This window comes from Perna viridis, chromosome 14 (assembly GCF_037379345.1).
Source record: "Perna viridis isolate PV_CMFRI_1.1 ecotype Kerala chromosome 14, ASM3737934v1, whole genome shotgun sequence".
NCBI lineage: Eukaryota > Metazoa > Mollusca > Bivalvia > Mytilida > Mytilidae > Perna > Perna viridis.
This window is the reverse complement of record NC_142458.1, coordinates 26033588-26177766: the sequence shown is the minus strand read 5'-3', so window position 1 is coordinate 26177766 and position 144179 is coordinate 26033588. Positions and strand designations below refer to the sequence as shown.

At 33.1% G+C, this 144179-nt stretch overlaps 5 protein-coding genes and 3 pseudogenes across 5 annotated transcripts; 2 read left to right on the top strand and 6 right to left on the bottom strand.

The window, feature by feature from the left end:
- The first annotated feature begins 46404 nt into the window (after positions 1-46404).
- Positions 46405-55695, top strand: LOC148598794 (uncharacterized; annotated as a pseudogene).
- Positions 55696-57460: 1765 nt separating this feature from the next.
- On the bottom strand, positions 57461-58315 carry LOC148598793 (uncharacterized; annotated as a pseudogene).
- Positions 58316-66641: 8326 nt separating this feature from the next.
- Positions 66642-81306, bottom strand: LOC148598792 (uncharacterized). Its single transcript, XM_088560256.1, has 10 exons — positions 80875-81306; positions 80380-80467; positions 72452-72559; positions 72142-72249; positions 71680-71787; positions 71306-71413; positions 70933-71040; positions 70560-70667; positions 69921-70028; positions 66642-69394 (listed from the first exon to the last, which is right to left on the bottom strand). The coding sequence occupies exons 1-10, from the start codon at positions 81193-81195 to the stop codon at positions 69300-69302; spliced, it is 1260 nt and encodes a 419-aa protein (XP_088416382.1). The 5' UTR covers positions 81196-81306; the 3' UTR covers positions 66642-69299.
- A 2096-nt stretch (positions 81307-83402) lies between these two features.
- Positions 83403-96935, bottom strand: LOC148598791 (uncharacterized). Its single transcript, XM_088561312.1, has 5 exons — positions 96312-96935; positions 91619-91706; positions 87380-87487; positions 85934-86047; positions 83403-84197 (listed from the first exon to the last, which is right to left on the bottom strand). The coding sequence occupies exons 1-5, from the start codon at positions 96630-96632 to the stop codon at positions 84139-84141; spliced, it is 690 nt and encodes a 229-aa protein (XP_088417438.1). The 5' UTR covers positions 96633-96935; the 3' UTR covers positions 83403-84138.
- Positions 96936-101630: 4695 nt separating this feature from the next.
- LOC148598790 (uncharacterized) lies at positions 101631-107895 on the bottom strand (annotated as a pseudogene).
- An 18803-nt stretch (positions 107896-126698) lies between these two features.
- On the bottom strand, positions 126699-130605 carry LOC148598789 (uncharacterized). Its single transcript, XM_088560077.1, has 3 exons — positions 130349-130605; positions 129526-129822; positions 126699-128185 (listed from the first exon to the last, which is right to left on the bottom strand). The coding sequence occupies exons 1-3, from the start codon at positions 130402-130404 to the stop codon at positions 127918-127920; spliced, it is 621 nt and encodes a 206-aa protein (XP_088416203.1). The 5' UTR covers positions 130405-130605; the 3' UTR covers positions 126699-127917.
- Positions 130606-133157: 2552 nt separating this feature from the next.
- On the bottom strand, positions 133158-134715 carry LOC148598788 (uncharacterized). The gene is made up of 3 exons (XM_088560076.1): positions 134571-134715; positions 133854-134153; positions 133158-133360 (listed from the first exon to the last, which is right to left on the bottom strand). Exons 1-3 carry the CDS (start codon positions 134633-134635, stop codon positions 133351-133353), a joined length of 375 nt encoding a protein of 124 aa, XP_088416202.1. The 5' UTR covers positions 134636-134715; the 3' UTR covers positions 133158-133350.
- A 137-nt stretch (positions 134716-134852) lies between these two features.
- LOC148598787 (uncharacterized) lies at positions 134853-143293 on the top strand. The gene is made up of 5 exons (XM_088560075.1): positions 134853-135188; positions 137360-137511; positions 141740-141972; positions 142419-142564; positions 143134-143293. The coding sequence occupies exons 1-5, from the start codon at positions 134993-134995 to the stop codon at positions 143208-143210; spliced, it is 804 nt and encodes a 267-aa protein (XP_088416201.1). The 5' UTR covers positions 134853-134992; the 3' UTR covers positions 143211-143293.
- The last annotated feature ends 886 nt before the right edge of the window (positions 143294-144179 follow it).

Below are 144179 nucleotides of genomic sequence, written 5' to 3'. Positions count from 1 at the left end.
AAATTCAAAAACAATAAATGAAATATATTTGTTTCAATCGCTTATTTACTATTTAACAAAATACTCGTCCCGAACCTACAAAACATAATAATAAATAAGCAAAATATATGAATAATAAATGAGCGTAAACTACAACCGTGAAAGAGTAATCAAGGGAACCAAGGTTACAGCGGTAATCTAAAGAATGTAATCCAGAAACAAAGACCAGACATGGAAAACAGACATACACATCAAAGAACATAGAGTAACTAAAATCATACATACAAAGTTACAAAAGCAAATGAGCAACTCGGACTCCACTAAAAACTGGGAGCATGGACCAGGTGCACCGGTAGGGTATATACATCAATGCAGCAGATATTAGTACGACATTTATATAGGAATGGATGCCGTAGTACATTTTTAGAGAAAACAATAATTTGTACACCGAGACGAAAGTTTTTATTCGCTCAGATAACTAATGAATTGGCATACAGAAGAGATTTATACCCCGCCACAAGAACTATCGAGGCATACTGTGATACTTCAGTTGCGTGTCCATCCTTGTCTTAACAAAACATAATAGAGTATATATTTTATTATGCATTTACTAATCGACTGGTTTGTTAGTTGCCGTTAAACGTTGTATGTATTTATAGGAAGAATATTTAAAATAGAAGCGAGGAAAGGAGATAACAAAATCAATTTAAGTAGCAGGCTTTATAAATACAAGACGGGAAGTGACTTAGACGTGTCAAACACAAATCTTACTTTGTTATTTGGTTGTTGCACTTTTGGAATGTGCATAAAATATGTGCTTTGTATTGGTTGATTTTATTAGGAGATAAAGGTATGATTTTCAACAAATTACAGAGCTGTATACCAAAAGGGCTATGCTTACGTTCAAATAAGGTGTATTGATTTAGACAAATTCGTTTGTTCGGTTAGTAATTAGAGGCGTTGTATCATCTCAGTCATTATAAGTGTTTACATTTGTGCACCGGCAGGGTAAGCGTCCTCTGGTTTTCTAGAGACACCCGCCGAATTACTCATAAAAAGTCAAGTCCGGGGTAGACAAACAAGGAAAAGATAACTATGACCGTTGAATTAATCAGTTTCCATGATGCAAATTGTTAGTTTTGATAGCAAAGTTGACACTTCTTTAGAAATGGCGATTGACGCATAGAATGATGGGGCAGGATTCACTATACTAAACATATATTCGCCAAAAATTATACGGTCGTCACTGTGACATGGTTGTTAAATGAAATGTTCTTTTCAATTTTCCATTATGATTGTTATAGATGTTTTGATTATAGCGTAAAAGTTAAAAATAGTTGTTCATTGTGTTTCGTACAAATAATATTTGACGAAAAAAAATAAATGATCGATTATTAAAAATTCGTGCATCATTTCCAACTGACAGTAGACGCAACATCTTTAACACTAGCGGCCAATGACAAAGACGTGTACAACCAGGTATCATAATAAATACAAAACTATTGAGCTTTATTTTTTTTCTATTAATTATTTCATTGGTACATGTATCATATATTTGCATTTTTTCCCAATGATAATTTTTCGAGTAATTTAGTAATTTAATACCTTGCATACAATATTAATTGACTAATAGATTAAAAAATACCGATTAGGATGAAGCACTCATTGTATGACACGAAGCAAATACTAGTTTGTACAGTCTACATATAATGTTAAACAATTCGGTTTCCCCCAATAAGGAATGAAATATATAATGCCATGTAGGCATATATCAGATTGTCAACAAATTTATTTATTTGCATCTAGCATATTATTTTCCTGCTTCTGTTATTGTAAACATTATAGTTGTAAATCTTGTTTAACTACACACTAACGGAGCCATGGCTGTTGATATCGAGTTTCAATCAGATATCCCCATTACATCTGATCCGATACATTGCGTATTTTACAATTGAATTGATATCCGAAAACATTACTGTCTCATGTCTGCATTAATCCGGAATTCGTGCAATACAGGAAACCAATAAATATAAAATATATACTCCAATCACGATAAATTGTTTATTGGTGCTTTGTTATATGCATCGGTAGATAAATTATCTGCTATAGTTTAAAACCATGATATAAATTAATAAATAAGCCTATATATATAATATGTCTTTATTGTTACGTCAAAGTGGTATATTGAACCATGATTGAATGATTGATTGATTGATTGTTGAGGTTTATCGCCCGAGCTGCAATATTTCAGCTATATTCAGGCGATGAACATGAAAGGGATGATAAAATGAACATGAAATGATGATGATGAAATGAACATGAAATGATGATAATGCAATGAAAAAGGGATGGGACACAAGGATAATAGGGTCGAAAAATTTTGATTGCCACAGGAAAAAAGGGAGGGATAGGTTGGGTCGGACAATTTAGCCTCCTGTGGTGAGTGCAAAGGTTCCTACTCCTATCGAATACCACAGCAGGGTTCTTTATCATGCGAGGAACGTGGCATCTTTCCCAACACGGTGCACCACTATGGTTTGCGGTCAGGTTTTCCGTATTATAGCCTGACAACCCCAGCATGTAAGACACCAGGGATACTCCATTCCACAACCTGGGGCAAACATCCCAGTTGCTCTGTGGGCAGAGCGCCTAGCCCCCGGCTAGGATTCTGAGCACTACTTAGTTGCCTTTTACGACAAGCTTAGCGCTGCTGCAGGTCTATTCTTTTGACACCCGAACCTGCACGGGCAGTATATTGAATCATGGTTAATCCTCAATCGCAGACTTCTTCAGATGAATGTTCTTTCTTGACGGCTAAAGAGAGACTTGCTATGACAGATAATAGACATAGCCTATTTGGTCTCACGATGACGACCGTTACCATGGGCAGATCTGATCCATTATCGTTATATTTAATATATTAGTAGTATTCATAATTTAAAGCCCTTTTGAGCAGGTGAGATCAAGATAGTCTCCAAATATAAGATTTTTCAGTGATAATAAGACGTCTGTATTTCAAAACTCACACAAAAAAAACAACTATGTGACATCTTATTTTCCCCACGAAAAAATTATCTACTGAGTGTCAATTTTTCAAAAAGAGAAATTTAAACCAAAAATCCAAAATTTGAAAAATAAGCTTTTATGTGTCATTCATAACTTATTCGATTTTGCAAATGGCCTGTTAAAGAAGTCATCTGGATCGACCTGCATATATTGAATGGAAATTAAAAATGTATACTAGGAGATTAGATTCATTTTTATATAACCAAAATGGAATTAAGCAGCAAAGAAATGTTTTTTCAGGAGTGAAATTCTTGACATTCTATGCATTGAAGATCTTGTCTTTTGAAGTCAGATTTTAAAACATTTTCAATAGGTTAATCTCAACTAAAGTGAAATGTTGCTTTTAATGATATACGTTGTTTGTTTTCAAATTTTGTTTTAATCCTTGTTAAAGTGCCTGCCTTGAATTGAAAAACGATGTTCCCTCACAATGAAACTTATGTTCCATTAAAAATTCATGTTAATCTGAATCCAAGTTAACAAATACAACAGAGGCATTTACATTGATGATTAGACTATCACTGGAATTATTAATCAATCATGCGACATTTTCGTTGTCATTTTAAATAAAAAATAAAATGATCTACTAAGCAAAAACTTTTTTTTTGTACTAGCCAAATGCGCTTCCCACAAGGCTTGTCGAACGGCTAATGAACCTAACTAATTATGTAATGTAACAAAAGAAAATAATAATTGACTATTCAACCTTCATTTTCTGTTTTTATACTTGCAGACGAAAGATAACATATGGAGTTTTAACCCTATTATATCATTTTCAATGATTTTTTGTGAAATGACACTAATGGAAGTTTATTTAAGGCAAGTTGTTATGACATAATTAATTAAAATTACACAATTCATAAGAATTTCACAAAATATTCTGGATTAAATTTATTCTAAAGGGATCACAAACTATGTTTCACATAGTTTTACAATTACTCAATTAAAGTTGGTTGTGTCTTATGTTGTCAAACATCTTTAGCATCGGTAATAAAATATTGTCATTTTGTTATTATTAATGAAAACTTACAAACAATAAACGAATTAGTTTGACCTTTCCCCTATTGACATACATTGCACTTTGCATCAACCAATTGTACATCCTTTTTTCTCAAAACGTTGTAAAAATTTAGTGTTTCGTCGTCAATTGCTGTTGACCAATTAATGTATGCTATTTCAAGCTACAATGGCTTTGTCAAAATGCTGAAATATTTTATCTACAACATATTTGTCCAGTTTGGTGAGCGCCTTTTTCAAGGCTAATCCATTCCTTTACTCTTTGTGCATGACTTTATAGCTGATGTTATTCAAAAGAGGAAACATAGTTTGTCTTCAGTTTTCCACAACAAAGATTACATTTTGTTCTTCAACAAATGTTTAATTTGAGGATTTCACACATCTGATGTTTTAATATCACATTTCATATGTTATGACAGAGCTTGTCTCAATTACGCGAATAAGACCCCTTTAAATTAGGCTTCTGGAGGAAGGTTATGTTTAATATTCAACTTCAAAGCCGTCACTTCAAATTTTTTTATGGTTGTTATTTTCTTTACAAATACAGGGTTTCAATTTCATTTTTAAATCTGTAACAGTTACACAATTGTACTTTGTATACCCTTAAATCTGTAGCCTAATCTTGATAAGGTAGAAAGGGATTACCGTGTCCCAAAACTACATTGCAGGAATATTAAAGGTATGTAAAAAAGTTGAATGGTACATAGAGCTAAGCAGAAAAAAAAGTCTAGATGACACCGAAAGAAAAAAGCAAAACCAAAACAAAATGTATATAACTTTTAAGCTTGAATTGGTGTATCTAATCATAACACTTTTGAATAAAGTACAAATGTAATCACAGATTCCCATAAACTAAAATAGAACACTATGCGATTGTATATAAATTCCATTAATATACTAGTCACATTTTACGTTGCTGAACATTCTAGCAATATTGATTACTTCCTTAAAAACATCATTAGTATAAAATCTATGGCCTTAATTTTAATTGCATCTGTGAAAAATAACTAATTATAGATGTTTTTACAAATATCTTAAATCAAAGCTAGTTCGAGTTAATTAGTTCTTGGATTTTAGAAATACATTGAATACCAATAGAACGCTGCTTTTTATTATTTATGCCAACAATTTTATGAGTTTACCTTAAGGCTATCTAATGGAAGGAAAGCTGTAGGAAAGCTGTGTCACTGGAAGATACTTTTTTTTATATATTTGTTCACTTCTGTGCTTCATTTTTTTCTTTATTAAGACAATGCAGGATGCTGAAATATCATTGTTCTATCAAACTCATACTTACAAAAAAACATTTTATATTATTCTTTGTTTTGAAAACCGTGTTAAGACAAAACGAGTCCACATTAAAGAGAGATCTACAATTACAAGTGCGGAAACAAAAAACCCTTCCGTCCATCCATATACCTACATCATTGCATTTGACCTTCATTTTCTTCTTCACCGTATTATAGTTTTTCTTTCCTTTTTCGCCTAGTACGAGGACTTGACATTTTATGAGGATGTTTCTTGAAACGTTTACCCGGTTTATGCTCCGAGAGTCCGAGTTGTTCATTAACTTTTGTCTTTTTGTACGCGTATTTCTTTTGTCATTATCATTTCATGTTCTCTGCTGTGTGTTATTTTCCTGTCTAGTATTTATTCTCGAAATATATATATATTTTTTTTATTTCAACTCTGATATTGGCCCCCTTGTTCACACATACTGATTTCTTCTCATATCGTCGATTTTTATTTCATCAGTAGGCATGCAAAGATATTGGTTCAAGATTTTGATGTAAACAGCGGCAGAACATATTTAAATATTCACAAAACTGAACCAAGAGAATGACTTCGTTGAATAGTAAAATAAAGAATGCGTTAAGCACGCTTAAATTGTGTTCAAAAATCAATTACATTATTTCTCTCTGCAAAGTTTAAGTGCAGACTATTTCTTACAAGCAGTTGTTTGTAGTAATATTGTAAAGTGGAAATTTGTAAAACTAATCATTCTGAACAAATAATCATTACGAAATCATACATTCAAATCGCAGCGTTTTTACAATTTACTCTAACAACAATTACTTTTGTATTAAGAAAATGTTAATGTATATAAAAATAGGACATGTGGAATAATAGGCAATGAGATACAGGCCCCCACATAATCTACAATGATAGATAAGACCCATACCATAAAGCAAGCTGTAAAGGGACCCAAAATAAATAATGTCAAACTATTCATTAAAGACAAAAATCAATAAGTCGCTATTGTAAACCCCATCTCTTCTCATTCTCAAAATGAATATTTAGTAGTCAGGGAAATTTATAGGACATATTAAAATCTGATCTTATTTGACCAAAAAATATCAAAATTACCAACTTTCTTTGCTCGACTTAGAACGAACTTTAGTGTCGTGCATATATTGAAGACAGACTGACTAGGCAGTATATATCGAGAATGATTTAATCACTTACAATGCAGGAAAATTTTATTTTTACAGAAAACAAGAAACAAGAACTTTCCTGGCAATTGAAAGCACACAGTGGTGATATTTTGTTACTCTGACATCTTATTAAGGAGGTGCTTTCATCAGAACAGACTTTAATTAATTAAACGGTAAATCACATGACACGTAGTTAGATGCGAGTAATGACAGAACATTTTCAAAGTCACATCTTTAAAGATTTTTTATTGCCCATAATGTAGAAGTGTACGATCTTGTGCCCACATCTTATCTAAGTAATATACACATCAAAACACATCCCTGAATTTCTTCTGAAATAGATATAAGTAAGCAATATCATTCGACAACGGATTGAACTGAAATCACACATACGCATAGCTTGCTATAATATGCAGATACGTAACACTCTGGAATTTAAAACTGACACCTTAAAAAAGGAATAGGAGTGCAAGTGATCAATGAAGGTTCAAGATGTCGTTGCCATCCTAGGTGGTATAATGTTTAAAGTATTCCCTCCTATCTACTAGTTTTAATTCCTTGTCTGGTCACATTTGATAATTAACAAGAATTTTAGATAACTCATTTGCATAAGCTTTAAGGAGTTAGACCTAGGATAAGGGGCATAACTATTGAAATCAGTGACATATTCAATTTCACCCAAAACGTTCATTTAAAACAGAATGAAATCAATCCAAGTTACTGTGATGCTTACATAAGATTGATGTAAGAGTAATCAAGGGAACCAAGGTTATAGCGGTAAACAAAAGAATGTAATCCAGGGACAAAGACCAGGCATGGAAAACAGACATAACAAAGAACATAATGTAACTAAAATCATACATACAAAGTAACAAAAGCAAATGAGCAACTCTGACTCAGATAAAAACTGGTGAATGGTAAAATGGTGAATACAAACGTTCCAATGATTTCTAAGAGTTGTATCCCTTACCCTATGTCTACGTCCTTAAAGCAATATTAAGATTATGTATCTAGCCATTCTAGTAGATTTAGTGAAAAAAATATTTGTTTTGTGTATTTGTTATGAACAGTTTCATCCGACAATGCTCTCATTTAACGCACATGTCATTCAATAACAAATAATTCATTTCACAGGAAGTTTTTTTTTCTCTTTTAATATCAAAAATAATAAACAATCAATCAAAGAAAAAAGTTTGTTTCCTTGATATCACAACTCTGAATTCTGATGCTCAAAGCATTTTGACTTTGCTTGGAATTATATCTTTCATTGTATACTCCCTCAAAAAAGAAACGCAACATAGGAAAAAGTTACATTTACAAATAACAATTATTATATATCACAGAAAAAAAGACACAAAGAAATCTAACTTTTGGCACAATTCGTCAAAGTGTCATCGTCACTTAAGATCGAACAATTTTTCACTTTAATGTCAATTAATACGGCTTTAATGCCAATATTTGACTGCAATATAGCTGTAACTCATCTTGGAGTGAGTGGCTCAAAAATACAAGCTACTGGTGCGCGACCCGTGGTTATGTCGGTGATTTCGTATGATCTGTGCCGAGATATTCTAAGTATACTAGGAATGTTGTTTGTATTGTTGTTGCTGCAGGGACTGTCCTGTACCTCAGGCGGAACAACCGGATATAGCGATCCTGGGCTACAGTTGTGATACGTAGGACTGCGATGACCGTTGTAACATTAGACAACAGCATTCTGAAATACCAGACCTCGAGTCGTCCTATTGCGACACGTCATCAGGATTCAATTTAATGACTGCCTTCTGGAAAATGAACATAGAGTTTTATACCCAAATTGCACGCTACTACATAACTCATGATTCGCTCGTCTAGGTCGTGGATTTCTTTTTAAATAAATTTCTATTTGTGACACATTAAAATTTTGCCCTAAACAGCTCTCGGTTGATTAAATTTAAATGATTTCTATTCAATACCTTTAAATTGGTTTTAAGTTGATAGATTCAATATTTTCATAAATAATCGCGTTTAAACACAGAAAAATAACATTTTTTACAGAAATGTTTCTGTGTTGCATTTCTTTTTTGAAAGAGTATACAATATATCCTGTAATGCTTGTTTACAGCATTCAGAATTTCTGTTTGTTTGGCTTAATGTACATTTTTTTCTAATCTCAGATTTGATTGGACAAGGTCTGAACAATTATGACTCGACAATATCCTACCCTGAAGGGACATGCCATTTAGTCAGCGGTTATTCACGCCAATACAATGTAAAATGTTTTAGTATATATCCACTTCGGCTATCCATTTGATAAACATATACCTTTGCTAAACTACAGAGAAAATATTTATTTGAGTTCGAAGAAAAACTTAAACAAACGAAATCTATATTTAATCCAGTGAATAAAATAATTTAAAATATTTAATTCGGGGTTTGGTAAAATGTTATACTATAAATATCAATAACCAGAGTTCTATACATTTTCTTAATTGGTTAATGTGTTAGTATTCGTTATCTGTGTTGGACAACAAATGTTCCGTGCATTAATAATAAAACTATGTCCTTTAAATTTTACCACTTACCTATCCTAATCCGAACAGCGAGGCAACGTTACGGTATATATTTTTTTCTTCCTTCTCTTATTCTCATGGGAAATTTTGTTTGAACTTTCCAGACTACTCTTCCATGTTGCTAAATGCACTGATAAGATTTATAACGTTTAAACATTTTCTCTAGAAAGATAAGTATTTACGTGACTTACATACATCATAAGTGTATCTAAATATTTTCACTACGAATTAATTTGCATTTCTCGTCTTGAACATTGACTTTTAAGTGTAAGTATTTGTAAAATTCAGGCCAAATGGAAAAAAAATAAGAAACATGCATGTCAAAACTCCACCGATATGACAATCAATTTCACTCCAGGATGCTTTCTCTATTTGAAAAGGCTATATGATCTCTGAATTTGCTCAGAATGTCTTCTAGAGAATGTTCGACAATGAAGTTTTTGACATAGTTTGTGCCCTTGAAATGCTCATTTGCAGTACATTTCAATGAAATCATAACTTAATTTACCAACATGATGTGGAAAATCATGTCTTTCCTTCTGAAGTTGCAAATAGTCAAACTAAATTTTTAAAATGGTGATTTTGTCATACCATTTTTCACCCACTTCCTGATTCTTACAGAGACTAACACTTTAATCATCACCACGTTTTTGTGCGAGTTAAATTAATCGTCAAAGATTATCTAAACAATCAGTTATTGATAGTTAAATACTTTTGACTGCATACGATATGTTTGTCACAGTCACGCATAACGCATAAATAGTTATTTCGGAAGACAGTACTACATGTGTAAATGCCAATTACTGTTTTGTAAATCATAACATGTTATTGCAAGTTATAATTTCTTCTGTAGAGACAGAGAAAGATAGATTTGGGCTGAAATAACAAATAATTGGTATCAAAACTTAGATCAAATCATGACAGTATAAGTGACGTTTTTGTATGAAGCAACCACTGAGTCGATGGCACTGCAGGTGAACCAAAGGTCCAAGTAGATATTTACCAATCCATTAGTCAGATTTGTCTGATCTGAATTATATCATAATTTATATACCCAAAACTACCCAGTGTCAGATACGGTTTTCTATTTCCATATTTTGGGATTCCTGTTTATACTAAACTTTCGGATTTAGATCTTCAAAGTTATTCAATACAAATGCTAGGACAAGAGATTCAAAGAGAATCAAAATAATAAATTATTATTTATGTTAGGGAAATTACTAATACATATTGTTATATACAGCTTATAATTATTAATGTTGCAAGCAAGAAAAGAAATCTCGACACTGGATAATGTAAATTTTGACGAAGTGTAAGTCCTGATAGTGAAAAGCAGCTACATATCTCTGCAATCAAAAACTGAATGGAATAAATTGATTAACAGCACAGTCATGCTTAAACTTTTTTTTGAATTTCTCTTACCGGACCCAATGCATTTCAAAACTTTTCCTTTATTATGATATCTTGTACAATTGGAAATCGGTAATGGGGAACACAAGGTATAGCTTTGTGGACATGTCGAGTGAAAACGTTTTTATATCTTCATATCAAAAGGATGGATGTAAAATTATTTTTGAATTTCATTTTGCTTTCCTAATTTTCGTATTTGAGAAAAAATGAAGTCAGGGATCTGAAAATGCATATGGTGTAAACAGAAACTGTAAAGCATTAAGGAGTAGACATCATTCAATTGTTCTTTATTACTATCTGCTGCTTAACGTTTAGTTATTTCATCGTTATTGTTGGGGAGAGTTGATAAAAAAAACTCAGTTAAAATAAAAACTGTACTGAAGATATTTTTTTTTAAAAATGACAAAACAAAGAGCCAAATCCTGAATGAACCTCACACGTTTTGGGTATCATTTTAACACGGTTTTTAACATCAGTTTGAGAGCAAAATGTCGTAATACTATGAATATCATTTAGAAACGTTTATCTGTCTCCATTAACATATTGATTTATTTTGTTATGCAAATCACTTCCATCAATGGTATTTAAGCTCTACACATAGCGTTGAATGACATGAATTAATCTGCGTTTCGGATATATATTTTGACAGTTTGTCCAAGCTTCTGTTTCTGATTTCTCTGATGTAACATTATCTTGATTTTCCATTAAACACGTTCTATGTCAGTAAGCATTAAGTAGGTCTAAAGGCGTTATATTTTGAATACCAAACACAATTTATCGAATTTATTTATGACGAGCTTCAAACACTCCTTCATTTATCTTTATTTATATTTTTAGGTGTGTGACACTTGGTCTTCGTTTTCTCTATCATGTGCGTTCCCTGTACCGTTTTGTACATTTATTTTTTCCTGTGTTGAGACGTTCAGGGATCAATCCACTACAAATTTAGACAAAGGTAAACTTGTACATGGTACAGAAAAACCCGCCAAACAAGCGATGCTTTTTCAATCTATATACGCACATAGTGATATTTAATTCTGTATTCAGATCTGCACTTTGTAGAAAACAATACATTTATTTCCCAATATAACAACCAAATGAAACCAAGTAAAGAACGATAAATCTTGACAAGTGACAACTTTATGTACATTCTATATATTTTTATCTGAAAAGTGCAACACCCAAATGAACAAAACAAAACATAAGAAGGGTTAAGTGATCAATTAATACCTGCATAACCTTCTGTCTGATTTTTATATAGACTAGTACTTAATAATATTCACTAATAGTCAATAATCTCAATCATTGACTATTAAACAAGAGGAGATCCTGGACCCATGATATTTATCATGAAAATCATGGAAAAATAGCATCGTAACACAGAAAAAGAACAAAGGAAAAATTAGCAACTGGGACTTTACTAAATATAATGGGAGCAAGAACCAGTAGCTTCGGTAGTGTTAACGTCATCGCGAAACGCCTGCCAGTTAGCTTAACAAATGTCTCGTCACTGGTAAATAAATACACGCTTAACAAATCGGTTCTCATGGCACAAACAGATAAACCATAAAGATCCATGAGTTTACGAACATAAACACTTAGCAGTAATGCCTTTAATATTGTACGACTGTAACTCTGTTGTAGAAGCCTGTATTGTAAAAAAAGGTTCATGTAGTTTTGACTAGCTCTGGCATAACGTATGAGTTATGCCAGAAAACTCAATACACAGGTGCTGATGGGATATTCCAACAGATGGAAGGGAAGTTGGCGATACGAAGGATTTATCAAGAGAACCGAGGTTATAGCGGTAATCAAAAGAATGTAATCCAGGGACAAGGACCAGACACGGAAAACAGACATACACAACAACGAACATAGAGTAACTAAAATCATACATACAAAGTAACAAAAGGAAATGAGCAACTCGGACTCCACTAAAAACTCTGAGCATGGACCAGGTGCACCTGTAGGGTAAGCGTCCTCTGCTTTTCTAGAAACATCCGCAGAGTTGCTCATAAAAAAGTCAAGTCTATGGTAGACGAAAGAGAAAAAGAAAACTATAACATGTTGAACAAATCAGTTTTCATGGCGCAGATGGATACACCATAACGATCAACGAGTTCATGATGACGGCCATAAAACTTTTATAGTGATGAATTTAATCTTTTAGCTGAAACCTATTTGTTAGAATTCAAGCGCGATACAACAAGTCTGCGTAGTTTCAGCAAGCTCTGGCATAAGTATGAGTTGTGATATGAACACTCCATACGCAGGAGCTGAAGGGATGTCGCCACAGATGAAAGGAAAGTTGACAATTTTGAATGAAAAGTCATCACGTTTGTCGTAAAGTTTGGTCAATAGTTTTCCTTTACAATCGACTTCTAAGTGTAGGTCAAATTAGGAGACCGACTTAATAGTGTCTGTAGTATCCTTTATCTCAAGTTCTTTGGGGTAGATGCGATGTATAAATCCCTAAAATTAGGATTGTTTAAAGATAATACGTCATCTATATAGCGGAAACTGAGATTAAAGGATGTAGCTAAAAGATATTCCTTCTCTCGTATCAGATCAACTATTAAGCCAGCCTCATGTGAGTTAAGGAATAGATCAGCAAGTAAAGGAGCACAATTTGTTCCCATTGGAATGCCGACCGTTTGTTGAACAACGCGTCCACCACACTGGACAAATATGTTGTCGATTAAAAATTCCAGCATTTTGTAAACATCTTCTTCTGTATATTCTTCTATACGAAACGAGGGTGTCAGTTTTAATATCATTTCATTCCACACTTGTTATTATACTTAATAAAAAGTTTTATCACGCTGCCTGTAAGAAAACGCACATTTGTTTTAAATTAGGATAAATAGTACAGTCAAATCGATATAGACAATATAGCAATTCTGTAATATTATCAAGTTTACCAATACATCTCATAACTAACTTCTGATTCGTTTAATTTTGTTTGCCGCTAACTATACAATATCCGGAGATATCGCATAACAGTTATACTTCATTTAATACTGGAACTAATTCGTGCAAACATAGTCATTGCTCTGATGTACTAAAGTCATGCATCGCATGTTGTACGTATTTATAAACATATTGGTACATGTGTATGTAGAAATATTACATATTGAGCTGAATATTTCTTTTTGTACTTACTTTGAAATGTGCGCAAAACATTGTAAAGGATTTCTTCCGCACATATTACAATAAAAATGAGGTTGTCAAGCAGGAACTCGATATTTCCCGAAACTTAAATAAAATCTAAGGCATACCGATATGAATCTCATATCAAAATTATCATAATATTCCACAAGAATCAATGTGTAAGCTGGGATAATAGATTTTTGTGTTTGAATCAAATTCGGCGAATCAATGTAAACAATTTTCTGGATACATGTTTTTTTTTCCTTAGCGTACTACTTTTGAACAGGTTGTGTAGAAAGGAAATAAATGAAACCAGGATTAGGGAAATATACGCAGGGGAAAAAGGCATACGCACAACAGAGAACATGAAATAATCAATATAACATCTACAAAGAAAAAATAGTAAATCAGCAAACCGAACTCCATGTTTCAAATTCTAAACTGACCAGAAACATCGAAATGGTAAGCGTCATCTGCTTTTATTTCAGCATTCACAGGGTTTTTCATATGTTGTCATTTCCAGGCTGGTCTAAATAGGAATGGAAAACTAGAATATGGTGCAAGCATCGATTTTCGTGGTGCAGATGGATACACAATAAAGAACCATGAGTTAATGTCTTTATAGTGATGAAATTAATCTTGTAGCACCATAAACCTCCTCAAGAAGCTTAATTATCGTGCACGGAACACGAAGTCTTTGGAATTTCAAGTTTCTTAACACACAAATGTCTCGAAACGTCATCTAAAGTCATTATTTAATTTTCTCACTTTTTGGGTTCATGGCTCGTTTCAATTTTGCTTATTTTATTTTGTTTAGTTTTATTTTGTTTTTAAATGTATTGGTTTGGTTTTGTTTAATAGTATAATTTTTGCAAGGGTAAACCTTTCGCTCATAAAAAAAATCTGCGAAAAAAATCTACTCTGTATAAATATAAGATTTTATTTTGATATTTTCGCTGACGTCTGACAGCGACATTTATACAAAATGTTTAACCTAGTTAATAACAAAAATCTCCATTTTTCAGTATCATCAACACGAACACGCTTTTTGTACTACAAAGACAATAACATTTTTTTATTGTATTATCGACAATAAAACAATTAACGTCTACAACAGGTCAGTAACACGGATCTTCCATTTCATTATTGCTTACCACTAGACGCATAACAATAAACAAACGTACAACTAGATAACATTTATCTACTAAATGGTCTTCAATGTGATAAAAAGACATCATCCATTTGATAGAAACCCTAATAAGTAAGTTGTAGTAATAAATTTTATCTAGTAACGGTAAAGGTGAATAAAAGTCGTTTCATTCTGTTTTTTTGTTTTTTTTTTGTTTTTGTTTTTTTTGTTTTTGTTTTGTTTTGTTTGTTTGGGGGTTTTAGTGATGCTTGTTTTAAAGGTCGTTTTATTCTGCCTTCTTTACTGAAATCCAGTACTCAGTGCACCACTTAAGATACACTATATGAAGCTTCCGGGTGTACATTACTTACTCAGGACACTCGAAAGATGTGATCACATGTCGCGAATCAGAGATTTTCTTTGTTTACACAAAAGCTGTATTTACAGATATACCATGTTGATCATTAAAAGTTTATATCTTTATACTTATTTTGTTAAGAATACAAAATTAATTAACTGTGGGTGCAACAAATTAACCATAGGTAACTATAACAGAAATAGCTTACATTAGAACTTTAACGTTGACAACTTTATTACTTGTTTTATGCACTTTTCAAGCACACGTAGTTCATCATGTTCACTTAATATCTTAAACTGGAAATACATGTTATTGCCCTCCCCTCATTATATTACTTTGATTCAACATCGAAGATTTCTAATGTAATATTAAAACACAATAGGAACTTTCTTTGTATTAAACGTGCAATCATTGAAATAACAATCAAGGGAACTAAAATTCGAGCGGAAAATAAAATATTTTGAGGAGAATTTTAGACAAGGAAAATAGATAGACACACAACAAATATATGAAATAACCAACGTTACTCATACAAAGAAACACAAGTAAATCCGAGCTTCACTAAAAACTAGGGAGCATGGAGCACTTCTGAAAGATAAGTTCCCTCTGCTTTTGCAGAAACATTCGCCGAGTTGGTCATAAATGCTGCGTCAGGGATAGAAAATAGATAATAAAAACGAAGACATGTGAGCAAGTAGGTTTTCAAGGTGCAAATGGATAAAATACAACGATCCACTAGCTCATGATGACGACCATAAAACCTTTTCAGGAATAATTTTAATTTTGTAACAACAGAATCCTGTTCCGAAAGCCTAATTGTAAGAAGTATGAAAAGCACTATTAGGATGAAAAAAGCAATTTTATGATATAACATTATATAACGGACCAAATTATGAAGGCTGTGAACAAGGACATGACTAATTTGGACTCACAGAAAATTAACGATAAAATTATAACCAGAATCATCGGTTCTTGATTTGATTATGCGTGCATGTTTGTTTAAAACAGAAATTAAAAGGTCAAAATGCTCTTACGTTTAGGTAGCATACTTACGTTACTGCTGAGCTAAAATTAAAGGAACATACTAACATATTGAAATAACTTTTGATAGAAGTACTTCCCTTTGAAATGTATTTAAGTAGGAAAAAAACTATATCAGTAACGTGCACATTGTATCAGGGCAGAATTGGCTTACAAAATGTAAAAAATCTCAGAAAGTCAAAATTTTAGTCAGTTATTACAAAAAAATCTCCTTCTCCACTCCTTTTCTCTTTTATCCTATCCCATTTCTACTTTCTCAGACCCTCGTTCTTCCTGTCCCTTTTTACCCTGTCCGCCCTCTGATTTAAAATATTAGATAATAAACTGTGCTGATATATTAGTTAACTTGGACTTTTTCAGATTTGCTATGTTTATCATGGTGAATAAAATTTGTGTCACTATTTTAGTTTCAGGTCAAAAACAACTTTATTTCATATCTACTATTAAAATGAGAATGTCCTTAAAATGATATTGATGATACAAGTTATTATACAGGTTTACGATTCAAATGTTTTTATCTGACATGTTCCCTTATCTGTTAATCTACCATATTAAGCAAATCATTTAAATGTTTGTATTTACCATTTTACACCAATCTCATGTAATCATCAAACTAACTTGGATTGATTTCATTCTGTTTCAAATGATAGCTTGATAGGCTTTGTTCTAATTGAATGTGATACACACAGATCACTGATTTGAAGAGTTATGTCCCTTACCCTAGGTCTACCTCCTTAAGACGCATTTTCCAGTACCAGCTAATGCCAATACTAGAAGTGATTCATTGTGTAGAAGATCAAACAAACAGACAATGCGTGTTCGGTCTACATATGCTATATTTTTTATGTAACGATAGTCCTTTCTGTATTTTTATCTGCATTTTTGAAGAAAAAAATCATACGCTCATCATCTACTAAAATCAATCAAATCAAACCAAACCATGAACAAAAATTATTGCAAAATTTCACACACACAAATTTTTATCATTTGTATCTTAAAGGTAGCTGAAAAAAAATATGGGTAATGTGTGGTCTGTTAAAGCTTTAGAGTAAGAAATAAAAGTAAATTATGTGGGTTTTTGGCATGCATGAAACAGCTCCTGCCTGATTCTTATAAAAAAACAATTCTTAAATCCTGAAACTGGCACGTAGCATATATTTCATTTTGTTGGCATGTCAGTAAATAAATATTCAAAAACATTCACAGGCAATCCATCACCATTTTAAAGGTCGTAAAATTGGAACGTTTGTTTTTTTTCTTAGATATTCATGTCTATATTAGTCTAAAGCAAAACATGTCTCTCCATGATTTTCTAATCAATCAACTTATAGCGAGAGTTAGTTATCAAAAGTGATGAGATTTGCATTTCCCTGGAGTTTGTCTTTCAATAACAGGTCATTTGTTTTCGAAATTTGAACCCAAGTCTCTGCGTGATTGTTTAAACATGTTGATAAATGAAATACTAGAAATAAAAACTAAACTGGTGCATTATGTTAGGGGTGATGCATTGTATTTATCAGTTGAAGTCAATCTGTGGAGAGAGTTTGCAAGACAATTAAAGGTTAATAATTATTAGGTCATTTTGTAACAATAAAACCAACCATTTATAGTCGAAAATCAGCTACAAAAAAAGGGAGGTCAGAAAGGGGGGTTTATATATATATATATATATATATATATATATATATATATATATATATATATATATATATATATATATATATATATATATATATATATATATATATATATATATGAGCAGTTATAATCATTAGAAGTAACATATTTTTTTTTATCGTAAGCAATTGTTCTTGGAATAATATCGTAGTTATTGATATAGATATAAAAAGAGACTGTTATCATGTTGCAGGCTCGATCCTTCTTATTTTGACAAATATTTCATCTTCTTGGTAGATGGCTCAAGATGTCATTTCAGTTGATGAGTTGAGGAGAATTGCTCTTATCTAAAACAGCATATGTTATATGGCTTTTTTTTCTTTTTTTGTTCATTTTGGTTATTTTCAAAAACAATTACCCTTGTTGGCCCGTATTTTATTATGAAAGGGACCATAAATAAGACCCTTCATTTAGTGGTTAGTAAGATCAAATCGTGTTTATACATGGATTTAATTGTTTTGATTTCAAAAGTCAGTTTACACTTTGTGTACTTTTGTACATGTATAGAACATATTTAACGGATGTAGATTTGGAGGACCCGTTTTACTTGTACAGTTTATTCTACATTCACAAAAATAAAACAGACACTCAGGTACATGTACATTATTGTGTACAGTAGTCTTCTGAGGAACCTTGCCTGGTTGTTTTTGGAAATTTGATTAAATATAAATATATACTCGGATAAGGTTCATAAACTATTTACGCACAATCACATGTACATAAAGTCACAATGTGATATAGTTTTCTATAAATCGGACATTATAAAAGGTTTTACACGGTAAACATATTCAAAGAGAGAAACATTTAAATGTACAATGTATTAGTATGAAGGTGGCTAAAATTATGTTTACATACATGTATAAATTCTACTTCATTGGCACAAAGTCATGAACTAAATGGTTAAATTAAAAATCATAGAAAGAGCTGTCAGTACATGCAGTCTGGCATATGCATATATAGCAAAACTATAAATCGTTGTAGCTCCTCGGTAATGTACTTTCATGTACACTGTAAATTAACGTGACGTGTACATAACCTCTATATGTATATATGATACATAAAATTCTAAAAGATATGTAGAAGTAAGGTCCTATTTAACCTCGGACCCCTTTTTTTCTCCAGCAAAGTGTAAAGAAATATGGACCTTATTTTTCTATTAGAAAAAATACCAATTTTAAAACAAAATCGATTTCAGAACCGCCTTTGAAATTAAACTGAGAATTCAAAACCCAAACCTCATATTATAGACGATCTACCAAAAAGGTTTTATTTCTGATTTTGAAAATAAATTAAAAAGCCTGCCTACTGTCTTTCAGAAAAACGAAGAAAACAAAGCCAAAGATATGTTTTTTCTGTCCTAGATCAAAAGCCAAAGAGTTAGAAATATTGGGTGTTTGTATTTAGAATGGATTGTAAACACACATTCCGTGAGTGTGCTGTTCGCCATAGACTAAGTCTATTACATGTTTAGTCTTTGCAGATTCGGTTTCATTGTATTCTAAGTTTAGTGTCACTTATACTTCATTTCAAATTTAATTAAATATAAAAAATAAATCCCTACCCACCGACCCTACACAATTTTAGAATGGTGATCGGAAACATAACATTTTTGTTTGGGCCTTGGAGACATCTCAACAAGTGTTTGGCATGCACCGATAAATTGAATCGGTCTTATCTGTCTTATATGCACTGGAAAATGATGATTTCTTCCCAAAAAGTATTTTGCATCGTCAAGGATTCAGCAAGTGCTGTAGGCTTACAATGTATAGCGTGCAGATCGCAAATTGTATCAGTAGGGCACGGAACGAGATGAAATCACGTGATAATGAGTAATCAAGGGAACCAAGGTTATAGCGGTAATCAAAAGCATGCAATCCAGGCACAAAGACAAGACATGGAAACAGATATACACAACAAAGAAAATAAAGTAACTAAAATCAAAGTAACAAAAGCAAATGAACAACTCAGACTTCACTAAAAACTGGGAGCATGGACCAAGTGCACCTGTAAGGTAAGCGTCCTCTGCTTATCTAGAGTTGCTCATAAAAAGTCAAGTCCGGGGTAGACAAACGAGGAAAGGAAAACTATGACCCGTTCATGGTGCTGAACAACACCATGGATACACCATGACGATCCACGAGTTCATGATGACGGCCATAAAACTTCTGTAGTGATGACTTCAATCTTGTAGCAACATAACCCTGTTCTAGAAGCCTATTTGTTAGAGTTCTAGCGCGATTCAAAAAGTCTGCGTAGTTTCGGCAAGCTCTGGCATAACGTATGAGTTGTGATATGAACACTCCATACGAAGGTGCTGAAGGTATGTTGCCAAAGATGAAAGGAAAGTTGACAATTTTGAATGAAAAGTCATCGCGTTTGTCGTAAAGTTTGGTCAATAGTTTTTCTTTACCATCGATTTCTAAGTGTAGGTCAAGATATGAGGCTGACTTCACAGTATCTGGTATTGGTATAGTGTTACTTAAAACACAGGAACGATACATTGGTATTTCGTTCCAAAATATCCATTTACCGTTCTTTGATATCATGTCGAGCTTCTCTCAATCTTTTAAAGTTGATTAATAAATTTTATAAATTATATTATAATAATATGTTTGGGACTATGTATTTTATAAAATACGTTCATGAAACGAGAAAGCTAGCACAAGTGTATTTCTATAAAAAAAAAAAGATGTTTTTCGAATATCATTGATTTTTAATTAAATAAATAATCACAACGTTTGTTTGGCGTAATCAGCAACACTATAAAGACAAAGTAAATGTCATGATGTTTCTTTGTTCTAAAACATAAGCTCAGGATAAGGAAGAAAACAACTCTATAATGTTTTTTAAGTAGTATCTGAAAGCAAAACCAAATGTTGAGTGTTTTTCGTTTTCATCGTTACTCATTTTTGTTGTACTTTTGTTATGTTTTTCGAATCTTTTGGCTTATTAAAAAGGGTTTTTAAAGGGTTTTTTTTCTCACATGTGTTTTATCTAAATATCCTTCTGCATTTGTCTGCTTACCTTGCGATTTGATTGAATACATTTAGAAGGCAACTGATTTTAATTTATCCTGAAAATTCTGTGACGTATATATTTCTTGACTGCTTATAAAAGTGTGGGAAAATTTTCCTGCCATTTTTTCTTTAGTGTATCTAAATTTGACCAATCAATATGCTAAAAAGACAATCTTTACAAACACTTTAATGGTTATTTCTAGAGGTTGTGATGTATAAATATTGGATAATGCAATAAAATCTTGATACAGAGTTTGCCAGATTCTTAAACAAAATAGTGCTTAAAGTACTGAGTTTCCCGTCAGTATGATTAATCCATAGTAAGTTTAAAACTGTTTAATGTCAACCTAGCAACATGACGTACTCATCATGTACGTGTCAGGTTTCGTTTAAACTTTTGATTCCTTATAAGTGAAATCCGTGTTTATCACACCCACGCTGACTTTCTTGAAACAAATGGTTCTGTCTTGAATATATATTACACATAGTCATCAAAACTCATACAAATTTGATTCGAAAACAAACTCGTTCAGAGTTATGATTATTTACATGAGTAACTGCATACTAATATATCACGGTGGAACTCTGCACTAAAGTAGACCATTATTTATATGTACAGTCTTGACTCTACAATAAAGAAGATCATTATTAATTTCTTTCCCTATTCAAACCGTACTTACCTCTGGAATTTTCCCTGTGTTAAAACTGCATTATAAAGATGGTAATATGAAACAGGAGCGGGGCATAAACATAGGCAGTACATTAGAACTTTTTAATTTAATTTAATTTAATTTAATTTCTTTTTACACATTCACTTATAATTTATCATATGTTTGTAATGTTTTAACATGGTCGTTATCGATTTTGTTACATTTTTGACAATTGCAGCAAAATTGGTGCTTTTCAAAATCAATCAAAATGATTTATATTTGCAGAGGATATGGAGTATAAATGTATAATGCTATGTGTGAAACACTGTATCCAAATATATCAATCGAAGATTTGCTTTTTGTGTTTCGGTTATGTTTGTTGACCATATTTTTGATTATTTTCTTAAAGCAGAAGTTTCGCTATGGCATTGTTGAAAATGTGACAACATTGTTGTACATACTCTTAACATTGCATTCACGATGCTTTATAGCACTTGACAATCATGCCAATCTGTTCACAATTCTTTCTGCTTCTTGCCAGTGTGACGGGGTGTATCAAATGCTAAAGCTAACAAAAGTATATGTGTGAGTTTACTTTCTAAGAATGCTGCATGTAGCATCTAGAGTTAATTTCGAGCGTCAGACACTGTTTCGGAGCTTATTATCTACGTTGAAAGAACATTTGAAGTGCTGGTCAAACGATACAAAATTCCAGGACAATACAAAACATCCGGGACAAAAATTACAAAGATGCCAAACAAATAGAAGGAAAACGAGGAATCTAGCTTCACGAACCGAACTAAACATTACAGATGAAATCAGTTTAAACAGACGATTGAAAAGATTTATTTTCATGAGAGACAACCGCCATGCTGTAGCTGCTCGTTACACGTCTTGTTATCTAATATCGGACACACATCAAAATAAGAAAAGGTTGTTTCAAAATGTTTGAATATTGGCTGTTTTGTTCATATTATGTTTCACTTCTACGCACCATCGGGGATCGTAAATGTTTTTTTAGATGTACGAAGTCTTTTATTGGTTATACATCATAAAGATTAAACAAATTGGTGTTTGTTTTCGAGTTAATCCGGTAACATGCATGGACAGATTTTTCACTTATGTCATACCGATAAACCGATAAAGGAAACCTGATCTTTACAGAACTAACAAGAAATAATATGAGAAAAACTCAAAAAAGGATAGCCACTCCTTAGTAATTATATTGTCAAAATATTAACAAAATCGCTAAGAAGGAAAATAATCTTACTTCAGTCTGTAAGCAAATTCCACAATATGGCACATATAAAGCGGCCTTCTAAATATCAAGTGACTATAATAAGTTGTCTCAGGGAAAACTGTTACGAAAAAGTAAAGACAAACATCGGACGGACACACCATATACCTATCATAGAGCGATGAGGGGCTTAACACCAGAATGAATGGGATCCACACGTGTGCTGATACAGCTAAAGGTACGTTTTCTTTATTAGTTTTTATTATTACAAAATTAGTTTGAATGTGAATGTTATTAATGATAATAAGGTATAAAACATACTTCGAATATTCTAAGGAAAAGTTGTTGTGTGGCTAGACTATATCCTGATTTATATACAGTAAAATCATTTCAAAGTTTTTCCTTGTTTGAAGAGTAAAAGTATAAATCATACTAAAATTATCAGATAAATCAAATTAGTCAGTGGGACATGTATGGAAATATTGCTGATAATAACTCAAATTATTACATAGATAGCAGTGATTTACCGATTGTTCAAAGTGTAATTTTTTTCGATAATTCACACTATGAAATAAATTCGGTAATTTCAGTCTCGCGCTTTCTTCGGCCAAAACGTCAAAACACGAATGTCAATCCGCAAGTCACAAAATTTTAATAAATAATAATGAATAATGAAGGAAATCTATATAATGAATAGAATAATCAATTGGTTATCGCGAATAACTCAAATATGATCACTCGTGCCAAGAACGCATTAAGATTTAACTCGTGCACGGAACAAGTTCCACACACTCGTGATCATATTTTGGTTGTTCACTCTTTCCAATTAATTATCCTATTATTCATTGTTATTATCAAATAACAGCCAAACATGAATTGGATTTACCCTGAAACTGTTGACTGTAATTTCCAATTATTTCTACCATTGAATAAAGTTATCTGTGGAAGACTTCACCCTAGGAAGGTAGTCTGAACTTCCGAACCCGGTGATGAGACGTTAATTATATAGTATAGATACAGAAATGACAGAGCAGGCAAATATATCTCTTCACAAAAATGATAAATAATCGTAAAATACTTATTATTCATTGAAACCAAAACCTTAACGTCCAATTTCTATTGCATCGGACAGCTAAACGACTAATTAATCAATACAATTTCTACAATTGCTCTTTGCGTATAATTGTATAGAAATGTTTGCTTAAAATTGGTAGAAAATTAGTTTTATGACAGTTTGGATTGAGATATTTATTGTAAGCATCAAGTTACCGCGAAAGGTTACAATAATATGCTATTGATGATTTATTTACAGCTTCAATTCGCATACAAATATTGGAAAGCAAATACTGTAACAACAAGCATGTCTCATGCTATTTTGTTTGTAAGTTTGTTTGTTTGTTTTTGGTTTTGGTTTTTTTTTGTTTGTTTTTGTTTTTTGTTTTGTTTTTTTTTTGTTTTCTTTTGTTTTTGTTGTTTTTTGTTATTTATCAATTAATTATTCTTTTCTTTTCTGTTGATAAGGTGTATCGTTCAATACATTATGGAATACAATTATTCTATTATGACTGCATGTTAAGGCCGAACGTGATTCAATCTGAACATAATCATAGTGCGGACATTCTATTACAGCATTGTACATCATATCGTAAAATGAACATAACAACACAGTATCGTGCATCATATCATAACATGGAATAACATCACAGTATTGTACATCATATTATAGTGCATACATAACACCACAGTATTGTCTGTCACATTGTGATATGGAAATAATATCACAGTATTGTATACAAAGTCACATTGAGGACATTACATCACAGTATGGTACATCCCATCCCAATATGAACATAGCATCACAAGTTTGTACATCTAACTAAAGTGTGGACATAATATTACAGTATTGTACATTTTGTTCATACTGTCACAATATTGTACATCATAATACAGTGTGGACATTACATAGAGAAAAATATATGACAAAATTCGTATCGCATGCAATATCGACAACGAGATAACATATCAGGCTAATATAGGTCGAGTGGTGATACGGCATGCCATAGGATTTTGCAATGTATTGCTTTTTGTATCATACTTTTTAAAGGCACAGAGAGAAGACACTTTGACTAATCAAATATTCCTGCTTGACAGATCAGTGAAGTGCAAATTAGAATGGGGTATATTAGATATATGTATCTGATAGGTTTTAGTTGTATTTCAGATTCTTGACAAGTTCATGTACTATATTTTGATTACTTCGCCATACATTTAACAATTACTTGTAGGTTCATCGCAGGGTTTGAAATATAATCTATTCACGATTTTTACACTGAATAAACAGGCTGCTTTCTGTACCAATGTAAGTTGCTGATAATCAATTCCTCATTTATAATTTTCTCATTTCAGATTTGTTTTTGACATTTTTTCAATTTTTTTGCTCCCGATAAAAAACCTGAGAGACTTCGGATCACAAAGAACGAGGAATTCTGAAGGGGGTATAATAAAGAGTAATCAAGGGCTTTGTCTGCTGGTACGACAACATATTTGTCATGTATAGAAGACAATGTTTTGGCTACATTGGAGTCTTTGAAACTTGGCCTACTTAAAACTTTCATTCGTTTCAAAATTGAAGACCTCACGGCCTTAAACACTCTGACAGAGAATCAAAAAGTTCTCTTGTTCTCGTTTTATCCATTTTCTTTCATATTACTCCATGGCATCTATTAGAGCTTTAAAGTTATCATTCCACTTTATGGAGCGTGGTTCACGGTACTCGGGACCTTTAGAAAGGATATTACGCAGAGATTCGTTTTTTATTATGGTTAAATCTCCTGTAACGACGTGACCAGAAGGACCATATTTGAATGGAGAGTTCTTGCAAGAACATTCAGGTGGTTTAGCATTGAAGTCCTCAATCTTGTGGTTCTGCAATAGCCTTTTATAATTGAAAAATTTGGATGCAATGGGTGAAGTATAGGAATATAAAATAATTGGTATGGATTTGTCTTTGAAATATGTGATGGAGGATGTTAGCCAAATTAATTGCATCTATATCTTTGTTGACAAACGATAGTGGAAGAAATGATCGTTTTTCTTCATCTTGACTTTTCACACAAACTGGTTTAAAGAGTCTGTGGAAACCAATATCCAAAATGATGGCAACAAGTCTGTATAATGATGAGGTGGGGTCAGAAACAGGAGTGTCAAGACTTGTTTTGTAAAGGGAGTGTAGTAGAGTGAGAGGTATAAAATAAAGTTCAGTTCTAATGTGATGAAGTCTAAGAGGTTTTTGTATGAGAGGAAGGGCATGCAATACTGGTTTAGCTATACGATACAGGATATGCAGGGTTAATGATATGGGTCGAGATACTGGCCAAAGAGAAGAACCTATATTGGAATATATCATATATTAAGATTAAAATATAATTTTTTGGCATATTCATTAAAAGTGTTTGTTTAAACCCTATATCATCTACCCTATATCGCATACCATATATCAAACCTCTAGATCTATATTGCATGCCCTATATTACACCCCTGGGCCTATATCACATACCTTATCTCACGCCCATTAGCACACCATACTTGAAGTATGGTTAAAATATATGGTATAATGAACATGACATGTCAAAATCTGTATCGCATGTTGTATTAACCCTCGACCTGTATCACCTCGCGGGACAGTGGCCTTTGGGATGATATAGGAGTTTCCCGGTTGATACAGCATGCGATACTGATTTTGTCATGTAATATTCAGTATATACACAATACTTTAATTTAGAACTAAGATATGATATATCACAGTATAGTGCATCACGTTAAAGTGAAGACTTAAAATTACATTGCATCACAGTATCGTACAGCATACAACAATGGGAACATAAAACCACAGTATAGTACAACACATCACAGTAAAGATATTATATCACAGTACTGTACTTCACATCTAACTGTTGACAGAAAATCACAGTATCATGCATCATATCACTGTGTAGACTTAAATTCACTGTATTGTAATGGTAACAACGTACAAATTACATCACGGTATAATTCATCACATTAAAGTGTGGCCATAACAACACAGTATCGTAGATCACATCAAATTGGAGACTTAACATCACCGTATTTCATATGGTACCATAGTGGGGGTATAACATCGTTGTGTTACAGACCATACTACATGGGGACGTGCCATCCTTTTTCTATATATAAGTACGTAATGTTTTTACAAGTGAAGTTTACATGAATACACCGTGAGGTAAGCTCATGAACAATAGATATACAATTCCATTATGCAATTTATTCTTAGGGTGCACTGTCAGAAAATTAGCCAAAGAGATTCGAATTTAGCCCTCAAGCCAGTATTCGTAAAAGTAATAAGTGAATTGTTCTAATGTAAAGAAATTTGTTTGCTTAGTCGATGAATCTAGCTTACAAAAGTATCTTGTATAATGCTGATTTATCTATTACAATGCTAGCTTATGATTATGGTATTTCACTTTATTTCAGCTTATTCTTAAAATTACGCTTTTTATTACTTAATTTAATGTAAGAATTATATTTATACTAATTAAAGAAAATACTTTTAAATAGTCTAATTACTTAAAATTAGATATCTTAGAATGATGTCTCGCTTGTTATGATTTGTTCGGGCCGACAAGCTCTTTAATTGGATTTGCATATCTCATTCCCCTTCTTAATTGCTTTATTGCACATAAACAAAAGCAATGTCTTTGCGTTTTAATCATTGTGATCACTAAGTGTACCAAACATGGATTTGCCATGATTTTTTAGTTAATGTTTTGTACTGTTTTCCTTACCTAATTTTCAGAAAAGTCATTAAGGGAACCAATATTCTAGCGGAAATCAAAAGCATCTAATCCACAGACAAAGACAAGACAGAGAAAACTGATATACATAACAAAGAACATAAAGTAACTAAAATAATAAACACAAAAAGAAACGAAAGTAAATGAGCAACTCGGACTCCACTAAAAACTAGGAGCATGGACCAGATGCACCGGTGAACTATTTTGACAGATTTTGAAATCATACCTTCATACCTTCTTGTTGTCAGATTCAGGGAGCAATTGTTCAGCTCTATACTAATATCTACAAAAATGGGTACAACATCAGGTACGATTATTATATTGTAAGAAATCAATGAGTTTCTTTTATGTTTTACATAGTTATTGTGAAGCTGATTTGAGAACGATATTCTTACTGATTAGAATAGAAGCGTAATTAAAGACCGACACAAAAAAAAAAACTTTTTTAGATCTTGTCAATTTTCAAACCAAAAAACAGCATTGTAGTGTGAATCTTTTTGATCGGAGTTAAGTCAATAAATCTATGCCCCAATCTTTAGAATCTAGATTGAATAATACAATACCATGTGTAAGACTGGGTTATCTTTCTTTCGTTTATAACATATTTTACGGCTAGTTCACCATAAATGTATTTAAAATTTTAATTTCAGCTTAACTTGAAATTAGGCTTTTCTTAGTAAATATAAAGTAAGAATTAGATTTAAGCTATATATGATCAACTTTCAAGAAGACGTTTCAGTTTTATTTGGTTAATACAACGATGTTAATGAGATTTTGCTGATAAAAGTTTGGGTCTGCAAGCTCTTTTATTGGGTATTCATACCTTATCCCCTTCATAATTACTCTATACCACATTTGCAATTTACAGTAAATACCATACGTTTACATTGAAACAATAAATTTTCAGACTAAAAAAGCAATGTTTCTATCTTTATACAACTTTGATCATTATGAGCATAACATGCTTTTGCATTTTTTTGACAATTATTTGAACTGTTTTTCTTGTTAATTGTAGAACTATTTTTACAGATTTTGATATTGTTCCTTATTGGTGTCAAATTCAGGGAAATATTGCCCAGCTTTATACTAATAACTACATCTTTAAAATATATTTTGTTAATGATTATCGCCTTTTTACTTTTAATGTTATATATTTTGTTATCACACAGTAAAATATCAGTAACGATAATTATATTGTAAAATGTCAATGAGTTTCTTTTATGTTTTGCTGATTTGGAAACGTTATTCTAGCTGATTGAATTAATTCAAGATCGACACAATGAAAAATTGATATGAACTTTTTAAGATATTGTCAATTATCAAACCAAATAAAACCCTATAGAAGAGAATAATAATTATTTTGTTACGGCGGGTGTTTTATCAAAAGATAATATCATAATATAATATGTCATCTTGTAAGAAATAATAATGGATCTTTTTCTTCAAAAGTGTGTTACTTTTATTATGGATTTGTAAATAATCGTTTACATTAGAGATACTATGTTTTATAATTAAATGAATAAATTGAAATAACATGAAAATTAGCTACGGCATTTAAGGAGACTTTGAGGGTATTTGATATAAGTTACACAAAGTCGTAAACTTGCACTTGAGGCATTATTTCAAGAGTTTTCCATTGACATTGTAAACTCGTTGATCTTATGTTGTGTCCATGTCCACCATGAGAACAAATATCGTAGCTGTTATGTAGCTACTGAGTTAACACTCTTGTAATAGAATAGGCTTATTTTTACTAGTTTTGTTTGCTTAAAATTCGTTATTTACAAGTTTTCAGTACTATATATTCTTTTTTTCCAGCAGTTCTGTCATTCAAGTTTTTAAACATTTATAACATCATAGCTGTTAACCATGTTGATAGGTTAAGTAAAATTATAAATATGTAGGAGGGTTTTAAAGCAGCAATTATTTATCTGTTAAGATCAAATTATTCATTATGTGTGTCAGACATATCATCTTGCATATTGCCTTATCTATTCAAAATTATTTGTGTAGCTACAATTACATTTTAAAAGGCGTGGGAACTTATACTCGGTAATTTGCACGGTCATACTTGATAAAAATATAGAATTGTTAAACAATGTCGCAAAAACATTAAAAAATATTTAACTTTTGGAAATTATTAATTATCAACCAGACAGTGAAGTGGACGAAAAATAATTCTTAACGCGTACACTGTCCAGTAGGAGAATCGATTGGGGTCATAGCGATTACAGAAAACCAAGTATTATAGCTTGACCGTTTAGGAGTTATTATTTTACCAATGGCATCAAAGCAACAAATTAACAAAGGATGCTACAAAACCATACATATATTTTACCGAAATTGGTCGTTTTATATCTTCATGGACGCTATATCATACCATGGGAAGATATGATACGAACATGTAATGTAGAAAAATCGTAGTTGTGATTTGATGTTGTGTGTGTGTCACATTGTCTGTTTAATCTGATAGGTCGAAAGAAACGTTTAGACGTTTGTCGTAACAACTGCCAACGTCACAGACAAACGATCGATAAGATTCTCGCCATGACCGAGGCCAAAATTTCTGACACATTCATAGAGGGGACAAAATGTGTAACTGTTATGATGTTGAAAAAATGTATTGAGTTGATATTTTGCGACATTATAAAACCTATATAAATTACAATAATAAACACGACAAACATATTCATTTTTGTAATCAACAATTATATTACTTGGTAAAAAAAAGACCGTACAAATGAACCCGTGATGCAATGAAATTACAAACATATAAATTGAAATATAAGAGCGAGGTGTTGTCTTCTCCTTGTTCTATGACAAAATGATTTATTTAAAATAATGACGCATAACTCTGTAATATCCTTTGCCATTTTTTTACGTTTGAAATCTTTCTTACTATAGCAAACAGGAAAATCTAGAGTTTCGATAAATATCAATATTTCGATATTTTTTTTAATTAGGTTACTAGCGTAAAATAACTTTAATAGGATAGACATATTACATTTACACTTTCTTATGTGCGCCATGAAGGGTGAAATTTCATCTGAAAACTTTACTGTAAGACTTTATTTTGTTCTGAAAGATTTGGGTTGACGACAACCTTTATTGACTACGTATCACTCGATCTGCTTGTTTTTGGAAACGAATGAAGTACTGACTTATTTAGAAAAAGGTTTAATATGTTAGTAAATATTTTAAATTTCTGAATTTCTAAAGGTTGTTATACCCTTTGGAATAAATGTATAAAACTTTCTCAATTCTACTCAAACCTTCATTTTTATATATTTTTTTATATAATACACTATAAGAGGTGTAATGTATAACGCATTTTATTTTACCATTTGTGGACTTCTTTGCCATTTACGCTCCCTTTGGAAACGTATGACGTGTTGCTTCTATATTTATTTTATATAAAAGATGCTTTGTAAAAGTTATTGATATATTTCCAATATTCTTTACGAAATTTTTAACAAATATACTAGATGTTTTCGTATCATACCAATCAAGGAAAACTAAAACGCCATAGTGACTCTGGAGCTCCTAGTTTGATTACAAACGTAACATTTATATTTTCAATGTATTCAACGTATGATCGCATTTACTTTAACATTTCAATTGCAATATGACGACCTCAATTATACGTTATGATTATTTCAACCAAGTTAATAAATTCACATATTTAAAGAATCTACTGTGTAAATATCAAGTGAATTTAATTCAATTGTTCTGAAAGGTTGAGATTGATGATAATCTCTATTGACTTTGCGTCACTTGATCTGTTAGTATTGTTCTACTTTAACAAGAGAATATTGTGCTGCCCTGTTTTGTAAGAGGTGAAATATGCTAATTAGCATTTTTTGGCCATGTTTACAGGTAGTTTTATTCTTTAGAATGAATAAATAGGACTTTGTCCTCTAAATGGGACTGTTTAGTTTTTCCACTTCTTTCAGAGATATAGTTCAATATACAAAAAAAGAACAAGACATACAACACAAAAAGCTCAAAAATCTCCAGAAGGTTTAACAGTGAATATTTTATTAGTCACAATGTATAAATAATCAATGTTGTAAGTCATCAGAAAATCTAAACATATCCAACTGGCTTTTTCGTATGAATTTGTTATTCTGTTCCCTCTATTTACTTTTGTCACATAGCGGCAGTTTTGCATTATTATTAATATTTTTTTGCCAATACGGAAGTTTTCTGGTAGCGAGTACCTGAAAACATGTTCGTTGCATGGGTTATTTATCAACTAATTTAATTCAAATGAAAACATTTAATTGTCATTTACCTAAGATTTTTGTACAGAGAACGTTTGCACAAAACAAAACCCCATATGTAAAAGGGTGTATTTTATTCTTTTCCTGGGCACAAACGTTAATACCTAAATGATATTTGGTACAAGGGCATTTCAATTTCACGGTAATGCATTTTTATTATATTAGCGATGACAGATGGCTGAATCATGTATCGTGCAGAGATAACAATGTTGATTGTAGAATTCCTCGTTGAATTAATTTGAATTGATTTATATCCTTTTTAGAAACTGAATTACAAAATGTGGTGGTGACAACTATGAAATGATGTCTTTTGATAACTATAGAAACGGCGTCGCCATTATTCTCGTTTAGGTCATAATGTGGTGTCTTTTCAATATCTTCAAGTTCTTATAGCTAAGTTTTTGTATGAATTCATTTTTATTTTGCGTGATACATGCGTGAGTAATCAAGGGAACGAAGGTTCAATCGGAAATCAAAAGAATATAATCCAGTGACAAAGACCAGACATGGAAAACAGACAAACACAACAAAGAACATAATATAACTAATACATACAAAGTAACAAAAGTAAATTAGCACCTCAGACTCCACTAAACCTGGGAGCATGGACCAGGTGCACCGATAGGACAAGCAACCGCTGCTTTCCTTGAAACATCTGCCGATTTGTTCATAACAAGTCACAACCGGGATGGACAAAAGAGAAAAGGAAAAGTATGACACGTTGAACAATACAGTTTTCGTGGTGCTGATGGATACACCGTAACTATCCACGAGTCCATGATGACGACAAAACTTCTGTAGTAATGACTTCAATCTTGTAGCAACAAAAACCCGTTCCAGAAACAAACCCCAATTGTAAGAAATCTAGCGCGATATAAAAAGATCGTTTATTAAAGACAAGCCCTGGCATAAAGTTTGGGTTGTGATATGAAAACTCTTTTCGCAAGTGCTGAAGGGATGTTGCCACAAGGGAACCAAGATTCTAGCGGAGATCTAAAGAATGTTATCCTGGGAAAAACACCAAACATGAAAAAAGGAGAAACTAATGTAACTAAAGTTGCAGGAAGTGCATGCAATGGCCTCATATCGTTGCTCCAGTTGGATAAAAAATCTTGGGGGATGGTATCTCCACAAGGTCTTTGATGATAGGGTACAGCATTATAGCTGTCTGATTACATCTTTCCTCCTGAAGGCTTTCTAGTTCCCACATCTGTAGCATGAAAGTGGCCCTTCTTATCTTCCGATATTTATTTATGAAGTATCTCGCTGTTTTCCTTTTATAGGTATGTGTAAAACTGTTTTATGGCTCGCTAACAACATGACATACTCATCCATTACGTGTCAAACGTCGTTTGAAATCTTGATTCCTCTTATAGTTGAACAAGCAAACCGACAAACAATTAACCCAGTTAACATTATGAATACATACTTAATGACAAGGTTTTAAATATAGTTACTTATTCATCATGCCCGTGACGTTGACTCTCTTCCACTAAATTATTTTGTTCTGTCTTTAATGCCTAATACAGACGTTTATCATAACTCATACAAATCTTAATCTCCTCCAGAGAAATATCATTAATATGAATAATTGCATATATACAGTTTGTCTCTTCATTGATGCATATCATTATTTGTATATACAATTTGAACTTCGCATTAAAGCAGTCCATTATTTGTATCTTAAGTTTAATCTTTGCACAAACGCAGTCTATTATTTATATATACAGTTCTCACGCAGTCTGCAAAAAAGTGGATCAATATTTGTATATAACTGTACAGTGTGAATATAGGCGGTACATGACGAAAACTTTTAATTCGTCGCTAGTAAATTAATATTTTTTTTATACTTTATTACCTGCATGTCGTTTGTAATGTTTAAATAGGATAGTTAAGGATTTTGTTACATTTTCGACAATTGCATCCGAAGTACTGCTTTAAAAAACTAATTAAGTCTGTCAGTCATAATGATTCTGCAAAGGTTGTAGAATATTGCGTCTTATGTATTAATGTATTATTCAATGTGTGAACCAATGTGTCAAAATGTACAGTAAAATTTGGTTGTCATCTCGACAGATACATTAAATTATTTTGTAACAGTAGAAGTTTTGCTTTCATTACAGATCTAACCAGAAAAAAATACTATAAGCAAAACCCAAAAAATGATAACCCACTCCGTAGTAATCACTTGTTCAAAATATAACTTAGTCGCTTATAAAGACAATAATCAATCAAATGAATCAAATACCAAAATATGGCATGCTTATAGGCTAGGTCCTTTAATATTGGTATTCACGTCACTAATTTCTCTAATATTTTACTTCGCAGCTATCAATAAATAATTTGATATTATAAGCTATGTACTACTAAGTAGTTATATGTTGTGGCCAACTCATTCATATTTATTGTCGTATTGATATGCATAGACCTTTGGGTGTGGTTACCGTGTCAACTTTCTTCTAATTAAATTTCTTTTGATTTATTTCCGTTATTATACCGACTTTTAAAACTTTTTTCTCTATGCGGCGATATCTTCCAGTTATTTGATTTACAGTTTTTAAGTTGTTTGAAATCATAGCCTTTTTGTGGTAACACTTGTTGACTAAAAGCAGAAATATTTGGTGATTAAACCTTTAAAAATCAATTATGTCTGCCATGATAATGTAGCATTTTGAGATCAGAGTATTCAAAATTCGTGACAGAAATGTCACCTTGCATTATGCAATCAATTTCATTTTTTTTTATTTTTCAATGTATGTGTTTGATCAATATTCAAACTAAGAAGGCTTCGTAACTCCTCCCCGTTAGTCACAATTGTTTCCAATAAAGGGGCACAAATAAAATCATAATTCAACAGTATTTTTTTATATTACCCATATGTCATTTCTGAGACTCTTTGATGTTGGATAAGTCGTAGCAATGTCGAAAAATTATTATTTTTTAAATATTTAAAAGGGAGTATGTGTTAATAACTAACTGGTCGATGCACAAGACAAAGCCATACCCACCCAATTGATGAATATCAGAAATGAAAGTTTTCCCCGTCTAGTCACTGGAGTACATTCTTTTGATTGCCACTATAATCTTGATTCCTTTGATTTCTCTTTAATTGGCTTATTATTAAAAAAGATGAAAAAAATAATGACAAATTGCTCATACTAAAATGTTGAAATATAAAGAACGAATTGCTACCTCTTTCTTTTTTTTATTTAAAACAACTGCTATGAAAATTATCAAAAATTATGTTAAAGAAGGAGAAAAAACCTGTATTTTTACCAATAGTTATTGATATGTCCTATTATAAAAAAAAACGGGAATCAAATGAAAATAGTAGATTAGATTAATATGACCACTACGATGATACTGATAGAGGTGTCTTATTTCAAATCTACATGCGATTTTAAGGGGGAACTTCAATGTCAAATGTGTTAAATGTCATTCTCTAAAAAAAACTGTACTGTTCATATGTAGGTGAATTTATTTTTTCTGTTCTGAAAGGGTGTAATTTATGACAGAATTCATTGGCTAGGTGACACTTGATATCGCTTTATTGTTCTGTTGTCAAATGAGATATTTATTCTGGTCTATTTGGTAAGAGGTTCGTTAATATTTTACATTGTGTTTTTGACATTCTAAAGATGGTTGAACTTTTTAAAGCAAATAAAAAGGACGTTCCCCTCAAAAATGGAAATTTACATTTTTTCGTACTTTTTAAATAAGAAAAAAAGATGCAATATGCAAACCAATAACAATACATACAATACAAAATAAAACCAAAACGTACACAAAGAAACAATTAACAGAGTTTTATCCAAACTAAATCCGGAAAAGAATTCAAATTCTACTGTACGATAAGCAATAACTGTTTGTCACGACATCATATAACTTTTTATTATGAAATCTTTAGTCTATTTCCAGTTTTGATCTTGTAACTAAGTGTATGTTTTGTATTAAATTTTTGATAATATGAATACTATTTAGTTGTCAATTATTGTTGAAAACGTTTTGATAGAACAGATTAATTATCAATTTAATTTCAACATAATCATATAATTGTCATGTATCTTATACTTTTTCAGAGAAATTTTTAACACAAATCATAACCGAAGTCTTAAGGGGTGAAATAAATCATTCTTTTTGCACAATTAGTAATGTCTGAAAACGATTGTAAAATTAGATTTGAATAGCTAATACACTGCAACATTTGTTAACGGTGCTAAGGGATATCGGCGATGACTGATAATTAAATCCTGTGTTAAGCAAAAATAAAAAATGTGTAGCATTCTACATTGCACAAATTTGAAATGGTTCATATCTTTTAATGAAACTATGTTCAAACTGTTGATATGTTAGATTCATGCTTAATTTATGCTTATCAAGTTAAAAAAATCATATAAATATACTGAGACTTATATTGTTATGAATACGATGATTAAATGGTTTACGGGATTTAAATGAATTTCTAAAGCAATGTGAAGCTTTCTCAATTAAATAATATTGCTGCCAATTGTAACCTTACCAGTAATGAAATAGTAAGTACATTGCCATGAATTCTAGCTTTAATTTATTGAACAACAATTACATAGGTAGGTATATTACACCTATATGACAAGACCTGAACTAGACGAATTATTTTGGTTGTGTTATTTTGTTTCATATGTTCTTAATTTATTTGCCGACAGATAAAAGATGTGTTTACCAATTACAAAGAGTGACGATAATATAATAAAAATAAACATATAATCAATATGACAATGGAATTATGACTAAAATATTCTAATGACGTTTTGAAAAAGTTGATTGACTTTTGTCAAAACTTCTGTTTAAAAACATTTGAAATTTATTCAATGTTATATTATTTTGGCAAGTTTTCGGGGACATTGTTTTGAATTATCTTTTCATAATTGTATTAGCACTCTCAATTACAAGTGAAGTTATGTTGCCGATTATTATTGGTGTTGGAAATACAAAATATTTTTTCGTACATGCTCACATAGAATACTTGAATCTAAGGTGAAATCTCAATGGTGGTAGACATGTGGTAAGGGACACAAGGTGAAATCTCAAAGGTGGTAGACATGTGGTAAGGGACACAGGGTGAAATCTCAATGGTGGTAGACATGTGGTAAGGGACACAGGGTGAAATCTCAATGGTGGTAGACATGTGGTAAGGGACACAGGGTGAAATCTCAATGGTGGTAGACATGTGGTAAGGGACACAGGGTGAAATCTCAATGGTGGTAGACATGTGGTAAGGGACACAGCTCTTAAAAGTCATTGAAACGTATATATCTAACATTTTACATCAATCTCATGTAAGCATAAAAAAACTGATTTCATTCTGTTTCAAGTGAAAGTTCGATACGTGACAATTGGTGAAATTGAATATGATACAGAAATATCACTGATTTGAAGAGTTAACGTCCCTTACCCTAGGTCTACCTCCTTAAATAGACAAAAGCTTATATTGATAAATGAGAATCTACTTTGAATAACGTGTAGTGTTCAAATCACTACGCTTTGAAAATGTGCCCCCATTATTTTCATAAGGACACACTCTAAGCACATTTTGTATTCGCATATTACAACGGAATATTCTTCTGAAAATACGAATCGGACTTCGTACACGCGTGAATGTCAAACCACTTCTGCATTGAATATGCATATATCTTATAAACTTTAGACATCAGTTTACTTTTTATGAGGTTGTGTTTTTGTTTTTGTTTTTGTTTTGTTTTGTTTTGTTTTGTTTTGTTTTTTTTATATATACAAATAAATATATTTATTTCGAAAAAATCTTAACCACATATATTAACTTGAATTAATTGTGAATTTTATTTAAAGTATTCTGAATTATGTGTAATAGTTTGTCAAACTATTTCTTTTTGTTCAATAGAGAATTTTTAAAAGGTCTCTACTGATCAGGAATCAGGTATTTTACTTGACAATATTGAAGAGGTGTTTGGTGGTGGTGGGACTTTTACATAAGAGATTGATGTATTAATTAATTTGACTGTTTGAAAATGAATTATTTTAGTACAATTGGTAACATTATATGCTTTGTCGGTTTATAAGTCATGAGTGTTTGAGTTTTGGTTGATTGCCTTTTGATTGAATTCCAGAAACTTTATGTTTATCTCAAACACTGGGACGAAATCATTCATTTCAACTTAGATGCATGATGTAAACGAGGTAAAGTAACTTTGGAAGAGTAGTCAAGGAAACCAAGATTCTAATGGAAATAAACAAAATGTAATCCACGACAAAAACCAGACATGGAAAACAGAAAGACACATACAAAAGAACATACATTTACTAAAATAATATATACAAAGTAACGTAAGTAAATGAGCAATTCGGACCTCTCTGAAAATTGGGAGCATGAATCAGATGCACCAGTAGTTTAAGCGTCCTCTGCTTTTCCATAAATAGAGTTGCTCATAAAAGGTCAATTCCATGGCTGAGGAAAGAGGAGAGAAAAACTATGACACGTTGAGTATTTTCATCGTGCAGATGGATACACCATAACTTTCCATGAGTTCATGATGACGACCATAAAACTTGTTGCAATCCTGTAGCAATAAAACCCTGTTCCAGAAGCCTAATTGTTAGAAGTCTAGCAATACGATAGAAAAAGTCTGCCTAGTTATGGTAAGCTCTGGCATAACGTATCATATGAAAACTTCATACACAGGTCCTGAACGGATTTTGCTACAGATGAAAGAAAAGTGTACAATTCTGAATGTAAGTCATCACGTAAGTCGATACGTTTGGTCAATAGTTTCCCTTTGCCATCGATCTTTACGTAAAGGCCAAGATATGAGGCCGATTTCACAGTGTAGTATCCCTTATTGCAAGGTCTTTGGGGTTCCATGGGGGTAGATGCAATGTATAAAATCCCTGAAACTAGGATTGTTCAACGATAATACGTCATCTTTATAGCGAAAACTGAGATTAAAAGATATAACTAAACGATGATCTTACTTTTGGAACAGATAAGCTATTATTTCAGCCTAATAAGAGTGAAGGAATAGGTCAGCAATCAGAGAAGCACAATTTGTTCCTTTTGGAACGCCGACCGTTTGTTGAAAAACGCGTCCACCACATTGGAGAAATATGTTGTCGATAAAAAATTCCGGCATTTTGAAAACATCTTTTTCTGTATATTTGGAAAATGATTTGGGATTTTTTTTACAAAGTATTAGGAATTTCAAACAAGAACTAAGTATTTGTTTCTACGTGTACCATCACCTTTTTTTGGAGGAACAACAATGTATAATATTTTTGAGTAGGGGGAATAGAAGTATACAATGTTGAAAAATCATAGATTTTAATGCTTTTATATTCTGGTAATAATCTTGAATTGAGGGTCTCCAAAAAATCTTTCGAATTGGTCAAGGGTCCATATTGCATTAATACCACTACGGGAGTAACAAGTCAGACTGGAGACTTTCTTCGACAGCTGTGAATATAGGAGTTAACAGTTTTGAAAGAGGTTTGGTGGTACATTTTGCAGATCCAGCTATGTAACTTTGTTTGTATGGATTATTGTGGAAATCGTGTTCAAATATCCGAAATTGACCATACACAATTAAGATAGTAACGTTTTACCAAAGAACATACATCTTTATCATTTTTATTAAACAAGCGAGAAATGATTTTTAACTTAACATTACTGAACAATTAATCATGCAATAAAACTATCATTGTGCCAAACAATGTATTTGAATATTTAAACCCACTGAGTCGTTTTTGGTGTATTTAAAAGGGAAAGAAAATAAAAATACGAACTTACCAAGTGACAAATAGCAACCTGTATTCCACTAAAACTGAAAGCATTGACCAGGGGTCCTTGTAGGGTTAAAATCAAACACATTTTGTAACATCTAACTGACAATGACAATGATCAAGAAAAAAAACAAATAGTTACTCAGAGACGAGTGAGCAGCCCCAAGCCAACCAATAAAAATCGGCGTTACACTCAGATGGTCTGGTAGGGTTGAAGTTTTCATGATATTCACTATGGACATAAATATGTTGTATTGTACAATGTGTGGCCGGTCAAGTTATATCACCCTGCTGTAAATGTCTGTTGAGAGCAATTTATGCAGAACATAAGATGTTTTAAAGATTTTCTCTTGAAATACTCTTTTTAAAATAAATGTGATGTAAAATGATAAAAACTATAGTTATTTCTAAAGTGCAGAAATTATTTCTTATTAGACATTCTCTCCTAGAAGTAAATGACCTTCATTTCAAAACGTTCTACCAAGTATTTATGTGAAATAAGCATGTGTCTGCCTGAATATCTTACGTATTGATTTCGACAAATAAAGATATCCTTTATTTAAATTCAATATCAAAAACACTTCTTAAATTATCAAGTAACTTTAGTTATGACTGATAAAAAGCAGATACAGAGATAAGGGTTGACATTTAAAATGAAAGCTCATATATCCTCAGAAATATAATAGATATCAGCATTAATGAAATAAATATAAATTAATAATTCCAAATAACAGTAAGCACACACATAAAACATAAAATTTATTTCGATTATTTTAATATTTTATACTACGGGGAATACCCATCATACACTTTGACATTGACAACAATATACACGTTGATACTATGAAATATTGTTCTCTATGATAACAAATAGCAGTTGTTGATTGTTTGCAAATTTTTGCTTTGCAAACTACATCTCAATTTGTCTACATGATGTCTTATAAAATCAATCAGAAATCAAAATAGTCATTTTAGAGCATGATAAAGAAAACATGTTATAACTTTAAAGAATTACCATATTGTATACAATAAAGAGAGACAAGTTATAATTATCGACCAATCCTTGAGTACAGTTATAACTTGATCCATTGACAATACATTTCCTTCCAACAGCACATAGGTTGGATTGTGTATCTTAAAAGAGAGGTGTACATCAAAACGCTTTTAAATTCAAGTGAGTTTTATAATTGCAAACTCCTAAATAAAGACGCTTTTTGTTACGCTGTTTCATTGCTTTTACCGTTCGATGGCCCTTAATTTGCTAACTGACTTATTACATGTTTAAATAATTTATGTTCATTGAACATAAAATATGAACCTAATCTAAAACATAAAATATGTTATAATCTTTGGCAGAAGAGAGAAAACTTGGTATATTTCATTTAACAACAATTCACTTTCATTTCAATCTTTATTTTAGAAACATTGTAATTGTCTATGTACTTCTTAAAACACTATCACTTTAATATATATATATATATAACCCACTAGCAAAAAAAAACGTAGTAAAATGTTTTAGAAAGAGTAATCAAGGGAACCAAGGTTATACCGGCAATCAACAGAATGTAATTCAGGGACGGAGACCCGACATAGAGAACAGACATACACAACAAAGAACATACAGTAACTAAAATCATACATACAAAGTAACAAAAGCAAATGAGCAACTCGGACTCCACTAAAAACTGGGAGCATGGACCAGGTGCACCGGTAGGGTAAGCGTCCTCTGCTTTTCTAGAAACACCCGCCGAGTTGCTTAGATAGTCTGAAAACATTTCTGATATATGTTTTTAAAATGTAAAAGATGTATGGTTGCAGAAATGTTATAATGACGTTTTCAATAACCATTCATTATAATGTTATTACAACGTTTCCTTAAGAAGGCCGAAAACATTTTTTAGGAATGTTTTTAATATGTAAAAAAATATGATTGCAGAAATGTAATAATAAAGTTTTCAATAACCACTCACTATAATGTTATTATAATGTTTTTTTCTGTAATTTTTTTTTCAAAAAATCTAAATTATGAAATATTTAATACACAAATCGCATACACATACAAAAGGTATAACATGAGATAAGAAACATATAGAGTTTTAGAAAAAAAATGTACTGGATTAATGGTATAATCAATATGTACATATCTACAGTAGAATAATATACAAACTATCAATTACATATTACTTTTTTTTTTTTTTTTTTTTTTTTTTTCATCAAGTTTCATTTGCATTTTGGAACAGCATTAATTGAGATTTTAAGCAGTACTTGTGGTGAGCACAGCTATGTACACCTTTAAAATGTATGTCCTCTTCAAGCAGGAAGGGGATATCCAGGGAACCAAACTTCATACAAGTGTTCTATAGTTTATTTGAGTTCGGCAAAACAGAGGTGGATCCAAAAGGGACCCAGGGCCCCCTCATATTTGAAAAAAAACTATTTGATTTTATAGAAAATTAATGATACTACCAAAAAATCTAAATGTTCTAAAAACGATTTCATAATTTTCTGCTGGAAATGTTTTAGCAAACTTCAATAGACTCTAAATGAATATCCGGGAATAAAATCCGTGCTACCTGGGTATTCATATAACTTCGCATTTGGTATTAGAAATCTAATAGATCTGAAATGAAAATATGTGCTTTTCCTTATTGAGGAAGAGCGAAAATGGTCTTCTACAAACTGAGTTGATGTTATAAATCATGGAAAACTGTGCATGCTCCCCATCAACTACATTTCATTCTTTTATGTGATTTGAAAATGCTACTTGAAATTGATCTTGTTAAAACGATATTTGAATTGTTAATACTAAACCTAAAAGTAAAAAGGTATTGAAAAGTAAAAGTAAATTATTTAGCCCTTTACCAGTATTCGTGAAGACCAAAACTACAAATTGGCTACGTCATTATACCAAATTTCTTCCATTACATGAAATCATTATTTTGGTTAAAAACCGGTGCAATAATTGAAATTCATGCCTTTAACTTAGTTAGTGTACATATTTTACATTTAGTATAATATAAACTATGTCATTGAAATTCATGCCGGCAACATTTTTTACATTTGGTACATGTATAATATGAAGAGGGATGCAAATTCACTTTAAGGAGGGCTCATTTGCTGCATCATGGATTAAAGAAAAATTGTGGTAATTTCAGTAGTTCAATTGAAGATATAATAATTATACTCTAAGTATATTTGAATGCAAAATTTTACCTCAGTATTCTGTGCCATAGAAACCTGCATTACATGTGCCATTGTACCAGTCCCCGACCAGATTACATGTACCACCATTCATACATGGGCTAGATTAACATGGCGTTACGGTGTGTAATCCAAATATAAGTTAACCATTTACTTGGGCTCAATTCAAAACAGCAGCCAAATCTCACTTGTTGATTTGGGTCATAGCTCTTTTTACCTGGTATTAACTGTACTTTCATCCAAATTAAGCACAGTTTATATGCAATAACTAAATGTTCATAATGTAGTTCGAAAATGAACAAAACAATTATCTTATTCGTTCTTCCTGACTAACAAATCAAAGTTTCATAATCTCACACCGAAAAGGGGGAAAAAACATTAACAAAATATCACAGATATAAATCATTTGTGGTAGAACAAACAGAAACGCACAAATAATGTTTATATTAAATTACTGTAACTGTATTTTGTAATAAAATATAACAAAGAAATGCCTAATTTGCATCGGACATTGTTTGTTATTCTTACTTTCACATGACTGGTCATCGTAGTTAGCTCTTCAGGAATAGATGTATACGGGTCCATCATGTGTGCAATTCCCTTGATGACGACATGGTTTGGTATTGCATGGAGTGAGTTCATTTGAATAAAATAGAAAAGTATTATAATACCTTTAGCGATCCAATCATCTATAACTGCAATTTGTCATCAATCATCGATCGAAATCCGATAAGTCATCGATCCGTCAGACTGTACAGTTTAACCTATGATCGCTTCTATTTCCTATCACAAGACAGCTGATCCTTTAATATATTTAACGCTAAGCGTGAATTAACAGCATCAAATTCAAAATATATTTCAAATAAAATTAAATTGGATTCGTTCCATTGAAAAGTCTGAAATTTACATAACTGTTTATCCAACACTTTACCTAACAAAATCGCGATCAGACAAGTCACCAGTTATTGATCCTATACCATTCACTCAATCAACAGGGACTGTATTTTTTTTATTTCTTGACATAAAACAATAGGGTCCCTCAGAATTCCAATTAGTAAGTTCAGTGTTTAAGTTTCACTTCATACTTTGTTGCAACACTACATTTTGAATATCAATAATAGCGTTGAATTTGTTTTTTCCTTGCGCATTAATTTATTCTAGATTAACTATTGTCATGATTGGGTTTTTACTACTTTGTTACAATACAAATTTAAAAATACATCTGTACGGTAGTTAGTACATAGGTGACCCTGCACCACGAGGGCATACCTGAGCACACGGATCACTCACTCAGGGCGTTACTGAAGTCAATATATTATATCATATAATAATAGACAGTTTACATTATATTGTCAGTCACAAATCTAAGCCCGTTGATATGTTTCAAAATATAATGCGATCATCAAATTATTTAGCCAATTGGTGGCTTTGTATTGATATAGAGTTATGAAACATGTCATGAGTAAGGTTTGTACTAACTTGTTACAATATAAATGTATAAATCATTCGTTAAGGAGAAAATTAAAATGTATAAAATTAATACTTTTCGTATAATCCAGCCTAATATGCTTTTTGTTTTTATACGTGTTAAGGCTATAATTAGAATAAGTATTGTGTATATGTCAATGAAGCATGAAAATGTCAGCCAAAGGCCAAACATTGGTCTTCAATGAACGACAGAGAAACCCTCTTACAATAGGACAGTGTGCAACTGGCCCGTACACATCAATAAACACAGGTAAAGCTAAATAGTAACCCTAATATATTCAAATAACATGAAAAAAAACTAAAATTACAAAATAGCAAAAAAACTGTTGCAAAACTGACTCTGTCGAGAGAGGCCCTAAAATGCAGCGGGATTAAAACGTTTCGGCGTGAACACAACCCTCCCCCTTTTAAATCTTGCCAATGTGAAAAAAATATTACACAATTTAACACACCTCAAAATCAGTTCAGAAATGTCTGAGACTTTGTTTAAACGAAAATAAGTTGTGAGTTGTACATTGACAATTTTTTGGAGTTACAGTGTGTACATGTATTCACTGGAACCATTATGTACATACATGTATGTACAACAAAAACATTGGAGTTACAATGTGTACATGTACTCTCTGGAACGATTATGTACATAAATGTATGTACAAACAAAATGTACATATACAAAGTAAAACTGCCAATCAAAGTTTTTCCACAAAATTGTTGCTCCTCAGTTGTTTTTTTTTAATTCACATTAGATGATATTGTCCACATAGAGCATTCAAAAATGCACGTTCATATGGAAAAGGTTAATTACTTAGACAGATCTTTTAGCATTTGTCAAGTTAAATACTTTTTTTATGTAAATACATTCTGAGTTCTGTAAATAACTTGTAAGTTTGTAATGTAAAATGAATACATGAAATGTACATGTTTGTAATACATTGTATGTTCTATGCACTGGACAAACTAGTAACTAACAAAATGATTAATAAAACAGGTTGATCATATTTACTCACATAGAAACTAATGGGGGCTGATCCTGAGATTGTGAACAGGTGGTTCCATGAGTTTCAGTAATTGTTTTTTTTTCTCATTTTTTTAAGAAAACTAACACAATTTGCAACAAATTAGGGGTGGGGTGGGCTTCCGCCTTTCAGTACTCTGCCCTGATCCACCACAGGTTTCTGAAGTTTTAATACTACTCACACAGGTATATGTATATTGTACTTAAACATAGCAATTTTTGGGTATAAAGGTAGTTTTACTACCAGTTGACTTAGTTTTAAGAACAGTTCAGATGGATAATTGTGATCAACCTTTGTTAATTCTAATGATTGTTTCGCATGTCACTCTTAGTTTTCTAATTATTTTACTTGCATATTTTATATAAAGTTGAAATATTTGTACAGATCAATTGTTGTTTCCATGATATAATTTGGTGTAGGGAAAAATCAGGTATGTTTCAGTATAATTAAGAACAAATGTATTCCTAAGTGATTGATTTTTGCAGTCCTTTTTTGAAAAATCTTTTTTCTTTTGTTTTTACAACTTGTTTATTGTAATCTAAGATATGTTATCCATGTGCATGTAGTGGATCATGCAGTATTGGCAAGGATGTTTTACTTTACCAAATTGATATAAACACTGTACATGTACATGTACATTTAAGTAAGTTATATTGACTGGTATACATGTAAGTAATGCTATTGTTGAAATTATTTGGGGATACTTGCTGCATGTACTTGACTACATGTAATAATGATCTATACAAATGAACATGTACATATGTTAATTGTAGACTGCATTGGTATAGTGATTTTAAAATACATGTACCATACATTTATAACCATCATATATTAAACTTTTTGAATTCCCTATCATTGCAGGTTACACTCCATTACCCTAGCGGAAAAAAATCAGCCCTGGTTGTAAATGAATGTTACAAAAAATATGCATGAAGATTGTATCAAACCAAAATGTGGAACATGGAATAGTTGGAATATAAGTAGTTACAATAATGCAGTGTCTACAGTGTGCAGCAAAATTATCAGTATAGAATACAAAGAACTTTGTAAAGTAAAATCTGGCTCTGTTTGCAACAAAGGCATGTTGACCTTATGAATTTTCTTGGGACAACTTTCATCAAGAGTTACAAATCAGAGCAACACATACATTAAAGGTGATTTCAGCTGTTGTTGTAGATGTTCCGTCAGTTGTGACCGGGAAAAAAATATATCTGTTTATTACATACCATTGCATCAAAGTTACATGGAAGGAGTGCAGCAATGTCAGCACTACACTACGTTGTAGGGTTTATAATGACTCATGGTGGATGTACATTAATGGTAACTTTTCAGAGACAAAAATATATGTTAATGATAAAATACAGGACACAATTATTTTAGGAAGTACATTGTACTTTTACATAAATGTATGTCTACATGGTATGAACATTTTATAAAAAGAGGTTAGTCTAGCTTTCAACCAGAAATATGTCATGTACCACCAGATTCTTACTTAATTTTAAAACTAGTGATATATATGTACAAATGTACATGTACTTATGTTTGGTAATAAATATTTTTGTCTTCAAAACAGTATTCATCTCTTCATGAATCCATATTTTACTTATTATTGAAATACAACTATTTTTTTGCAGGATATACAAAGGTTGTCTTCAATATAAATATCCATGTCAACATGCTCCATACACAATACGCTAAAGGCTTGGCAGGAAAACCTTGATATTTAATTGCTCAAAGTCAGGAGAGAATGGGAATGTGGTGAAAATCCAAAAGCACGGTTAGTTGGTGAAAACTGGGACAAACATATTCTCCCATCTTACAGAACTTCCAAACAGAAAACTGAGTCGATTTATTTATTCAGTGTATTAGGTGTGGTTGATCGAATAAACCCAGTAAACGTTGATCAAACTGATCCACTTTCAGGAGATATGATGCCTTGTACATTGTTCATTCCATCTCTTGGGGAACAGGAATTCTTATTGCGGGAGTTAACTTTCGTATCGGCTACATCTCTCATTAGAAACATTTCAAGTTTAGAGACTGAATATGGAAAGATATATCCACAACATTTTGAGCATGCCTACAGTGAATAAGCTGGTACAAAGAAATCACAGGTACATAGAACTAATGAAATGTTATATAGTTATAACTGGTACATAAAGGTCTCAGTATCGTATTAATTTTCCCATAGACTTCTATAGTGAAGTGCATATTTTTAGGATATTTAAAAAAAATATGTAAATTGATTCAATAAAACTTTCACTTATGTAGCATTTCTAAGGACATGTGAAAAAATAATTTCCCGAAAATAGGGTGAGTCCACGAAGATCGGACAGAAAAGTAGTCTCGAACTATAAATAGCCATTTTCCCTACTTTCACTTTCGTTTTGCACTCACCAAACCAACCTTTTCAGTGGAACATTTTTATGATGTTATGTTAGATTTTCTTTTAAAAAAGTTCTTCATCTTACAGTGTGATGTTTGCTCTATTTTATAAGTCATTGTTCATATCTTTTGACAAAATATTAGTTTGTAGAGAGGCAAAAAGAAAATGCACTATATTTTTATAGCATCCATGTTTTGACGTACACCTGCTCAGGGATATGCAATACGATACTGGTACCTAAATGTATATATATAGGAAGGGGAAATGTTATCATAAACATTAGTAAAATACGTGTACAATGTATATTGGTGTTTCTGTACATATACAAACGTTTGGCATTAAACAAATGTAATAAAAGATGTGTCAATAATCCAAGGTACTACGTACATGTACTTCTGTACTTCATGATTCAAATGTAAAATATTGTGTGTGTTGCTACTTGTAATCACAGTTTCTTCAATCTTAATTTTTAAAGATTGCTTGTTTTTTTCGCTTACAAAATGTAGGTACATTTGTATGTAATATTGTACATGTAGTTGTAACACTTCACAATTGATTATTAGCAATGAATAGTCATAGATTACTATTGAATATTATTTGTGATGTTTTAGTACCATTTAGGACTTTTTTGACTGTAATAAAACCAAGACCAAAGATGTCATACAACTTCTGAAGAAACTGTCTGCCAAATATGTTCCTCTGAACCAAGAACAGATACAAGAAGAAGTATTCTTTGGAGGTATACACTGGGAATTTCATTAACTTTTATTTCAACAGGATAATTTAAGATTTGAACAGATGAATTCAGATTTTTTTCCTGTTTAAGTGCTATTACAAAATTCAAATTTGAGCAGGTGATTTCATTGAAATGTGGCAGTGAAAATTTACTTGGAGCCTCTTCTGATACACTGTGATTAAATACCAACAATATGGCATTTTGTTTGGAGTACATGTAATTTATATTTTAATTTCAACTCTTATGAAGCAAAATAGAACACAACTGACAGCTTATCTTTTGTTTAAAGTTGGAGTTACCTAAAATGTAAGACATCTTAAGACATTATTCCATATTTTGTTTTATTTCAGGTGACAGATTAACAGATTAGAGGGTTCAAGGTGCCCAAAATGAAATGATGAATGCTGCAACTCCTGTTGATGAATTATAAGGCTTTGTTTCAAAAACTGCAGATTGATGAACTTCTTAGAGGTATTAGCTAATAACATAGTAAAAGTACTAACATAATAGTCTTTATTGTTTTAAGATATACAAGACAAAGATTAATCGATATAGCATCAGTTTGCATAGTAGGACCTTACTACTTCATTATTTTCCCTTCGGAGGTGGGCTTCTTTCAAACCAATTAAAAAATTTTAATGAAATTTTATGGAAGGTTTGTGTGTCATATGTTGATTTGCATAGAATACAAATACTTTGAAAAACTCCAAACGGAAGGTAATCCAACTTAAGGGTTTTACAAGTACCATTCAACTCCGCGTGAAATTACATCAGATCCCGATCATACAGAGAATTATTGGACAAATACTGTTGAGGAGGATGGAAAAAATAGATGACACTTTTGTCCAAGACGTTATAATCTTGTAGATAGTCTGATTGCTCATAACATAATCATGTTGTTCCAAGAAGAAAGGTGTCCAACAAAACCCCTAATGACAGTTTGTATCATTACATCATGATGTTGTTCAAAATGGTTGCATTGCACAAGAACTTAGACACCGCCGTTGATATGGCCGATGGACATCGCTCAGTAAGGTCAGCCAAATATGAATTACCTATATACAACAAGACAAATAAGATTAAGTATGTCATTGGTTCAATTCACTTGACGGCACTTACTAATAGCATTTTATCAAATGAACAACAAGAAAGGTTAATAGCTAACTGTTTTATCAACCTTCAAGGAGGACAAAATCATAACATGGGCCTAGATGAATATGTTGAACTCCTGAATCGAGATAGCAAGTTTGCTTGCAGTGGATTCCAGACAAAATAAAGTATCATTGCTCATTCAAAGGAATTCCCCCAACTAATCAGCATGATCAAGCATTTTGATATGATGTCCGAGATGCATAAAAGAAAAGGATTTCATAAATTGTCATCATATAAGGAAGATGTTAAAAAGGTATTAAAAGATCTTCATGCAATAAATGCATTAGAAGAGAGTGAACGCAGGAAATTTAAATGCAAGAAGCTTACGTGTGAAAGCAACCCATTTCTCTCATCACATCACAACAAAACCCCTAATGACAGTTTGTATCATTACATCAGGATGCTGTTCAATATGGTTGCATTGCACAAGAACTTAGACACCGCCGTTGATATGGCCGATGAAGATCGCTCAGGAAGGCATGCGTCACCAGATATGATAGGATAAAACGAGTCTCTGCTTATTTTGGGTTTATACTGGAAATTCACATATTATTTGCCAAACTGATGATAAATTAACCTCTTAAAATGTGCAAGCACTAGTGTGTGAATTTTTGTTAGATGCATTTAACTCTTATATTACTATATTGACGGAACGTTACACAAATGTAAACAATGAGTGATAAAATATGGACGCCGCCATGGACAATAACTATAGCCAAAGTGATGACCGTGATCCATCCCTCACCCTGTCCAAATCATTTACAACCACCTCCATTTCTACTACTAATAATAAACGTTCTAGTCCTGATAGTCCCGATAATCTGCCGGCCACCGTGCGACAAGAGTCTAGGCTAACTCGTAGACGAAACTCGACAGGTAATATGCGTGACATCAGTACCGCCATTACAGAACTTACAAATACCAAAAAGAAATACTTGCTTCCAGAAAAAGTATGACTGAAAAAGTTTTTGAAGCTTTAACTAGTTCTGACGTATTAAATGCAATAATTCTTGTACTTGCTGAAAAAAATAGGTGGAGTCCTCTCTGAAGATAGTAAATCTGAGGTAGACAACTGTGTTCAGGACCAAACAAAACAATTGCATGACAAAATCAATGATCAACAAAATGTTATAGATGAAGAAAAACAAAAACTATGTATACAGGCTATTAAAATCAACAAGCTTGAATTAGCATCATCTGATCATTCTCAGTCTGGAACATGCAAATGATATTGATTTTCTGTGCCGTACCAAAGAGTAGCTGTCCTTGAAATCCAACTTGAAATACGGCTGCAATATTCACGCCGAACAACCTTCAGGTTTCATAATGTACCTGTCCCTGTCAACCATCATGATAAAATTCAACATCCAGTACACACTGACCAACTTGTTATAGATATATGTAAAAACAAACTGAACATTGATATTACAGTAAATGATATTAGTCGTTCCCATGTGATCGGAAAAGCACGCAATGATAAATCACAAATAATAGTGAGGTTTATATCGTATAGAACCAGAAACTTAGTGTATACAAACAAAAAAGCTCCGAAAGGTGACATCAATGGCACTTTCATCACTGAAAATCTTACTCAATTTAGAAATGAATTAGTAAAAAGACTGGCTGATTTAAAGTCAAAGAAACTGATCAGTGCTTACTGGACGGCAGACGGTCGGATTTTCGTCAAAACTGCTGATGATGATCCAAAAAAGATCATCAATACCCATGATGATAGTTCACAGATAGAAAAAAAAAGCTTAAAGAGCAACAATCAGATACATTAACTTATTATTTATACTTCGTGTCTAACTACATAAATGCTCAAATCTCAAAGACTTATTTTTTCTTGTTTTGTCAACTGTAATTTATGTTTATAATATTTCTTATTTTTATTGATTATTTATTTTTGTATACCATCGACGGGATGTGTATCTGTTTATAAATATATGTAACTTTAAGGTCCGCTCTACTAGCTGTCCAAGACAGGTGAATTAACCATTGGCAGTCTATATTAAGCTAGCCAGGTATTCTACAGTACTGTATTGATTGATACACGTGACAGATACAATACAATTACCTGAAACAAATTGTTTGTATAGAACTGGGAGAAATACATGTACATATAGAGTAAATTTTCTGCAATAAATCTATTTTCGGCAACATAGACATATAATATGATTAGTAAAACAAACCATCGTTTTATGTCTTATTTGATATTAAAAAACTAGAGCACTTCAATGTCACAGTATCATATGTCATATGCTATACTAAATGATAGCGGAGAAATTGAAAAATAAATTTGAAAAACAATTATTAATCCGATCCAAATAATGAACTAAAATCATAATTCGGCTGTCAATTATTATTATTATTAATATTATTATTATTATTATCATCCGCTTTTATCAATCCAATTGTCACTAGGTAAAGATAAAGTATATAAGATAATTTACATGTAGTGCAGATTTTTTGTATTGTTTTGCTTGTGTATAGATTTTGCTACCCACTGTCTCTATGTTTCGAAAAGTAATATGTATAAAATGTAGGCTGTCAACATTTTACATGATAACGAAAATTGCAACATTTTTTATTAATGATTTTGCCCATAGTAATAACAGTTTGGAAGTAAAAGTAATATTTTACAGCAACTTACTACTTAAAAGCAACATTTTTTTTCTACAAATATTTATCAAACCCAAAAGTAAAATGATCACTTCTCTTAACAGAAAAACATGGCTTTGTACATATTTCTCTCTCCTCCTTATCTGACCTTACGGTGTTGATGAAATAGCCTATCCACTGTTCGTTTACAATTCATAAATATGACGATCTCTGATCAATGTCACAATCTTTGAACTGGAAGGGGATGGTGACCTACAGGATTGCCATATGTCTGTATCATTTTAGAGTAAAAAAAGACCAGAATGGACGGACGATCTTTACTGGACACGGTTAAATCACTCATTAGGTATTGCAAGTCAAATATGTGATAATATCGTGGTTGTCGGAGACCTAAACTCAGACTTATTTAAAATGAATAATAACAAAACTGCTTGACACTATCAATCTTTTCAATTTAAATAATGTAATAAGAAAGCCAACAAGGATAACTGATTATAGTAGGACTCTCCTAGATCCGATAATTTTAAACGACTCTCTCAAATGTATATACTCAGATGTACTAGAAATCCCCCGAGTAATAAGTGATCATGATGCACCTGTTGCTTTTCTTGAATGTACTAAAACGGAATCAAAATCGTATAAACGTGAAATATGAGTGTATGACAGAGTTGACATAGTGAAATTTAATGCTGAACTAGACGAAGTTGACTAGGCAACACTACTTCCTGACAGCATAGATGTTGATGGCGCACGTGATATTTTTACAGATACATTTTTACAGATTGCCCGAGACTCCATACCCACTAAATATGTAATTATTAGGAAAAACGATAAACCCTGGTTTAATAGTGAGCTAAGGCTAGAAATAAAGAACAGAGACCGATTACGGAAACGGTCCCTCCTTACAAACAAAGACAATGATATTACAAAGTACAAACAGCAGAGAAACAAAGTCAATAATATGAAGAAAAGCGCAAAAGACAAATTCGATCAAAACTTAGATAATATTATACTTGATAATGCCGGCAATCCAAAAACTTATTGGAAACTAATGAAGATGTTGATTAAATCCTCCGAAGGGAAAAGTCAAATGCCCCCACTACAAAACATTATAAATGATTCACGGTTTGGAGAATTTGCCTTTTATGACGATGACAAATCAAATCTTCTTAATGAATATTTTTCAAATATATCACGCGTAGATGACACTAATATTTCTCTTCCAGAATTTTGTGATAGGACAGAACACTTTTTATCGGTAATTGATATTGAAACAAATGAGATCATCGATATTATGAAGGTAATTGAGCCAAACAAAGCATCTTGTCTAGATATCATTAGTCATAAAATGTTAAAAAAATATCTCCCCAGAAAAACTAGCTATTCCTCTAAAAATAATCGTTAATAAGTCATTGCAACAATGTAAATTTCCTTCCAGTGTAAGATGGGAAATGTTATTGCTGTATTTAAGAAGGGGGACCAGTCATTGCCCTCAAACTATAGGCCGATTTCGTTAATAAGCTGTGCAGGAAAGGTTATGGAAAGAATTATTTTCAAACATATATATAATAATATGTACAATAATAACTTAATTTATAAATACCAGTCAGGCTTCCTTCCAGAATATTCCACTGTTCACCAGTTATTAGAAATGTACAATTGCACATTGAATTCATTTGAAAATAGAGAAATGAATTGTTTTGTTTTCGGTGATTTGTCAAAAGCGTTTGACAAAGTATGGCATGAAGGATTACTACTTAAACGGAAAGACTATGGGATAAAGGGTTCATTATTCAACTGGTTCAAAAGTTACCTCTCAGAAAGAAACCAAAAGGTATTAATAAACCAATCTTCCACCTGCAATATTCAGGCGTGTGTTCCACAAGGATCTGTAATTGGACCTTTGCTTTTTATAATATATATCAACGATATAGCAGATACACTTACTTCACTGTGTAGATTATTTGCCGATGACACTCCATTCAACTTTTCCAGTCAAAATCATGAACAAATTAAACCTGTAATCGGTCAAGATCTGGCAAAGCTGGACGAATGGTCCAAGGAATGGCAAATGTCCTTCAATCCTGATAAAATAGAAATTATGATATTTTCCAATAATTCATTACCTACTCTCAATTTTGCATTAAATGGAAAAAAATATTCCAATGACAAACACCCATAAGCACTTGGGTATTATCTTTTCTAATGATGCAAAATTGCAGACGCACATTGACAATACAATAGTAAGCATATCCAAACACTTAAATGTGATACGTAAATTAAAATATCAATCAGGTAGGAAAACCTTGGAAAAGTTGTATCTGGTTTTTATTAGACCTATTTTTGAATATGCCAGTGAAGTTTGGGATAACTGTGGTGTTGGTTATTCTAATAAATTGGAACAATTACAATTATAATGTGCAAGAATAGTAACTGGTTTGCCATATTTTACAAAAAAAGAATTCATCTATAAAGAAGTTGGGTGGGAAACATTAGCAGAAAAAAGAAAGAAAAGAAGACTACAAATGTTTTTTTAATATGAAAAATAATAACGCTTCTAACTATCTTTGTAATCTTTTACCTCCTAATATACAAAGTAAAACAACGTACCCCCTTAGAAATGGGAAAGATATCATTGTACCTTTTTGTAGATTGCAACAATTAAAGAATGGAATACTCTTGACCTCTCAATACGCCAGTCAAAATCAACTGGACACTTTAAAATGGCATTAAAATAAGAACTGTCAAAACTGAAATTCCAGAATACTTCTCATTTGGTCAAGAAAACGTAATATTATACTTACACAACTAAGATGTTCTGCCTCGTTTTTAAACAATGATTTATGTAAAGCTTACATTATCTCAGATCCGGCTTGTCGCTGTGGATATTCAATTGAAAATGCCCAACACTATTTTTGTTGAATGTCCTGTGTACATGGAATACAGGGAATTACTCATCAATGATCTCAATTAAGATTAAGTATGTCATTGGTTCAATTCACTTGACGGCACTTACTAATAGCATTTTATCAAATGAACAACAAGAAAGGTTAATAGCTAACTGTTTTATCAACCTTCAAGGAGGACAAAATCATAACATGGGCCTAGATGAATATGTTGAACTCCTGAATCGAGATAGCAAGTTTGCTTGCAGTGGATTCCAGACAAAAGAAAGTATCATTGCTCATTCAAAGGAATTCCCCCATCTAATCAGCATGATCAAGAATTTTTATATGATGTTAGAGATGCATAAAAGAAAAGGATTCCATAAATTGCCATCAAATAAGGAAGATGTTAAAAAGGTATTAAAAGATCTTCTTGTAGTTAATGCATTAAAAGAGAGTGAAAGCAGGAAACTTAAATGCAAGAAGCTTACGTGTGAATGCAACCCATTTCTCTCAATACATAACCAATTAACAACTATGATCAATAGACATAAACGAACTCTACCATTTGAAAGACTAAGACAACACTAACAATTAAGATATTGTTCCTACATACAAATGTAACTTAGGCCAAATATTAGTATATTATTAGTCTGTGTAAGGTTACATAGCATAAAACAAAAACCATAACCAAAAACAGAGTAGATAGTTAAATTCATTTTATTTTTTTTTGGCTTATTCTTGGTGGACAGTTACGGAAGTGTGTTTTTTTAATCTTTAATAGAGCTCAAATAAAAATAATAATATTGTTTAGTGGAATTTCAAGCAAAAATACTAAAATGTGCAAGGTCAGGCTGAAAAAATAGGGTAGGTCTAGTAGTACACTTAAACAGACATTTTTTTCTGGCCGTAACATTCTTTGGAGCAGCTTTAGAGACATCTTCTATCTATAAAAACTGATTACTCACCCTTTAGTTTTAAGAAAAGTGGTTGACTGTAAATATATATGTATGCAAGTGGTACCCCTCAAGGGAGCCAGTATTTGGTTTTATATATTTTAGTTGTTCTGTATGCATAAAAATATTTTGTAATGAATTTTAGAAATTCATGTACATTTATCATCTGTTTTGATTTGCTTGAATTGTTACTGATGAAGTGCTTACATGTCGATGCGACATTTTGATATGGATTTATTTGAAGTGGATGATAAAGCTTGAAATATTCTTTTAGGCAAATGATGTATGTGTACCTTGAGTAATTCTTATTTGATCAATATACCGTTGTAGTGCATGGCTACATGTATTTCTTGTTGTTATTTCTTGTATATTTGAACTGCCCAAACAAGCTTTACTTGAATAACAATTACTTAAAAAAAAACTGTTAGTCTTTATTTATTAGGACCATACTGAATATATGTCAAACATTATGTCGTTGACTTTCTTTGTCTCTCAAGTTAATCTTTTTCTTTTGTCCTGTGGGTTGACAAACTCCCAAGAAGATATATAAATAATAAATCAGGGTAATCAAACGTTCAAATATCGGAAGTCACATTATGTCATTATTTCTTGCAACTTTTTGTTAGGACTGTAGGACTGGAACTGTTTTGTCTGTGAAATTTGTTGGCTAGGATGTATAGCTAAGTTATACAAACTGTTTACTGGTCTTATTGATATGTATGGTAGACTCACAACGTTTTATATAATATCAAGTTGGCAACTAGATGCATATTTCAAAAATCTGCTGTGACCTACGATTGAAACCGGTCGTAACCAAACCCCTTTGAACTTTGAAAAAAATGGGTCAGTTCAGTGGAGGATCCAGAGGGTGCAGTGAGTAATCATACTCCATTTTTTATTGAAAAAATTGTCATTTTCAGGTGTAAAATTGACTTAAAATGGCAAATTATGTCCTAGCACCCTCTTTTTTCTAGAAAACCGCTGCTGGCACTCATCTGTTTCTAAGTGTCTGATTTTACCCATGCAATTGACCAAGTTCAGTTGAGTAACATTTAAACTGATATAAATGAACCATCAAAAGGTTTATTTTTTTTATATTTCATGAAGTTTGTTTTAGACTGGTTTCTATCTCAGATTAATTAATCAATTTCAAGCATTTATTAAAATTCATAAAAAATTGTATCCGGAATACCAGAGTCTGATTTATATACAAAGGAAATGGTTTTACTACTTGAAGCATGACTCTCATCTTCTAAAACTGTAGCAGGACAGAAACTTCCGTAAAATAAGTTGTTCACAGCTTCTACACTTACAGGTTTCCTCGCACACCTCGCAACAGTTGTGTGTACCATATTCAACATAATTCAGTTCATGTTTTGAAAGAAATTGTTCCATTATAGTTAATCTTCTACATGTCTTGCTAGTGTCGCTGATCCATCACGCCCAACACGGCCTATTTCCTGAATAAGATCAATATAAGTAGTGGGAGGACCATATAGAACTACACTATTACAATATTTTATGTCAATGCCCATTCCCAATTTGCTGTATTATACTGAATCGACTTTAATATTTGCTTGAAATTAACATGGACTGAAAATCTAAGGGGGCAAGTTTAATTAGACTAGGACTTTCTTCTGATGCTCATTTGGCTGTAATATGTGCTGGAATAACCAATACTGGCAATAATCATTGCCTTCAAAGAAGTTAAAGAAGACACGGAAAAACTTTATTTTTTCAACAATGTTTGTTCAGAGTAACCCATCCACAAATTGCATCATTTCATGCAGATGCACAGGTATCATAAATACAATGTCTTTTTTGTTTAAGTATCGAGAATTTTACATAATGTATCTTATTTCCGAAGGTGAACGGAAGTTTTAGTAATTTTTCTGAAGTCAGGCGTAAGGCAATGGAAGCGACACTTTAATATAGAGAATTAACATGTATGCCTTACCTCTAAAAGCTACTGAATATTCTGGAATGGTCCTCAATTTGGACACTTGGTCTTCCACCAGGAATACGAGTGGGGAACATATAATAATTTTTCCACCACGATCTGTATGTTGTTTTTTCATCAACAGCGGTAGCATTTGATACGACAAGGACTTTCCATATCCGGTAGGCAATGTTGCCATACAGTCCTTTCGATCAATAAGACAACTTAGTATTGTCTTCTGCTCAGGCTTCAAATTACTAACACCAAAAACACATAAAGTTTCTTGAATAGCAATTTCAAAATTATCGTCCGACATATTTGTTACTTTTCCAAGTGTAGTTTGTAATCTACGCCCCGATTGGTTGAACAAATTTAGGGCATATTTGCATACTTATTGCGGGAATTTTTTGATTGGTCAGTTGTAAGGTTACGATGACGTAACATAGGTTACTCAGATGAGATTGAAATCGGGACAACGTTAGACCTTGCGTACATCAAAAATAAAAGAAAACGCAAGGTCTAATTTTAATTAGACTGCTATGAGCGAATCAATATTAATTCCAACAAATGACATCTTTAACGATAGGACGACCATATCATAACTATAAAACTACTACCCTAACGAGTTAGCCTATTCAACAGTTTGGTTAACGTATTGGATGAGTATCGAGCGTCCCGTGCTTTGTGTAGAATATTATCGTAACACAAAGAGTGAGAGATACCCTACGTTTTAACATTTTACAAGTACATCTCTATTTGAGAGTAAGTACCATGAATTGGTTAAACAAATTTACGAATGCCTTTACATATGCGAGCTTGTTATATCGAAAACCTTAATGCAAGAACTTCTTTGCTATATAAAAAATCCTTCGTTGTAAAATCTGATACATTGTTACACATATGAGCAAATCGAACCAATTGTGAACATTGGTAAACACCATATGATTGTGACAAAGGAACAACTTTTTCCAGTCATATGCACAAAACATGAATCATTACTAACAAACGCACGAGAAACAATAAAAATAATAATGTGTTCTAAAGAAGATATAGTAAACTTAATATAGATTTCTGACCAATCAGATAGACTGATTTTTCATGAAATATAATGTCCAATTGCAAACTTCTTGAAGGTGAGTCTATGTCCACACTTTTATTAAAGTTAAGATTGAGGTAATCTGATATTTTTACGAAGATTCTCAAATTATGGTAGAAAAACCTCAAGTACAATTTAGGACTTTTCGCTTAAACATCTTAGAAATAAACAGAAAAAAGTTATATTTTGTATATATATGCTTATACTGTCACCGTTGATACAGTAATCGGATCGCGTAAACTTACCTTTTTATCAAATAATACATCGTGCGTCGTGTATCGTATATCGCACATTGTGTAACGTAAATCGTGTATCGTAAACCGTATATCGTAAATAGTACTTTGGAAATATTAAAAAGTAATAATTAGTCAATATATAATTTCGTGTATCATTTTTTATCAGCGGACGCTTACCCTACCGGTGCACCTGGTCCATGTTCCCAGCTTTTAGTGGAGTCCGAGTTGCTCATTTGCTTTCGTTACTTTGTATGTATGATTTTAGTTACTTTATGTTCTTTGTTGTGTATGTCTGTTTTCCATGTCGGGTCTTTGTCTCTGGATTACATTCTTTTGATTACCGCTATAACATTGGTTCCCTTGATTACTCTTTCCAATTAACAATAATTTACAGTGTTTCAGTCAATACATATTTTTTTAAGATTTTCATACTTTAATTTGAGACAAAAGTGTTCGCTTTATCCTGTGCGAAGTGCAATTGACATATTGTTTTCATATTAAAGTAGAAATCAAGAAAACCAAGATTAAAGCGGAAATAAAAGGAATGTAATCAAGGGACAAAGGCAATACATGGAAGCCAGACACGCACAAAACAGAAAATATAATAACCAAACTAATACGTATAAAATAATTTTAGTGAATGAGCAACTCCGACTCCACATAAAACCGGGAGTATGAACCACGTCACATGTAGGGAAAGCGTCCTCTGCTTTCGTAGAAACACCCCCCGAGCTTCTCATAAATAGTCAAGTCCGGAGTAGACGAGGGAGGAAAGGAAAACTATGATATGTTGAACGATTCGGTTCTCATGGTGCAGATTGATACACCGTAATGATCCACGAGTTTATAATGATGACCATGAAAGTTCTGTTGTGATGACTACAATTGTGTAGCAACATAACTAAAAGCCCAGTTGTAAAAAGTCAACCGCAGTACAAAAATTCTGCACAGTTACGGCACGCTGTAGTATAACCTATGAGTTGTGATGTGAAAATTTCATATGCATGCGCTGCCGGGATTTCGCACAGATGAAATGATAGTTGACAATACTGAACAATAAATCATCACGTTTGTCGTGTAGTTTGGTCAATAGTTTTCCTTTACCCTCTATCTCTAAGTGTAGGCAAAATAAGATGCTGATTTCACTGTATCTGCTGTATCCTTTATCTCAAGTACTTTTGGGGAAGATGCGATCCCTGAAATTAAGTTTGCCCAACGATACTACGACAGCAGAAACAGAAAGCAGAAACTGAGATTAAATGATCTAGCTAATCGATGATCCTTCTTTTAGATCAGACCATCTGTAATGTCAGCCTCATAAGAGTAGAGAAATATATCAGTGAGTTAAGGAGCACAATTTGTACTCATTGGAAATGCCAACCTTTTGTATAAACACGCGTCCTCTTTACTGGACAAATAAGTTGTCGATCAGAAATTCTGTCATTGTTTAAAACATCTCCTGTGGTATATTTGAAAAATGATTTGGAATCGTTTTTAAAAAGTACGAGGAATCTCCACCAAGTGCTAAATATCCTAATCTAGATGTATCGTGCAATTGAAGAAACAGAGATGTATAAGGTTTTAGTCATGATTGAAGTGAATATGGGGAAGAGAAATATAAATATTTGAAAAATTATTAGTTTTAATGCTATTGTGTATTGATAATAATCTTGAATTGAGGTTTTCCGATATTTTGAATTGTTCATGATCCAGATTGTCCTAATAATACTACTGGAGAAACGAGTGCCGTGATAGGACTGGATATCATCTTCTACAGATGTGAGTATAAACGGATGACAGCGGTTTATTGGTACTTTTTTGCAGATTCATCTATACGGCATTGTTTGTATTAATTTTTATTTTTGTGGAAGTTTAAAATCCAGTAGACAAACGGTAGACCACATATTTACGGGTTTCCACTATCTCGTCTTGGAGAGTTTGGAAGCAGTATAGGTCTTATTACTGCTATAATTTCTACATTTACATCTGATAATAAACATAGTACGATTTTGCGTTGTGTTGACCACTCGTGATAGGATAAAAACGTTCGTCTAAATATCCAAAGCAGCAATATGCAAATGAAGAACAATTCATCCGCCATTGATGAAAATATTTGCATTAAATCTGCAAACGACGATAAAAGGAAATTTCATCCAGCAATGATAAAAATAGTTGCAAAATGACGTTGAGACTAATTAAGCCCTATCAATGAAACGACGCATTCTAAATGTTAAACAATTAGCCAAAATAGTGAGTAAAACTGTACAAAAATTAAATAAGTTCCCGAAACCATATATGTTTATTTGGACAGTCTCATCCTCCATCTAGTTCTACTAACTGTCTAAATAATCATAGACGGTCACCTGTGAGCCTTATATTCGACGTAATGTGTTTTGCAGACAATAACACTGTTGATTTTGGCTTTGTCTGCATGTACGACAACATATTTATCGTGCATAGTGGACAATGTTTTTGCTACATCAGGGTATTTGACATCTGATGTAGCATAGACACTAATTGACCTACTAAGCACTTTCATACGTTTAAAACTTAAAGACCCCAAAGCTATTATCACTTCTGATATTGAATAAAACATGTGTTTTTATTTTGAAATATTTTAAGATTTATCACATCAAAATAAAATACTTTTTTAGCAATAACTGAAAGATAAACTTAGACTGGCTATGTGGTTCATGTATGTAACTGTTTTAGAATTAAACAAAAGAAATATGAATGTGTGGGCTTTGATATGCAAAGATCACCTCCTGTGTTATTTTTAGGAAGACTGCAAGTTAAATATCTTTTTCCAACGGTTTTTAATTTTAAAATATATATATACATATATAGAAGGGTCTGGAAAATCCGAACGATGTTAGAACTGTCAAATTTGCATGCAAATTTTTGGTCGTTCCGTCCGCGGAACTCGAACTCGTAACGCTGTAACATCTATGGCAGCGCCCTAGACCACTCGTACAGCTAGGTTATACAAAATATAGCTTTCGCTGGCCGGGTCATTCCTCCTCGTAGGATTAATCTAGGGCTGTAACTTAGTACACGATGTATAGTAGAACGGAACAGTTCATCTAGGTGTTATAATGTAGGATAGAGGATCAGATTAATGATGCATGTCACAACAAATCAATATTATGCAAACGTCTCAGAATGTGACGACTCTATTCGCTACACTGCTCCATCGGATCGTAGCGAATAGAGTCGTCCCATTCTGAGACGTTTGTCTAATATTGATTTGTTGTGACAAGCATCATTGATTAGGTCCTCTACCATTGTTGGCTATTTACTCTTTTTTTACTATTGATAAAAATATTCGTGTATTCATTTATTACTCACATGCTATTACATGAAATCCATTGTGTACTAGTAAAACCCCATTCATTTTCTCGAGGTCGCTCATTCTTTCTTTCACTGAAAACTATTTTATTTTGTATAAAGTGAATTGCGGTCTTTCACTATTTTTGAATTATAAAATTCTATGTAAATATATAGGTTAGTGACATGCATAAATCACACTTTTATAAAGATGGCATTTTAAAATCGAAAAAATATGGTTATTTTAGACGTTCTATCATTATTTCAATATTATTGTCAATAGAATATATGTTCGTCATATCAATATTTAATATTTTATTTCAATGTTCTCTGTTCGGGAAACAATTGAAAACATTTCATCTGTGTGATTTCAAAATCAGATATTGTTTAATTATATTTATGAAGAAGCATATAATCGAAAACAAAATGTATTTAAACAAAAATATTGCTATTATCTAAATTCTATCTCATTAAAATTTTCATTACATTTTTTTTTTTTTTTTTTTTCTTTAGATGTCATATGCATATAGGCGAAGAAACGATTTATTCATAAAAACTAAAAACTCGGTTGTTCACATCAGATTTATTACAATGAAAGTTTGATCAATAAAATTATCTTATCCCCCTGATAGACAAACATGATGACCGTATTTTACCAATACTCAACTCCAATCTGCAGCATAAGGGTTCGCCAAACATCGGTTTGATTCCTTTGAAGTATGATACATTCATAATACATACTTTATGAGACATTTTACGTGATATTCCAATTTCGTAGATTTCGTGTTTTAGTCAAATGTGAAATAAGCGTAAAAACTTGGATTTTATTACTATTTTTCTTTTAATTAAATGCAATGAAATACTTGATAAAGAAGGATAACGAATGCTTAAGAAATGTCTAGATGTTTCTCTTATGACAAGAAATGCTGTAAGATGTAGGGTTGTACTCACTTCCTGTAATATTTGATCCATTAATATTACCTTGCGATGCCTCGCCAAAATTGCGCACAATTAACGTCACTTCAAGAACATTCAAATAATGCACCCAATATATCATGAAAATTAAACCAACGATATAACAATTGATAATGATAATAATAACAATAAAAATAAGAAAAAATCCATCGGGTGAAGAATTAACGTAATACTTGAAAAAGCTTATACAATTGCCTTCAGTTATTATACTGTCTTATTATCATTTATCTTTATCTCCTTTAAACATCACATCACTTTTTGTCGATGAAATAAAGCATTGCTCTGATAATTGTTTTATCTAATATATATTTAACAAAACCAAAAATTTTAATAACTTCTTATTCACAGTGTATCGAAACTTCAAAGTTTGTCTTATGTGAAATATTGTGAAACTTATTTTATTCATATGATTATTTAATGTTTTATTTCCAAGGAAAATGATCATTTCCTGTTTTTTCTTTTAAATACTGTCACAGTATGTGCTGTGTTAATATCAACAGACGGTCAAATTATTAATTGCGAATAACATAACACAGACTTTTACAAGACTCAATGATGTTATTTGGTAATTTTTTAGAAAGGCTGATGCTGTGTTGTGTTGTTTTTGTTTTTGTTTTTTTTGTTTTTTTTTGTTTTTGGTTATTTGTTTTGTTTTACTTTGTTTTGTTTTGTTTTGTTTTTTATGGTAAGGAATCATCCACAGTACCTGTATTGGGAAAACTTTTCATTCCATACTATGTGGGTGGTGGGGAATAGGGACTGGAAATAGGGCAATAGTATTAGCGAATAGGGATGGTGTATGTGGGATAGGAATTTTGAAGAGGTGTATTGGACAATAAGTTGTATGGAAGTGATTTTGTTATATGAAAATGTATTTTATTTTATAAAAAAAAAAGGAAATGTTGGAGAATGTTGAAAAATATGAAAATGTAGAATTTAATTTGATAACGGCAATATTTGACAAGAAATTTGTAATTGGGAATTCAATTCTTTTTTTTCCCGGGGAATGGAGACGCAGACAATATGAAATATGTATTGCGGATGGTATATAATATAAGTTCTATGATCACTGACGACACCATTCTTTTGTCTCGCCGATACCAGTGTACCGTGTAAATTTGTATACAATGACTGTCTTTAATTCCTCAAACAGTATTTCTTTATGGAAATATAACATTTTCATATAAGTCCTTTATATACGATATCGCTATATAAAGGTTATAACAAAAATCAACATAAAACATACGCAATGTCAATTTTTTTTTAAAGAGCCGATAATTGATCTCGAACAAGTTATAATAAATCAAATTAGCATGCAATAAAACTTAACATTGTGTAAACATAAACTTACTTAAGATTTCAGAAGAAATGAAATGTATTTCTCTCTCAACGCATTAACACGATAGCATGACGATTCTAATCAATGGATACAATGAGTATAAATTTTTAGCCGGACCTACGTATGAAAATTCGTGAATATAGGACATTTGTTCAGAATTTATTATTAAATTACTGTTTGTTGGTAACTTAATTGTAATCTAAAGAGAGCAGTGTGACTTATAATATTAACAGAGAACTTTGGTGAATCCTATCACCTAGCCAGATTTGTGTAAAAAAAACTCCTTTACTACTGCTAGTAGATGTTAGTAGTCAGTTCGAAAACAAGTCGAATTCAGTTGAAGGCTGGTCTTGTTTCAGCCATGAGATTGAACTTCATATCGGTCGATCAAATTATGACGTCGACGAAAACACTTAGATAGTGATGACATTAACAAAGACTGAACATACATTTATTATTGATTAAGATGTCTCTTAAGAAAAATATGCGCTCTACATAGTAGGTGTACAGATCACTGGATCGACAGTAACGGATCTACTGTGAAATATATACTCCATAGCTTCCATATATTTGTATGTTGCCACAAATAAAAGTAAAATCAAAATTATCACCATGTCACAAAGTTTCGATCTCAAACGTCCTGTACTATCTGTATATAAATTAAGGTCTGGGTATTGCAGTTCTGTTTGTTTTGATTCTTTAAATCTTAACACGTTTCTAGACCGAAAATAGTTTTTAACGAGTTTGGTTTAAAAATTGCCACTGTACATTTGGTATAAATTGTTGATTTCAACGGGTCACAATATGTTGCAGTATTTTCTTTCAGCGACATAAAAATCCTACATCATTATGAGAACGAGATCGTTGACCTGTATGACACTGGGTACCTTTATTGAATACATATTACATAAAGTAGATTAATGTTTTAATTATATTTAAACCTGCCAAGTTGTTTGTGATTTGTTATAAAGAAGTAAAATATAAATATGTACATGATTAAGTATCCTGTATATATGTAAATGAATAATTCTATAAATTATTCATATCTTACAAAAAAAATATCAAAATAATATCATTCACATTTTTGTTTTTTTGTTTTGTTTGTTTTTATTGTTATTTTAATTCATTTATTAATTTCTTGCTTTTTGTTTGTTTGTTTGTTTTTTAACGACAAAATTTCATGCAGTTCACTTCAGAGTACGTGAGGAAATATGACAGAGGTCAAAACAAGACAAAAAATAAACTATTCATTATTCGCCCTTGATTTCTTGTGTTATCTACACAATAAAACGACATTAAAACTTTTTTTAAATGAAAAAAAAGTGTCTATATATTATTTATATTCTTCCATGAACCCCTTTCACCTGTTCATTTTACATCGGATAGCATAGCAATGTCTCACGAGTATTATGGTATATGTATAATTACCACCCAACGAAATTTTCCAGCTGTTCAGTAATTTTTGTTAGATTTAATATTACAGCGCGTTGCTTTCTTTTTTGGTATTTTTGCTGAATGATATTTTCTTTCCGATATCCTTTTGGTGTTCCCGGCGTTGTGGTTTCAAAAGGACTTTCCCATATGTTTGACTCCTGTTTCGCAACTTTTGTCTGGATTGGTAAATGCAATTCATGTAAAATGCATAAATTATCTTTTATTGGAAGAAGAATATTTAATAACCAATCTAGTTAACATTAAAGACAAAATAAACTTAAATTTAAAAAGCTATATAGATGCATCACATGTACAGAGATAGGGGAATGGGTCAGTCTTCGAAACAAAGTTATGAACTAACATGTACTAGGAGTGAGATCTAAGACTAAAACTAATCGTCGCAATACAACAATACCCAGGAGCTTCAATGACGTATATGACAACGGGATTAAAAATGCAAATTCATGGTTGAAGAGTATTCCGGGGAACCAAGATTGTACGGGAAATAAAAAAAGTAATTCAGGAACAAACACTAGACATGGGGACAAAAGACAATCACAACAAAGAACATAAAGTAACTAAAATAATACACAAAAAGTAACAAAAATAAATGAGCAACTCGGACTCCACTAGATACTGGGAGCATGGACCAGGTGCATCAGTAGGGTAATCGTCGTCAAGAATATCACTTATCAGGTATGAACATAGATGCAATTTTCGTATGACATTATGTCACGTGAATTTTGTCATCTGATGTTGCTCAATTCAATTTAATAATTTAAAGCATTTAACTCCGCATCGACATAACTGCAAAACGACGTTAACAAATCGTTATTTTTTTCTCCAATTGCTTTTCATTTTAACCAACTATATGAATGAAAAAGTAAAATACAGCAGGTGTAATAAAACAATTTGGTTTATTATTGATTATATGTTTATATAACTCAGCAATATATACTGCTTCAACAGATTGCTTGCAGTTGATTTATTCAAATAAATATCTATGGAATGCGTAGATTTAACTATGTTTGTATGATTTTACTAACTTCGTGTTCTTTGTTGTGTATGTCTGGTCTTTGTCCCTGGATTACATTTTTTGATTAGCGCTATAACCTTGGTTCCCTTAATTATTCTTTAAAGAATCATAAAACGATAAATGTAGGTTATGTACAAGTGTACCAAAGTGCCAGAATCCAGAATATCAAATAGGGTTGATATATAGGTAGCACAGTATTTAAGGGAACATAGATTCGAGTTAAAATCAGACCAATATATTCAAAGGATAAATACTTCACTGGGAAGACAGACAAAAAGATGAGCAACCCTGCGGGTGTTGTTAGAAAAGCGTCAAAATGTTCACTACGGACATGAATATGTTCATATTGAAAAAAAGGGTGATCGGTCTGTGTATATAACTTTGCGATGAACTATCGTTTCAACCGATTTGTACACTACATATGTACAAAGTGTAGTTAACAAAGCTGTCAAGGATTTAAATCATAAATTAACCAATACATTTGATAAAGCCACAATAAAACCAAAAAGCTAATCATAAGGAATATAAAAAAAACGCTGGAGACTGGTCCGACACTTGACCTGCCAATGGTCATGATAAGGGTCTACACTAAAACCCGCACTAAAATTAAACAAATCAAATGAGATCAAAAACGATAATTCTTGCAAAGTGCTGATATCATGTATAATCTAAATTACTGTTATCTCTAAAGTGTTGCACCAAATACTGGTTATAGGTTTGGTTACTGAATTTGAGTATGAAAAAAAAATTCCGTTGGTTTTTGATATGCATATATCACCTCCTGTCTAGTGTTTGTAAAGCTTGCTACATAATTATATATGTTCTTGACTTGTTTTGGTATTGTGTACAAAAGACACGTATACACCAAAGGTCATTTAACTTCCTTGGCTTGGACATTCGTTTAATAGATAAAGAACTAAGATGGTGTCCTCTGTAGTAGGAAGTAAAACAAACATACATTGCATTGTATATATAGGTCCTACATTGTAAATTAACTATATTAAAGACATGGAATCGACACAGGCAAAATTATTTCACACCATCTTCCCTAAATAGACTTTGTGACATACTTCAAGTGAAATTCACGTGAATTGTTCACGTGCAATTCGTGTTAAAGAAACTCATGTGGAAATCATGTTAACTTTATGCGAAGTTTTCGTGAATAAAAATTAATATACTCATTATACAAATCAATCTGTTTCTTCTACAAAATGTATGACAAATTGTTCTCTTCATAACAAAAACAATATTAAAGTAGCATTCTGTGTAAAAATCTATGAGTGGCACATCATTTTCCCCAGTTTCGTCACTTTTAACTACAATATTTTCAGTACATCTAGGAAACAACCAAAAAGCTATTTAAGTTTATCTTGAAACTTGAAACATATGTGACCTAGATATCATTTTACTGCTTAAATGAGGAAGAAAATTGTGGGGAAAATCTCCCGACATTTTTCCATAGTGCATTGCAACTGAATTTGACCTATTAATATCTTAAATAGGCAAATTTTACAAACACCTTGATGGTTATGTCTTGTGGTAATTAGGTATAATTAATTGGTTAATGCATTAAAATGTTCTTCATGTGTCACACCTCATATACATTTTGTACTTAATTGTTTGTAAAATGTTACTTTGCCAACTACAATTTAACTTTTCTACGTAGTTTCTAGTAAAATGTAAAATGAATCAGAAATTAAAACTGTTATTTCTGCGCATGATAAAAGAAATATCTTACTAATACAATGAATGTACATTACTGCAGGCATCTAACAATGATAAAGAATAAATATCGCCTTATGTTAAAGCATAATAGTGTAATGCAATGAGTCTCGTTCTCGTTCTCGCGCTCTCACACTAAGTGCCTTGATTTACATCAGTACAGTTATAACTTGATCCATCAACAGTACATTTCTCTTCATTAGTACATGGGTTGCCGGTACATGGGGTTTCTTTAAAGATAAAAATAACATTGTAGGGAAGTGTGCATCAAAACGGATAGATTCAGGGATGTTAAATTAATTGCAAAATATGAAGATTCTTAATGAGGACACTTTTTTATTTGTTTGACAGAAATGAATGATAAACTTAGTAGTAAAAGTAGTTATTTCAAACTAAACTCTTTTTCCTTCCATATTCTACAAGACCTAAAATACAGATAGCCTAGGAGTGCGTCCTCATACAAAATTCGTTTCAATACATGAAATCATTATATTAGTTAAACATCGGTGCAATAATTGAAGATTGTAGACTGTAACTTAGTCTACATATTTTACATTCGGTAAAATATGCAATGTGTCCTTGAAATTCATGCCTGCAACTTTTTTACATTTGGTATTATATGAAGCGGGATGCAGTGTCACTTGAAGGAGGGCAAACTTGTTACAAAATGCTTTGAAGAATGATTGTGGTAATTTCGGCAGTTCAATTAAAAAGATAAGAAACATGCTCTAAGCATATTTGAGTGCAAAATGTTACCTTTGCAATCTGTGCCATAGAAACCTACATTACAGGTACAATTGTACCAGTCCCCGACCAGATCACATGTACCACCATTCATACAAGGGCTAGATGAACATGGCGTAACTGTGTATAAATCAAGTAGAAGTTAGCCATTCACATGGGCTCAATTCAGATTAGGAAAACAACAGCCACATTACAGTTGTTGTATCTTGATTTGGATCATTGCTCTTTTACCTGATCTTAACTGAACTTTCGTCGGAATGTAGCAACAGTTTATATACAATAAATGTATATAAAAAAGGGAAAATAGGAAAACAATTGCCTTATCTAAGAGGACAGGAACTATTCTTTCGTCGTGGCTAACAAACCTAAATTCGATAATCTCTGAACTTAAAAGGGGAAAATTTTAGATAGAAAAAAGGTGAAACTTTGTGTCGACAAAATGTTTTTTTTTTTTTTTTGTCCTCAATTTAAAGTTTCCGACCTTGTCATGAGTGGGTTTTGACTTCTTATTTACAATATAAAACTCCGTATCAACCGCAAAATAAAATTAAATGCTTGAAATTAATTCTGGTATTTTTTTACAAGTATAAGTACAAAGGTACACATGTACGGTAGCTAATACATGGATAATGCTTCACACTTAGAGTTTACCTGAGCATTGCTTGCCACTGTAGCCAGTAGGGCAGGTACAAACAAAGCCTGGGCCGTCGGGTGTACAACTTCCATTATAAGCACATGGATTACTTTCGCAGGGCGTAACTGAAATCAAGGGGAAAAAATAATTCGGTCATTAAATGTTATTTGAGTGGAAAGGTTGCTTCAGTCGATATACATATATGTTCCCTGTCATGAGTAAAGTGACAATAACTTTGTTATAATATTAACCTATGAACCATTCGTCAAAGAAGGAATTAAAACGTATGAAATCAATACTTTTTATCTTATCTAAGCTAACACTCTATTGTTTCGTGTATGCATGACAAAGCTATTTATTTGTAAAGCATACTGCAATACGTTGGTATACCTGAGCATTGGTCGCCACTGTAGCCAGTAGGGCAGGTACAAACAAAGCCTGGGCCGTCGGGTGTACAACTTCCATTATAAGCACATGGATTACTTTCGCAGGGCGTAACTGAAATCAAGGGAAAAAGATAATTCGGTCATTAAATGTTATTTGAGTGGAAAGGTTGCTTCAGTCGATATAAATATATGTTCCCTGTCATGAGTAAAGTGACAATAACTTTCTTACAATATTGGTCTATGAACCATTCGTCAACGAAGGAATTAAAACGTATGAAATCAATACTTTTTATCTTATCTAAGCTAACACTCTATTGTTTCGTGTATGCATGACAAAGCTATTTATTGGTAAAGCATACTGAAAACCGTTGGTATACCTGAACATTGGTCGCCACTGTAGCCAGTAGGGCAGGTACAAACAAAGCCTGGGCCGTCGGGTGTACAACTTCCATTATAAGCACATGGATTACTTTCGCAGGGCGTAACTGAAATCAAGGGAAAAAGATAATTCAGGCATTAAATGTTATTTGAGTGGAAAGGTTGCTTCAGTCGATATAAATATGTTTTCCCTGTCATGAGTAAAGTGATAATAACTTTGTTACAATATTAACCTATGAACCATTCGTCAACGAAGGATTTAAAACGTATGAAATCAATACTTTTTATCTTATCTAAGCTAACACTCTATTATTTCGTGTATGCATGACAAAGGCTATTTATTTGTAAAGCATACTGCAAAACGTTGGTATACCTGAGCATTGGTCGCCACTGTAGCCAGTAGGGCAGGTACAAACAAAGCCTGGGCCGTCGGGTGTACAACTTCCATTATAAGCACATGGATTACTTTCGCAGGGCGTAACTGAAATCAGGGGGAAAAGATAAATATAGGGCATTTCTAAGATATAATGATAGACAGTAAATATCACATTGTCAGTAACGAATGTTAGCTCTTTTACGTGTTTAAAAATATAATGCGGTCGATAAATGTAATTTGAGCCAAAAGTGGCCATAATCGATATACGTATGTGGTCCCTGGCATGAGTAAAGTGTTTACTAATTTGTAACAATATTAACCTATCAACAATTCGTTAACGAGGGAATTAAAATATATGAAATTTGATACGTTTCATCTTATCAACCTAGAAATATTTTGTTTCTTTAATGTATGATGAAGCTATTTATTTTTAAAGCATACTGTACAACGTAGGTATACCTGAGCATTGGTCACCACGGTAGCCAGGAGGGCAGGTACAAATAAAACCTGAACCGTCTGGTGTACAAGTTCCATTATAGCTACACGGACTACTTGCACAAGGCTTGACTGTAAACACCAATAAAGATAGAACAATTCTTATACTGATAAACATGTATTTCGAATATTTGCCCTAACTTCATAATTGAAAAGACAGTAAATATAAGAAAACGAATAAGGTTGTTCAAATATATCAAAGTCCTGGAAAAAGAATAATATTGTAACATGGGAAATACACAGACGATGCATCTAACAGTAGTTTGTTTCTTACATTCACACGTGTTACCACTAAAGCCTTTTGTACAAGCACATCTAACGCCAAATTCTGTGTTTCTGCAACTTCCACCATTGAGACAATGATTTATCCGACATCTGTTCTCTGTTTGAAAATAAGTGTAACTTTTTAGTAAGTTTGCGGTGATAAAATCTGTAAATCACATTTGAAATACTTAAAACAATACATTCACAATATAGGATTGACCAATGAGTCAATCTTAAATCGAATAATGGGTTAAATAGATAGAAGCAGAATCGAGCATTTTCATGATAAGCCTTTCTAACCTCGACTGCCATATGCAATTACAATGAATCATTTCTGCTATACGCACGAAAAAAAAACGTATATCACAATGTGTTCTGCAGACGAAATGGTAATTTTGATGATTTCTGAATGTGCATACATGTAACCATGAATCAGCTTATACTTCCATGTGAAAACTACCAAATATAAAATCACCCTCGTACGTACGGATAACAGTCATTACTTATACCCTGATTCATAGCTTAAAATTGTCTTAAGCACCTGGTCCATGCCACCAATTATGGGTGAAGTCCGAGTTGGTCATTTACTTTTCTTTCTTTGTATGTATCATTTTAGTTATTTTATTTCTTTTTTTTTTGTGTTCGTCGGTTTTCAATGTTTGGTCTTTGTCCCTGGGTTACATTCTTTTGATTTCTGCTAGAATCTTGGTTCCCTTGAGCACTCTCATTAGATTACATTGGTCAAAATAACAGGTAGATTGAAATATGTCTATGGAGACCACTTTTTCTTGTCTGGTTGTTTGACTTATTCAATGTTATGTCCTACTTATATTACAATGTGTTCGAAAGAAATGGTAAACTTGATGATTTGTGACCCGTCTGATAGATAAAACTTATATGCAATATTATATCTAATTGCAAATGTCTTGAAAAATGCATTTGTGTCCACACTAGTATTAAGTAAAGGTTGTAGTTAGTTCTCCGGTGATTTGGATGATATTTTTAACCAAGATTTTCAAATAAAGATAGAACACCCGGTTGGCCGATTTGTAATGCTAATACACGGAAATGCGTTCGATTATGTTGAGCGAAGACGCGTTGGTATCCCATTCAACAGGTTGCCTCGAAATTGAACATGCATAAGTGCTTGTAAACGGAAGATATACTTGAATCTACCTCTATTCTGTATCACTAGCCTTTATACGATCATACGATATAACGGAAAACATGAGAATCAAAACATTTATTGATTATTGATTGATGATTGGAGTTTAGCGGCCGAGTAACAATATGTCAGCTACATTCAGGCGAGGAACATGAAATAGATGAAAAAATAAACATGAAATGATGCTAATGATGATGAAATGCAAAAGAAATGGGACACAAGGATAATAGCGTCGACAAAGCTTGATTGCCTCTAGAAAAGGGGAGGGATGGGAAGGGTCGGGCTATTTAGCCTCCAATGGGGGAGCGCAAAGGTTCATACCCCTATCGAATACTACAGCAGGGTTCTTAAACGTGTGAGGAACGTGGCAACTTTCCCAACACGGTGCACCACTATGGTTTGCGGTCTGGATCATATCCTGACAAACCCAGCATGTAACATGCCAGGGTACCCCATTTCATGGCTTGGGGCATACAACCTAGTTGCTCTATGGGAAGTGCGCCCTAGCCCCCGGCTATGGCTCTGAGGACTATTCAATCGCCTGTAACTACACACTTAGCGATACTGCAGGCCTATTCTTTTGACACACCGACCTGCACGGGGCATCAAAACATTTAAGCGAAGTAAAAAAAGATATTCTAAATGCATCTCCGTGTAATGGCCAAAGCATTTACGCGTTGCTATAGGCAGTCAACAATATTTTCTAACCATCGCAGTTCAGCGTGATCACAACGCACTTCAGTGTACGAATTACCTCTCGTCCCATTGCGGTTCCGAGTCTTACAAATATATTTGTAAGATACATAAAACAATATCATTTTATTTATCTTCACATACAGCACACGGATCGTGTAAACTTATCTTTCTTATCGTATATTACGCATCGTGTGTTGTAAATCATATATCGCACATCGTGTATCGCACATCGTAAAACGTAAATCAGATATCATATCGTACTTCGTACATTGTATATCATAAACTGTACAGGAGAAATGTTAAACGATTCGGATTTGTGAGTATATACTTTCGAGCGTAATTATTAATAACACATGTGCAAGGACCTCAACTTATAATGAATTACGCACCTATATTCCGGGATTTCGTTTCATTGCATTTATCATAAGCAAATCAATTTTTACCGGAAATAACACAGTTTGTTTAAACCGCCCATGATCTATAAAAAAAACTACAATTCACCCAAATTTTATGTGATGCTTCTCAAGCAATTTATTAAAAACTAACATATCAAAAATGTTTGCAAATGTTATATATGTAATAAAAATTGCAAGTTTTCAGACTGAAACATGCATTTTCTTTTTTTGTAATATGGCTTAAATAAGCTAAGAACTATCAAGACATTTTCTTTTTCAGATTTGTATAGTTTTAAATTCTGACAAAACTGTTCGTTATATACTGTGTATGCAAAGAGAAAATTGACATTTTTCATAGTGAATAAGTAATTGGACAAAATAATACGTACACAGCAGCAAAAGTAAATGAGCAACTTAGACTCCACCACTAAAAACTGGGAGCATGGACCAGGTGCACCGGGAGGATTAGTGTCCGCTACTTTTTCTAGGAACACCCGCCGAGAGACTCCTTAAAAGTCAAGTTCCGGTTAAATGCAAGAAAGGAAAGGAAAACTATGACATGTTGAACAAATCAGTTCTCATCGTGCAGATGGATACACAGTAACGATCCACGAGCTTATGATGACGACCATAAAACTTCTGTTGTGATTACATCAATCTTGAAGTAGCTTTAAACTGTTCCAGATTCCTAATTATAAGAAGTCAAGCGCGGTACAAACAGTCTGCACAGTTAAGGAAAGCTCAGGCATAACGTATGAGTTGCGATATAAAAACTTCATACGCAGGTCCTGAAGGGATGTTGTCACAGTTGAAAGGAAAGTTGATAATACGGAATGAAAAGTAATCGCGTTTGTCGTTTAGTTTAGTGAATAGTTTTCCTTTACCATCGATCTTTAAGAGTAAATCAGGATATGTGGCTGACTTCACAGTATCGGTTGTATCTTTTGTCCAAAGTTTTTTAGGGGTAGATGTTAAGTATAAAATCCCGGAAACTAGGATTTTTTAACAATAATACGTCATCTATATTGCATCACTGAGATCACGAGATCTTTCTAAACGTTGTTCCTTCCTTTGGTATAATTCAGTTATAATATCAGTCTCATAAGAATAAAACGTGCGTCCACAAATTGTGCTCGTCTACTCCTCCAAAAATCATTGGATGTATTGTGTTTCGCAGACAATAACATATTTGTCAAGTATAGTGGACAATGATTTTGCTACATCAGGGTCTCTGAAAACTGATGAAGTATTGTCAATTATTGTCATATTTAAACTATCATACGATTCAAAATTAAAGACATATTTTACGAATTATCCTATTTCTCAGAGTAAAAGCATATATTTTGCATACTCAGATGTATTACATGTAAAAACTATCATATCAATCTAAAATGTCACAGATGTCAAAGTATTGAATGTTTTACGAACATTTTGAGGAAATTGTTTGTTTTGATAATGGTTAAGCTGAAACACAAAAATGTTACCAATATGCTTTTTTCAGTAAAAACTGGACTTTTTAGAATAAATGCTTATGTCATTAAGTTTTAGAGATAAAGGAAGATGTTTGTGTTCACATAAAGTACTATAACTTTTGTTTACATTTTTGTTTCATTCATTCCATAAAATGTAATTTTTTTATATTCTTGAGCTACGAAAAATGTTTACAATACCACATGAATCATGGTTATTGGCATTGTACATACTAAAAACATAGATTTGTAATTTGTAAACATAATCAGTCTCTGCATACCCTTGAAAACTACATTTCTGCTAGAACTTAACGGTCCTTTTGTGCTAATTTACCATCAAGCCTTTGAGAAACTCCCCCAGATACTTTGTTCAAATTTGGGAGCCATTCAAAAACACCATAAGATCTCCAAGATCTTTTCTGAGGCATCTTTTCTGGCATTCCGTAGACCTAGGAGTCTAAGAGATACCCTGGTAAGAGCAGAGATTACATCTCAGCCCAAAAAAAAACAAACAGGCCAGTGTCAACCATGTGGAAATAAAAATTGTAAGATCTGTACTCAGATACTGCATAAATAAAATTTTAATAGCTACTGCACTAGACAGGAATACGCCATTTTTTGCAACGTGACTTGCAAAACCGAAAACATATACTTTCATTAGTGCGATGTGGTATGCAGTAGGTTGGCCAGACAGAAGAAGCATTCAACAGGCGAATGACGGTCATAATGCAATGATTACAAATGTAAACCAGACCCCCTTTGGGTCACCATATGGTCTTCAGCCTGTACAACACTATGTACTAGATCAAAAAGCTGTACTGATATAATTTGACTTTTCTTAATTGTTATCCATATTTGATTCGTTTATAGTGATTGATAAAAACACCACGAAAAATTCAATGTAAATTTTACCACCCTTTGGTGATATAAAACGTATTTAGAAGTTTATTTATTTTTATGTTATGTTCCGTATCCTTTTTAACGATTCATCACCCCTTAAAAGTGATTGTTGACTTCTATTTAGATTTTTGTTTTTTTACTTTTTAGTCTGTGTCGTGTTTTACGTCACGATCCAATCATTCTTAATATGCAATCCCAACTTTATGTCAACAAATTTGGAGCTCTAACTCTGAAAATAATCAAAGCTGAACATCATATTTCAAATTTAGAAACGTATTTACATCAAGAAATTATATTGAAAGGCTTTGTACTTAAGGCTTTCTCTTTTAATACTGGATAAAAATCCAATTGATTCCCTCACAGATGGAATAGCATTCTTTTCAAAAGTTCTTTGAGTTTGCTGGATTTATTATATCAAGAAGCTTAGCATCAACTAGCCAATTTCAACATCTCATTAAAGTTTACTGACAAAAGCTCGTTCTTTTCTATCTGATCTTGAACTTTATAAATATATAGAGACTATTTGTCGAAATCCGATCTATGCAATCCAATAAATTAAAAGGTAAACAACATTACAAATTCACAAGAGACGGTGTACACACATCGTGTACATCGGACAATACGGAAATACATGTTATTTTGTCACAAGACAAAGCTACGCCTAGAAAGTCTTGTAACCATAGATTTAAGATGAAAATATTTACACTTTTATATTAGATATAATGAGCCTATTGCATCTACCTGCAATACTGAATATTAATGAAGGGTCATCTTCTATATGGATTTGAAATATTGTAATATTTCTTTCTTCCAATGAACAAATAAAAGTTCATAAAGTAATAGAGAATATTTTTTCGGGCAAAAACATGTACTTTGTTTTGTTTTGTTTTTTTGTTTTGTTTTATTTTTGTTAAATACACATTTGCTACCAATTCACTGTGTACCCGTATTTACAAAAAATGACAGGTCTATGCCGATGATAGATTGACATCGTTATATCGTACAGATTAGAAGTTTAAAGGATACGAGTACTGTATTTCTAAATGCGCTCATACCATTGTAAACATGAATCGATACATCGAACCCAATTTGAGATATACTCAATTCAAAGAAATTGCAATTTTCGATTTCTGATAATTTTACATCAATTAATTACAAATTAATATCTTCAATACTTTACAAATCTCTTTGCTTTGTCTAATTTTCAAATAATATCACGATTCGACAGACGGATCAATAATGTTTTAATTGTAGTGTTACTCAAAATCAAAAGACGGTTTATTGAACCAAGAAAAAAGCACTGAAAACCACAGTGTCTGGTCGTGTTTGCTTTTTACTCTTTATAACTAATAACAAAAGTATCCATGTACTTATTGAACATTTACATGTAAACCTCATACTCCCGCTATATATCAATGCGACCGTTCATTTTTTCACGGTCACTTATTTCCCGAATTCGATCAACTTAACATACATGACGTGATTGCCCATTAACAAATCTGGTTAGTTGTCAATGAAAACTATGTTGCGGAGTCATCCAAATAAATTAGTTTTCAAAGGAGGACAATCCAGATGCAATAAACACCACGTACATGGAAGCGAGATGAAATGAAACATAGACGATCTAGATACATAATTTAGATAACAAAATAGGTTAAAGAGTAATCAAGGAAACCAAGGTTATAGCAGTAATCAAAAGAATGTAATCCAGGGGCAAACACCAGATATGGAAAATAGACATACACAACAAAGAACATTAAGTAACTAAAATCATACATACAAAGTAACAAAAGTAACAAAAGCAAATGAGCTACTCGGACTCCACTAAAAACTTGGAGCATGGACCAGGTGCACTGGTAGGGTAAGCGTTCTCTGCTTTTCTAAAAAAACACCCGCCGAGATGTTGCCACAGATGAAAGAAAAGTTGACAATTCTGAATGAAAAGTCATCACGTTTGTCGTAAAGTTTGGCGAATAGCTTATCTTTACCATCGATTTCTAAGTGTAGGTCAAGATATGAGGCTGACTTCACAGTGTGTGTAGTATCCTTTTCTCATGTTCCTTGGGATAGATGCGATGTATCAAATCCCCAAAATTATGATTGTTTAAAGATAATACGTCATCTATATATTGGAAATGAAGATTAAAGGATCTAGCTAAACGATATTTTTTCTTTCGGCTCAGATTAGCTATAAGTCAGCCGTATAAGTGTGAAGGAATATGTCAGCAAGTAGAGGAGCACAATTTGTTCCCATTGGAATGCTCACCGTTTGTTGAAAAATGCGTCCTCCACACTGGACAAATATGTTGTCGATTAAAATTCCAGCATTTTGTTAAGATCTTCCCCTGTATATTTGGAAGATGATTTGGAAATATTTTTTACAAAGTATGAGAAATCTTTAATTTACAAAGAACTATACATTTTTATATAGGTGTACCAATCTTTTTTTGGAAAAACAACGATGTATAATGTTTTTAAGTCGGGATTTTAATTGAGTATGTGGAATAGAAGTATACAGTGTTGAAAAAACATAGGTTTAATGCTATTATATTCTGATAATAGTCTTGAACTGATTGTCTCCAAAAGATCTGTCGAATATTTTAGGATCCACATTGAATTAATACCACTACATGTACAGGAGTAACAAGTGTTGTGGTAGGACTGCAGACCCTCTTTTAAAGCTGTGAGTATAGAAGTTAAAAATTTTGAAAGAGCTTTGGTGGTACATTTTGCAAAATACACTTTCAAGACAAGACTAAACAAAAATTGGACATTTTAAATTGGTAATCTTATCCTGTTCTGTCAGCAGCACCTGTCACCTCAAAAGTTAGTAAGATTGTATAAGTCTCAGGTCCGGTGGTTTGTCAATTTATCAATAAATCTTTATCAATCAATTTTGTCTTATCAATGATGGAATTTTCTTTCGGTCAGTATGTACAGTACTTGTACGAGGAAAACTTCACATTGTATGGTATATGGGTGCAGAGGCGGGTAATGGGGAATTGGAGGATGGGAATTTCGAATGGGAAGAATGTGAAACTAGTTGATATATATTTATTGATATGAAGAAATGCATTGATTTTTATTTTAAAAAATAACAGTTAAGATGTTGAATAATTTAAAATATAAAATTTAATCTGATAAGGTAAATATTTGATGAAAAAAAAACTTTGGGGATCGTATGGGGAATGAGGAATCATCAACTGGGAATGGGAGGGGGCAAATGGAGAATAGGGAATAGGGGATGGTATATGAAGTTATATCATTCAAGAGCTGTACTACATTAAATGTGTGGTCAATCAAACTATCTTACCCAAGGGTAGACAGACATGATGATCATATTTTGCCACTACACATTTATCACCTGTACCACAGGGGTTCGGCCAACATGGATTTGGTTCCTAAAAAGGTACATACGAAATAAATTCTTTGGAAGTTCAATGAATATGGTTTTGTGAAACCAAAATAATATATTTACTCGAATGTTACACTATTGTAAACTCTTCACTTATATTTTTTTTTTATTTTACAAATTCACGAACAATCGACGTTGTTCTTTATTAACCTTTTTTTGATATCTTTTTGAAATTTGTTCGATTTAGTCTGTTTTTGTATTGTTTTTGTTGTACGTTTTAATTCTTACACCAATTATTACCTAAAACTGGTTTGTGCAGTTCTTTTCAAAGAAACATTGTTTACCTCTTTACATTACAATTTGCTAATTTACGTTTGGGGTCTAAAATAACAACAACTTGTATCACATATAACAAAAGTGACAGTTTATACTACCATATGTTATTAACATTACCATTTCCCAGTCAGCAATTTCAGAAAAGAACGAAGATTCTCTCTTCCATTTGTCATCGCCTGCTTCAGTAAATAGCAATTCACACGTAGATTTTGTTTGATAGTTGACAGCATTACATTTTCTGTGGTAGAGGCATTCTTTGATACAACCTTTCGGCCCCGTGTAAGAGGTTTCTCTAATGACAAAAGAATTGCTGTAAACTGTAGGTTGATATTCTCCTCCTGTTATGTTTGCCTGATTGGCAATACATTGAGATTCCTCATCACAGTTGCACATAATAAATGTCATAACATGCACTGTCAAATATTGTAACCAATGCATTATGAAAATTCAACCAAACTTATGAAAATAAATTTAATTCCTTTTTTACAAAACTTTGAATCCTTCGTGTACAAAATTGACATAAATTTACAAATGAGCCTTCACCAGTTGTTCTTCCTTTTCATATGTTTAATTAGCAATTATCTTGATATCAAACAACCATCATTATCTTAAATCGATGAATAAATGCATCGGGTAACAATTGATTACATCTTTATTCAATATATAAATTAAACCAGTACATTTAATTACCTTTGATATACTGCGTTTCAAAACTCCTAGGCTTGTCTTGTGTGATGTATTAAACGTAGAAGAACATGTTTTTTTTTTCTAGAATTATCTAGAAAAAGGCTTGATATTAAAATATTGAAGTATAAACCTATTTCTTTTATTATGATAATTATATGTTTATTTAAGAAAAAAATCATAATGCCATCTTCTTCTTTTCGAGCCCTGTGCAGGTTCGGGTGTTAAAAGAATAGGCCTGCAGCAGCGCTAAGCTTGTCGTAAAAGGCGACTAAATAGTGCTCAGAAACCTAACCGGGGGCTAGGCGCTCTGCCCACAGAGCAACTGGGATGTGTGCCCCAGGTGGTGGAATGGGGTACCCCTGGCGTGTTACATGCTGGGGTTGTCAGGCTATAATACGGAAAACCTGACCGCAAACCATAGTGGTGCACCGTGTTGGGAAAGATGCCACGTTCCTCGCACGTTTAAGAACCCTGCTGTGGTATTCGATAGGAGTAGGAACCTTTGCGCTCCGCCACAGGAGGCTAAATTGCCCGACCTTACCCATCCCCCTTTTTCCAGTGGCAATCAAAATTTGTCGACCCTATTATCCTTGTGACCCATCCTTTTTTTCATTTCATGTTCATTTTATCATCCATTTCATGTTCATTGTCTGAATATAGCTGAAATATTGCTGCTCGGACGTTAAACCCCAACAAACAAACAAACAAATCTTCTTTTCGATAGCAAAATTTAGAACTCCGTACAGTATTTACACATTAAATGATTTGTGCCTTAGAGTGGCATCCACACTCGGACTATTCATACTATCTGTTCATGCTCGGTATGGAGTGACCGTGGAACCAAAACCTGTTTGTTTGTTCAGCTTTATAAAAGAGCAAATTTTCTACCTGGTGCAGAAGCCAAAAAATTAACACTAAGCAGTATGAATTGATTTGTTTTATAAAACTCGATGTCTAGAAATTGGTCAAAAATCGGCCTTGATGAGTTTTGATCGAAATGAGTTCAATTTATTCGTACATATAGAGTCGATTGGTACACGTTTACGATATGCCATTCGTAAAGTTGGAAAATACAGAGCCTGGTGAACCAGCCCATTGGTCCGTATAAACTAGTTTACTTAGTAGATTTTGTTTATCTTAAATGAAGTTTTTTTATCCCTTCTTTCTTTGTAAAAGCATGAGTAATTCGAACAGTGAATGTTCGTTATCAGTACCAATCGTTTTTAAAATGATCTTTTTTGTTTTTATATTTAACTCTCTGGCATTATTTTACTCTATTTAGGAACGCTTAGTAGCTGATATATATTTTTAATATCACTGTTGTTATGATTTGCATACGTTTACTCTTTCCAGACATACTTAATATAATGATGTATAAAATAGATACTTGTTACGGTGATTTACTATTTTTGATTCATGTATTACAAACTTAAATCTAATGCACTTTATTGATCGACCACAGTTTTTTCAAGGTCTGTTTAACGCCTTATGCAGCACATATGATGTAGTGTTGTCTTGGTTCTGTGTCATCAATACATGTATCTGTAGTCTTGTGTTTGAAAAGGGAATTTTTAATTGTCAATGATGAAATGTCTTTTGAAAAATTAACTGGTGTGGAAACTTGATATATCAACAAAAGCAACCATGATGCCTTTACAAGATATATTTTATACTGTTCCACATTAGGAGATAATACAATGTTATTACAGATTTTCCTTATCAATGTGCTCCATAATTAAAATGCATTTACGTGGTTTTCATCTAAGAGCAAACTTTAACGAGTACTTCATTAACATTGATATTATCCTTTCCCGGTGGTTACATCTTGTCTTACAAGATTTGAATAAAATTTACATATTGTACAAAATGTGATATGTAAGAAAGGATTGGTTAATGATTTCGACATAAATATGCACAAAATGTGCAACACATATTGTTGTGTCATAAAGAAACTAATATATCCTATATGGTTCTTTATTAAAACATTTATACGAAGCAAAAAAAAGTCTAAACAAATTACATCAATTACATTGTTTTTAAGTTTTTAAGTAAAACAGGTCAAAATTTGACAGATTGAAATCTATCTGACTAGGTGTTTTTTGAGATAATTAATTTGTTTGCATTTGAACATGTATAAACCGAAATTATTCCTCAACTGAGCAAATGTTTTAGTTCCGATGATATTTCTAAAGTCGGGTCTCACTGCTACACATACAATAGTTTACTTTTCAGAACACAGGTTTTGCAGAAAAATATATACAAAAGTATCACATATGCATGCCACAAGAAAACATCGTAAATCATTATCATCCACAAATACAATACGTTATTCCAAAGGATTATTAAGCATATGCCAAATTTTGTTTCCATCAAATATGTTTTCATTAGACATTACAAACACGTGCTTTCTGAGACCTCAATGTTAGTTTGTAATTTACTGAAATGGAAAGCATGAAATACATCAGGTGGATAGCAAAAGCAATCTTGAATATAAAGAAAAATAACTCTTTGATCTACAGTTCATAATTTAGGTAATTTTAAGGGCACTGCGTCAATAAAGAAAAACAACCTTGCATCATTACGAGTTTAACATTAAATTGTATGGATTAAATTGATTGAATGAAATTTATTCTGCCTGCATGGTTTTCTCATTGGTATTCTCAGTCTTTATCACTGAACGATCCTTGCAGATTCTTAAACAGTAGTACTATCAGCCTGTGAAACAGCCGAAAAAGGTGATTCTGTAACGACAGCTGCAAACCAAAAACTAAACATTGAAGTAGGTACAAATTAATAAAATTTATTTAATGTAGAAGGGACACTACAAAATCGATACCACGAGCACACGTTCAAGACAGTTAAAAGAGTACATCGCATATAAGCTAATTTATATTTGAACAAATTTTATTTCACCTTTTACCCTTCGGTAGAACTTTTGTGACTGATCTGAAACTTTTTTGGATTATACAGTTTTAGTTTCAAGTAATAAGACATATGTAGTTCATACAAGATATTGAATCTTAAGGACAGCCGAAGTCTATTTGAGTTTCAAACTGTATCCACGACACCCACCCTTGAAAGCGTATTCAACCTGGTAATATGTCACTGCCATGTTCCTGATCTTTACACCGACAGAAGCGTATTTGACAGGGGTTAGTTATTACCAGATTGTCAAACTGCGGAACATAATACTTTAAGTCTTTTAGCTCAGCACAATATGACTGTTGTCGCTGGTGGAGTTCAGGGTCTTTACCATTCCATGACACATATTTTTAAAACTGTTTTGCAAGTGATTTAGCGTTCTTAGTTTTAATTTTGTTATTTGAATTATTCTTTTCTTTTCAATGCTTTGTACAAAAAAAGTTCTAAAAAATGCAAATCGAGGGAAGAAACTTTTGCCGAGTGGTAAAACTGTCTCACTTTCATTATATAGTTACGCCGAGTATCAATTTAAAAAAAAGTGGTCGTGTGTTTCATGCTTTTATGGTCGTTAGATCGAGTTCTAATCTGACATTTTTTTACTATTTGATAGATCCTTAGAGTCATTCCTTTTATTTTCTTTTTTGAATTGAAAATGTTCCGTTATTAAGAGCGATGAAATAGGAAAACTCCCGAATACACTATAGTGGAGTGTTACTCGCAATGGTAAAAAAGATAGGCATATACGTTTTGGCATATACCACGGTTAAAGGTAATTTTCAATAGTTTTATGCATATAACCCGGAAGGTAAAAAAATACCTAAATTTTAAAATACACTTATCAACAAAAATGTGTTCAAATAAAAAAAAATATCTACACGAATGTTAAATGCATTCAAGTTCACGTAATATCTATAAATATGTGGTGTATGTCTACAAGATATTTTAATATCAAGGGCGTTAATAAAACAGCTCAATAAGAACTTGTATGATTGACTTCTTATTCATACAGATGGGGATTTTTTTTTCTTTGAATGAAAAAGAGGTATGTTGGACTTACTATTATCATGTATTAAGTAAATCTGTAATTGTATGAGTATTCGTCTGGGCAATAAGTTAGCTTTTGGCGAACATTGAAAATAAAAAAAAAGATTTCCTTTTTTTACAAATACAATTGTAAAAAAGCATGCTTAACTTATGACATTATACGAAAACATACATAAATATTCCGTTTTCACTACATTTTTTTTAATGTTTCATATGTAAATCCAAAACATCATACCGACATCATGTAACTAAAAACATGTCAAAAAATGGTCTACCAGCACGTGCCACATCGTCGTAGTAAATATTTCGTCCTAATCACGAAGGTCACAAAAATAATACCAAAAGGGTACATTTCTAAATGGTATGAAACGAAGACATTTGAAAATAGCATGTACTATATACATCAACTCTTCAGCTTATCTTATGTACCTCAAAATCAAAAATAAAATGTTCATTGTAAATTATAATTATCCTTTAGTTATATACATAATGGCAAAGTTTACAATTAAAAATGATTTAATACCTTCACATTTGTCACCTGTAAAACCAGCATTACATGTACAGGCATAAGAGGTATATGCACCAGTCATATGACATATTCCATTGTTGAAGCAAGGATTAGAGTCGCATAAGGTATCTGAAAAAAAAAATATATATATATATATATACAATGCGTAGTTCTCTTTTACCCTGCTTTATCATATATAACAAGATGGGAAGTACATATATATACCTATTATTTTTATAAATGCACTTGTTAACTATACGCTTTATTATATGTTTCATTTTATTGTAAAACAAAGCATAGAAACTCATTTCAAATACTTTCAAAGACAGACACATACAAAAATATATATTGAAATTATTTCTTATCAAGTTCGTCTTTCATTGACTTTCATCAAATTATGTATTCCCGGCCGTCTTATAGACCACCGCAAATAAGTGTATTACATGTTCAAATTTACCCAATACCACTATTGATACATGATATCCGTCATTTTAATATGAGTTTCGTTCACATGCAACTGCAGTTGTACATAAATATTTTCAGATATCAAGAGACAAACCGACCAAACCTTTTCTTGTTTTGTTTTGTTTTAGTTTTTTGTTTTAGTTTTGCTTTTGTTGTTTTTTTTTATTGTTTTTGTCTTTATTTTGTTTTGGTTTGTTTGTTTGTTTGTTTGTTTGTTTGTTTTGTTTTGTTTTGTTTTGTTTTTTTTTTTGGGGGGGCGCATTATTATTATATTTTTTGTTTGCTTTCGGTTTTTATTTCTTTGTATTAAATCAGTTCAACCTCTTATTCACGTTTTATTCGTGCTGCTTGTCTAAAATGTGCCCTTGAACAACTGACTATACAAACTAACGGGTATCTAGGAAATTCCTGTTGGTCAAATGATTCGACACATTCCAAAATTGGCACAGTTTCCATAGTAAATCAAACCACCACTCGTTCTGAAGATGGTTATGTCTTCCTATTACCTATTATTTCAATGCAACGTTTTGGGTGCCATTACAGTTCGTTTACTTACGTCGTAAAATATGTAGTTTCACATTATATTTACCCCCTTGTGTGGGACTATTTATCTGGTCTTACATGTCCTTACTAAAATCAACGATTGTCACCTTAAACCTCAAAATACAGTTGTGCCCTGTATGTGATTACATTTAATGATAAGTTTGGAAACATATATGGACTTTTTTTTGTCCAAAAGAAACAATTGAATATGAAAGTTCATAATGTCGACAGGTGTCTTTTAAAATATACTGATTATGAATATATATAATACATTCTAAAAACACTGCAAATGTCATGACAACAATGTCTCGAATGTATATCGAAGGTTTACATGTTCAATACAAACAAAAATAGAGAAAATAAAAAACGAAAACAAAAAACATTAGCGACAGCAGTTTTTGAGAAGGCAACATTGTCAATCACATGTACGCGTTACAAGTCATTTTCCCTTACGTTCACATATGACACCACTGCACCCGCTACGGCATTCACATCTAGTGCCATTTACTGTATTCCTGCAAATTCCACCGTTTAAACAAGGATTCGTTCTACATCTATTTTCTGTAATAAAATAAAGTAAATAAAACCGTTAACAAAAGTAAAACAAAACATTTTTTTTCTGTTAATTGATTCATTACAAGCAATTACTCTGTTGAATATATGTCCTAATATAATGTCCTTAATAGGACACAACTATGGTTGAATTTCGATTGATATCTGAGAAGCATGCGACTTATTGGGCGTGGCGTGTGTGTGTGTGTGAATTACTGCCCGCCTTAAATCATTTAAACAAATACACGTAACATTTCGATGTGTATCAGCTATTTGCATTCATTTCAGTAGGGTTAATGAACATGTAATTCATAACTGATGAAAATATTAAATGTTATGTTTTAGAAAAATTATATTGTGTTCCCTAAAAAATCACTTACACACGTACACGGTAGCACGTACGCCATCGTGTATGAAAACAAACAATAATAATTGTTTCTGAATAAAACGTTCCTGTCCAGGCATTGTCCACGTGTGACCATATATTGCAAACAATAAGTGCCATATCTAACATATTTCTACTTCATTTGCCCTCTCCTTCACTATAAATAATACAAAGCATTAGGTTACACTTAAGGCCATTTCAACTGACAACATAACGTGTACAGCCAAATATGAACAAATATGGCGGGTTTAGGGCTACCGTAATAGGTCACGAAAATGTCAAATGTACCGTAATTGTCCTATTAGTATCGATATAAATAACAGAAATTCAAGTTTATCATTGTTTCACCACGGGCTGACTATTTATGCCACACTATTGTACCCCAAGCGATAACAAAGGGTTAAATATCGGCAGAAATGATCAGCCCGTGGTAATCAATGATGGAATGGGGTTTCCGTGATTTATTTCTTAATTTACCGAATTGTTAAATACTATCGATCAAACAACTCAAATTCTCAGTTCATGTAAATAAAATGGATTGGATAAATTAAATATTACACATTAATTGCGTCTTCAAATACCTCAAGTATCAGTTGTGCACATCAATATTAATTACAATTGTCGTTTATAATTTGTGCCTGCTATGTAATTAGAAATACGTGTACTTCATCCATATTTAAAAAGTTCTTTACTTCGATCATCTCAATGAAATGTAATCAATTATAAAGTTACTTGATCTAAGAGAGATTGTTTGTTTGTTTGTTTGTTGGTTGGGGTTTAACGTCCGAGCAGCAATATTTCAGCTATATTCAGACGATGAACATGAAATTGATGATAGAATGAACATGAATTGATGAAATGAAAAAAGGGATGGGAAACAAGGACAATGGGGTCGACAAATTTTGATTGCCACTGGAAATAGGGAGAGGTGGGTAGGGTCGGGCAATTTAGCCTCCTGTGGCTGAGCCCTATGGTTCCTACTCCCGGAGAATACCACAGTAGGGTTCTTCAACGTGCGAGGAACGTGGCATCTTTCCCAACACGGTGCACCACTATGGTTTGCGGTCAGGTTTTCCGTATTATAGCCTGACAACTCCAGCATTTAAAACGCCAGGGGTACCCCATTCCACCACCTGGGGCACACATCCCAGTTGCTCTGTGGGCAGAGCGCCCTAGCCCCCGGCTAGGATTCTGAGCACTATTTAGTCGCCTTTTACGACAAGCTTAGCGCTGCTGCAGGCCTATTCATTTAATACCCGGACCTGCACGGGGCGATCTAAGAGAGAAGACATCACGTATAATTTTTAACAGGTTTATTACAATCTTACAAAACAAAATAAAAACTATGTACTTCTAAAAAAGGTCAAAGTTTTTAGCTATTTGACATTACGTGTCACATCCACGGATAAGAGATAAAACATACGAAGTTTTTGACGTCACAATAAACGCTTTTCACACGGTTGTAATACAAAAGCAATCAGGAAGCATAACGTTCTTTATTCAAACTAGAATCAAGCAACACCATAGTGCAAAACTGTGAAATGTCAAATTTTGTCAGGGACTCTTATAGTTGTTATATTCTAACGTTAAATCTGATTTAACTTAAGCCATTTGAATTTAAAAGTAGTTCTGTCTAAACTAGTATGCAGTTTACCAAAGTTCTGTAAATTTGATACTTAAAGTGTCGGTGGGAATTTTTTTTCTCAAATTTTTCAGGTTCGGTTTAGGTTTCAATGTACATAAATATGACATTGTTAAGTACAGAAAAAAAACTTCTGTGCAACTTTGTACATATTCATTTTTTTTTACGAACATGCTCCCAGCTCTTAGTGGAGTCCGAGTTGCTCATTAGTTTTTGTAACTTTGTATGTATGATTTCAATTACTTCATATTTTTGGTTGTGAATGTCTGTTTTCCATATCTGGTCTTCTGGTCTTTGATCTTGGATTACATTTTAGCAGGTGCTAAAGGGATGTTGCCACAGATGAAAGGAAAGTTAACAATTCAGAATGAAAAGTCATCATGTTGTCGTAAAGGTTGCTCCTCTTTGGGGTAGATGCGATGTATCGAATCCCCAAAATTAGGATTGTTTAAAGATAATACGTCATCGATACAGCGAAAATTGTTATTAAAGATTGAAAATGTTGTATGGTTTTGCCTGTAACACAGTTTTTGTATACGAATTTTTATATTACACAAGAAAAGGGAAACATTTAGATTTCCGTGTTTGTTTTTTTCCTTCTTTTTTTTTTTTTTTTTTTTCGTTTTTTTTTTCTTTGCATGTATGTTTTCATTTGTGTATGTATAAAATAAATTGACTTTCTATTGTGGGACATTTTTTTTTTTTTTTTTTTTTTTTTTTTTCGCCTATTGATTTTTAATTTAGAATTTCTAGAATTTAATTCTACTGGGAGTAAATTTATTTGTATAGATAGAATCTGTTGTAAATGATGTTGTATTGCGTTCTATTTAATAAAACATATTCTTTAGATACAAATACTAGTTCATCATTATTATTTAATATTTATTATTCCGAGTGATGGAAATGATACTGTGTTATAATAACTTTGCCCAGTTAATCATACATCACCATGTTAAGAAAACATTCAATGAAAATTACAAATTCCCATTTGAAAAATCAACATTTAGAATATCTCAGGGTAAAAATATGACAGTTTTTTTTTTTTTTTTTTTTTTTTTTTTTTTTTACGATAATTGAATCCTTCTGTGCAGGACACCAATAGCAAAAAAAAACTTTTCTCGTGTGTTTGCTGGATCTTTCTATATACTAATAGTTGCAATCCGTAACCAACCATGAATCAGTCAGTGATTAGTCATTGATCAGTCAAACGGAATCGTTAAGCCGATGACTTTTCTTTCCGTATTTTTCAACTGCTGATTGGTTATTTTCATTAACATTTGTTGGTTTTTGTTCAAGGGTAATCAAAGGAATCTAGGTTATAGCGGTAATCAAAAGAATGTTATCCAGGGACAAAGAGCAGACATGGAAAACAGACATATACAACAAAGAGCATAAAGTAACTTAAATCATACGTATAAAGTAATAAAAGCAAGTGAGCAACTCGGACTCCACTAAAAACTGGGAGCATGGACCAGGTGCACCGGTAGGTAAGCGTCCTCTGCTTTTCTAGAAACATCCACCCAGTTGCTCATAAAAAGTCAAGTCCGGGGTAGACAAACGAGGAAAGGAAAACTATGACACGTTAAATAAGTCAGTTTTCATGGTGCAGATGGATACACCATAACGATCCACGAGTTTAAAACATCTGTAGTGATGACTTCAATCTTGTAGCAACATAACCCTGTTCCAGAGGCCTATTCGAGTTATAGCGCGATACAAAACGTCTGCGTAGTTTCGACAAGCTCTGGCAAAACGTATGAGTTGTGATATGAACACTCCATACGCAAGTGCTGAAGGAATGTTGCCACAGATGAAAAGAAAGTTGACAATTTTGAATGAAAATCATCACGTTTGTCGTAAAGTGTGGTCAATAATTCTCAAGAAATGGAAAACGAGATTTAAATCTTTTAAAGTAAATTCCAGTATACTATATTAGTTCATGAAACATGAAATTCGCATGAATTAATACCCGTATTGTCATCACAAAACCGCGATCAGATCGGTCATCGACCCGTCAGGGATCGATGAACAGTCGTTCATTGATATGTCAAGTAGTTGCGTTGATCGGTTGAGAGTTTAACAAAAATATAAGAAGAATAATAAACAAACTTACCAACAGGAAAACAGACATAATAGTCATAAGAAGCCACAACACACTCCTCAAACTCATCACATGGGTTTGGTAAGCATTGGTTTTGTTCCTGAAATAAGAGAAAAAGTCACAACTTCAAATTAAGAGTTAAAAAATCAGATATCAAATAAAATTTACTGAAGGTTTTGCAAAATGATCCAAAGTAAACCGACGACGAAGACAGGGTGATATCATTATACAACCGGAAAAATGTTTGCAGTCGTATAAAAGAGATATAAATAAAATAAGAAAAATTACTTCATAGTGAAAGCCTTTCATGAAGTCTGCACAAACATTACATGTATGGGTTATTTAAAGACAGAGTGGACTATATTTTTATTATTGGCTCTTGTCCATGTCTATATTTGCCGATTGTGTAGTTTTCAGAATGATTCGGAATTCATTATGCATTAGGGTAAGAACTATCAATCATTGTCTCAGACAGAATATTCTTATAAGATGATACAAAATGCCAACTTAACATTATGAAATGTTATGAAAACAATATCTGGATGATTAAAGTACATTTTCTTATTTTGCAATGTATTTGACATGAACATTAAATGTATTAAGGAAAATCCACAATATCAAATTTCCTGTACCGTTTGACATGTGCATAGACAAAATCACTTCACATATTTTTCTCACTTTCTCATGGACAACATCTGAATTAAGAAAGTGAAATTTGTGACTGATTGTACTGAAAACTCTTATGAATAGAAACTTTACCTCAATCCATGTGATTATTTCACAAAAAGATATGTTAAATTTACCGTGAAAATCACGTAAATATCATGTGAAAGAATCACGCTTTTCATGTAAAGCTCGGTTCATGAGGATCTGTGTGCAATGACTGATATTTGCCTATATGCATTTATTATATCCCTTATTGTTTGTTTGTTTGTTTGTTGGGGTTTAACGTCCGAGCAATATTTCAGCTATATTCAGACGATGAACATGAAATTGATGATAAAATGACCATGAAATGATGATGAAATGAAAAAGGGATGGGAAACAAGGACAAAGGGGTCGACAAATTTTGATTGCCACTGGAAATAGGGAAAGGTGGGTAAGGTCGGGTAATTTAGCCTCCTGTGGCGGAGCCCTGTGGTTCCTACTCCGGGATAATACCACAGTAGGGTTCTTCAACGTGCGAGGTACGTGGCATCTTTCCCAACACGGTGCACCACTATGGTTTGGGGTCAGGTTTTCCGTATTATAGCCTAACAACCCCAGCATGTAACACGCCAGGTGTACCCCCATTCCACCCCCTGGGGCACACATTCCAGTTGCTCTGTGGGCAGGGCGCCCTAGCCTCCGGCTAGGTTTCTGAGCACTATTAAGTCGTCTTTTACGACAAGCTCAGCGCTCAGACCTATTTTTTACCACCCGGACCTGCACGGGGCATTATATCCCTTATTAATGTAGAGTACACATTACCAGTATTTCACTACGAACAACACTGGAAAACTTCTTCATTAATTTACAAAGATAATATGATAGCATTGCTTACACTATTAATAATTGATAAGCTGACTTAAAATAATGCTGGCCAGACTTTGTAATCAGTTTTGCTCTGTTTAAATGATTACATCATTATATGAAAAATATATAATAAAACGTGTTCAGAAAGATAAATAAATGAATATACGATTCGAATGGCGATTAAAAAGAACAGAATTAAATGATATAGAATTGAAAAGGCCACACAAAACAAAATACACGAAATAACCAAATAATACGTGCATAGAAGCAAAAATTAATATGCAACCCGGACACCACTTACAAAACCCAGGTGCATGGACAAGGTGCACTAGTAAGGTAATCCTGCTCAGAGTTTCTGAAAAAAAAACACCCGCCGAAATGCTAATAGATTGTCACGCCCGGGATAGGAGAAAGAAAGAATCACAATGGGTAATATAACGAGAAAAAAGGTATTGTGAATATGTCAATGTGACAACAACCAAACCTAAATAAGAATGCCTAATGCCACCAATTGATCTTCAATGAACGCCGACGAAACCTTGACAACGCAGGGCAGGCTGCATATGTCCCGTAAGCAGCATTATACACAAGTACAGCGAAAAATTTGCCCCTATATTCTCAAGTAACATAAAAAATACACTAAAGGTGAAAACGAAACAAGACATACAGGTTCCCAAAATTTGTGACTTTGGACAGGAGCACATAATTATACACACCTAAAAATCAGTTCAAATAAGACCGAGTCTTTTGTTATACCTGAAATAAAGAAACTGAATATAAATTGCACAAATGTACAAACTAAGAATTACTAACAGGTTAACTGACATGCCAGCTCTAGACTATTTTAAACCTACAAAAAGTTATGTTCACATCGTATGTAAAATCAAACCAATTCTTTTCATGCGGGGTTAAGAACCACGGTACACCATAAGTCATAAAATCAAGACGAAACCAATATTATGCCAAAAACTGTTTTTATATATAGTTATTAATTTCTAGGTGAAAACCCTTTGAAAGAATCAATGTTTATACCAAAAAATGCAATCCTTAACTATTTGACAGTAATATCATAAATATCCCGTACGAATGAGCCTATTCAACGGTTTAGTTAACTTATCGGGTGAGTATCGAGCTTTCGGTAATTTATGTAGAATATTTCCGTAAAAAATGGGTGAAGGTTACCAACACATAGTAATCCTTCACAAATAAACCTGTATTCGAGAATAGTACCTTGTATCATTTAAAACAAATTGTGAATGTTTTTACAAGTTTATGATATCGAAAATCTGAATGTAGTAATTTCTCGGTTATATAAAGATTCTTTTCGTTCAATTCTGCAACATCGTTATAAATACGAACAAATATAACCTGTTGGTACATGTAAACAACAACTGAAGGGGACAAGGAGGCGTCACCATCTAAAATAGGGAAAAAATATCATCCCTTTTATCGTAAAGTTTAGTGTTACGTTTACCACTATTGATATTAATACTAAGATAAAGAAACCTACACTCGTTATTATACATATTATACTTTATTCAAATACAGTTCTACAGGAATATTAGTTAGTACAAATATTGAAGTCATCATTGTTAAGAGCTAAAATATCGTCTAAATATCTAAAGGTGTTACGATATTTTTTCTACAAAATGTTGCTTGGGTCTTTATTTTTCATAGCCATAAACTGTGATTCAGAAAGAAGTCCACAATAACTTTTTACTAATAATTATAATTCACAATTAAGACCAACATCACACATTTGGGACCATCTTCTTTATAGAATAGGATCATCTCATTTTTGCACTTTTGCTCTTATTCACTAATGCCCGTCGTTTAGTAACACTTTAGATTCGTGATATATTGGAACCTCTTTGCAACGGTATAGGGGTAATATACACTTAATGGGAGCTAAAACTATCATCTATGTTGTAAAAACAGCAGAAATGTTCAAAAGATTTCATGATATATAAATATTAGGAAAATAAGCGCTTTGTAAATAACGTTACTTTTATTTATTGGAATGATGTCTCATATAACAAAAACTATGAAAATTGCTCTAAATTGTCGCCTTTGTGCAATTGTACATTCAGAGAACTTTGTCAACATCCAGGAAACATATCAGAAACTATGTATTACTGAATGGATTCAATACATAAAAAGTTGGGTATTTTTAGGTGTGGACACCATTTTCATGTTTGATATCCGACAATCACAAACAGGTGGTAAAAAAAAAACAAAATTTATAGAAATTGAGAATTTGGTTTACTTCAAGCAAATATTTTGACACTTTAGGACACATATATTTAACAAATCCCACATTTTCAATATTTCATTGATTCAAGTTTCCAAATATCAGCAAAAAAGTATCGAAACGTCTGGAGTGGGATGATTACAATACATCAAAATAAAAACAAAATGGCATAAACATAAACACATGAAACAGAGACGGTCACTTTGTTAAAGAGAAATCAAGGGAACCATGGTTATAGCGGTAATCAAAGAGTAATCAAGGGAACCAAGGTTATAGCGGTAATCAAAAGAATGTAATCCAGGGACAAAGACCAGACATGGAAAACAGACATATACAATACAACACTTTCAACCCACTTTATGATAAAATTCCAGGTAAGGTACTTAATAAGGGTAAGGGCCCTTAATGTCTTTTTTCTTTTATTTTAACAAAAGAGTTATACTCAAAATGATGATTTTATTAATTAGTGTTTTATAAATAATTGGCTAAAATTGTCTTAAATTGAATTAATTTAAATTGACGGTTACATTTGTATATATAGAAAGTTTGATGACACATCTTTGGACGTATATTGTATTCTTTGAGTTTTAACGGTATGACTCCATAAACACCTATCATTATTTCTCTTAAAATGCCTGTAAATGTATCCACTTGGTTTTGAGATTATTTGTCTTTTTTCTTTTCTGTAATTGTATTACAAAATAGCACTATATCCCTAGATTGTTGAAAAACTTTTCAATTAAAACACACCGAACAACATTCTCCATCTTCCCCATCCCCCTTTTTACATTAAAAATCCCATTTACTTTGGAATCTCCGTCGCAGTGCTAAATCTTAAATCCCCGTTATCGACTTTCAAGTTCCCATTTTCATTCCGCATATTCATTTACCTGAAAATGGATAGTTTTCCCTAAACAAGTACCGTAAACTCAACTTTACCATTTTCCAGTCAGCTATTTCTGAATAGAAGGAATAGTCCAATTCCAACTTCACATCACCAGGATTAGTTGACAGCAGTTCACATATATAGTCCGTTTTATAATTTACAGCATCGCATCCTTTATGGTATAAACACTCTTTAATACATAACTTTGGTCCAATGGAATACACCTCTTTCATGACAAACGAATTTCTATAAATATTTGGCTCGTAGTCGCCTCCTGAAATAAGTGTCTTATTTGCTAGGCATTGCGATGCTTCCGTGATCTTACATAATATAAGTGCCAACGTTAGAGGAATGTTAAACCGCCAGTGAAACATTTTTTGACAATTTAAATTAATATTATATATTGAAAGAAAAAAGTAGATCAAATTTCCTCAAAACTGTCTGTATTTTTTTTGCAAATACAGCCGATAGATGCGATTTTCTCTATTTAACTATTTTCAATACACTACTGTTAGGCGCGAGTATAATAATTTATCTTATGTTTTGGTGAAATGAATATTCCCTTGATATAAAACTATTAAATACGTTTTTCCTCTCAGGACATACAATTGTAAACATGAAACTACACCCTTATTCAACTTGTAAACTATTTCCTACCAAATACAGTTTAGACCTAACAAAATCATATTTTAAGCCAATTTTTAAATTACTTGTAACTTAACTCTGATATTGATCAGTCATTTCTCGGTAACTGGATTATTTTATTTTAACATATTTAGATTGATTTTGAATTTTATTTAATCGGAAATGGAAAATTTAATCCAATTCATGTTTTAGGAGTATTGAACAAATGCAAATTCAATTTTAATATAAGTACATACAACAAAATATCTGAAGCTTTAATTCAAAGTTTGAAACTATTGTGTTTAATATATCGAGTTACGATCACGACTTCATAGCAACAACGAATATTTCAGTATGCATATCACTGTGTTCGATACGTATAAAGTAACCCTTATTGACATTTTTTTTTAAATCCTCAAGGGTTGAGTGGTATAACGCAGTTTTGTATATTTTGCAATTAATCAGTAGTTTCGTTGTCAATTTAGAAACAATGGTAATGTACTAATTCAAATCATCTTGAACTCACGGCTAGTCTTTGTGAACCCTTGGGGTGAAACGGTAACTTGATGTTCAGGTTATGGACATTTTCAAGGCAGAATGGCAACAGAGCCTTAGATGCCGAAAAAAATGGACAAATCTAACAAAAGAAAAAAAAGATTGCATGAATATGATTTTTATCACGGAATGTCACATACATTTAAATAATACATCAGTTTCAACTTTGAATGATATTTACCAGACGATTACACATGCTTAGGATAGAGCATACTACATTAAATTTAAATGCAATGATTCGGTTGGAACTTTTGCAAATATAAGATTTTATGGTCAAATCCTTAGTGTACATACGTGGTAATTCATTTTAAAATTTAAAGAAAGCTATGAATAATGATCCAGACATTTTTTAAGGCAACGCCCCTTTTTTATAACCACATCTTCGGGCAAAGGACGACATCTTGATCTATCAGGACAACGGATTTTTTATGGTATTCAAGTTATTGTTTAATATCATTTTTCTTATAGTATGTTAAAGTCGTACGTTTTTTCTTTTTACAGAAAAAGACAAAGGTAACACCTTTAGCTTGATAAGCCTAATAATAGATACCAAAAGTTTGTTGCTTTTGATGAAACAACTTTGACTCCGAAAAATAGAGAAACGAAACAAATTTTGGTGAAGACCTGTCCGACAAGACAACCAACAACACAAAATCTATCGGCAAAATATGGCTTTTCCCACCAAAAAACGATATAATTAACAGATGAGCTGATCAACATTATTTCAAATGTTATTTTGCAGCATCGAAAAGAAGGCTTCCTCGCATGTTATATTATCTGTAACAAAAGAAACAAAATGCAGTATATACACATATAGCAAACCATAATTATGCATGCTCTTCCAGGTATCGTTAGGATTTGAATATTTTGTTACACAAGCAACAGTTAATGTTTCCTTCATTATTTTGACAAATGCCATCATGCCTCCTAGAATTTCGGATACAGGATAACATTTTGTGACATCTCTAACAATAATATATAGACGTTCCCGCAGCCTGTGCGTCCATGTCATTTCTATAGTTGATCTCTTTCCCACGCATGTCGCATATTAATATTCTTCTTTACGCACTCTCATATGATGCTTTACTAAAACATGTCGATGTAACAAAAATGTCGTTTTGTGATCGTACACAATAGCGGACGGTCTTAAACGAACATTTACATATTAGATCTTGAATAATGTAGCGGAATTTAAATAAACAAGCAACACCTTTATTTACCTATTACTATAATAAACACTGCACTATGCAGACTTAAGTTGCAATGTATTGTTGTTATTGTCAGGTGATACTCCTTAACACCACAAGGACACGGCTTCATTATATAGCTGAAAGAAATCAGTGCAGATGATATAAGCATCTAATGCATTGCAATCTGTGCGAACATGACATTTAATCGTTTGTTATTACATTCACTTTATCTACCAAAAACACACACAGAAATCCTAGGTGGTATCATAAAATATAATTTATATTTGCTGTCACTGATTATCCTAATTCGGAAATGTGTTTACGTCCTAAATACCCAATTTCTTATCCTAAGTCAGAAAAGTCAACTATTGGGTTGATGGACGTGATTCCAAATCAAAGCACTGGCGTTTAATGCAGTCATATCACAGGGACTTGGTGAGTATTTTTAGTACCATACATGCACGCTAGGCAATGGAAACCTCGGAAAAAACCTAAAGGGAATTTACAAGTTGCCTACCGCCTTTTTTTCAAATTGAGTTTTTTCTCGCTATTTGACTAATTTCTGGTCGCCAAAATCGAGTTGATATATTCTATTTCTGCAATAAACCAACACTACACTCTAAACTTCTCTTTAAACATCGATTTACCCAGTTTTTCCACCAGATTCCAGATGACGGACCACTACTATGACCGGAAGTGGAAGAAATCATTGGAAAATGTCTAGATGCATCCAGTTCAAGAGAAGAACACCATCGGTAAGTACAGAAAGACAACTCCGCAGTAAATGATTTTGGTGGGAAATACAAAGTGACAAAATACACAGTGAAAAAGTAGACAACTTTCAACAACATGCAAAATGACTGTATAACAGTGTCTTGGTATGATTTTGTTAATTTTATCAAATATAATGAAGCCATAAAAGATTAAATTAACAGAAGTAAACCAGTGGGAAAAAATATTGCACCCCCCTTTTCAAAAAAATACAAATACTTCTGTGAAATAAATTATAGCAAATGTATCCTGCTACCTCAGGCCGAATATGAAATATTATGTATCCTTCTTATCCATAATTGTTAAACTTATCACTTGTCATTCATATGTTTATTGCTCCTACTCCCCCCAAACACACAGACAGTAAAAAGTTCCTCTCTAAGGCCATATAAAATTCACTTTCATATTTTTATATTCTTATATTTTGTTAATCCACAGAAGGTGATGCAAGCATACATGTACCTACATGTATACATAGAACCGGAGCTGCTTACCCTTATGAACTAGCTATATTCCCCTACTGGAGTTAGTGTGATGAAATTGCCTATTTTCTGCAAGCGCCCTTGTAAATTGTATCATTCATACTAGGACTGCGCTATTGATCAACCTGCATTATGGTTTTCGTTCTGTGTGGGTGACAAGTTTCATGCAATTTTTGAAGGAGTGGGTGTAAATACTGTAAATTCAGAATTTTTTTGTGAGTTTTTATTAATTCGAAAAATGTGACTAGGCACGAATCAAAATAATTAGAACTAGCATTCTAAATTCAAGTCCATAATATTCAATGTATAGTTCTGTGGAATTGCATTATTTTGTATCGCATTTGCTTCCATCATTCAAGAATTTTAATAATAAGTACTCACAAAAAATTCTGAAATTACAGTATTTATGCAATTGTTATTCTGATGTGTAATAAAATTCATATATAATTAAGGACAGAAAACTTTTTTTCTGATATGTTATGACAGATCAAGATTTATTTTTTTTTCAAAACCTGTAAACCTTATTTGCTTCAGAATCAAATGACTGTCCCAGCTTATATTTTAAAAATGAGATGATATTCAGTCATGCAGTTGAAACAAACCATTCCATAGTAAGAAAAAATAAGGAAAACATGTACATTAAAGGTTGTTTTAATCAATCACTCTCATTTTCCATTTCCTGTTTACAATTGTGACAAAACCATTCGTCATTTAAATCATCAAGATTTTCAATTTTTAAACAATCCCCATGAAACCAGGTGTCACATCTGTCACATCCTACAGAATCTGTGCTAGCATCATTTTGGCAAATACCACAAGGCCATTTTACAGCTTTTTACACTTTTTTCCCTTTCCTTTCCCCTTTACACCCGTCCGTTTCTTTCTTTTTACAGTCTTCTGAACTACTGGTTCATCAGATTGTTCTATACAAGTAGCAGGGATTCTTTCATTTCACTTTCTATTTTTACAGACCTTGGTCACTAGGACCAATACTGGTACAAGGGAGATCACTAGATTTACCATCTAATTCTATACATGTAATGACAGTGTCACTATCACATAAGAAATTAGATTGCAAGATTGCATTACTCCCTATTATTGCAGGTCTTAATAAATTACTGATACAAGTTTTGGTGCCAACAAATTTGTTTCCCTGAACATTATAAGCCTTACATAGAAGATTAAGTTCCTGTTTTTTTAAATTATTTTCCAAGAAACAGTTATCTTGTATAAGTTCTGACTGACGTATTTTGTGGGAGGCTGATTTGTTCTCACTCTTATCAGCTATTAAGGTGCTCATATTGCAAGGATTTAGCCTTTTACCTTCTGTCCTCATTTTTATTTGCTTTCTTGTTGCTTCAAGTTTTTTAGTGTGTTTATTTTGTAGATATTCTTATTGTCCAATACTCATTCTGATATATTTTTCAAACAGTTGTCCTACAATATTATCCTGCATTGTCAGTATATCTTCTCTTTTACTGTTGAACTTCGAAAAAAGATTTCTCCATTCAGAACTCAAAGATTAATCATTTTTCAGTTCAGTTTTTAAAGATGATGAAAAATTTGTACTATACAAATCTAGATTTGCCTCTGTTTGTAGAAGTCTTATTTTCTTGTCTAGTTTCTTGAAAAAGTCTGAGCATTCATCAGTGACATTTCTTAATGTCCTATTAATTTCTTCTAGAGATTCTTTTTCAGTTGAATGTTCTAGCTCCATTTCACCTGACTCAAGATGTTCCAGGATGTTTTTTTATGTTATCAGTTCTTCCATTTTCTTAATTTCCTTTCTGTTATACATTATGCTGAGTATCTTCTTTTTCCTATTCTCCTTCAGTTTATATATACACCAACCAGCAATATACCTTATTTTCCCATGGCCTCCTACTGATTCATCAAAAATCTGACCTCTCTGTTTTTCAGCCTTTGCACGTGCATCCTTTTTTATACGTACAGACTCAATTTCCAACATTTGCTTTCTTAACATGGATGTAAACTTGAATACTACATAAGTACAGAAGTAGGGTTTTGACCAAACATATGTCTGACCCGCATCTTGTAGGCTTCACCTGTAACTAATTTGCTGTACTGTTTATAAAATTCTGTTAATGATTTGTTGGAAATATTTTCAGCTTGTACTAATTTGTCTTTAATGGGGTACAGTTTGTCCCAGAAGTATTGTGCAAAGTTCTGAGTATTTCGTAAATTATCTTGCAGAAATTTAATGGTGTCATTCTCACACATTTGTTGCTCTGTTTCAGCACTTACAAAAATAATCTCTTCAAGTAATTTAGTGACAAGTAAATCGTTTGGCATTTCATTACCAAATTTTGGTTTCAATATGACTGATTGCTTCAATAAGATCAAGTTCATCTTCACTTGTTAGTCTTGAGGTTCAGAAAGTATGTTTACATTTGTACCACTGACATTTGGTAAATCAGAATAATTAAATTCACTGGTATGAACACTGCAAGCAAGATGTCATGGACTGGTATTGGTGTTCTGTTATGAAAAAGTCTTCCTTCCAGGAAAGGTGGTGGTTTCTGCAACAGATTTTTTGTGAAATGTTTTACTTGTAAGCCTTTCTTCCTACATGCCCTACTTAAGCCGTCAACAAGCTGCCCGTACTGAAACATATTTTTACAATTCAAAATCACTCTTTCAATTGTCATGCCTTGAGCTTTGTGAATTGTCATGGCGAAAGCTAGCTTCAGTGGAATCTAAACTCCACTGCCTACATCTCTCTTAAGCTTTGCACTGTATTTTGTAAATGAGAATGGTTTTATTGTAACATTCTGCTTAACAGTTTAAAAAAAAACCTCCACACTGTCACTACTGGTTTTAGTAACTCTTCCAGGCAGTCCATTTACAAGATGATCAGACAAATTAACGATTAGCATTACTGGACAGCCTGCTTTCAAATGTAGCACTTTTTCCCCAGTCAACCCTGTACAAATTCCTTCATCTTTGGCTTGATAGATCTGCTGTTGTCCTGAAAATATAAATCATAAATACAGATGTCTTGTACATTATCCCCATGGACATCATGACAAATGCAGTTGGAGGAGAAAATTTCTCGTCCTTTTGAAACAACCACCTTTATAATATTTTTATTGCTCTGGTTTTCATGTCTTGCCTTTTGTCTGTAGGCCAGGCTTTAGTGTGTAATTGTGTTTACTTACAAGGTAGGCCGTATTCATCTTCGTGGGGTGGGGGTGGATGGGGGGGGGTCATTATGGTTATGAAAATATTACTACTAAATATAGTATTTATGTAGCAAATAAAGCCATCAAACTGCATGTAACTACATGTTGACTGAAAAACTCACACCTTACACTATATAGATTTTTGGACCCTCTAATAGAGTACACTGTTAGAGGTTCCACAAATCTAAATATGTCAAAGTGTGTGTGTGTGTGTGTGTGTGTGTGTGTGTGTGTGTGTGTGTGTGTGTGTGTGTGTGTGTGTGTGGAAGGCTTTTTGGTATATGTGTGTGTGGGGGGGTGGGGTGTAACAACTCCAGTGTAATCCCAGTCCCCAACATAAATTGATTATGAAATAATTATTAACTTCATATGGACAATTTTAAGTCTGTTTAATATCTGTTATACTCTATGATATTTTTACATTTTCAGGATTTGTTCCAGTTCAGCAGAAGGAAAAATTAATACAGACAATTTGTATGATGATTACAAAAAATAAGCCAACTCAAGGAATATTACCTGTCTGTCAAAAAGTTTGTTTTCACGAGTAGTTTTGCAACTTTGTCCTGCTGCAAAACATTCCAAAATTAGGGGTGATAGTGGAAGAAAACATGTTTTTGTTTGAATATTATATAAAGAGATCCTTAACAATGAAATAATACACACATCAAACCTACAACATTTCTTAGACTGTGCTACAGTCTTGTTTTCAAAGACAGATGTTTCTGACAATGGTGACGAGTTTTCAAGGACCTAACCCTGAATTTTATTTCAAAGATGTGGAATTTGAAAGTTCGTGGGACAACTGTAAACCTTGATAATTTAGGAGTATCCAAATATTTCCATGGAACATTGAAATCATTTAGTGAAATCATTTATATTGTAAAACAGCTGAAAGTCTGTATAGGCCTTCATATTACTGATAGGAAAGCAATTCCAATCCATATTATAACTAAAGTTATACATGAAAATAATAAAAATCAAGATAGTTACAAAAGCATGCGTTGTAATTCCTGCTTGGGTGTACTCAATTGGTTCTGTCTAGGAGAGGCATGTGTTCACTGTAGAAAGTTAACCAATTCAAAAACACTGATCAGAGTAACCTTATTAATTTGGATGAAAATGTTGATACAGATCTTTGTAAAATTTTAGACATTTTATTTCCAGGAGCTACACCAGAGATGAAAACATGCTTAAATAGTCAGTGTCAAGCCTTGCAAGCGAGCGCACCAACACAAGGAAGATGGGACAAAAATATAATAAAAACTTGTTTAAGTCTGTGATCTAGAAGCCCTCGCTAATTTCAGGATTTGAAGGATAGTAATGTATTTATTTTGCCATCTGGAAGTTTACTACAAAGATACAAAAGTGCTGCACCCCAAAATCCAGGAATTCAAGAAAAAATGTTAACATTTTTAAGATGGATGCTAAACACTGCAAAAAATCAAGGTTTGCCTCCCTCTGGTTATTACGGAGGATTGATTCATGACGAGACAAAAATACAAGAAGACTTAGTAATTAATACAAAACGAAGACAAGATGAGCTCATCGGTTGGATTGATACAGGTGATGAAGCACATACTTTTTGGGTATTAAAAGAGAAAACTGTGCAGCAGACTTTAGCCTCCCAAGTCCTGCAGATTTATTTTTGGGCTACACAGGATTTAGATTTCCTGTTGCACACTTTCCCACAGCAGGAGTTACAGCATCAGAGCTATATTTAATAATATGGGAATTAATTTCCCAGCTGCAGTTTTGGGGCTTTGTGTTGATTATATATTGCAAGATGGAGGTGAGCAAAACAGAGACTTTATTAAACTTCACTTTGAAAATGAAAAAGATGCTCAGTCCAAGAGTTACTGGAGTAAAAACCTTGTAGATCCAACAAGAAGAGTTGCACATCCTCAAGATTTTTCACATAATATTAAAAAACTAAATCATTGAAAATGGACATTTTATAGTTTGAGATCAATGGATTGATGCAGCGAAATGGGATGAACGAACTAATTAAAGACGGATACACTATAAAATAACACAATCTCATTTACATCCAGATTCTGCAGAAAAAATGAGAAACCACCTGGCTGAGGAGATGCTTGACGTTGACATGCACAACCTGATGAAACATTGTCAAGCATCTTTGAAAAATGGAACAATATTTGACAGTGCAGTTGATTTCCTTGAAAACACAAGCCAGTTGATATTAATTTTCAGAAACCCAAGATTGATATTATCCCAAAATGGCATGCAAATCAAAACTTATAAATATCAGAACAATATTTTACTCTGGTATCGGGCATGGAGAGAAGAAATAATGAATTTACTCATTACTCAAAAAGAAAAGAAAAAGCGTTTACCTGGGAAAAAATGTTTGGATGATGTAGATAGCCTAATCTCAACATTTATTGAAATATGTCAAATTCATACACCATTATAGAAAATAACTTTTGTCAGGTCCGGGGACTACACAATGGTAATACAAGAAATCCTAACTATAACACATACAAATCTACCATGACCAGTGTAATTTTAGGGCAGTCGAGCAAGTCAAGAGGGCGAAAGTCAAACACTGGCTTACCAACTGCTGATCCATATAGTTTTGACATTGAGATTCCTAAAAAAATGAAGAGACAACCTTTGAAAGATTTGTCAACCAACACATTAGATAAATAATTAAGCAATGAATACTATGTTGTCTTGGTAGGTTTAGATTTATACAGTAATACTACTCTCTCCTTACATCAGACATACATTTTATTGTAGGTTATCTCCCATTTGCAAGGGTTATTCCAAAATGCAAAATTTCTGGCATCAAAGGATTTTCAGGAATACATTACACCGTCCATGTAAAAGTTTATGAGTAAAGACATGGAAATTTTAAACTAAATACATATAAAGAGATGATATTTTCAGTGTAGTCCCTGTTTTGTCATAGAACCCCTGTTAAGAATAATTAACTCTTACAAATTTCGGAAAACCTATATAAAGGTAAATAGTGGGATTAGTTGTTGAGAAACAGTACAGCATTTATACCTTCCATCTCACAGAGTTTTCTTGCATTCCACATATCCACATCAAAGTTCAAGGCAAACAAATGAGTGATCTCTCCTAAATAATAGTTTTTTGAAACAGTTAAGGCACAATGTCTCTCCCATAGACATAATGTGAAAATAAAAAAGGAAACAACAAAACAAATGAACAATAATCCAACCCTATTATGTTGACGTAATCAGAACCACCAATAGTTTTTGTTTGGTCTTATGAAATGATATGCATGGTTGCTTGCTTCATACACTTTTATTCTGGTTGACTTAATAGTAAGAGTAAACATCTTTGCCATATAATGTGCAGATGAATAGTTTGTACACAAATACCTTTAAATCACACATTAAAATATATTTGAAAGGTTCGATTTACCTTTCAGGCCACATAAAAGTATTTTTTTAGATTCTCTATCTCCCACTTTGTTCTAGGTACTCTACAACCTCCCCCCAATAGTTGGGTCTTTTATTTAGATTCCTTACCACTACCCACCTGCCTATGGAACTTTGGTCTTTTATTGAGATTCCCTACCCCCCCCCCCTCAACACACACACACACACACATACTTTGGTCTTTATTTTACATCATATTTTATTTGGCATGTTTCAGTATATTGTTTAAATTCATTGAAATTATGAGAGTTGGAAATCAAATCATCACTACCTCACACTATTTCAGTTTAAGATGAGAATCTAAAATTTACTTCCAAGTGGTCGTAATACTGTTAAGTTTTGGTATAAACCATTGAACTTTCAGGAGTATATGTCAGATTGGTTTTGATTTATAACCCCCTACAAAAACAAGAACAAATCAAGAAGGATTATTTCTCTACAAAAAGTATTTAAAACACTTTTTAAATACTTTTTTTTTCTTATTAAACATCCAGGCAAAAGCATTTTATAACCTGATTCAGCAATTAAATGAAGCAAAAAATATACATATACTGCTCTTTGCATTCAGAAAATATCAGTCCTTTCAAAGACTGATTTCTTACATTGCCTCTTGTTATGATGATACTGTTTTGATTTCAAACTTTTGAATTAAAAAAATAGAAATCAAAAACAATTAGAAATAGCCCTCCTCATAGTTGATGGTTTTAATTGCCCAAATAATATTGTTTTTTTTTATTTTGAATGATGAAGAGAATATATGAGTGTGACTAAAATCTGATTTTACATGATACTTCATAGATGGCCTTAATTAGGTCTTCTTCTTCTTGGCGTTGCACAATTTTTAAGTTGACAACATGAAAATTGTCTAATAAACTAGATGCTATGAACAAACTGCCATCATCTTCGTACTCTTTGTTAGGAACTGGTGGTAGCTACCTCATGTCTCCAGCTAAAATTATCTGGATCCCACCAAATGGTTTATTAACTTTTCTTATGTTTCTGAAGAGAAACTCTAGTTGATCAAAGGTCTTGCAGCTGATCATGGATATTTCATCAATTACAGTGTTTACATTAATAATATTTGATATTTGTCTTTCAAAATGTTCATTAATTTTTAGATTTCTTCATTTTGATAGCGCCCATCTAAAATCCCTGAAAACCTGTGAATAGTTGTCACTGTACTGTTATCGCACAGTTTTTCTCTAAGGACACTGGCCGCTTTCCCCGTGGAAGCTGTAATAGCAACCTTTTTTTTTCATCACTTAACAGAATATCTACAATTTTCCCGTGTATAAGTCTTCCCAGTCCCGGCTGCGCCGGTCAGAAACAAGTTGTGCCCTTTTTCCGCCAAGATTAAGGCTTGGGTCTGTTCTTCCTTCATTTCCCGTACTTTCTTTAGGTGCACGTTGGTATTTATCGATATCTTAATGAAAACTCCCAAAAACACACGAAGGGATGTATTTAGTGCAGAGCGCCAATACTTTCACTTCCGGTCATAGCAGTCGTCCGTCGTCTGGAATCTGGTGGAAAAACTGGGTAAATCGATGTTTAAAGTGAAGTTTAGTGTAGGGTTGGTTATTACAGAAATAGAATGCATCAACATATCAACTCGATTTTGGCGACCAGAAATTAGTCACATAACTATTTCTTGCGAGAAAAAACTCAATTTGAAAAAAGGCGGTAGGCAACTTGTAAATTCCCTTTATTTTTTTTTTCGAGGTTCCCATTGCCTAGCGGGCATATATGTTACTAAAAATACTCACCAAGCCCCTGTGGTTATATGTAAACATAAAAAAGCAATGGCTATCAGATGCGTGTTACCCAGCGTGTATAGTGGAGGCTTCCAGGAAGTTGAAAACATAATAAAATAAAACCAAAAAAGGAAACACACAAAAGAACAAAAAGTACTTTGCAATGTTTACCTTACTTTAGGAACTATGTGAGAATTTTAGCAAGGATTTTGCAACTACTTGAAATCTCATATTAACAAGCGCATCAGGGAACGAGATCTCGTACTTATTAAATCAACAATAACAACTATTCATACCTACTAAATTAACAATAAAAACTTAACATAAAATTATCATGAATATTGACATAAAACATCCAGTTTCCCATTCTACACTATCTTCGCTTCATGTCCACACAACATTTTTCTTTCTATCAAAACAAACAAAAAGAATAAGCCTTGAAAACAAGTTACCTAGCTACTCACTAATTTGTACTAAAAGAAAAAAATTCAAAATTAAGTTTATAATTTTCACTTTAACCTTTCACATGTTTCACAAGGTAATTTAATGAAATCTCCAGTTTCCCATTTATACGTCTTCAAAAGCGGGAAGAGAATCTTAAAAAATAAGTGAAAATGTCAAAGAATCTCGTTCTCCATAGCGTGATATATTAAACCGACTCATTAAAAGTTTCGTTCATCAGTGTATTACATATTTCTGATCATAGAAAAACAAAACAAAGTAAATTATAGCACCAGTTTTATAAAAAGAGAACAGACAAAAGGAAAAGGCAGAAATATGTCGCCAAAAATGACTAATTTAAACTTCCAACTTCCCATAATATTTGTAAAAAAGAACCTGTAAAAACGTGTCCAATATAGGATTGTGAAAATTTTCATTACATATTTTCAAATTTTATAGCTTTGTGTAATATCTGTAGTCGTAGTTGATTACACAAAGCTGGTACAGTTTTGCCCGTTCAACCAATTCTAGATCTACAATCATGTAGGTCTACTCCTCCTGGTGAAATCGAAAGCATACCTCATTGGAGAAATAAATATCAAAAAAAGGTCCGTTGCGGTTTCCACACAGGAGCCGATGGTAAAATTTCTTACTAGTCTACCAATTCATTTGATTAAAAAGTAATCTAACGTTTTTATGGTTTCTTATATCTCTTACAAATGTTATGTTAATGGATACTTTATCCAGAAAAAAAATTCATTAGGGCATAAAACGCCATATATCAAAACAAAAGAGGTTTTCCACACAACAAATGGCTATCGCGGTTATCTTGCTCTAACAAAATGATAAAAAGGAAGGATATTTTTTGAAAGGCAAATAACTTGGGTGAACCAAATGGGATATCAATTGACCATCACACTCCGTGAGATAATATTTTGTTACCGTTATACATGATTGAAGAAGTTATTTGCTGGCACATCACATTCGCTTACCGGCCATTCCTGGAAGTCGCCGTTATTGTTATCGAAACGTGTCCGTTTCACTTGAAATGGTTCATAACGACTAGCCACCGTGAAATGATGCTTCTGCAATATATTGACTAATACACTCTGTCTTTTTTATTGAGGTTTGTCTATAAATAGCTAAGAAATGAGCTTTGTGCATTCATAATTGATTCCTTCAGAAAAAAAAACAAATTTGATCATCCTTGTAATCTTTATTAGTGTAACAGCAAGGGTTGCCGAATGTTACCTTAACATTCAGCAACCTAACATAACAAAACAGACCTGCGTATGGAGTTTTCATATCACAATTTATAGGTTATGCCAGAGCTTGCCATAACTATCCACATTTTTTTCGCGATAGACTTCCTACAATTAGGTTTTTGGAACGGGGTCATGTTGCAACAAGATTGAAGTCATCACAACAGAAGTTTTATGGTCGGCATCATGAACTCGTGTATCGTTACGGTGTATCAATCTGTGACTTGAAAACTGATTTGTTCAACGTGTTATAGTCTTTCCTCCCTCTTTCGTCGACCCCGGACTTGACTTTTAATTAGCAACCCGACGGGTGTTTCTAGAAAAGCAGAAGACGCATACTTTACCAGTGCACCTAGTCAATGCGTCCAATTTTAGTGGAGTCAGAGTTACCCGTTTACTTTTGCTGGTTTGTATGTATTAGTTCAGTTACTTCATGTTCTTTGTTGTGTTTGTGTGTTTTTCATGTCTGGCATTTGACTCTTGATTTCATTCTTTCGAATTCCGCTAGAATCTTGGTTTCCTTGATTAACCATTAACAAGTTAAGATGTAACGCGTCTAAATTTCATGATTACTTTGCAACCAGCGTATTCAACCGAATATCACTGATATACATTTTCTTTATTGCATATAACGATGGGACGGCGAAAAAAAAGATTTCGAACAAATTTGTGAAAAATTGACATAAAATATGTCAAAAATCGAACGACGAATAATCAATAACCATGTGCTACTGAAGGGTATTCCGTACATTAAACGTCACAAGAAACACCCAAAAAAAAAAGAAAAAAAACATGAAGAACAAGTCGTTTTTTTCTAATTTGCACGAAGAAAAATAAACATTGTGAACCTTACTTGTATCTATGTCCTTATAATCCAAAAATATGGCCAGTTCTTACTTCTCGAAAGACATCCGCTCTTTAGTTCGCTAAAAGAACAAAACTGCCGAAATGTAAGCGACGTTTATGACTAATGTCTAGATTAGTTTTGACAAAATTCGTTTAAGATACCAAAAGAAAACAAATCATATGAATATTGACAATTTCGATATTTTTTAAATATGTTTCAAAGAGTAACCTCTTATCCGTAACATTTTAAAGATAGGAAGATCTACTTCCTATACTAATTGTATGCAAGGAGTAAAAACATCAAAAAGTATCAAATTTGGAAACTTTATCTAGCACCAAGAGGTTTTACCATGTACAGTACACGCAATGAACCCTTTTATTTTAATGATTTTGAAATGTGTAATATGCGAAAAACTATGATAAATAGATGGTATAATTTGGGGTTAGGCAGTATTGAATACTAGGTTGGTGTATACTCATTAGAACCGTTGGTCGGCCAGTTGTTGCATCTACCAAAATATCGGATTCGCTGTTTGCTGTCTTACTTAGGCATTTCATGCAAGTCCTGTAATAATTTTATTATCTCAATATATATCTAAATGAATGTAAGATATTAGTCGTCAAGACAGGCAATAAAGGTCATTTTGCATGACTTGAAAGGTAAAATGTCAACGAAACCACATATAACATGATTTATTGCTGCCTTTGCAAAACTTGCTTGGGTCGAAAGATCGATGCTTCAAAAGAGAAACGTTATTTAAAGAGATGAAGGAAAAGACTAAGTACGTGCATTTAATTGAAAGCAATTATTAGCCCCTGGATTTTACTCTCTTGATTACACTATCACCAATGGGGGTATTGACAAAAGATTTTACATGTTATTTTCAAATGTTTGATGAGATACTGAAGAGGATATATTTCATTAATATGAATAAACACAATACTTTATGATGTGAAATCCCAATTTACAAGCATACCACTTACAATGTAGTCAAATACATGCATCACTGTCTTCTCTCACGGCATTCATTTATTGTATTGTAACATAATATCTTTGGATTCTTCTATAACAAATCTATAATTGTTTTTGAGTTATTTGAAAACAGTCATAGAAATTTATAAAGAACTGAGATGATGGTTAAACCAAAACTAAAGAGTACACAATACATCTTTCTTACCGTAAAACAGGTCCTGATTGTATGTATATGTATTAATAAGTATAAGTAATTTGTTTAAACTAAATAAGAATTCTATAACATGAAATATCAAAAATGTACGACGTTCTTTATTTGTACATTTAAATTTTGCGCATGAAATGTCGAACGTAAAAGCGTCGCAAAACTCCAAAATTTAATGTTATTGGATTAGCGCTATAACTGACTGCACGTTTATGAAAAACATTTCCCCTGCGATCCTAATGTTGCAATGGATTAAATGAGGTGTGGGTAACTGGGGGGGGGGGGGCATTGGCAAAAGATTATACTTGTTATGTTCAAACGTTTTAGGAGATGGTAATAAAATGCTGAAGCAGTAGTGTTGAAGTGCAGAAAAAAGAATATTGTTTATCATTATGTGCATTATTTTTTTGTATTTATTCACATCATGTCATCTGATACTGAGAGTTTTAGATTGAAATGTACATACATAATCCATATTGCACATGTTGTTTCAGATTATATAAAAGGTCAGTTGTATTCTTTTTCATGATTTTAACTGGTCAAATCAATTCAGGTAATCTCTATAAGTTTTTAGTAGTGTCTGCTTAATATTACAATATACCGACTAGTAAAGCATGTAAAGTGTTAATTATGAACATTCATATTTTTTGTTTAAACGTGATACATGACACATAATACCTCCCGCTGGATTTTTTAGTAACTACATAACATGAAATTACATTAAAACTTTCATATTTAATTCACTTCATTTGTTTTGAAAATATTGAATATTTGTTCAGACTATATATATATACTGAGGTTAGTTGGTACTTACATCTGGTATGTTGTCGAAGTCATGCAAAGGTTAATGGTAACAGCCTTCTAAAACTAACAAATTCAATGAAAAATTTTTATCTTTGTGTGATTCTAATAATTATGACCTTTAGTAGTTGAAGTTATTTTATTAATACTGTTCAGTATAATAAATGGTTTAATTGAATAATTATACTTTCAGCATAAAACTACTGTTTAAGACATAGTTAGCAAACAGATTCGACAATTCATTTTCAGTAAGACAATATACAATACCTGACCAAAACCAAAAGTGCATATTATATTTCTTACTTGCATCAGTGTCATTGATGATCCTGGTAAAGCAGGGTACATTTTGGGATCATTTTTGGGTTTCTCTCTTTTTTGTGAAAATTGCTTTGTATTGTAAACAGTTCCAAAGACATTCCACTGTCTAACTTCATTTCGTTGTTTATTCCAGGGTAAGCATGTGAATAGATAATAGACAATATTAATTGCTATATACTGTTTTTGACTTTTCAATAGGCAGTAAAGACGCATATTGCTACAGATACATGATATCGACCAAGCGTTTACGACTGTTCTCCCATGAACTTTTTCCTAAACTTTCCTTGACGTATCCTGGTCATCAATATACGGTAACCTATGTAAATATTTTTTATCAATAAAACAATTGAACATATTTGTTTCAGATGTTCTTAATAAATTATGGTTGGTTTCGTCGTGTTTCATAATGTGTTTATATCATAATATGATACCCAAAATGTTACAATGTATTACGTATTATTTAATAAATGTAAAAGGGAGACGGGATGTTTTCTTTTATCATATAACGTATTTATTATTTGAATTTTAGGGGTTTACATATTTATTTGATTCATTTTCACCGAATATCATACAAAATATTTACTGTTTGTTTTTGTTTTTGTTTTTTTTTTAGGGGGGGGACTTCTGAGAGTGTGTGTGTGATGTTGCTTTTTTGTTTCTTGCATTGTCATTTTTTTAAATTTTGCTTTTTGTAAGTTTAATTTGTAAAATTTACAATAGCAACAATAGTGACGTGCATCATCAATTTGATCCTCTGTCCTACAAAATAACACCTAGATGAACTGTCCCGGACTACCATACATCGTGTACTAAGTTAGAGCCCTAGACTAATCCTATGAGGAGGAATGACCCGGCCAGCGAAAGCTATATTTTTATATAGCCTAGCTGGTCGGGTAGTCTAGGGCGCTGGACTTAGTGCAGGGGGTGTTGCCATAGATGTCAGAGCGGTACGACAGTTCTAACATGGTTGGGGATTTTTCAGACCTATATATATATATAAAGTCTAAAGGAATCTGCCAACTTAATGGGTATCCGATCGTCCAGTCATGACGATGCAGCACAAACAAAAATAATTATTTAAGTCTAAAGGATTGTACAACGATACCGATAAAGATGTTAACACACTATAATAAAGTATATAATGGGCAAAATTTTCAGTCAACAATATATATGTGTGTGTGTGTGTGTGTGTGTGTGTGTGTGTGTGTGTGTGTGTGTGTGTGTGTGTGTGTGTGTGTGTGTGTGTGTGTGTAAATAAATATTTGTTGCATTTCGTGATGTGAGTTTGAATATGGACAATGTTATAAATGAAAATGGCAATAGTGCTAGATTAAAACGTTATTTGCCCAACTCTGCCTTCCATCGCTGTGCAATCAACGACGTCACCTGGTAAATTATAGACACGTTGCCGTATTTTGTATGTAAATGATTTTTGTTTCCTGTTATCATGTTCATGCCATATACTTAGATTACGGAGTATTTGTTGATTGTCCCTAATGTCGACCTTGCAATATTTTTGTCGATATTTGCGGTATTACTTTTCTGCTATGTGGGATCATCATTGTTTTTATATTTTATTATTTGTGTTTATTTATTTTATCCGAACAAAGTTTAAAAAGAGGCGGGATGACAAAATGTTTTATCTTCTCAAGCAGTTAACGAATTTTAAAACGACACTCGTAAGGAAAAATAGTCATACTTTTAGGTAGACTTTTTGTATCGCTCTAGAATTCTGACAAAGAGGCTTCTGGAACAGAGTTATGTTGCTACAATATTGAAGTCATTACTACAGATGTTTTATGGTTGTCATCGTTAACTCGTGGATCGTTATGGTGTATCCATCTGCGCCATGAAATCTGATTTAATAAACGTGTCATAGTTTTCTCGTTTGTCTACCCCGGACTTCACTTTTTATGAGCAACTCGGTGGATGTTTCTAGAAAAGCAGAATACGTTTTCCGTTCAGTGCCCCAGGTCCATACTCCCAGATTTTAGTGGAGTCTGAGTTGCTCATTTGCTTTTGTTACTTTGTATGTATGAATTTAGTTACTTTATGTTCTTAGTTGTGTATGTCTGTTTTTTTATGTCTGGTCTTTGTCCCTGGATTACATTCTTTTAATTACTGCTATATCCTTGGTTCCCTTAATTACTCTTTGATTACAGCTATAACCTTGGTTCCTTTGATTATCCTTAGGATATGGGCATTTCAATAAAACAATGAGTACATTTTACTCTCAGTTTCAAAAGGTCTTGATTACACTTCAGATATGAACAAAATATTGTTGTCTTCCTTATGCGGCGATTTTCCAGTCGTTTCCCTGTTCAGTGTATTTGTGTAGCAGATGATGAACCACGGTTGGTTAAGCTTCATCAAAAGTCATTTTAAGGTTAAAAACGACGTAGGTATATAACAAACAGACATGAAAGAAAAGGAAAATGTAATATATATATTTTGGAATGACAATGAAAGGAGTTCTGTTTGTGTATTCATCTAGTAAGTCTACTTTATAATTCTCATTTTACTACAACAATAATATCGATACCGTAAATTGGGAATTTTTGACCGCAGTCTTATTTTGGTACATTTGGTGCGTCGCTTGAAAGTGCACTTTTTTCGAAAATTTAAGCAGTCGATATATATATCGGTGCATTGGTAGATTCAAAAGAAGACAAGATTAATTTCGTTATATGTGTCTGTATAGCTGTTAAATTAACCCTTTGTTTTAACCAGGTTAAATGTAGTAATGAATACTACACTGGTAATGTTACATTCCTTTATGATAATACAGAATAGATAGTTTGTTCCACCCTGAAGAAAAAGTAAAACACTTATCATTCTGGATGCATCAAAATTAAACAAACTAAAATTAAGCATGCGCATTTTGATAGAAAAAAGCTGAAATAATATGTCTACAAAAGATATATCCCAATCAACGGTATATGGACAACTTCATTGTTTATCATGTGTACAATGTATCATGGAGACAGACAATATAGTACAATCAGAAAAATTAAAATGTGTTATGGAAAATCACCTAAAAATAAAACCCAACCCCATGCTGTTCAAAGTAGAAGAATAGCATGAAAGTGAAATAACATTGTAAATAAATTTGATTTCTTAAAATTATAAAAGCAACCGTTTTAATTAAAGACTCGTATGATCTATGATCCAATCTTTCTTCCATGTACTATCGTATAAAATAGACACACTGTCTATCAACTAGCAGCTTTGCTGTTGCAGCAAAAGTTAATTTTATCTGCGAAGAGATTTAAGAAACCTTTTCGTCAATATTGTTTTTTTTCAAATTTCATGTTAATTTCTAATATTGCAATATGTTTTATGTCATTTTGTTATATAGAAAAATAGTTTCTTATATATTTCCTTCTTTTTGGAATCCATGCAAATATTGCATACTAAAAATACTTAACATTCAATCATTATTTATTATAGAAACAAAACATAACATAAGACAAAAGCCATAAAAAACAGGAAATACTAAAAAAAAGTATGATTTCAATCATGGAGTAATTTCGTCCTTGAACATAAATGTGCACTTTTTTAACGGTTTAATGATCAATTGTTGCGCGATCTCTTACAGATCGCTTACAGATCTGATAATGATTTTTGAGAGGTCTAATTACGACTTTTATTAAATTAACTAAACATTTGGATTATCGATTCATTTTCAAATTTGGCATATTTTTTTTCAGTTTCAAATTGAAGTTTTCCTTTTTATGAACAAATGCTTTGATGAAATACGAAGCTATAGAATTAATTTCAAAATTGTTATAGTTAATTGAAAATGTGTATAACGGAAAGACGAGATAAATATATAAACCATCAAACAGGAATGACCACCATTTAACGGATAGATTAATCACCAATCTTTAACTGGTTGTTGTGTCGGTTTAGGTGCTCTATACACAAAAAGGAAAAGCATGCTCTATAGGCATATCATATAAGAACGTATGGAATGAATCATTATTCGCAGTTCCTTGATAGAATCACACTTTAAAAAAACTAAATATGAGGTGTTAAGCTAGAGAGATTTTATCAATAGGTACGTGTACATAAATTTTATGTATTATAAGTTTGGTGACGTCCTAGAAACCGGCAGACATAGCACAACTTATCTGCATGCCGAGGTGACTTATATTTAAAACCTCTGTATTCTCACCATGTGATTTGCTGCAGATCACTTCCTGCCAGTAGTTCTGAGAGCATAGGTTGTATTGATAGAGAAACCGCTGTGTAACGTCATGCTCTATAATTTTTGCAGAGCTTTCTATATATAGGTATTAATAAATTAAAAACATGTTTGATAAAAATAAAACGGATGTTATATTGAGAAGATAATATCACAAATTATGCATTTTTATAATGAACAGTTTAGGAAAGTAAAAAGTATGTTAACATGATCATTACAATATGACTAGGATGTGCCTTGTACTAACAATAATATGAAATTTACATGTTAAAGGAGATGTACCTTGATTTTGTTTTCAATTCTTGTATAACGGGTTTTATTTATGGGTCTTTTAGGAACATATACTGCAAATACGTGCTTTGCATACACAGTATAGCCGAGTGTTTTAGGGGTTGCTTTGTTGGTGAAACATTTGAAATACTTTGCACATTTAACTTTTTTTCTGGTCAAAGGTCTGTACAAATTGCTGATTCCAATCGCATGCGAATCAGGTTAATAAATTAATTTGATTTTCATTTATGTAGTATTGCATACATTTTTGTTACATAGTTCTACAAGTTTCTTTCCAGAAATTACAAATACTCAGAAATTTCATTACATTCAGCTAATTACTTTGTTATAATCCACGCTTTTTTTTAAATAAATATATTGTATAAGTACACGTACTTCTTTTTTATCAGAAAAAAATACGCGAATACGACAATTTCCACATTTGTTGGCCAATCTTTATTCAAAACCAACCAAAGAAGTCGGGAAATTTAAAAGTGCAGATGAACGAAGTATTGATTGATTTTGGAGTTCATTGATTTAATAATTGTAGAGGTGCATGTGGCTGATACTTGCAATAAATAAATTGTGATATTGTACAAGATTATTTATAATTGTTTAATTTGAATAATGAGTTTTGTGTATGTCTTCACACAATATCTGGGTGTGAAGAGTGTATGAAATCAAGGAACCCCTTTTTAGCTAATCTGGGCTTAAAGGGAAGTTTTGCTGTATTGCAGAATTTATAAATAAACTGTATATAAATCTTAACAAAAATCATGTTATACACAGTGTAGTGAAGGTCATATTAAATATTTTCAAAAAAATATTTTACATTATTTAAAAGACTGCAGCAATACGCAACTCCCTCTCCGCGAAACTTACCCACTAAACTGTAGAACTTTCGACTTGATTTGTAGATAAACTACCTCACGCTTGCTTTCTTAATATGTTTAATACTATAATAATGTGATTTCACAGTCAATACAAGATGTATTTCATATTTTATATTATTCTTTTTTATAGGGTACCAATTACAATGGACATAAAGATCAGCACGTTTGTAATTTTGATAGCCTGTTACATATATGTCGACAGCCATTCAAGTTTCCGCAAGGGATCAATGCAGTTCAGACACAATTTAAACAGACACGGTCATACATATAGACAGTCTTCTATATTTCGTTTCTGGAGGAAAACACGTTTCAGTTCGAATAGTTTAAACTCTCAACGTCGACCACATTCAGCCAGCATAAACTCAAACAAACCAAATAAACATCGTGGAAGTTCATGGTTTACTTCTCACCGCTTCCTCACAGAGCGAAAACCATCCAACGTCAAAAAAAAGTCCTCAAAACATCGACCTACGAATAGACAAGTGACTCCATATCGAAAGGGGCAATATAAATCCCGGTTCCCTGTCTGGGAACATCGACATATTCAAAATCCAAGAAAAAACAATAGAAGAAAAAATAGTTTCGGCTGGTTTAGGAATCGATATAACACCAGACGAACAGTAAGAAGGTATCCCTTTCACTATAGGTATTATTATCGAAACATTACACCAGGAACAGCGTTAATTACGTCGACTCTACAACCATCACATCATCCTAGTACTCCAGAATTTCTTACAACACAGATTGTCAGTGGTATATCGGTGCCTTCAACACAAACTGCCACATGGGAACCGCAAACTGAATCAGACCACGCAAGAACAGTTGAATCACCAATAACGTCAACTGAACAAACCTCAACTCATCCTGGTTTTTCAGGGCCTCCTACAACCCAGACTGTAAGTAGAACATCGGAACCTACAACTACATTAGACCACACTACCAACGTCCCGACACCAATCACGTCAACTGAACAAATCACAACTCATTCTAGTTCTTCAGGGTCTCCTACAACACAGACTGTCAGTAGTACACAGGAACCTCCAATTACATCAGCTCACACTACCACAGTTACGACACCAATCACGTCAACTGAACAAACCTCAACTCATCCTAGTTCTTCTGAGCCTCATACAAAACAAACCGTCAGTAGTACACCGGAACCTCCAAATACAGCAGACCAAAGTACCACAATTCCGACATCAATCACGTCAACTGAACAAACCTCAACTTATCCCAGTTCTTCAGGGCCTCCTACAACACAGACTGTAAGTAGTACACCGGAACCTCCACATACATCATTTCACACTACCACACTTCAGCTGACACCAATCACGTCAACTGAACAAGCCTCAACTTATCCCAGTTCTTCAGGGCCTCCTACAACACAGACTGTCAGTAGTACACCGGAACCTCCAAATACAGCAAATCACAGTACCACAATTCCGACATCAATCACGTCAAATGAACAAACCTCAACTTATCCAAGTTCTTCAGGGCCTTCTACAACACAGACTGTCAGTAGTACACCGGATCCTCAAATTCCAACCAAACAAACTACCACAGTTCTGACACCAACTACGTCAACTGAACAAACCTCAACTCATCCTAGTTCTTCTGAACCTCATACAAAACAAACCGTCAGTAGTACACCGGAACCTCCAAATACAGCAGACCACAGTACCACAATTCCGACATCAATCACGTCAACTGAACAAACCTCAACTTATCCCAGTTCTTCAGGGCCTCCTACAACACAGACTGTCAGTAGTACACCGGAACCTCCAAATACAGCAGATCACGGTACCACAATTCCGACATCAATCACGTCAAATGAACAAACCTCAACTCATCCCAGTTCTTCAGGGCCTCCTACAACACAGACTGTCAGTAGTACACCGGAACCTCCAATTACATCAGTTCACACTACCACAGTTACGACACCAATCACGTCAACTGAACAAACCTCAACTCATCCTAGTTCTTCTGAGCCTCATACAAAACAAACCGTCAGTAGTACACCGGACCCTCCAAATACAGCAGACCACAGTACCACAATTCCGACATCAATCACGTCAACTGAACAAACCTCCACTCATCCTAGTTCTTCAGGGCCTCCTACAACACAAACTGTCAGTAGTACACCCCAACCTCTAAATACAGCAGACCACAGTACAACAATTCCGACATCAATCACGTCAAATGAACAAACCTCAACTCATCCCAGTTCTTCAGGACCTCCTACAACACAGACTGTAAGTAGTACACCGGAACCTCCACATACATCATTTCACACTACCACATTTCAGCTGACACCAATCACGTCAATTGAACAAACCTCAACTTATCCCAGTTCTTCAGGGCCTCCAACAACACAGACTGTCAGTAGTACACCGGAACCTCCAAATACAGCAGACCACAGTACCACAATTCCGACATCAATCACGTCAACTGAACAAACCTCAACTCATCCCAGTTCTTCAGGGCCTCCTACAACACAGACTGTCAGTAGTACACCGGAACCTCCAATTACATCAGTTCACACTGCCACAATTCCGACATCAATCACGTCAAATGAACAAACCTCAACTTATCCCAGTTCTTCAGGGCCTCCTACAACACAGACTGTCAGTAGTACACCGGAACCTCCAATTACATCAGTTCACACTACCACAGTTACGACACCAATCACGTCAACTGAACAAACCTCAACTCATCCTAGTTCTTCTGAGCCTCATACAAAACAAACCGTCAGTAGTACACCGGACCCTCCAAATACAGCAGACCACAGTACCACAATTCCGACATCAATCACGTCAACTGAACAAACCTCCACTCATCCTAGTTCTTCAGGGCCTCCTACAACACAAACTGTCAGTAGTACACCGGAACCTCCAAATACAGCAGATCACAGTACCACAATTCCGACATCAATCACGTCAAATGAACAAACCTCAACTCATCCCAGTTCTTCAGGGCCTCCTACAACACAGACTGTCAGTAGTACACCGGAACCTCCAATTACATCAGTTCACACTACCACAGTTACGACACCAATCACGTCAACTGAACAAACCTCAACTCATCCTAGTTCTTCTGAGCCTCATTCAAAACAAACCGTCAGTAGTACACCGGAACCTCCAAATACAGCAGACCACAGTACCACAATTCCGACATCAATCACGTCAACTGAACAAACCTCAACTTATCCCAGTTCTTCAGGGCCTCCTACAACACAGACTGTAAGTAGTACACCGGAACCTCCACATACATCATTTCACACTACCACACTTCAGCTGACACCAATCACGTCAACTGAACAAACCTCAACTTATCCCAGTTCTTCAGGGCCTCCTACAACACAGACTGTCAGTAGTACACCGGAACCTCCAAATACAGCAAATCACAGTACCACAATTCCGACATCAATCACGTCAAATGAACAAACCTCAACTTATCCCAGTTCTTCGGGGCCTCCTACAACACAGATTGTAAATAGTACATCGGATCCTCAAATTCCAACCAAACAAACTACCACAGTTCTGACACCAACTACGTCAACTGAACAAACCTCAACTCATCCTAGTTCTTCTGAACCTCATACAAAACAAACCGTCAGTAGTACACTGGAACATCAAAATACAGCAGACCACAGTACCACAATTCCGAAATCAATCACGTCAACTGAACAAACCTCAACTTATCCCAGATCTTCAGGGCCTCCTACAACACAGACTGTCAGTAGTACACCGGAACCTCCACATACATCATTTCACACTACCACACTTCAGCTGACACCAATCACGTCAACTGAACAAACCTCAACTTATCCCAGTTCTTCAGGGCCTCCTACAACACAGACTGTCAGTAGTACACCGGAACCTCCAAATACAGCAAATCACAGTACCACAATTCCGACATCAATCAAGTCAACTGAACAAACCTCAACTTATCCCAGTTCTTCAGGGCCTCCTACAACACAGACTGTAAGTAGTACACCGGAACCTCCACATACATCATTTCACACTACCACAGTTACGACACCAATCACGTCAAATGAACAAACCTCAACTTATCCCAGTTCTTCAGGGCCTCCTACAACACAGACTGTAAGTAGTACGTTGGATCCTCAAATTCCAACCAAACAAACTACCACAGTTCTGACACCAGCTACGTCATTTAAACAAACCTCAACTCATCCTAGTTCTTCTGAACCTCATACAAAACAAACCGTCAGTAGTACACTGGACCATCCAAATACAGCAGACCACAGTACCACATTTCCGAAATCAATCACGTCAACTGAACAAACCTCAACTTATCCCAGTTCTTCAGGGCCTCCTACAACACAGACTGTCAGTAGTACACCGGAACCTCCAACTACATCATTTCACACTACCACACTTCAGCTGACACCAATCACGTCAACTGAACAAACCTCAACTTATCCCAGTTCTTCAGGGCCTCCTACAACACAGACTGTCAGTAGTACACCGGAACCTCCAAATACAGCAAATCACAGTACCACAATTCCGACATCAATCACGTCAAATGAACAAACCTCAACTTATCCCAGTTCTTCAGGGCCTCCTACAACACAGACTGTCAGTAGTACACCGGATCCTCCAATTACATCAGTTCACACTACCACAGTTACGACACCAATCACGCCAACTGAACAAACCTCAAATCATGCTAGTTCTTCTGACTCTCATACAAAACAAACCGTCAGTAGTACACCGGAACCTCCAAATACAGCAGACCACAGTACCACAATTTCGACATCAATCACGTCAACTGAACAAACCTCAACTTATCCCAGTTCTTCAGGGCCTCCTACAACAAAGACTGTCAGTAATACACCGGAACCTCCAACTACATCATTTCCCACTACCACACTTCAGCTGACACCAATCACGTCAACTGAACAAACCTCAACTTATCCCAGTTCTCCTACAACACAGACTGTCAGTAGTACACCGGAACCTCCAAATACAGCAAATCACAGTACCACAATTCCGACATCAATCACGTCAACTGAACAAACTTCAACCTATCCCAGTTCTTCAGGGCCTCCTACAACACAGACTGTCAGTAGTACACCGGAACCTCCAAATACAGCAGACCACAGTACCTCAATTCCGACATCAATCACGTCAACTGAACAAACCTCAACTCATCCTAGTTCATCAGAGCCTCCTACAAAACAAACTGTCAGTAGTACACCGGAACCTCCAACTACACCAGAACGAACTATCACAGTTCTGACACCAATCACGTCAACTGAACAAACCTCAACTCATCCCAGTTCTTCAGGACCTCCTACAACACACACTGTCAGTAGTACACCGGAACCTCCAACTGCATCAGCACATACTACCACAATTGCGACACCCATGACGTCAACTGACCAAACTACAACTCATTCTAGTTCTTCATGGCCTCCTACAACACAGACTGTCAGTCCTGCACCGGAACCTCCGACTACATCAGACCACAGTTCCACAATTCCGACACCAATCACGTCAATAAAACAATCCTCAACTCATTTTAGTTCTTCAGGGCCTCCTACAACACAGACCGTCAGTAGTACACCGGATCGTCAAACTACAACAAAACAAACTACCACAGTTCTGACACCAACCACGTCAAATGAACAAACTTCAACTCATCCTACTTCTTCGGAGCTTCCTACAACACAGACTGTCAGTAGTACACCGGAACCTCTAACTACATCAGACCACACTAACACAGTTCCGACACCAATCATATCAAATGAACAAAATTGGAGATTTTATAGAATATCACATTCTCAAATAGAAATCTTTAGACAAAACAAAGAAACGGATAGAAATTTCGATAACATGTCTCCGCTAGATCTATCATTTGGGGGATTGCCTTTTTCTAGGATTTTATTGTCAACAATACATCCATTGGATAAATTTAAAACCCAAATATATGATGTTGGATATTACAACACCTTTATAAATGGGAATAGACGATTGAATGATTTTAATCACATAGACTTTCGCAACAATAGACTGAGTAGAATATTGGAAGACAACCAAGTTGCAGCATTGGTTCCAATCAACTTCTATGAGACACAACAGCATAAATTAGTGAACTACAAATTGAAAACATTTTCGAAAAAAAAAGGTTGTAGATGTAAATTGACACGTGTGAAATTTTTAAAAAGTATCCTTTAAACACTGATGTCTGCAAATAGAATTTTAGTCTGTAAAGTATTTAATATTTGATAATTCGTTATATATTCAAAGGCGATTGGAAATGAAACCAGCTATATATCGCAATATGTTAATAAATTGGTATTTGACTCAATTTCTGCTGATTCAAGTCAATCAAACATTTAACTGTCTTGAATCAATTTCCAACCTCATCTATAGGTTTCACACAATTGATGATGGTTATTGAACTTTTTGCTCTTAAATTCCATCTGGCCTATTACATTAAAATGCAGTTTGTTTGTAAACGTTTGAGACATTTCGTAAAATCCAGTGTCAACTTTTTCTGAAGTAGAGTGCATGAAAAAAAATGTGTACATTACAGGCAAAATAGAAGAAAATATGACATCCATTTTTATGAAAAACTCATTATCGTCACTTGCAACAGACAAATATACACCTTAAATGAGCAATAATGCTGAATACATCTATAATTAAAACACTAGTAACCAATATACCTTTTTACGGTGCACATGGTCCATGCTCCCAGTTTCTAGTGGAGTCCGAGTTGCTCATTTACTTTTGTTACTTTGTACGTATGATTTTAGTTACTTTATGTTCTTTGTTGTGTATGTCTGTTTTCCATGTCTGGTCTTTGTCCCTGGATTACATTCTTTTGATTACCGCTATAGCCTTGGTTCCCTTGATTACTCTCTTACATCTATTATATGTAAAAATATATATATGAACATTTGGGTTCATATTGAGGTATTTTTGTTTTCATGGATGGTAATATTTCAGATATTGGACTTGAAAGATTAAAATATTTATGACTTGGGCTCATTAGAAACCTACTATCCTATATGATTGCATTGAAATAGTCAAAAACTTGTCAGAAGTACGGAATTTTAAAATACAAATGACAATTGCCGGTGAAATGGAACAAAATATGAAAATCCGAAAATTCCTATTTTCGTAAGAAAAACTCATTATTGTCAAATGGAAACTGAAAAAAATACGCGGCTGAAACGGGCAGATATGTTAGATACATTAATTATTGATACAATAGTATCCAAAATGTCTATTTTACAACATGTAAATGCTAAAATTAACATTTGGTGCATGTTGAGGTATTTTGTACATAGGTAGAGGTGGTAATATTTCAGCTATTGGACTTGAAAAGTTCAAATATTTATGACTTGGGCCCATTAAAAAGCTTTTACTCTATATAATCGTATCTGAATATATGAATTTACAAAATATTGTTTGAAGTATGGTATTTGATAATACAATTGACAATTACCGGTGAAATGGAACAAAATATGAAAATCCGAATGAGAATTATGTTTGTTACATGTACTAAGACCAGTTTTCTTTGGGTAGGGGTAATATTTTGAACATTTTTTTTTAATTCTTTCTTGAAAAATTAGCTTTTCGTGGTTTAATTTTTGTAAAAAATTAAAGTATCTATCGAAATTTTGACGTTTTAGTTGAGCAATGACTTGCAGAGTCGAATTTAATATGCGACTTTTTACAGGAAAATCGAAAATCCCATTTCTGCATTTATTGATAAATTTTGACTACGAAAATCGCCACAAGTCATCAACAGAATCCCAGAAGTATAAATTGTGATATTATAAAACAGAAAATACCACATAAAACATTTTTCACTGAAACATAAATACCAAATGGGTTTTGATATTGGACAATATCTAAATTTACAATGTATGCGATTCTTCTGTGGGGTAGGGGTATATTTTGTTTCATCTTACTTCACCACACACCCTAAGAGTTACCCTTGCAGGTTCGGGTGTTAAAAGAATAGGCCTGCAGCAGCGCTAGGCTTGTCGTATAAGGCGACTAAATAGTGCTCAGAAACCTAGCCGGGGGTTAGGTGCTCTGCCCACAGAGCAACTGGGATGTGTGCCACAGGTGGTGGAATGGGGTACCCCTGGTGTGTTATATGCTGGGGTTGTCAGGCTATAATACGGAAAACCTGACCGCAAACCGTAGTGGTGCACCGTGTTGGGAACGATGCCACGTTCATTTTATCATCCATTTCATGTTCATTGTCTGAATATAGCTGAAATATTGCTGCTCGGACGTTAATCCCAACAAACAAACTAAGAGTTACCACAACTTTCTTGGTACTATTGTGAAAGTTAGACATTTGGCTACATGCTGACACCTATATATGCCAATTTACCTCGTTTAGTAAAAAGTGGAGTAAAAATACATGAAAAATGAATTTTTGCCTCGGCGAGGTACAAAAAGTAGCAAAAAAATTAAAAGTACTTCAGTTTTTATGGGTTCTTTTGGCGACAAAATAATTCGTAAATGGAAGGTGAAAGGGTAGCTGAAAATTATATTTTGGTTGACGAGTGGGGATGAACGGGAAGTTATCTCAGACCGCGTACTATGACACCTGTTTGTTTCTGCTGTATTTGTTTAGGTCAGAGTTAAAAGTATACCCCATGCTACATTGTGAAGATTATCATGAGCTTTGTGTACATAATGTGTTACAACAAGTACATTCGTACATTTCATGTTTTCATGGATTGAAATAACGGCAATAGAGACATAATTAAGTACACGAAGACTAAGAGATAGAGATTCTTTTGCGTGGTTAAGACTTTCAAAAAAGCTCAAACTAGCACCTCATTTGCGTGAACAATTACATTAGTACCATTTGTTTATTTCAAAGCCAAATTATGATCTCAATTTTCACGTCTTCATATCCTTAATAAATGCCATAAATGTCAAATATAGGACGATTAAATATTAATAATTAAGTTGATGTTCTGAATGTCAATACAGGAAACAAAGACGCGCATAATGTAGCAAACAGAATAAAATCAATTACATATTAAAACTGTACATAAGGAGAACTAAATGTTACAATGTCCATACAAAAAATAAGCACCAACAATATGGAATACAAAAAAAAACTGGGATTGACATCACGCGTTCCAAAAGAGTAAGCATGTCCTCCCTCGCCAATGGCACCCATCCCATTGCAAGTTAGTATAATACCGGTAGAAATCTACATTAGTAGATACAATATTGCAGCTCCCTCGCAAGACAGAGCAACAAAGGGTCCCATATACAACAAAGTCGGTTAAAGACTTAAATTCATTACAATGTATATAATATCCGTCATAAAATCAGAAACTGAAAAAAGTATATATATCATGGACTGAGTTATACAACATATACATGTAGATATAATCGAAAACCCTGCTTTAAGTCAGTGCTGTCTAATTAAAATAAAGTTTATTAATACTGGAAAAATGTTCCTTGCAAATATGACATTTTCTATTGATTCGTTGCAACTGCAAGGCGTCTTCCTTACAAACTGTGTGTCCACATGGTATAAGAACTGAATTCACTTGTCTATCCATACAGACACTGCAGGTACGTTCAGCGTTTCCTGAATCTTCTGTTTTCTTTGTTCTTTCTTGATCTTGGGAACAATCAAACTTGACCTCCCGATTGCTAAATGGAGTCTGGGCTTGAGACCCACGCCTTAAAATACAAAATGTAAAGGTAAATATAGCAAGATTAAAGTGTTAAATGTTATTTAAGAAAAACAATGCATACCATTCAAGTATAATTACAATGTATAACCAGAAAAGTACTTTGCTACATTTTTCCATATAGCATCATAAGCCGATAGACTGACGTATCTGTCTAATGGAATAAGAGACAATAACCCCTTTACTATTTGCTTCCATTGGCTACATTCAATTACATGTATGTAGCTTTAAAACTCATTAATTCAATTATACGTGTAGCAATTAGGAAAATACATTAATACAGTACGCTTCTGGCTGTACTCAATTCGTGTTTAATGATAAATTAGAATTGAAGTCTGCTTTAAATTAACAAATTACCAGTTTTAATCACAAACATTTTTAATTCCTTTGTTTTGTATCCTAGCAGACACAGCTGATCGTCATGCGACCAAACGTAGATTTATCATAAGCCTATGTTAAATGGCAACAAAAACAAACTAACAAAATAGATCCTGATATTAAAAATAACTGTTTTTTTTGTTTTTGTTTTTGTTTTTTTTAATTATTTCTTTATTTTATTTTATTTTAACCTGAAAATGTCGTGGTCGTGATCACATTGTATATATGTTAGAAGGTAAGATCATGATGACGGCTGAAGAACTTTTGAAAAGACGACTTTAATGGATGACAGCATATCCCTTGTATAATGTACATACACTTAGCTTTCTTTAGAAAATCTCTAATGTTAACACTGTCTAGAAAACATCAAACGTTGAGAGACAAAAACTCAATTATTGAAGCTTGAAAGTAACTACAAAGGTACGGATAGTTGACAATTGGGGAATCACAGTGGTTGGGTATACGATGTGTTTCACGGGCATACATGTTTGTATATTTAATTCTGAACTGTTTTTGTTTGACAACGTCCTCTTTCTCTATTGCTAGGGCTCGATTGTAGTTCCAGTTTTTAATTATTATAAGAATTATTCAAAAGTTTACACTCAATTTAATTAATGACTTACGCATACCATTTTAAGAAACATATTTCGTCTGGAAATTCTTCAAAATGCCAAGATGACATTTTTTTTTTTCAAAAAAGGAACGTTTGACTAAGCAGTTACTTACGGTTAGTAAATTTTATTTAACTCTACTGTGAATAATTATGGAAAACATTCTGATATTAGTTTTGATTGACTAAATTTACACTATAAGCAGTCAAAAGTAGTATCATATTATACAGAAAAATATACACGTATTATTCAAGGCTATCATAGAATATGAAAAGGACGGTGAATCACCCATGGCTTGATTCTTGCATGGAGCTTAACTTAAAGGAACAAATAGTCTTACCCATATTGTTCATTGAGTTCAAAACAAAGTGAGGCCACCCATGCAGCTCCTGCTCGTTCAGTCAATTGCACCGCGTGTGAGAGGGCAAAAATAAAGCCTTGAAAATCTGCATCGGCGTTCTTGAAATTAGTAAAATGATGATTTCCGTTTTTGCCGCAGGCCCATCTCCATAAGCAAACTGGTCCAAAATGTGAGGGCTTGGACCCATTAACCTTAGAACACTTCATATATCCGGACTGAGAAAGTTGAATCACGGATTTGTCTTCGTCGCACTTCCACTGACATGGTTCATTTCCACTGAAAAATAAAAGAAAGGTGTAATGAAAAACAAAACGTGTTTTTAATTAGGTGGAAAAACGTTGCTGCGATGGTTTTAAGGATAAACTTTTCCTCCGTAAATTATTTACTAATCATACATTTTGTATTTTGAAAATGCATACTAGCAGTGAAAAATGAAATTTCGAGACAGAGAATAAAACGAACGGGAGCGTTGGTGTCCATTAACTTTTACTCATACAAGGAAAAGGCCACAAGGCAGTCTCTATTGAAAGTTCGTTTTCCAATATGTTAATTTTATTATCATTACCTTACAATTATTTATTCAATGTTTCGCACTAGGTACTTATTCTAAGGTTTCATGTTATACACCTGTCGTGTGAAAACCTATAAAAAGTCTTAGGTCATGATGAATTATAAGTAGAATAGTATTTGAATGCAGCTCGGTGGTTCATTTCGTAAAATAGCGTTTTATTGAATATACGCGTCATTTATGTGATAAATCTGATGGTGACCAAATATTCCTTAAAATATCATAAAAACCTACCTTTCACAACCGTCAATTGGACATCTGAAATTGTCCAGTCGGTGCCAGATTTCCATGATTTGGTATCAATCAATACCGCTTTGTCTGACATATATTACGACGTCATGTATGTATCTATTTTTAGATCTTCCAACTTCCTTTAAACGTGGGAGTAATTTCGTTGAATTCTAAAAATGAAAACTAATTACTTTTAAATTCTGAATAAATATTCAAAAATCTTATTATTCACGCTTCAAAACTTGATTCATGCATGATAGTGTTTAAAGTATTCTCTCATTTAACCGTTTCCTATTGGTAGAACCGAATTGATCACGAGATTTTTAAGTTTAATAAATACTTCTAAATATACTACTACGAAGTAGATAGTTTACTTAGAATCATGACGCAAATATTTAAAAACATACAACATATTGGTCGATCGACTAGCCAATTACAATACAGAACATTCCATTGCGAACAGTAACCGCTATTTACGTATGTGGAAGCGTGACGCAAATATTTTTTTTATAAATATCAATAAGTCTACATGTACCTAATATTGATAGTATTAAAGGAGCATGGATTAAAAAAATCTTTAATGCAATACCTCTTGAAAGCCGGTTTCCATTGAAAGTTATCACACTTTTGTCATGTGGATCATTACATCAATTGAAACGTTTATTTATTTTTTTTTTTTTTTCGTTTACGTGTATCAATGTTTTCAAGATATGTAAGAATTACAATTTTGCATTTAAGGGCTATGAATCTAAAACGGATTTGCTATTATACATCCTGGACAGCGAAGAACTTTTGTGGGTCTCGTTATTATGATCATACACAATTTGAATGTTTTTATTTTACATATCGTGATTTTCAAGTGATAAGCCATAACCACGGAAATTGCCAATATTGGGGGTTTTCAATGGTAATTATAACTCTAACAATGAGTCATATATAACTTAGTCTCGAAGAATCTTTTAGGCCTTAACATAAGGATCATTTTATGTTCTTTGTTGTGTATGTCTGTTTTCCATGTCTGGTCTTTGTCCCTGCATTACATTCTTTTGATTACCGCTATAACCTTGGTTCCCTTGATTACTCTTTCATAGTTTCTCATTCACTTTAAATTTGTTGATTTGTTATTTTATGTTCTGTTTTGTTTGTCTGTTTTCCATGTCTTATTTTTTTTTGAAGTTGTAAATCGTCATTTTTGTTTTACTTTGACAAAAATTCTAAGTAACAACTTTGGACCGTAGATAGCTCTTGTAGGTATTGCCTTTAAGATGTTACTTCATCAGCCGAGTTTCTGTCTATCTAGTCATTGCAACAACAACAAAAACAAAACAAAAACAATTAACAAAACAAAATCGTGATGTTTTCTTTTTACCAATCAAGGCCAATAACACTAACATGAACAACTTGGTTTTTAGAGAAAAAAATGTAGACCTTGTCATTTTTTTTTCAAATGAGTTTTTTTTTTATCTTTAAAGCGCAATACATTTAACTCCAACAAATAACCGTCATACAACTGCAGTTCGGCGGAGACTTTTGTGAGTTCTTCGTGTAGAAGACGTACAGTCTAATTTGTGTTCAATTATTTCTTAGTTTTTGAGACACTTGTACAAATGGTGACTTGATCCCTTTATCATAAATTATAATATAAGGAAATCGAAACCTTTTAACGCTCCCGAAAAAAAACATATAAAAACCTTTGATAAATGTTGTCCGCTCTGATTTGATTCTAATAGCCTTCAAGTATAGTAAAATTTGTAACGATATACAGTTTTAATTGTCATAAAGCATTATCCTAATTGTCATGGTCTGAAATGTCTATGGGCCGAGATGTCCTGCATTCGTAAGGAATTATGGGTTGTCTTTCGGTCGAATTCTCCGCCATAGTTAAACAATATGATTCTTATAAAATGTGAAACGTCTTAAAATTGGTTACGTTGTTTTCGTACACATGCAAACTGTTATGCCTATCCTTATCTTGTAGGAGCTATGATTCGATTTGTATTTGGTTACCGAAACTAGCGAATATTTCCGAGACTGGTTTGAATCTCTATTGCTCTTACAAAATATACGCTAATAGAGCTGCCATGATGCTGTTTTTCTGCTCCTGAAAATGAAGGTACAAGCCGGATATTGATGCTTTTTCTAGCCATAAGTATGCGAAACAAAGTTGGTAATACAACCATAGCGTATCAAGGACGGCTATGTTTCATGCTTAACATATACATGTGTGCAATCGATGCAATTTTCAAAGCAGATAATATAAGGATGATGGTGGATAAATTTTTAAGTTGTTTTCCGGTTGTTATTTCATGTGGTATATATAATAAAAATGCAGCATTCTATATTTGATATAATTATGTAAGAGCTACATGTACCAGTGCAACTAGAAAGAAATGATACATTTTATCGTTTCTATTCGTTCAGTTACTAAGCGGACGAGCTTATATATGTATTTGCGATTTTTGTTTTTTATTTTTATTTTTGTTCAATTTTGTTTTGTCTTTATTTATTTTCATATAGTACATATGTTGAAAGTGGCTGAAAATCTATGGCATTAGACTAAATGAAACTGAAAATGCTGACCTACTGAATATGTATATGTGTAAAACTCGTTGCCTCACCCCTCTTTTGGAATTTCCAATAACAATTTTCCTCATGTTGATATCGACTAAGTTCTTACTGTTATCGATGTTTGAATGGCATACCAATTTTTGTAGAATCGGGTGGATGTAAATTTGTCTATTAACTTGCTTTACTTGTCAAATCGGTCTAAACCATTGACAGTATATGGCAGTAACAAAACAACATAAATATGTATAAGACATAATAAATTTAATAATTCATGAACTATATTTACAAATGACAGACATGGTTCAAAATAACGGTCCTTGTGTGTAATATGGCTCAACACGAATACCGTAGAATATGGTTCGGTTCTTTAAAACAATTGGTAAAATATACAGCTTTGGTACTTATTTCAACTGTATTCTCAATAAAATGATGCCAATTCATCTATTGCTGCAAATAAAAAGATATATTCATCAAATGTTTTATTTTATAACAAATTAAATCTGTATATTGCATGTACATTTGTACATGTACAATGTAGCAAGGTCAAATTAATAATTTGGTTAAACAATTACAGTGTGTGTATGTTTAAATGGTAAGTTTATATAATCATTTCGACGGAAGATATACGATATTAATAAAATGCCTCCTTTGTGAGCAACAATTCAACTCTCGCCAGTAGACTATCTATATTAAGTAATACGCACGGTTCACGAGTGAATACGTGTATATATACAAAGAAGGCCATATCACGTAACCCAACGACGGCAAAGTGCCATGTGGCACCATATCAAATAAATGATAATGAGAATAAAGATATTATGTATATGAAATTGTTATGTACTCATCTAGTACTCCAGTAAACAGACAACTAGCTTCATGTACAATAAGTGTACGTTTCACGCATTCATAGTGTAATCCATGTATACATGTAGTTACTTACGAATATTGTTCTTCCAATTCAATGCAGAGTGCTCCAACCCATTTAGCGCCTGCCTCTTGCATAAGCTGAACTGCATGTGAGAGGGCAAAGGTGAACCCTTGAAAGTCTGCTTCTTTAAACTTCTTGTACGGATGACTTCCATGATTACCACAATTCCATTTCCACGTGAGTAGTTTTCCATAATGCTCATACCCGCTGTATCTGCTAAAATTTGTAGAGTCACATCTCATGTATCCTGTTTGTGCTATAAAAACTGGTGTACGACAATCGGCACATACCCAATTACTTGGTGTGTTTGCACTACAATATTAATATTGTAATATTAAAAATAATACAAAGCATCAATTAATATATTCATAAAATTCGTTGCCCATTCTGATGCATTGCCACTAATATCCAGTAGTGTTAGATCTGTTGTGCAAAACATGTACGTATGACTACAATCGCTCTTTATAGTTTGCAAAAAATATCGAAAATGCATGAACAAATTTAAATGTCTTCAATGCTTTCAAGATTTAAGCGATAGATCATTGGTTCATAAATATATAATCAAGAGATGAATAAAAAAGATACAGGTAGCAAAACACAAGGGACATTTTTGTACAAGTCAAAGCATGGTAACGGTAATCACTTTCCGTTCAAAGTACATTGCATGATTAATCTTATTAATAAGTGATTGGCCCTATTTATAGCAACCGTGACGATAACAAAACTTACCCTGGACAGCCGTTTACGGGACATTTGAAATTTCTGAGCTGGATCCACTCCGACTCGTCACTCATTTCGATGGATGATTTGTCGAGTTTAAATCTTCAACTGAATAAATTGAATGTTTAATATGATTTTAAATCAAAATTTTGGCAGTTTGCCAGAGTTGCCTTTCTCTTTAATTTGGAAAATTTGATAATTCCCGAGAAGGAAGTATTCCGTGTTTATTTTTCGGAATTATAATTACCTTTGTCATGCCTACATTCTTGGTATAAATATCAAGGCGGAGCACATTTTCTCTATTTGAGTAATTCTTCCATACCGAAGCAACTTGCCTTAATGACAGGCAGAGTGAAAAGTAATAAAAGACACAGCTTAATTGCATAATAAGTGCAAACCTCCTAGCTTCTGCTTCCTTTTTGGGCTTATAGATGATGGACTTTTATAACGGGCACAGTAGCAGCTCTTCATACAAGACAACAAATGGAAATAGGTCGAGAACACACAATCCAAGTGTTTACACGTATGGAAGTGCAGTGGACAGTCCTAGTTATTACGATGACGAGCGCTATAACGGTCATCAGACACAGACACAGAAACTGAAACAGCACCAACGCTCTGCGGAAGGTAAGCATTTATTTTGTTGTGCACACTTTTTTCCTTTGAAACACGCACACATTGAGCTTTTAACATAAAGGGCTCGTTTTTTATTCAGAATTTCAATTTCATTCAAAACAGATACACCATATTGCTCTGCGTGGTTGAATAAATTTCAGAAAGTCGCCTATTGTACTGATTTTATCAATTTTGACCGGTGGCATTTTTATGCAGATCACTTTCACATTCACAATCATTTCAGAAAAGTTCTTCAATTACATCGCGGTCAATCTGGGTCAAGAAGTTATGAAATATGATTTATTCCTCAGTCCACAGAAGCACTTCAGATATTTTTCATGCTCGGGGACGTATTTCCACATAATTGTTACTGTTTTCGCAGCTTTCAATTCCGACGTCCATTTTCAGCCTAGGATTGAACCGTAAATAGTTTCCACCAGATTCGACGTAAACGGTGAATATAAAAGTGGACTGTTCGTTATTCTATAGCTGAAATAATTAACCATAACGAAAGCGGGGAGCCTAACTAACGCATTAAAAACTTGGTTTAACCTACCTTTTCAATCGAAATGTCTGTCCCAAGCCAGGGCCATTGCAGTGTTGCCATTTTCTGAGTTTTTCCTTGATATTTCGATTTGTTACACAGACTTGCCCAACAAAAAATCTTTTCTGACCGCTTGTTTATGTGCTGACAGTTTTGTATTACTCGCTGAGGTGTTAAAATTACATGTGGTCACCTTGTATTTACGTTATGTAGGATCATCTTAACATTATGTCGTTTTGTCTTTAAGTTCTGTCATTTCGTATTTACGTTCTGTCATTTTGTCTTTACGTTCAGTCGTTTTATGATTACGTTATGTCTATATGTATTTTACGTGATGCGGAATCTGTTTATGGCTGTTTTGCTGAATTGTGAGGTATTAGTTTTCTTTTATTTTCAGTTTTCTTGACCTAAATATGTAAGTTTCATAAGCGCTGCACATTTTCTTTCGGGACTATTTTTCAGCGACGTGCTACGTGACGTCACGTACGTTGTGAAGCTGAGATACACTTTTTTTTAATAAAAAATCGGTTATCTATGACGGTCTCGTTTAAAATTTGTTGAATAATTTTGGGATTTATTCATTCTAATCGGGTAAGTTACTGTATTTATTCATTTTCCATTGTAGACTAGAAAATAATGCCACAAATTAGCCATTATTGCATACGCAGTAAACAAACAGACGGTTATTTGGGTCGTGAAATGTTCCTACGCTGTTGCTTGCACGCGGTGACATAGAAACTAGCGATAATTTTCATTCTCACTCGACTGGCGTGAAATTGAAAATTATCGTTTAACAAGATCAAAGGGATTTTAAACAAAATACCGATAATTATCTTTACTACGACAGGTCGTTGCGTCCTTATGTTATGTCGATCTCTGTTACTCCGGAACTTTTCGTGTCAATTTCAAATCAGAGCGTAAAAGGCAAAATAGACGTTACAACCCCATTAGAATAGTGCTGGACGAAATGAATTTGGGTAATCTATCCATTAAATATATTGTGCAAAATGAAAGTGTAATTCATCAGCAAAAATGCAAAGAAAACGCAAATGGCCATTAACTGCTCCAATTACAATGAACAAGCGAAATAATTTTAATGTTTTAGTGGTGAAAAGAAAAAAATAGAAAAAACGCTATATATACACTGCACTTACCATTTTTGTTTATTCTTTCACTTTTTAACCACTAAAACGTCAAATTACTGTGAACATGTCCTGTTTTACATGGGTTTTGAAAGGGAGTACATAAGAAAAAATCACTGCACGTAAAGAAAATAAAAATGCATATAAAGTATCTAGAGATGGACATAACATAAAGGCGCAACGAACTCACGTAATAAAAAAAAATACTGCGCGTAAAGATAAATCCACATAACGTAAATATATGTTGACATAACGTAATCATATAACGACAGAACGTAAAGACGAAATGACAGAACTTGAATACGAAATCGCAAAATATTCCTACTTAATGTAAGTACAAAATGACCACATGTAATTATAAAACCTCAGCAAGTAATATAAAATTGACAGACAGTTTAGGCGTTCTATAATATTCGGCTTCTTAAATGGTACTTATTTTAGACAGTGTTCTTGTTTATTGAATCAGATTGGATACAATGTCATTATTATCTTTTCAGCAAGTGCTCAGATGGTTTATGAAGTTTATGGGAACGTGATTGGTATTCTTGAAGAACACGAGACCAGGGAACTTAAAAATGCCAAACTTTCCAAAGGAATGAAGAGATCAGATATTTATATCCCGAACCAATCCCATAAATCGGACAGAGACGTAAGACAAAACTAATTTATCAATATGATAATGGCTAGGAAAGACAGAATAATACAAATTATGAGCACGAATAATAACTATATTTTGGTCATGTAATTCATAAATATTTTGTCCGTTAATAATCCGGTTCGAATGAAACAGGAACAGTAAAAACTGCATGTAAGAAAATGCACATAGTTTTAGTAAAATCATGTCTGATACATGTAAGGTCAACTCGATTTTCCCTCCATGGTAATGATAATAACTAAAGACAGATGAACTCCGAAACGCTCAAAATGAATCATAGAATCATACCAAGCCATGGTATTAACCGAATTAGCCGACATTCGTAAAGCTGATTACATCATTTACTAATATTTATGATTCGATTTGTATTTTATCATCGAAGCTAATGAATATTTTCCGAGAATGGATTGGTTCTCAGTTGCGTTAACAGGGAAAACGGTAGTATTCGAGAGCCGACAGTGCTAACATTTTTAAATTAAGTAATTTCAAAATAAAACCTAAACATGTACAGTACATGCATTCAAAAATCGAAAAATCACAATGACATAGGGGGTTCACCTTTTTTCAACCGACCACCAAAAGCTTTAAGGCATCAGATGTTTTGGCTTTGTGTACTTGTAGCTTTGCATGGTGGACGTGTTTTTCAACAAGCGGTCGGCTATCCAATGGGAACAAATTGTGCTCCTTTACTTGCTGACCTATTCCTTCATTTTTATGAGGTACCATGAAAATTGATTTATTCAACGGGTCATAGTTTTCCTTTCCTCGTTTGTCTACTCCCGACTTGACTTTTTATGAGGAACTCGGTGGGTGTTTCTGGAAAAACAGAGGACGCTTACTCTACCGGTGCACCTGGTCCATGCTCCCAGTTTTTTAGTGGAGCCCGAGTCGATCATTTGTTTTTGTACATGTATGTATGATTTTAGTTACTTTATGTTCTTTGCTGTGTATGTCTGTTTTCCATGTCTGGTCTTTGTCCCTGGATTATATTCTTTTGATTTCCACTATAACCTTGGTTCCCTTGATTACTCTTGGAATAGATTAATTTTACAAAAACCAAATTATTGTTACCGTTTCCTTAACAGCTCAAATGTGGCATTAGTCATTATAACTCGTACTTTTTAGTCGTTCCTGAAAACAGCGAGGATATTTATACTACATAATATAGCTTTATGTGTTTTATTCGGTAAAACTTTAATATGCGCTTTTTTCCAAAACAAACGTTACAATGTAATACATTGTACGTGTACGTCCATTGACTAGGTACAAGATTGCACTGTGTCTTTTGGAGAGAAGGGTTTGGGATTTTATTTTCGGAGAGGATCCGATGTAACCACAGCGACTGCTACATTTACTATACACAAAAAGTTGTATTGTTTGCGTATCAATCAAAATAGCATAGGCATATATTTAAAAAATAATATGTAGACTGTATACGTGACAAAGAGGGTTAGTTTTAACTGATTTAACCCATCTTTTAATTTGGAAATGCCTGTACCAAGGCATGACCATTGCGGTTTTCTCCAATTTTTACCCTGAAATTTTCCTGTATTATACAGACTTTTGACTATATGTTTGACTGCTGCATAGACATTGTATTTCACTTGCTCGGTTCTTTTTTTATTACCCATCATTTATTATTTCATACGTTATTACCAATGCGCTCCCATGAAGTATTCTAGTTTAAAATTACTATGGCTGACAAACATACTTTATACCCCGACGCTGAAATTAGAGCAAATTAAAAAAATAATTGTTTTGGTGGAGTATTTTGACTTTCGAGCGTTTTCGTGATACCACTCTAGCGAAAATGACCTTTAAAACACAAGAAACCTTCAACACGCGTTAAATGGTTGCATAATCAACCTTGGTACTTGTCTATATGTCTTTTAAGTGGCAATATCCAGTTTTAAATTAATTCAGGAGCTTTTAAAAAGCTAAATAATCAGGTTTTTTTCATGAATTGTTAAAAGGGATTTCTGTAAATAGGATTGAGAACCAAACCTGTTAGGAAAATATTCGCTAAATTCGATGATAACATCGATTTAATTTGTTTAAAAGGCCAGAGTTTGCACACGGTTAGTTATGTAAAGAAGTCTATCCGGGTACAAATAAATATGACAGATATGCTTCTTTGGAAACACTTCAAAAAATTCATCCTTCGAATTTGATTTGATTAAAAGAAGTTAGAAATTGGGTTTTCATATTGGAAATATTTTTGCAATAGAATTTAAAAAAAAAAAGGAATAAACGGAAAACTAATTAAAAATTCGAATTACATCATCAAGTTGGCGTAAGCTACAAATAACATAAATTGTAATTTCAATTTCTATTGAAAAAAAAAGTTGCAAAATTTTCATTTTTTGAAAAAAATCAAACAAAGGAATCAACTAAAATGCGAACTATTAGTATTTGAAAAGTTAAAAAAAAATAAGTAACAAAATTCAATTTGTTTCGATACAAAATTCCTGATTGACTGCCTCTTTTGGAGCAAACTGTGCCTGAATCCCATTGTTAATATGTGGACACAAAGCACGAAGAATCTATACATTTAAATGAGAAGACCTCATTTTGTGTGTCGTTCTCTTCCTTCCATGATACATTAATCTTCGTGCCTTTGTGTGCTATAGTTATTATGCATAGTCGCATTAGTCATTCTCGCTTATGATTATTCCGTTTGGGTTATTTAGGGAGAAAAACGAAAATAAAGGCTGCAAACAACTAGAGTTCCATAGGCTTCAATGTTAATTTCACTACGTTCAATGAGTTATGGAGCTTCTACCTTAGTTTAACCTGAAGAAGACTATACATCACCTAAAAGCTGCATGTGTACACTAACAGCACTGACAATATTATGTGGGGTTTACTACCTTGCAACCCTGGCTCTTGGAAGACAATGATCTAAAAATAGAATAATTTACACAATATTGCTTCTGCATAGCCCTCAACTTTTTACACAAGTCTACTGGTTAAAAATTCAGATCGTTATATTGACATCTGTTCAAGATACTTTTGATACCTTTTCTGAATTATCCAGTCATATAATGTTTTACAACAGTTCATCCTACAAGACTGTACATACTTACAACCATGCTCTAAATGACCGCGGTGTTGCGGGAGTGTTTTATTGTTTCCAATGTTTTAGGAGTTTATACAAAATGTCCTGGTTTGGGACAGTTTACACCTTTTAGATTTGCTTAATTAATTTAAAATCACTCTAAAGTAACAATTTATGAATTTGGATCCAAAAATCTATATAATAATCAATGATGGAAGTCTTCAAAGTGGCTAATCGTCAAATAATATATGCCACTGACTTTTGCTTGCTTTCAACATCTAGGCAAATCCAATGCTCTACTAAATTTTACTCCAAATTAATCAGTGAATTTCTCAACGTATGGACTTGTTCAGAATTTTCAGAAAATCACTAGAACTGAAACTTAAAGATTTTAGGTTGATTGATAATATACATTCATGTATTTTTCCATTTCACATCTCGTACATTTGCACATTATTAGCAAAATAAGTATATTCCTTTTTCGAACATAATTTAAACGTGACATTTTAGAACGTTCCAAAGCTTATTTCGGTTTCAAAAGTTCATTACAGCTTGTGTTGCAATGTTTTATATGTACCGACTTTGAACATTGAACTTTGTTTTGTAACGACAGTTCGTCAATCGACCTACATCATGTACAAACGAAGTTGCGATATGCTCTATCTAAAATCGGGTGCCGATCCGAATGTATCTCAATCAAAATAACTCGGCCACTGGTCGTTTTTCAGCTATATTTATCAGAAAGTCCAATGCTAACCGATCATTTCAACTTTTAATATGAACTTTCCGCTCTCAAACAAACAATGAACACCCGTAGAACACCTGTACATGTAAAGTATTTAATAGGTAAATTTTGATCTCGAATGAAGCTAGAATTGACGGTTCTACGGGAGCAGCATAAGGCGGTGTTCAGTGTAATATATACACATGTAATTATGCAAATCATATACGAATGTACAGTACTAAAATAACAAGTACAAAAAGTCGCTAACAATATTGGCGACTTGACAATTAATATGAACCTCTTCTAATTAATTAGAAGTATGTTGTTACTGCATTTGATACTGTTAGTTCAATTATACGACTGGAAGTTATTTTGCCCCAATACTTGAATGTTCTGGTTTTTTTTTTATTTTCATTATTAAGGTGATATCTTTTTTTTAGGTTAAAAGCATACTGGAAGCCCAACTTTTATTGTTCGAAACTCAGTTGAAGTCATGTCGTACTGATATACGAGATACTGTTGTAAAAAATCTTAAAGAATTAACGCTTCAATGGAACGCAGAGCGACAGACCCATAAATTGCCTGATGATCAATTAACGGATGTTTATCTTGGACGTTTGTATGAAATACTAGCTAGAGGAAGCACGAGACATTCAGATGACTTCCGGGAAAAGTAAGCACGCAAAAAGGTTGTACCTGCATTCACATAGTTACTTGTTTGGGTGTTATCACTGTAATAGAGGTAGACAATGAAGCCGAAATCGAAAAAAATGGCCAGGGCATTGACATATGTCATTTTGCGAAAATGATTTGTTTCAGTTACGTATGTGTGTTTATACACTAGATTCATTTGTCTCTCTTCTATGTAGTTAGTTGAATCAACTACAATCTCTTTAAATGCATTCTGTGCTTTTTTTTCTGGGCAGAATTTTGTAGTTGTAGTCGAAAATTGTAATTTAGTTCGAAATTTGAAAGTAAATTATCAAGAATGTAACTAAAATATTAAATCATTGAATGACTTGAATATTTCATTTTTTGTATTTTTTTTCTTTTCTACTTGATAGTTTAAATGGAAATGTTTTGTTAGTGACTACAATTTTTTTTCTTAATTACATCCAGGCCAAAAAACATCAAAGGAGTCACCAGAGAAGATATGGAGGTAGTGATTGGGGCCCAACACAGAATCAGCCATCTTGATACGGAATTTGAAAATCCGGCGCAAAGAGCGAAAACCCCAACCGTTCGGCCTGGAGACCTCTATAAAGGTAATAATTTCATTTATGTAATCAGGGCTGCCTTAACACAACAGTCAAGGGTCCGATTTCTTCCACAGAAAGTTCGTCATTGTACAAACTACATACATGTCTACCAAAATACCAAGTTGCATGGAAATACGATAGTGGTGCTTTATTCAAACAAATCTATAGGTGTGCCACTAACGTCTGCTGAGCGTATTTAGTATAACTTAAAAAAAAAACAGTACTACCTTGAAAAAAAAATGCATGTTCTCACTATTTAAAATGTCAAATCCGTTTTAGTTTTTCTTATGTGAACTGTGTGCTACTTTTCGTATTTCAATAAATAATTGAAATGGTATATGAAAGTGACAAAAAATCTACCTGACACGATATGAGTTTTACTATTCCCATTCAATGAAATGATCCAATGATTACACTGGAGTATGTTCATTGTTAGAATAATGCAGAGAGGTAGGCGAATCTAAATTGTTCAATACTGTCAGGGACCTATATAACAAATTTATATACAAAGTGATGCATGTTGATTGTTTTGATATAACGATTGCTGTAAAATTTATATAAATCTTTTCTTTCAGGGGCTGAACGTCTTTTATCGGTTCGAAGTGATCTTGAACCTTACATTCCTAGAAATGAACATATGGATGTGACGTAAAGAGAAATATCTTAAAACGTTTCATTTTACTTTCATTTACAACTCGGATGTTTTTTTACACAAATAAATACACAATGAAAATATGTTTTGACACATTTGTTATATCCCAAAGTACAAGCAACTACAATATTTTCAGATCAATCTCTAAAAATATTGAGTAAATTGTTATGAAATATAGCTTGCGGATTGTATGTATGATAGAAGGTGTGCCATGTAAACTAATTTATATATATAAGCATCATAAAATATTGAAGTACATTACTGTGGAACCTATTTATTTCGAGGAGGGGAATATAGCGTTTGAATGACTGTAACAGTTCAACCTTTTTTGTACACAGGTAGTTTACTTATTTAAAAGCTTTCATATTAAAGTGCCAGTGGTCAGGTAAAATGTTTGACTAGCCTGAAGAGAACTTAACAGGGAAATTTATTGGTCTATTTTATTTCTTTATTCTTTTTTTATAAACCTTTTTACCTACTATTTGCACTCAATCGCATACACGTTCCATGTCTGTTCCTTGTTCAAACAATTGACAGGAACTACTAAAGATATAACCATGGAAACGATACACTCTTCTCTTCAGGTATTCTTTCTGTGAATGGAAACATTGTTCAATCTTTCGAAACAGTTTCAATTCTACTACCGATGCTGTTTTATGTCTTCCTGATCGTGTCTACTGAGCGGACGAGGAGGTTTTGGTGAGAGGTCTTATTTGGCCAAACTGAGGCTAGGATTTTCTAGAAGCTCAGTTTAATGAGTGTGGTCAGATGTAAAACATTTCGGTAGTTTTTAAATGCAACTTTAGCCTTTAACCTGCATTATGATATGTATATATTACAATGCTTAGTCACGAAATGCATACATCAACAAGGGTTAAGCAAAGGATGGGTCAAATCAATCTGAATAAAGGTGAAATAATTTTCTTGTCTGGTTCAGTATTGGCGTGTGAATTGATAATACAAAAGAAT

Excerpts from the sequence above, each read along its gene's own strand:
- LOC148598787 (XM_088560075.1), top strand. The coding sequence starts at position 134,993 with ATGATGGACTTTTATAACGGGCACAGTAGCAGCTCTTCATACAAGACA. Across the intron at positions 135,189-137,359 it reads GCACCAACGCTCTGCGGAAG|CAAGTGCTCAGATGGTTTAT; the intron begins GTAAGCATTTAT and ends TTATCTTTTCAG. Across the intron at positions 137,512-141,739 it reads CCCATAAATCGGACAGAGAC|GTTAAAAGCATACTGGAAGC; the intron begins GTAAGACAAAAC and ends TCTTTTTTTTAG.
- LOC148598789 (XM_088560077.1), bottom strand. The coding sequence starts at position 130,404 with ATGGAAATCTGGCACCGACTGGACAATTTCAGATGTCCAATTGACGGT. Across the intron at positions 129,823-130,348 it reads CCAATTGACGGTTGTGAAAG|TGGAAATGAACCATGTCAGT; the intron begins GTAGGTTTTTAT and ends TTTATTTTTCAG. Across the intron at positions 128,186-129,525 it reads GAACTCAATGAACAATATGG|GCGTGGGTCTCAAGCCCAGA; the intron begins GTAAGACTATTT and ends TTGTATTTTAAG.
- LOC148598788 (XM_088560076.1), bottom strand. The coding sequence starts at position 134,635 with ATGAGTGACGAGTCGGAGTGGATCCAGCTCAGAAATTTCAAATGTCCC. Across the intron at positions 134,154-134,570 it reads CCCGTAAACGGCTGTCCAGG|TGCAAACACACCAAGTAATT; the intron begins GTAAGTTTTGTT and ends TTAATATTGTAG.
- LOC148598792 (XM_088560256.1), bottom strand. The coding sequence starts at position 81,195 with ATGCATTGGTTACAATATTTGACAGTGCATGTTATGACATTTATTATG. Across the intron at positions 72,560-80,379 it reads TCATGTCTGTCTACCCTTGG|AGAACAGATGTCGGATAAAT; the intron begins GTAAGATAGTTT and ends ATTTTCAAACAG. Across the intron at positions 71,041-71,305 it reads CAGTGGCGACCAATGTTCAG|TTACGCCCTGCGAAAGTAAT; the intron begins GTATACCAACGG and ends CCTTGATTTCAG.
- LOC148598791 (XM_088561312.1), bottom strand. The coding sequence starts at position 96,632 with ATGTTTCACTGGCGGTTTAACATTCCTCTAACGTTGGCACTTATATTA. Across the intron at positions 91,707-96,311 it reads AAATAGCTGACTGGAAAATG|GAACAAAACCAATGCTTACC; the intron begins GTAAAGTTGAGT and ends CTCTTATTTCAG. Across the intron at positions 86,048-87,379 it reads CAGTGGTGTCATATGTGAAC|ATACCTTATGCGACTCTAAT; the intron begins GTAAGGGAAAAT and ends TTTTTTTTTCAG.